Below are 138045 nucleotides of genomic sequence, written 5' to 3' on the forward strand. Positions count from 1 at the left end.
CCTCTGACAGTAGGCAGGGTAAGACACACACATACCCATATACACACAATTAATAACAGCAAATAAGCTATTACACATCTTTTTAAAGTCATTCAGTTTAGCTTGGTGTAATAATGTGATTATTGTGCTGTGAAACATCCACAGAAGAAGTTGTTCTCAGTTGCGTTATAACAGTTCGGTTACCAAGAAACCACTAAGACTTTCCCGTGTCAGACATCAGTTCACAGCTTTACCACTTACTGTTAATATTTTATTCACGGCTTTCGTTCACAGCTCGAGCGAATTCATTTGTTGGTACGGCTCAGTACGTCTCCCCAGAGTTACTGACAGAGAAATCTGCCTGTAAGAGGTAAGCACGTAATTACAACATGGTTTCACACACTGCGCCTCTGTCAAAACTGTCTGTTGAACATTACACAACGTTTATGTCTACACTTCACGTTCTTTCATCAGTTCGGATCTCTGGGCGTTAGGCTGCATCATATACCAGCTGGTTGCCGGGTTACCACCATTCAGAGCAGGGTGAGTGTGTGATGAACTCAGCAGATCAATTTCTACATTCTCAAGTATATTTATTTCAGAATTTCAGTCCGGTTTTGGTGTGTAGATGTGTGAGTCAGTAATATGAATCACTTTTGGTGTGTAGATTCGACTCTAAAGCTTTGGGGACTGACTTGCTTTTCAGCCCAGGAATCAACTGTTTCTGGAGCAGATTCCCAAAGGATTCAATTCCCTGTCTCGATTCCAATTCAAGCTCTGTCAGAGCATAGGCAGTATACCATAGAGTCATCAGTTTAACAAATTTCTTTTGGTTCACATTGACGGAGCCTGAAGTCAGACTCCCCAAACCCCCCCCATATCCCCCTTCCCAAAACAAGAGTCAATTCTCCAAAAAAGAGTCGATTCCCCAAACCGAGAGTTGCTTTCCCCCCAAAAGAGTCAATTCCACAAAACAAGGGTCGATTCCCCCCAAAAAAGAATTGATTCCCTAAAACAAGAATCTATTTACCCCTAAAAAGAGTTGACCCCCCCCCAAAAAAGAGTTGATTCCCCAAAGCAAGAGCCTACCCACCTCCCACCCCCAAAAAAAGAGTTGATTCCCCAAAGCAAGAGCCTACCCCCCCCCCAAAAGAGTCGATTCCGTAGAAAGAGTCGAATCCCCGCAAAAAAAGATGACCAAAAACAAGTCGAATCCACCAAAAAAAATGTCGATTACCCGAAACTAGAATCGACCCCCCCCCCCCCCAAAAAAGAGTCGATTACCCAAACCGAGGGTTGACCCCCCCCCCCAAAAATTTTTTATTTGAATTGAATTGATTCCCTAAGACAAGAATCTACTCCCCTCCCCCCAAAAAATTGGTTCCCCAAAGCAAGTCTATTTCCCCCCCAAAAAAGAGTCGATTCCCCGCAAAAAATATTACCAAAAAAAAGAGAAGTGACTCCAATCTAAAATGGATTACCAAAAAGAATCAACATCAAAACTTTGCGATTCTTCTCTTTTGAATAGGGAGTTGATTATGTATTTGAATGAATTTTGAACCGATCACAAATAAGTCAAACCAGAAGCAGGATGGCTAACTGATGTCTTGCGAACATGAAGAAAAGAAACTATTCAGGCTTCATCCTACCAGCTAGTTGATCACATTTCTAACAGATCCACTGCTTGTTGAAGGGATTAGAGAATACAGAGAAAATAAACCATAGTGAAGTTGCTTGCTAGCTGTTTTTATTATTGAGGTTTTTTCCCCCTCTGTTGAAGCTCTTCAGGATACTCAGGAACATGGCTAGTTTCATAATACACAATCTTCTCTTACAGAAATGAGTATCTTATATTCCAGAAGATTATTAAATTAGAGTACGAGTTTCCTGAGAAATTCTTCCCCAAAGCCAAGAATCTCGTGGAACAGCTTCTGGTGAGTGTCTTGTGTTTATTTCCATTTTTCTGTGTCTCAGAGTTACACTTACAGGAAATACACCAGTGACCTGCTGCTCCAGTAAAGCTGAGCAATTAGCAAGAAAACAACAACTTTCACAAATGGGTTTTTTTTTGGTCTTAATATGGGAATGGCTGATAGACGGTTTTTTTTGTCCATAAAACATGACAGTTGTTGGATCCTTGCAAGCGGATTGGCTGTGAGGAAATGGGCGGGTATGAGCCGCTGAAATCCCACCCTTTCTTTGAGTCGATCAGCTGGGACGACTTGCACCTGCAGACTCCGCCCAAGCTTACCCCCTACCTGCCCGCCATGTCTGAGGATGATGAGGACTGCTATGGGAATGTAAACACACACACTCACTCTCTCACACACGCACACACTCACACACATGCACGCACACACTCTCACACACACTTGCGCACAGACTCACACACGCACACTCACTTTAGGACATACACCAGTGTCCCAACAATTAACATATAGGACCCTCATGGACTCAAACTGTTCCTGTCCTTAAACTCTTAATCACTCTCTGAATCCTCTCTCTCTCTCTCTCTCTCTCTGAACCCCCCCCCTTCAATCTCTCTCTCTCTCTCCCCGAACCCCCCCTCACTCTCACTCTCTCTCCGGACCCCCCCCCCTCTCTCACTCTTTCTCCCCTCCCTCTCCCCCTCCGTCCCTTCCTCCCTCTCTCTCTCTCTCTCTCTCTCTCTCTCTCTCGCTGTCTCTGTCTCTCTGTCTCTTTCTCTCCCTCTCTCTCTTTGTGTCTGTCTCCATCTCTCTCTCTCTCTCTCTGTCTCTCAGTATGATGACCTCTTAAGCCAGTTCAGCAGTATGCAGGTGGCACAGCCCGGCCCCTCGCCCTCATTGGCCGAACCGTCAGAAAGTCCACTTCCCATCTATAACCCTGCCCCCAGCGTGGATCAGTTCATCCATGTTCATGAGCTGGACAGCAACAGCATGGAGCTGGACTTACAGTTCAGTGAAGAGGAGAAGCGCCTACTGCTGGACAAGCAAAGCATCGCAAACCCGTGGTACACACACACACATATCAAACATGCAAGCAGGCATGCTGTGTAATTTGTCAGTGTATGCACTATAAATATTTTAGAGAGCCTCACTGGTGTGTATGTGTCTGTGTGTGTGATTTGCAGGCACCCGTTTGTGGAGAATAACCTCATCCTGAAGATGGGCCCAGTCGACAAGCGCAAGGTGAGTGCTTTAGTGATATAAAGTGTTAATGTAGTGTGTCTTACATGATGATGAATAATGAACTGTGTGTGTGTGTGTGTGTAGGGTCTGTTTGCACGGCGCAGGCAGTTGCTCCTGACTGAAGGTCCTCATCTGTACTATGTTGATCCGGTGAATAAGGTCCTGAAGGGGGAGATCCCCTGGTCACCAGAGCTGCGGCCAGAAGCCAAGAACTTCAAAACCTTCTTCGTCCACACGGTAAATAGACACACTCACTTACTTTCTGTCTCTCTAACATCTCTTTATATGTTTGTTTTTTGTTTTCTTTTTCTCATTCTCTCCTAAATTCCCTTTTTCTGTCCTTTTTCATCCTTATCTTTCTTTCTCCCTCCTTCTCTCCTTCTTTCTCATTCTCCTTTTCTGTCTGTCTTTGTCACTTTTTCTGCCTTACGATCTTTTTCTTTCTACTTCTTTCTGCATCCTTGTTCTTTTTTCTTGCTCTGTCTTTTGTACTTCTGTCTCTGCCTCTCTCTGTGTATCTCTCTCTCTCTCTCCCCTTTACCTTCTTTATGTCTCTCTTTCATTCTGTAGAATGATTTCTGGCCACTTAAAGACAAACACATGATTAGGCTACATGTAGTTCTTATTTAGAGTCCATACATCATCATCATCATCATGTCTCATTACTTCAGGATCTGGCCTTTCCTTGACCGTAGACATGCGATAGAGATCAGACGTGTAGATTGTGAGATTGTGAGCTCGTCCTTTTCTCACTACCTTGCGCTCATTGTGACTTTAACGTTTCAGCCGAACCGGACCTACTACCTGATGGACCCGAGTGGCAACGCTGACAAATGGTGCAAGAAGATCCAAGAAGTGTGGAGGAAGATCTACCACAAACAACAGAACCCCAGCGTATAGGAGCTTTCCCCTACGGCCACGCCCCCCAGCACCCCTTCGACCAATCACAGAACAGACACACCTCCGTCTCTTTAACTCTCTCTCTCTATCTGTCTGTCGCTCTCTCTCCTTCCTTCTTGGATCTTAACGCAGGGGGCGTGTCCTGTCTGTCTGATTGGTCTGCATATAGAGTTAAGGCGGGTCCTTTGCCCTGATTGGCCGCAGTAGCTGGTCTAGCTGATCTGATTGGAGGATGTGGTGGTTTTGTGTTTTTTTTTTTTTTTTTGTTTGTTTGTTTTTGTTTTCTCCCCTCCCTCCCAAAATCCAAAAAAAAAACTGAACAAAAGGAAAAAAAAAAGAAAAAAACAGACAGGAAACCATTGCAATCATCTCCTCACTGCAGAACTATGGGTAATGTAGTTCTCCTAATGGTGATCCATCACCTCGCCCCTCCTCCCACAAGGCCCTGAGCCAATAGCGCGACTGATTTTCAGTTCTTATTTTTTTCGTTTTTTGTTTTGTTTTTTCCTTCAAATCGTCTGCAATGGGATATTGACTGTGTGTGTTCCTGAGTGGAGACATGAGCAGAGGTGTGTGTGTGTGTGTGTGTGTGTGTGTGGATATGATTGGATGCTTGAGAGTGTGTATGTGAGCACATTCTTTCACTTGGGCGTTTTTAACAGGAAGGAGATGAGCGAGTGTGTGTGTGTGTGCCTCCTCTTCCTGGTTGGTAACTGATGACTGTGATGTATAGTTGATGTAATATTGAACTTGGAGGCGAGTGTGCAGCGAGGCGACTCTTGGATCCGGGTTTTGTATTTTTATTCTTGTATAAGGTTATTTGGGCCCTTCTCCGTTCCGGGGGCCCGGCTACTCTGTGTTATTTAAATTCTAATATATGAGAATCATATTTGGATTGAAGTCACGTTCGAGGGCCTTGCTGTGTATGTTTTTTGAAATGTAAAGCCTTTGAATGTGAAGAATTATTGTAAACTATGATATTTTACAGCTTTTTTTTTTTTTTTTTTTTGGTTCAATTTTTTTTTGTTTGTTTGTTTTTCTTCTTACTATATCATAAAACATTTTCTATTTGCTCAGTGATCGACTCATATTCTGATAATTTAAAGCCTTTTCCATTCACAGGCCCTGACCCATGCGTGAGTGAGTGAATGCGCGTGTGTGTGTAAAAGAGAGAATGTGTGTGTCTTGTGTGCAAGCATGTGTGGGCGGAGCCTGGTTTGCGTTTGGCGCTGTGTGTATTTTTCCTCGTCCGGCTCTCGAGCTCGACGCCACCTAGAACTGAAATAAAGCATGTAGGGGTTTAGGCCGACAGAAACCTCGCCTCCTGTCTTCTTTTCTTTCTTTTTTTAAATCTGTCTTGTCATGTAATGATCTGCTTCTATCATAATCACTGTGACATCATCGCTCGTGGTTCATGCTCATGTTCTTAAGATTACTCATTTTCCAGGCTGGTTATTCTGGATATAAATGATGGCAACAAAACCACACCGTTTCTCTGAACTCTCCAACAAAGCATGTATATACACACACACTAACTAGTGTTGCCAGATTGAGCATAATCCACCTTTTTAGGCACAAGCTGTTATTTCTCGTTCATCACTCGACATATGTTGATAAATCCCACACCTTGTGAATGGATGTTGGTATAAATTTGCATAAAGACACGCCCCTAAGTTCTTTAAAAAGCCGATTTAATGTCGACTTTATCTTGAACCTGTGATTTCATGCCCACCATGACCTTGTTGAGCGATAGTTAGTTCAAAGTTACATTACCTTTTCCAAATAGAAACGAATGAGCTGTTGAAACCGCTCGACAGGTCGCTGAGCCACTCGTGCCTTCAGAGAAAAGTGGACTTCACGTTACATCTCTGACACAATGACTGTGAATAATCATAGCAAAGATACCTGCTCAGTGACCAGATGACCCACCAAAGCAGATGAAAGCTGCCTGTATGAGCGTGAGATGGTTAGCTGCGGTCCATAATTAGGAGAAATGACTGTCCCTGGAAAAGTGCTGTGGGGAAAATACTCATGTCCAGATGCTGTTCTCCTGAACCAACAAGACTGAAAAATAAATGTCCAAAAAACCCACCATGGAATCAGTCAGCATCAGTGGCTCAGGGGGTTAGTGACTTGTGTTTGTGTGACTGGTCAATCAGTGATGCTGAAAATCAGGCCTTGGCGTGTCAAATAACTGAAAGTGTGTTCGTTCTTTAGCAAGATTATTAAAGTTTACAAAGTTAGCAAGAAATCTAAGTGTCAATGATGTAGTAAATGTAATGACTGAAGTGTCATATATAGTCAGAAGAAACCACGTACACATGTAAGTGTGAATAGGGGGAAAAACTATTAAAAAGGGATAAGGGGTCATATATACAGCATATGTTTTTTATAGCCAACAACCGTAAATGTAGTGACATAGAAATGCAACAAATGGAGTATATACACTATATTGCCAAAAGTATTCGCTCACCCATCCAAATAATCAGAATCAGGTGTTCCAATCACTTCCATGGCCACAGGTGTATAAAATCAAGCACCTAGGCATGCAGACTGTTTTTACAAACATTTGTGAAAGAATGGGTCGCTCTCAGGAGCTCAGTGAATTCCAGCGTGGAACTGTGATAGGATGCCACCTGTGCAACAAATCCAGTCGTGAAATTTCCTCGCTCCTAAATATTCCACAGTCAACTGTCAGCTGTATTATAAGAACGTGGAAGTGTTTGGGAATGACAGCAACTCAGCCACGAAGTGGTAGGTCACGTAAACTGACGGAGCGGGGTCAGCGGATGCTGAGGCGCATAGTGCGAAGAGGTCGCCAACTTTCTGCAGAGTCAATCGCTACAGACCTCCAAACTTCATGTGGCCTTCAGATTAGCTCAAGAACAGTGCGCAGAGAGCTTCATGGAATGGGTTTCCATGGCCGAGCAGCTGCATCCAAGCCATACATCACCAAGTGCAATGCAAAGCGTCGGATGCAGTGGTGTAAAGCACGCCGCCACTGGACTCTAGAGCAGTCGAGACGCGTTCTCTGGAGTGACGAATCGCGCTTCTCCATCTGGCAATCTGATGGACGAGTCTGGGTTTGGCGGTTGCCAGGAGAACGGTACTTGTCTGACTGCATTGTGCCAAGTGTAAAGTTTGGTGGAGGGGGGATTATGGTGTGGGGTTGTTTTTCAGGAGCTGGGCTTGGCCCCTTAGTTCCAGTGAAAGGAACTCTGAATGCTTCAGCATACCAAGACATTTTGGACAATTCCATGCTCCCAACTTTGTGGGAACAGTTTGGAGCTGGCCCCTTCCTCTTCCAACATGACTGTGCACCAGTGCACAAAGCAAGGTCCATAAAGACATGGATGACAGAGTCTGGTGTGGATGAACTTGACTGACCTGCACAGAGTCCTGACCTCAACCCCATAGAACACCTTGGGGATGAATTAGAGCGGAGACTGAGAGCCAGGCCTTCTCATCCAACATCAGTGTGTGACCTCACAAATGTGCTTCTGGAAGAATGGTCAAAAATTCCCATAAACACACTCCTAAACCTTGTGGACAGCCTTCCCAGAAGAGTTGAAGCTGTTATAGCTGCAAAGGGTGGACCGACGTCATATTGAACCCTATGGATTAGGGATGGGATGTCACTTAAGTTCATATGCAAGTCAAGGCAGGTGAATGAATACTTTTGGCAATATAGTGTATATATATATATATATCTCAAAAGTTTGGAATCACTCAAAAAATTGTATTGTTTTCCAAGGAGACACGAAATTAGTCTCAATAGATAATATATTGCAAAAGAACAGGACATGCAGTCAGAGCTAGAAATAATGATTTTGATGGAATATTTTCTTCAAACTTTGCCTTCATCAAAAAAAAAAAACACCTTTTGCAGCAATTACAGCCTGGACATTCTAGTGGTCAATTTTTCAAGATAATCTGATGAGATTTCACCCCATGCTTCCTGGAGCATCTCCCACAAGATGGATTGGCTTGATGGAGTCTTCCTCTGTAGCTGAAATCAGCTGAAAACTGATCCCAAAGTAGTGTATATATAGTAGCGATAAATATTAATAATATATAGAAATGAAATATAAAAAGTATAAAAAAGGTAGTAATATATACACCCCCTGTTCCACCTCCCTCACAGCCCCAGGTTTAGCTCCTCACCAGGTTCCAGTACCTTTGACTCGCCTGTAGGTGGTCTCCATCCTTTGCGGTGTTGCATCACACAGGAACTCACCCTTAGACATCTGAGCTACTAGGGCCTTCAGACAACTGTCTATTTTGTTTGGAGTTTTATCTTTTAATTTAACATCACCTGAATGTTTTTTAGAGAAAATACACAGCTTGAACTGTGAACCCTGACCACAATATGACAAACCAGTGCATTCTTAACCACTGAGCCATCAGGGTCTTAAGGGAACCGTTGCCTTTTGGGAACATATTTCTGCTACTTAACATCAGCCATAACGTTGTTAAAGCAGCTTGGTGCTATTATAGGTTTGAACTCTGCATCACTGCAGTCTGGTGCAAGGCTGCTGGTTCCATCCTGACACCGGTCAAGTGTGATCAAGAACCCCCGCTCAGACATTATGTTGCTTTTCCAACCCTGACTTTACTTTATGAATAATTATAAATAGTTTTTCCACCTTCAGCTACATAAAGAGAACGATGCAGCAGCGCTTTAGACTTTTGTTCTGTCCAGCTCTCTCACCACACTCAAATAAGCCCATTGTACTCATCATCTTGGAGGCAACTGTGTCGTGTAACATTACCTCAATTTACTCCTCCCTGCACTGGCTCCCTGTTAAGTTTGGAATTGCTTACAAACTATTTCTACTTACGTACAAGGCTCTAAATGGTTCAGCTCCCACGTATCTTCTAACACGCTACAATCCATCATGCTCTCTGAGATCACAAAACTCCAGACTTCTGGTAGTTCCCAGAATAGCAAAGTCCACTAAAAGGAGTAGAGCGTTTTCACATTCAGCTCCAAAACTGTGGCATAGCCTTCCTGACAGAGTTTGTGTTCCAGACACACTCTCCCAGTTTAAATGTAATTTAAAGACATATCTAATATACCCCATAACCTTGTGCTCCAGAACATCAGATCAAATGAATATTATCATCTTGTGCTTGCTAATATAATGAGCAACGGCTATGCTAATTCCACTCTGCTTGCTTCTCTTTTTCTACCCATCCTCAGACATCTCGAAATGCACCAGCTCCAGTTGTGTTCTGTTTCATGAAGATTTCAGACAAAGAGAAGATGCCAACCCCATGTGTACTTTGAGGACAACAACCTCTTAATCAATACACAAAATAACATTCTACACATGCTGTATCTCCTTCATTGAGCATCTGAAGACTTCAGCATGGAGTAGTTGGTGTTGAATCTGTAATGTACTCAGATGTTGAGCTAATTTATGAGTTTCTCAGGAGCTCCTGGTCACACGACTCCAACTGGCTGTATATGACTGTATAAGGGACATTCACACTCTCCGGTGTTTATAATGATTTATAATCACACTCTCTGGTGTTTATAACAATGTATAATTCACACTCTCTGGTGTCACCCAAATGAGGATGAGGTTCCCTTTTGAGTCTGGTTCCTCTTGAGGTTTCTTCTTCTCTTACATCTAAGGGAATTTTTCCACGCTTCCTCATTAGGGATAGGTACAAATACATTTAAATACAAGTCTAATATTAATCTCGTTTTGTACTATATTTCTTATGTCCTGTAAAGCTGCTTTGAGACAATGTCCTTTTCTGGGACTTTGCGTCCATTATTTGAACAAACATCACCAATTGCTTATTAATAAGTTGCTGGAAAATGGTAAGTGGGAAAAAAACCCAGAGAAACCTGAATGTTATTGCTATTCGTCCATTAAACCTCACTGGAACTTTCTCAGCTACATCATCATCATCATCATCAACAACAACAATAATAATAATCTCATGACGCCAGAATAACACGCACCAATAACTGAAATAACACCATGTAAACAATAATAAATGCAAAACAAACAACATTCGACTTCTCCTTTAACAAAGCGCGCACTTGTGAGGGATTCTGGGATCTGGCAACCCATCACTTCCAGGCTTCCCCAGACTGTGTGCTTGTGTTTTCACTCGCTTTAGTTTGGAGATCCGCGCGCGAGCTTCAGCACAGAGCCATGCGGTCATCTTAAACACCGGACCTTGCACTTTTACACAGTTTAAAGTGGAACCGGAAACAGCTTCTCAGCAGAGGTTTTTTTCCCCCTCATGTGATATAGATCGGATCTGATCGGACGGTCCGGTTTGAGCGCCCAGGGTAGAGAGAGAGAAAGAGAGAGAGAGAGATGGACGAGCGTGAGCGTGACACCGCCGCGGTTCCGGGTCAGTCCGCGTGTAAGCTGACCGGCTCGTCCCGATGGGTCCGGCTCAACGTGGGGGGCACTTACTTTCAGACCACCACGCAAACTCTGTGCCGCGAGCCCAAGTCTTTCCTGTATCGCCTGTGCCAGGAGGATCCCGAGCTCCAATCTGACAAGGTAACACACTGACCTCCAGGTTAGGGCTCTGTCCTAATCCGCACTAAAGAGAAATAAATACACACTACACCGAATTCAAGATACTAAACATTATGAATTTTTTTCTTTACAATTTTACAGTTTATTTTAATACTACAAATAAAGCCACAACACACACACACACACACACACACACATTGTATTTATTACGTTTTAATTATTTCTGTGTTTTTCTTTTTAGTTTTGTGGCATTTATTTGTTGCATTTTTTTGTTAATATCCATTTTTGGTAATATCCAAGTAATATCTGAACAAGTTCAGAAATAAATAAATATGTAAACAAAATTCAGAAACATTAGAACAATTTGGAAATACAACATGAAAAAACCCCCCAGAAACGTGACAAATTGGTTACAAAAAAAAGAAGTGAATTGCAAAACATATAAATAAATAAATAAATAAATAAACAAACAAACAGAAAGAAAAAAGTGTTATATTTAGCAAAAATATTTGTTGCGCCAATAAATGAAATATAAAAACTTGTAAAAAATATTTTTTACAAACTTACAAACAAACACTATTATACACCGATGATAAATTTAAAAATATATATTTGTTTGAGTCAAATTCTACAATTTAAATATTTCTGTAATAAAAAATAGCAAGGTTTAGAAAGTTTTTTTCCGTAAAATCTCTGTGTGAACACTTTAAGGTCAAATCACAGCCGAATACACGGTAAAGAAATTAAATATTAATAATAAAAAAAGACATTTAATAAAAAACCTACATAAAGTGAACACACATCAATTTATCTCAAAGCATCATTTAGTCACAGACATGGAGAGATTCCTGCATTCAATTATATTCTTCTCTTGTTTTCTGATCATTGTAGATGAACATAAATTGCTTAGAAACGCTTAGAAACCTAAGCTAAAACTGGTTAATAAGAAATTTTAACTTTAAATTTTATTCCCTGGCTCGGGTCAACTCATTGAGGGTGTGGTCAACTGATTTTTGACCACACCCTCATCACTTTGCCATGAATTAATTACTTCAACCAAGCAGGGAGATGTAGTATAGTATACATACAGTATAGTAACTATACTACCTTCAGTCACGCTTAATTTTTCTTCATTTAAAACATTTCGGACCCAAATCAGCGGTGTATGCGAGTCATGGCTGAGGTTCGAACCCGAGTCCAGATGAATTTCAGTAAACAGTGACATCATTCTCACCTGGACGTCTCGAGGAGCTCCCCATGAGAGCCTGTTATCAACACGACTAATAGGCCAGCATTTATTTTCTGCCTGATTAAAAATGATTCAGTCAGGCGTGAAGAGAGAGAGAGAGCTCCAGTGTGCTGTAGAGATGAAAAACAAACTGATACAATAACAAAGTGTTGTCTTGTATTAACAGATATTTTTAAAAACATGGTGCAAAATAATGAGATGGAAAAGGAAACAAAGTTCTGGGCTGTTAAATGAAAGGTTCGAAACTGATGATGTTCACACACACACACAGACACACACACACACACAGTCTCTAGAGTTTACACTGAACGGTAAGGAGGTGAACTGCTACACTGGTTTTGAGTTAAAATGAGGACACAGTGACTCTATAGGCACTTTTTACAACCGCGGTGAACAGAAAAGCAGCTCAACACAACACAACACCTTGAACCATCGGGCTACGACTGTTAGAGATCGGACAAAGAATCTGAGGCTGGTGAACCTGGACAGTTGAAGGTGAAGGAAAGGACAAACGTGGTCTGTTTCAATCAGTGCTGAACAGGAAAATTTACTGAAAATGTCTAAAACACAAGGAAAATTATGGAAAAGCTCTAAAATCTAAAAAACGTTCATATTCTAAACCAGCTCTTGAATATAAATTGATACATAATATGCAAACTAACCAATATAGATCTTATATATAAATCATATTATTTGCATATCATCAGGGTTAAACTTAACCTCGGTAAATGCCTCAGCTAACAGAAAATTGATGATGTTATTTATTACATATTAAATGCTTTTATTGGTACAAAAGTGAGTCAAAATAACTTCCACTTCTGTCTTTAAACCTTTCCCTTCATCGCTCATTTAGTGCTCAGAGCTCTCTGTGCGTTTGACCTATTATGGAGTTTTGTGGGCGTGGCTCTATGCAAATGAGCTGTCCTGCTTATGCACCGTACACCATGCCAGATATAAAGAAACTCAGCGTTTATGTAACTTCTGCTGGTAAATTTTATTCCGGTTTGCCGTATACAAACATTTATACACGACTTTACTAAATGATCGATAAATTCGATCCATGGTGTGTATAAAACGTCTCTCTGTTCTAGAAAATGAACTATGGTGTTAATGCAGTCACCCATCTGCTTCCTCACACTGAAAGCAGCTTTGAGCCGCGACGTTTGGCTGAAGTGAGCTTAAGACACAGATCCTCTCTTTCACCTGAGAACAAGAGTCTCTCTGTCTCACACACACACACTTCATTTTTACACATTTATCACGTTCATGTAAACTTCTAGGTGATTACTTGAACCCGATCAGTTCAATAAGCACTAAATATTCCAGAAACATGATTTCCCTCATCCTGACAAGCCACTGAAGCATTTTTTTTCCAGACACTTTTATCCAAAGTGATGTAAAGTTCTGGGGGTTAAACTCACACAAGCGTAACTCATATTTCTTTAAAGGCTTTATGAGTGACGGTGGTTTTTACTGCTTTGGCTGTCCACCTGTCCCAGTCTGCAGCTGCCTCTCCTCCTCTCATGGCCTAATAGCAGATTGTAATCCCAAATCCTCAGCGATCCCACATAATCCCACTTTCTACGGCCATTAACTCGGGAAAGAAACCTGTGCCTGGATTAACGCTGATCTGCCTTCTCCTGAAGCTCTGTCATTTTTTAACTGATGCAGCTTGTGTAGATCTGCTATTAATTATATCAAAGATACACTATATTGCCAAAGGTTTTGGGACACCCCTCCAAATAATTGAATTCAGGTGTTGTTTTTCAGGGGTTGGGCTCAGCCACTTAGTTCCAGTGAAAGGAACTCTTAATGCTTCAGCTTCATACCAAGACATTTTGGTCAATTTCATGAGTTTGGTGTGGAGGAACTTCACAGAGTCCTGACCTCAACCCCATAGAACACCTTTGTGATGAATTAGAGCGGAGACTGTGAGCCAGACCTTCTCGTCCAACATCAGTGTCTGACCTCACAAATGCGCTTCTAGAGGAATGGTCAGAAATTCCCATAAACACACTCCTAAACCTTGTGGAAAGCCTTCCCAGAAGAGTTGAAGCTGTAAAGGGGCGGGACAACTCCATATTACATTCATGTGCATGTAAAGACAGACGTCCCAGTTTTGGCCTGGTTCACAGTCTCCGCTCTAATTCATCAGAAAGGTGTTCTGTCAGGGTTGAGGTCAGGACTCTGTGAAGTTCCTCCACACCAAACTCACTCACCCATGTCTTTATGGACCTTGCTTTGTGCACTGGTGTGCAGTCATGTTGGAACAGGAAGGGGTCATCCCCAAACTGTTCCCACAAAGTTGGGAGCATGAAATTGTCCAAAATGTCTTGGTATGAAGCTGAAGAGTTCCTTTCACAGGAACTAAGGGGCCGAGTCCAACCCCTGAAAAACACCTGAATTTAATGATTTGGAGGGGGGTCCCAAAACTTTTGGCAATATAGTGTAACTTTAGCCACCACAACATTAGCTATGTTACTGATTCGTTTCATATAACGGCACACGATGGGGTTTTTGACTCTTTATATAGTAACATCTATTTATTCAACATTACATATTATGTTTCATTTTTATTTCTTATTTGAGGTACATTCTTGCGTAAGTCAGAATTCAGAAATTAATAATTATTACAGAAATAATAATTAGAATTATTAAATTATTACTTTATTGCAATAAGTACATATGGTATGTGCCCTCATAAAAAATATATAACTGTTGGAAGATTATCAGCAGGTCTAATACATATAATACTTAGATGGTAGAAGGTAGAAGGTCTGCTGTGTGTGTGTGTTTTATTCATGAACCTCCTGCTATTAAGGAGTGAGCTGCTGGTCTGAAGTGAACACACACTCCTCTGTGCATTAATATTTAACCCTACACTTTTCACAGGACCTCTCATCTTACAGGGACAAATATTTGAGAGATCAGATATTAAAACTGGGTAGTTTACAGTGGTATTGCGATTGAAAAAGGAAAAAAAAAAGGTTACGCTTTAAGGTGTGTGTGTTTGTGTGTGTGCAGGATGAATTGGGTGCATATTTGATCGACAGAGATCCTGTGTACTTCGGGCCCGTCCTGAACTACCTGAGACACGGCAAACTGGTCCTCAACAAAAATCTGACTGAGGAAGGTAACACAAAAAAACCCCAAACACAAATACACTTTTATCATATAGATGGTGTTCCAGGTGGTTGCTAGGGTATTGCACATGGTTGCTAGGTGGTTGCTATGCTATTTTAGGTGGTTGCCATGCTGTTTTAGGTGGTTGCTTGGGTGTTGCAAGGTGGTTGCTATGCTATTTAGGTGGTTGCTATGCTATTTAGGTGGTTCCCATGCTGTTTTAGGTGGTTGCTTGGGTGTTGCAAGGTGGTTGCTATGCTATTTAGGTGGTTGCCATGCTGTTTTAGGTGGTTGCTTGGGTGTTGCAAGGTGGTTGCTATGCTATTTTAGGTGCTTGCTATGCTGTTTTAGGTGGTTGCTATGCTATTTAGGTGGTTGCTATGCTATTTAGGTGGTTGCCATGCTGTTTTAGGTGGTTGCTATGCTATTTTAGGTGGTTGCTATGCTATTTAGGTGGTTGCTAGGCTATTTTACGTGGTTGCTATGCTATTGTAGTTGGTTGCTATGCTGCTTTAGGTGGTTGCTATGCTATTTTAGATGGTTGCTTGGGTATTGTTAGGCAGTTGCTATGTTATTTTTGGTGGTTGCTATGCTATATTAAGTGGTTGTTTGGTTGTTGCTAGTATGTTATGAGTATATTACAAAAAATAAAGAATTTAAAATGAAAAAAAAATTAACAACTTCCACTGTTATGAAAAATTTTATTAATTAATTAATTTATTTATTTAGTCAGTCTGCATTTTCTATCCCTCATATTTTTCACGCTTATTGCCAGGGGCTTGTATATAAAGGTGGTGGTCTAGAAAAAAAAAACTTGTAGGATATATTTGGACACTTCACCTCCTTTATTAATTATTATTTTTAGCATTCCTGTCCCTCTGTCTGTGTTTTAGGAGCTCTGGAAGAGGCGGAGTTCTACAACATCACATCACTGATTAAAGTTATCAAGGACAGGATCAGAGAACGAGACGCCAGAACCCTACACGTGAGTAAGAGCTCTGAACCGTTATTTTCTAGATCTGTTAGCTTTTCAGTGCAGAAGGTGCATGAGATCCTGATAATCTGTGTCAGAGAGACACATCACACTCTGCTCTCTCCTGTCAATCACAGTGACACTAGCCAATCGAAAACGAGGTAATAAATGATTTGCTGTTTACAGTCTCTCTCTCTCTGTTATCTCTCTATCTCTGTTATCTCTCTCTCTCTCTCTCTCTGTTATCTCTCTCTATCTCTGTTCTCTCTCTCTGTTTTTCTCTCGGTTCTCTCTCTCTCTGTTCTCACTTTCTGCTCTGTTCTCTCTCTCTGCCCTGTCTGTCTCTGTTCTCGCTTTCTGCTCTGTTCTCTCTGCTGTTCTCTCTTTCTGCTCTGTTCTCTCTCTCTGCCCTGTCTGTCTCTGTTCTCTCTTTCTGCTCTGTTCTCTCTTTCTGCTCTGTTCTCTCTCTGTTCTCACTTTCTGCTCTGTTCTCTCTCTGCTCTGTTCTCTCTTTCTGCTCTGTTCTCTCTCTCTGCCCTGTCTGTCTCTGTTCTCGCTTTCTGCTCTGTTCTCTCTCTGTTCTCGCTTTCTGCTCTGTTCTCTCTCTGTTCTCTCTCTCTCTGCTTTGTTCTCTCTCTCTCTCTCTCTCTCTCCAGACTCCAGTGAAGCATGTGTACAGGGTGTTGCAGTGTCAGGAAGAGGAACTCACTCAGATGGTCTCTACCATGTCAGATGGATGGAGGTTTGAGCAGGTGAGAGAGAGAGAGAGACCCACGCATTTCGTCTCATCCCTCTATCCCTTTCGCCTTAACAGCGTTGTGTGATTACGCGCTCTGATTGGTCGTTACAGCTTGTCAGTGTAGGCTATGGGCGGACACAGAAGTCCGAGTTTCTCCTGATTGTGTCTCGCACGGAGAAGGGGGAGGAGTCGTGTCAAACTTGCCCTGCCCACTGCGGAGAGGTGTGTCCCTTAATCCCTCGGTACCTGCAGTCGTCATGTTGTTGCATGACTTGTCCTGATCGCCATTTTTTTTTTCCGTCCTCGTCTTGTTATTCCTGTGTAGGTCGCTGTGTTGGTGTGTAAACGTTAGCGATGGGAATCATGACTCGTTTTAGTGATTCGTTTCATTTAGTTCAATCAAATATATTTAGATTAAAATGCAAATAAAAACTTACAAAAAAACCCATGAGTTTAGATTGTAATGGTATAGAACTAGCCAATAGCTTTGTCCTTGACATTGAAACATTGAATCAAATGAATCACGAATTACAAAACATTTCAGTACTGCTATCTTCTTATTCTTGTCATCGCTTTAGTCTTTTTATTTCTCTTTTTAAACGTGATCCTTGCTTTTGATGCATCGTAGTACATTTGAAAAACAACACGTCTTTAGTCAGCATTTTCTATCCCTTGTCTTTTCTTGCTTAATGGCCAGTGCTTGTTTCTAAAGATATTAGTCTAGAAACTATTTTGCATAAACTTCTGGACTTGAGTCTCCGACCGTGAATACGACCCCCTGTGTGCATCAGTTGTGTAGAAAATCCTTCCTTGCTTCCAAAACACTAAACAAGTCTAGCAGTTTAACGTCTTTGCAGTTTTCTATATTTGGCATCGATGAGTTTGGCCTTTTGGTTTCTGCTTGTGAAAGCATTTTCTTACCTGATTCACTTAAAAGAGTCATTTATGATAAACGAATCATCTAATAAGTGTATAAGCATGTTTGTGCATGTGTTGCTGTTTTTGTGAGTTCGTAACAACAGGGAGGTGCGCTGGGCATGTCTAAGCATGTTGCCACTGTCATCCAGCTGTGTGTGTGTGTGTGTGTGTGTGTGTTCAGACCTGTGCCATTTTACATTAAATGTTTTTCCTTATAGCAGAATTGTAGTAAATGCTATATTTATGTCCTTCTCTCTTTGTGTGTGTGTGTGTGTTTGTGTATATATGTGTGTGCGCACAGCTGGTAAGCATCGGCTCCTCCTATAACTACGGCAGTGAAGACCAAGCCGAGTTCTTATGTGTCGTTTCCAAGGAGCTTCAAAACCAGTCATCCGGTAACAACAGCCAGCCGAGTGAGAAAGCCAAGGTAAAGGGCGTGTAGTGTGTTTCTCCTTCCTCAAAATAAACACACCTTTTTGATATTAACTAGTTATTTTTCCCCCTCTTAGATTCTCCAGGAGCGAGGCTCTCGGATATGAGGCTCTCAGCTAAAACGTCTACGTCTAAAAACAGATTTTTCATTTCTGAAATCTTTTCTTGGAGGAAAAATGATAGTGACAACAAGCGACCAATCAAAAGTAAGAAGAAGTGTGATGGGCGTTGAGGCAAATACGGAAAAATTCTCGATACTATATATTCGTCATTTAGTATCTGACCGCATTATATATTTAAAAAATAAAGTTCAAAGTTTGGTGTGAAAGGAAAATAATCGACAAAGTGGCATGGATTATATCTTATAACGTAGGGTCTTTATTCCTTTTGCACCACATCAATTTGTTATTTACACACAACAAACAACACTGTAGGTTTCGTTTATTCGTAATCTTAATCTAATGCTCCGCTTGCTGACGTTTCCGCCCTGAGAAAAGCGTTCTCAGAAGCATGAGCTCAAATTCTCGCGTCCAACGTGTAGACTAGGCATGAGGAAGCGCTCCTTTGTGTCTCAGTGACCTTAACCTGTTTGTTTTAGGCTTGGTTTATCATTCAGTATTAGTTTTAATAGCGCCATAGAACTTAGCGCTCTGGAACATTCCATGGGTAGAACGTGACGTGAGTTGATGTTGGTCCTTGGACCCCTAAATATAATGACGTGGGTTGTGATTTCCGCCACTGTAACTAAAAAACGCCCCGCAGCTATGCTAAAAAGCTTTCTGCTTAGCTTGATGATCCGAGACGTGTTCGACATCCGCTGTCTGTCTCGCTGTAAACCTTTCCTCCAGGAAAACACACCTACACTTGTTGAGGAAAAATGAACAAAAACGGACTGTGTAGCTAAACATTGTGGCTGTGCGGTGTTCTGTAGGAGATGTAAACCTCAGGGAACTCTAATCGTGGCTGCAAATTTTGACCAGGGTTCCAGTTAGCACAGACCCACAGCACTTTATTCCTCTCACACCACTAGCATGTTTAACAATGGGCTACAGAACAACGTGTCAATCAAGAGAGGAGAAATCGAGGCTGGCTTAATGTCAATTAAGTCGTTTCCTCACCAGCCTCGATTTCTCCTCTCTCTTGATTATTAAAAAAAATGGAGCTAGTCATGTTACTGAGAATCTGAGGCGCTTTGTCCAAAAAGATCCAGCTTCACCTCTGACTGTTAGGACGACTCTGACACTGGAGACTCCTTCCATGATTGTTTAAAGAAAAATAAGCATTAATTTACAAAAACTGTACGCTTTTATACAAGTATTAGAGCGTTAATCGACTCGAATAGAGTTAGTGACAATGTTAATGGACACTGAATACGCCGATGGTCAACGTGATTTGTGACGTATCTCTGCTGTTAGGGATCTACCAATAAAACAAAATATCTACAGGCTCTGTGTTTTGGGGGATTTACACTTTGTTTTAGGATCTGCTAATATAATCTTACATTAAATACTTCATTTATTAAACATAATCTGATCACATGAATCTGCTGAAGATTTATTTTACACATGATAAATGAGGCACTTCGGGGTGTGTGTGCTGAGTCGCGTGTGTGAATCTATAATATAAGCCCTATTTATATTTGAACTGCTGCTCCTTTACTCACTTGCTTAAGGCAGTATAGTTATACTAATAAATGCATTCTATCAAAACGTTGTCTGCTTCTTCTTTTGTACATTATAGCCTGTATTTATAAAGTTTTTGTATTTCTGAATGAAATCCCTGTAAATTTCACAAGACTATGGCTTATGATAGGATTCCAATCCAACATTATTTGTCTTGCGCTGATGTTAATAACGTAGCCATCATTTAGATAAATTTCTTGCTTCCCAATCCCAGCCCTTTGCCGTTACCTTTTCCAGGTATGATCTTTAAAATGTATCATTTTTGCAGTAACCTATAAATCCCTGAAACGTCCTTTTCTGCCAGTCACCTGTTATATGTTATAATAAATGTACATCTAAAATTTAGCACACCTTTCATCTGTGAAGCATTTGAAATATTCCACATCTAAAGATCACAGGAAGAAGAAGAGCGTCCTCTCTCATTCTGTTTACTTTCAGTCATACTGATGAAGATGAAGACAATTATCATGGTCAGTAACCCTGACCTCATGTGTGATATGCTTTGAAAGGCTGGTCAGAGACTCCATCATCAGGTCACAACCTGACACTTTGGACCCATTACATTTTGCATACCGTCCAAACAGATTAACAGATGATGCCATCACACATCTGTTCCACTCCACACTAAGTCACCTGGACAGTATAAGGGGTCATTATGTTAAAATGCTCTATGTCGAATTACTGTTACAGCATTTAACACTAGACCTGTCCAGGGTGTACCCCCGCCTGTCGCCCAATGTGTGCTGAGATAGGCTCCAGCAGATCCCTGTGACACTAATTAAGAATAAAGCGCGGATATAGAAAATGGATGAATTTAACGCTATTATCCCCTCCACACTCACCTGAAGAAACTGTCACTGGATCGCCAGTTTCCTGACTGGCAGACCACAGGCAGTAAGGATGGGCAGACAACTCTAACCTTCCATCACCTTCAGTTGTGTCCTGAGCCCCCTGCTGAACTCATGCCACACTTATGACTTACGTAACCACTTCCAACAATTAAGTTTACCGATGGCACCGTTGTGGTGGACATGACATGGTCAACGATGAGACAGCCTACCTAGAAGACACGTGGAGAACTGGCATCAAGAGAACAATGTCTTCCTGCAAAACAAAGGAGCTGAAAGTGGACTTTAGCACAAAGCTGGAGAACGGGACCCGAGTTTAGTGAGTAGATAGCTTCCCATTCCTTGGTGTCAACATCTCGCAGGACTTGTCATGGACCTGTCTCCTCGACACCATGGTGTGGAAGACCTGACAGCGTCTATACTAGCTCAGACGTCTGGAGGATATCAGAACGCCCTCAAAGGCACTTAGACCTGCAGCGTAGAAAGCATCCTGGCAGGAAACATCACACAACACTAAATATGAAGCTGTCTACTGTAATTCTGACAGGATTGCCGTAAGTGCCTATAACTGACAGGTCACACTGACTGACCAGATTTTTTTTTCCTAATACAGGACACATAGATAGTGCACCTTATACATAATGTGATGTAAAACCCACTTTTTTTTTTAAACCTTGGAGTCATTTGGGAGTTCTCGTGCTCCATCCTGCTCCTTTAGCGCCCTCGTGCGAACTTTGGGCTGATGAAACCTCGCCTGTTTGACTGTTGCCATGGAGATGTTCTATTCTCCGTTGACACCAAAAATCTCTAAAGTATCCAAGCGGAGGCATTAGTGTTATTTCTGTAATTTCAGAGATCGTTAAGCAAACAAACAAACAAAAAAGCAACAAATTCAAAGCGCGAGCCATTATTTGTAGTCAATTAGCTCGTGTTTGTTTTTTTGTGTGAGGGTATGCGGCCCCTTTAAATATCAGGGCGCCCAAAAGGATGCCTGAGTTAAATGATTGCATCGAAAGTAAAAGAGGATGAGATTAAAATCCAAGACTTGAGCTCTGGTCGTGTTTACAACGTACGAATTAACATGTCTTTATAAACTACTCTCACGTGTTATAGCGTACATGTTTTATTTTATTGTTAACGTTGTGTTCAGGCTATATAACGAGCCTCTCGGCGGTCCTACTTAGTCCGGTTTAGAACGGATGTCTTTTCGGGAGGGAAACTTGGCTGGGGTTTTTTTTGTCCCGGGTCTAGCACGGTTCTAATAGAAGTGTCTAGAAAGTCACGAAGCGGCCTGGCGTTCACGAGGTAAGGCGGCGATCACGCAAAAAAAAACAAACAAACAAACAAACGTTTCGACCACTCGGACACCGGAACGCGCCAAATGCTTTTCGGACCTTTTTTATTTCAGTTCTGCGTCGCTTGTCGGTGCGAATGCGCGTTCGCGTCAAAAGGAAGTCCAGCTTTCTTTGTCCAATGCGCGGTCATGAATGGCGTCTCCGCCAGTGTGGGAGAGTTCTCCTGTTAAAAACTCAGCGGCTAAAATAATTAGCGCTTGGGAGAAATCTGTTTATAATATTTCATAATAATAATAATAATTCTATACATTATTCTATAATCGTTACATTAGGCTGTTGATGAACATGGGCGCCTGATAACAAATCTGTGTTTTCGAGTGCGCTACACGGCTAAGTCACTTCTACGCTTCCCAGGAAGTAACGCTAGCTGCTAGCTTGTTAGCTTGTCAAGCTAGGTGGCTAACTTGGTCAATAATTCCCCGCTGTTGACAGTTTAAGGGGCCCGAGTTGTTTTCAAAACACACTTTCTGGCCGGAGGCGTTGTTTTTGTCTGGGAAGAGAGTTGATTTTGTTGCTGTTGTTGTTGCTAACAGGTTTGTTGTTAGCGGTTTTAGCTAGCCGTGAGAGGGAGGGAGGGAGGGAGTGCGTGGGCGCGCGCGCGCGCGCGCGCGAGAGAGAGCGAACACTTAACAGTACTGCACGAGCACAATTAATTTGAATAAATTGCAGTGTTTATTTGCATATTCATATTGGAATGTCCCTACCTTTTTAATTGCTTTTTTATTTTATTTTTTAAGATGAATAATTAATGCACATCATTAATTTGTAAAGGCGCTTGATTGAGTGGTGTAAAAAAAAATATATTTGATGCATTTATGCAATATGCTTTAATGAGTTGGTGTTTTTGGTTTCAATCAGATCCCTTCTTACCTTTAGGATCAGCGGTCATGTCTGGTATAGCTCTGAGTCGACTTGCACAAGAGCGGAAAGCATGGAGGAAAGATCATCCATTCGTGAGTTCTTCTCCAACACACACACACAGCACACTTTATGTATGAAATCCTACTAACGAAGTTGTAACGGGGTTTTTTAGGGCTTCGTCGCCGTTCCAACTAAAAACCCTGATGGTACGATGAACCTGATGAATTGGGAGTGCGCCATTCCAGGCAAGAAAGGGGTAAGACTTGATCATCTGCATTTTTATTTAAAAAAATAAATAAATAAAATTATATCAACACATTTGATGCCACCTTGTTAACTTTACTTTGGTTCACGTTTAGACTCCATGGGAAGGAGGTCTATTTAAGTTAAGGATGCTCTTCAAAGACGACTACCCATCATCCCCTCCGAAATGTAAGCCTCACAAAGGTCTTTGCTTGTTGACCGAAACGATTTTTTAAATGGTTTCTGAACTCTGGATTTGTCTGAAAGGTAAATTCGAGCCGCCGCTGTTTCATCCGAACGTGTACCCATCGGGAACCGTGTGTCTCTCCATTTTAGAGGAGGACAAAGACTGGAGACCTGCTATCACGATCAAACAGGTAACTCGCGTACAAAAAAATGAAAAGTTTTCTCTGCACAATTATGCCCAACTGTTTTTTTTTTAATAACTGTTCCAAAAGTCGGATATTTTGGGGTGAATTGTATTATTTTTTTTGTTGTTGTTGTTGTTCTGTAGATTCTGTTGGGAATCCAGGAGCTTTTAAATGAGCCCAATATTCAGGACCCGGCCCAGGCTGAGGCTTATACTATATACTGGTGAGACACACACACACACACACACACACACACACAGTCACTTGTCCTGATGTTTTAACATCCATTCTTATAGGAATTCTGTGGTTTATCAGATTAACTCCTGGCCGTTCCTTGACACATGCCCTTTTTCTGTTTCCAGTCAGAACAGAGTGGAGTACGAGAAGAGGGTCCGAGCACAAGCCAAAAAGTTCTCTCCCTCGTAGACGGAGGGGTGGATAAATACGGAGGTGTCAGCACTCGTTTATTTTTCATCTTCTTCCCCCCCTCCCCCCCCTCTCGCTGGGACTGAAAGGACTTTACGTGATGTCTGTGCCATCTGCCCCAACCCCACAGGCCCCGCCCCCTTGATAGTGATGTCACAAACACAGCCCCTGCCCCCATCGACAACCCCTCAGCAGGATAGCCTCGCTTTATCGCCGGCCAATCAGAAACGGACCTCATCTATTCCCCACGTGCTTTTTTTTTTTTTCCCCTCCCCAGTCAACACAAACATGAAGTGACTATTAAATTTCTGTGTACGTATCGTGAGCGCGCGCGTGTGCATGTATGTTTCCTTTTATTTTAACGTCAAAATTCCCGTCATTGATTGTTTTGGTCCCCCCCATGATACAGAGTGAGAGCGTGTGTGTGGTCGGTAGCTCTGCTGAGATCTCTTCAGCGTGAAACTGGGTGGAATCTTGTTTTCTCGCACTTCTCTCCACACAGTGAAATTAGTTTGGGGGGGGTGAAAAAAAAAGAAAAGAATGATTAGCTTAAGGGTTAAATCAGCCGTAGCGACTTCGTTGCAGCTGCCGCACGCGAGCGCTGGTTTAAGTTGACTAATCGTAAATTTGGGATCATTGTATGGTCAGAATTACTCATCACACCAGAATAGCTTCTTTCTCTTTCTCTCTCTCTCTCTCTTTTTTTTTTTTTTTTTTCTTTTTTTTTTTTTCTTTTTTCTTTTTTCTTTTTTTTTTTTTCTTTTCGTTTGTTTGTTAATGATGGGAACATGTGTCCTGCGTCCTTTGTTGGTTTAATAAAGATCTTTCTACAAAATGATTGTCTCAATCCACCGTCAAACAAACCTCATCTGTATGTGGAACACTTAATAATTACATCAGCAATTCCCTTTAAAGCTTACTCGCTACATTGGACACATCTTTAGTACCAGGACTCGAGACACGATGCAAAAGACTCGTTTGATTCCAATTGCTTTGTTCAGGAAGGCTGAGGATTTAGCCAGATCTTATCCAAGTCCTCAAAATTCTCGATTCTGATTGGTCAGAAGGCATCGATTAATATTACAAATTTGAAACGGCTTCCAAAGGGACTTGTGTGGTAAAGGTTGTGCATAAAAAATGTGCACTGTTTGCCATGGTGATGCTTTCTGTAAAGATCTGTTTATTTAGCGTTTATGGTCTTGGCTGTCGGCTCGTTCTTTAGTTACGGGTCAGGGTCTGCATGATGGAGGGTTTTGGGCATGATGCGTTTTATTTATTTTTTGTCTTATTCATGTGTGTGATAAGAATATTGATTGCAGGGGCTACTCTTAACAGTTTGTTTAAATATGAATAGATGAGACTTAAAATGCTGTGAAGGATTGGTCAGTCTCCATTTAGCATCAACCTGCACCACTCCAGCCTGTCATTAGGTGCGTTTACATGGACACTTGTAATCCGATCGTAACAGGGACTAGAAGCACAATCAGATTAAAAAAAGTGTCATGTAAACACGTCAATCGGATGGAATTTGCCACATCCGATTAAAATTTCAATCGGATGGAGAGGGGTGGTTTAAACCATTTTTAGTCCGATCGAGAGGACATGTAAACACTTAATCGGATGGAATATGTTCCTGGAAAGTTCTACGCATGTGCAATGATGCAAGAATGACGTATGAGGTACGGATGTTACGGCGGGAATCCTGTTTTTGTGGACTGTGCGCATGTCAAAAGATCTAATCCGATTCTAATCATGTGTCATGTAAACGCACATAACAATCTGATTACTTTATACCGCGTTCATGTAAACGCTGCGATCGGATTCGTCAATCTGATTGAATTCAGTCCGATCTGATTAAAAAGTGTCCATGTAAACGCACCTACTGATTATTTTTCTCTGACGTCACACCCCTATAAGGGTTTCATTACTTATTTTTAAGTGTAATTATGGGGAAATACCCGTATTTGGTAAACACGGATCTACTGTCTCATTAGATTTCTGATTTCTGGTGTTTGCTATGACTGCAGTCAGGGTCACTTCAGTCCAAACAGCCCATGTGTTTTTCAAATTATGCCTTTAGATGTGGGATTTAAAACAAAAAGAAGTCTTTGACTAAGAATTGATGTGTAAAAAAAAACATTTTGACATCTAGATGCTTCAATTTTAGGCTTAGGCTTTTTTTTTTTTTTTTAAATCAAAAAATTTCTAATGTTAAATATGATATTTTTTCATGCCACTGCACATATGTGAACGTTACACCAAAAAAATTATACTTTTTAAAAAGAATAAAAAACTTCAAATATAGAATTTTTAAAACAAACCCAATATTTAAAGAAAAAAGAAAAAAATCTATAATTGACAACTTGTACATTAACATGCCTTAAATATTAAACATTAATAATATAATATATTTTAAAGACACAACGAACCGTATAAAAACCTTTTTATTATTATTATTTTTGGATAGATTTGTAAATAACAGCATGTTCATATACACCTGAGATAGGGAAGATATGCTACACTGTAATTGATAAAAAAAACAGCTATTTCCTGACGTGCATCATGTCCTTATTTACATATTTAAGGAGCTACAAAGTCCTCATTAATATCAGACCATATAATTATCTTTATGGAAATGACAGGAAATATATCTCTTTGCTACTATAATGCTAGATTGATAGAAAAGCATTTCACCTCCAAATCTGAAGATCTCCGACAGCCCTGATTTCTTGGATCAAAGCTGGAAGTGAAACATCTCGCAACAGAGCATCCAAGAGAATGGATTTTCATGAACATTAGAATTTATAATGAATTCTACTGAACTCAAGCTACTGCTTCTTTAATGTACAATATACAGAAACTGAGGAATTTCCAGAACTTTATGCCAAATGCTTAAGGAATAAACACTTGAGGTTGTGCCGTTGTAGAAAAATAATCAATATGGCATTGTGAAGAACAGTTAGATAAGTGTTTTTTCTTCCTCAGCAATATAAAAAACAATTACAAATGTGATTTTTTTATTGATGTGATGTGATGATTTTATTGATATGGGTAATTCCTTTTGGAGTGGGTTGGATTATTCAGAATTCCTTTGGGAGTAGGTGGGATTGGTCAGAATTTCTTTGGGAGTGATTTGGATTGTTCAGAATTCCTTTGGGAGTGGGTTGGATCGTCCAGAATTCTTTTAGAAGTGCAAGGGGTTATTCAGAATTCCTTTGGGAGTGGGTTGGATTGTTTAGAAGCCCTTTGGGAGTGGGTTGGATTATTCAGAATTCCTCTGGGAGTAGGTGGGATCGGTCAAAAATCCTTTCGGAGTGGGTTGGATAGTACCGAATTCTTTTGGAAGTGCACATGATTATTCTGATTTTCTTTGGAGTAAGTGGGATTGTTCAGAATTCCTTTGGGAGTAGGTTGGATAGTCCAGAATTCCACTGGAAGTGCTCGGGGTTATTCAGAATTTCTTTAGAGGAGTGGGATTGTTCAGAATTTCTTAAAGTGGGTGGGATTGTTCAGAATTCCTTTGAGAGTGGGTGGGATTGGTCAGAATTCCTTTAAGTGTGGACTGGATAGTCCAGAATTCATTTGGAAGTGCACAGGGTTATTCAGAATTTCTTTGGGAGTGGGTGGGATTGTTCAGAATACCCAGAGAGCCCAAGTGATTGTCCAGAATTCATTTCACATTTCCTTCAGGAGTGGGTGGGCTTGTTCCAAACGTCTATGAGAACAAGTGGATTTATTCAAAGTTCCTTCCGGAGTGAGTGGGCTTGGACAGCATTGCTTTGGCAGTGGACTGGATTCTGAATTTCTTCAGAAGTAGGCAGGATAGTTCGGAATTTCTTTGAGAGTATGGTACAAAAGTTTCTCAGAAATGGGTGGGATTGTGGAGAATTCCTTGGGAATGGATGGGATTGTTTGGAATTCCTTAAAAATTCCTTTGGGAGCTTTATTTATTTTCTAAGCTCAGTTTTGTTTCCTATGGCAGTGGTGAAAATTCCTCTTACAAGATTCTGGAGCTTGTGGCCATAAAAGTGCTTCAAAAGAAATGATTCTTTGATATGTGGGCGAAGCATCTGAGTCACTGAGAGCGTGTCCAACATTTTCAACCTCTCCATGTGCCTCGTTACAGTATGACATCACAACAGTGAGTTGAGATTTTCTGCCTTTCTGTGAGCAGCAAGAATCTCGGATGGAAAGTGATGATATATGGTGATGATGTAATGTGATGCTTTCCAGGAAACAGGAAACCTTCCTTCTGTCTAGTAAATATATGTTAGATGTTAACCTGTGAGTCGTTCATGATGGTCGCGTGTCCCGTTCTTGCTCTTGTGTGTGTTAACACCATATCATTCACTTATGGGGTATGAGAGCGTGCAGTACTCATCGCTGTACGTCACACTCCCCTTCTCTGCTGACATCCAAGTCTGCGTCCAGCTACCCATGCTGACCTTTGAATCAACGGAAGACTGAAGCATGCTGGGAGATCTGGGTGATCCGGTGAAGGAGGCGTGGTTTGAGCCGTCATTGACGTCGTTTGTCTTTTCTAACTGGGCGGGATTCGGCTCTTCAATCAAGTTGTCAATCTGTAGAGACTCTTCCCTTTGGAGCAGGTCGCCCACTTTCTCTGGCAACATGATTGAACACTGCTAAAACACACACACACACAGTATTTATAATATTTACACATGAAGACGAACCAAAGACTGCCGACGTTTGCGAGTCGCTTAAAACATTTAGACAGAGCAAAATATTTCACTCACTTTGAAATCTCCAATATGAGGAGCAGGACTTGGGTTCAGTACACACCTTTTGCATCTGGCGGGAAAATATCAATAAATTTACTATCTATCATCAGTCCGATGTGCACATGACAACAAAGCACAAGAACGTTTCTCATGTACTTGTGTACAAACCTCATCGTATCGGTGTATCTGTGTTCTATTTGATTGGTCTTGAATGGTTAATTCTGGCTTTGTGGAGAGACCGACAGATTGATAGAGAGATACAGAGAGAGGAACGGAAAGACTCACCTGGTGTATGAAAAGTAGAAGAGCAATATCACCGGCAGTACGAACAGAGCCATCCAGACTGTAGCGGAAGACACAGTTTCTGTTTTTGAACACACAAAGAACAGAACACAATTCACACATGTTTACTGACTATCTATCTATCTATCTATCTATCTATCTATCTATCTATCTATCTATCTATCTATCTATCTATCTATCTATCTATCTATCTATCTATCTATCTAAACCAATTAGCCACATAGTAAAGGGAATTAGGTCACGTGAACAAATGGCACAACCAACAGAAACAGATACTTTTCTTACCGTTAATGGGTCCAGTCGTCCAGCTGATGGCAGGACCCCAGTGACTCCAAACGCCACGGTAATGGATCTGATGAGGCACTGAGCGCACGTGGGCTGTGTAGTCAGTGTAAGCCGCAAAGGTGGATACCGGCACCGACATGTTGGTTTCAAAGGATTCGACTTCAAACACCTGTGAACACGCGATATACCGTCTACACCACCTGCGAAACCATCACCCACTCTGCTCTTCCACACACGCCAAAAACCCTTTTGCGTGGTCACTGTGACCCAAAATATACACCCTATTCAGTATATAGGTCACATTATAGCAACCGCAACAATCACCAACATGTCTCTGGCATTATTCACCATGGATATGACCCAAACCACACACCCTCATGTAAAGAGAAGCTACAGCTGCACCATACTGCACTAAATGACTTATTAGAAAGTAAAAACCTTAAACATTTATCCTGATACACACAGTGCCAGTTGATGACAGCGACTCAAATATTAAACATTTATGTGGTGAGTAAAGTGTTGTATCAGAAGAACGTTAGGGCTTCATACACACACCCCGCCTTTCCTCTGTATGCTGAGCTGGTACCGGAGCTTCGAGACCAGCATTATGCTTTCATCATAGCCACTGAGCCAGTGGAAAACAGCCTCATCTGGTTTCCATAGCAACGTCAGGTTTGACGGTGGAACTGGCTGAACTGTAAAATACACACGTCGTATGAATGTATATACACATACAGTGCATTTGTACTTCTATGTGTGTGTGTGTGTGTCTTACTGAAGTCTACTGGCTTGTAGAAGTTTTTCAGCACAAACGAATTGTTATTGCCGTGTAAACTGTAGTTAAATGAGATCTGGAAGAGGTTCGTGTCCGTGAAGGTTCCTTCAACCCGTGTAGACAGGTTCATCACACACACCCATGGGTCTGTCTGCGACGTTAACACACACACGAACGGCTCCCTGTGCGATAATACAACAGACACATCTGGTAAATATACGCTACACAGTACAGCATAGGAATCTTTATGGATCATAAATGTCAAAGTATACTGTGTTAAATATTCGGTATATTAGGGGTGTCAACATTTATCATTCAAAAATGTGTATGAATGCTAGAGTTTGTGGATGATTTGACTCGAATCATTTAAAAGAATACGATCCACTTGAAAGTTAGAAGGCAACTTCACACATCGGGGTGTATTATTAAAAATAGAACGAGAAATAATAGATCAAGTGCTATTTTCTTTACATTATTATTATTTATTATTACTGTCAAATTCATAATTGCTAGAGTCCCAGGTGCCTCTACTTGCAGTCGAATTTCCACTTCGTTCTGCTCACTTTGTTGTTAAACCACACTACCTCAAGTTGTTTTCATTCACTGGCAACTTGACAGAAAACAACACCTACTTACAGACATCACGCGAAAACATCAACCACTTTTTCACTACATGCTAATTAAACTGACCACAAAACGGCCTATTAATATCCCAGTCACCGTAAAGGAGGCGTGGCCTATGTGTCTGTCTGGTACAATGAAGGATGCATGGCCTATATGCTTATCAGTCATGATGAAGAGAGCATCACCTCCCACATTTCAAAGCTTCCACTTTCACATTATCTCGCACCGCTTCTGATCACCAATCACATAATGTTTAATACTAATGATAAAACTATTTCAAGGTCGGATCGATGTATATCCCCACCCCCAAACTTGAAAATGCATGAAGCGCATTATACAGGACAACCTTTCATCATAGAATTCCAGCCAGTAGAGGGCATCATGGGGTCGTGTCTCAGAGGTCATGTTCAACTCGCACCTGATGGTGAAGAGGTAATCGTTCAAACACTGGCAACTGTGGATATGAGCTACACATACATACACACACACACACACACAAACAACAAATCAATCTTTATATGACACAATGTTAAGTTTGTGCTTTAAATCTAACTCATTTTTATGTCTAATTATTAAATTTAGGCAGACAAAATAATAGTGAAAAACATGTTGAAATAAATGTGTTTAGAATGCTCCCATCTGTGTGTACACTGCATAGCTTATGTTGCTGATAAGATTCATTAAATTATTTAACAATGTCTGGGTCAATGTAGCATCAATTGCTAAGCAGTGAACAGAACAGGAGGGTTCAACGGCAGAAATGTAAACAGCAGAGTACCGGATTCGATATTCAGACACATCAGAATTCCCCACGTCTGGGAAAACCAGACGACCAACTGGGAGAAAAGACTGAATCTCATCTTCGTTTTCTGTAAAATACAACGGCATTATTTTTTGATACCCATCTGTCAGAAGCATCACTCAAGGCAGTTACAGCAAACCAGCATAAACCTGTTGCAATTAATTATAGAACAAAATTAATTAGAGAGATTAATATTTACTAAATTTTAAGTTGTTAGACAGAAGAACGATCTGTACCTGGAGCTGTTCACGATGATGCTGTATGTTGAGCAACAGAGAATGAGAACATCATATATACACATGCGCACACACACACACACACACACTCTCTCTCTTTCTGTGGTTTTTTTGGAGTTTCAGATCCTTATATTATGTTCACTCTTTGATCATATCTTTCTAGGGTGTAGTGTGTGTGTGTGTGTGGTGTGTGTGTATGTGAATATATATACTTATACTTATCTCACCCTTCACATTTTTGTATATATTTTATTATATCTTTTCATGTGACAACACTGAAGAAATGACCCTCTGCTACAATGTAAAATAGTATAGTAGCCTGTATAACAGTGTAAGTTTGCTGTCCACTCAAAATAACTCAACACACAGCCATTAATGTCTAACAAAAGTGAATACACCCCTAAGTGGAAATGTCCAAATTGGACCCAATTAGCCATTTACTCTCCCTGGTGTTATGTGACTCGTTAGTGTTACAAGGTCTCAAGAACAAGAATTGTTGCTCTACATAAAGATGGCCTAGGCTATAAGAAGTTTGCCAAGACCCTGAAACTGAGCTGCAGCATGGTGGGCAAGACCATACAGCAGTTTTACAGGACAGGTTCCACTCAGAACAGGCCTCGCCATGGTCCACCAAAGAAGTTGAGTGCACGTGCTCAGCGTCATATCCGGAGGTTGTCTTTGGGAAATAGACGTATGAGTGCTGCCAGCATTGCTGCAGAGGTTGAAGGGGTGGGGGGTCAGCCTGTCAGTGCTCAGACCATACGCCACACACTGCATCAAATTGGTCTGCATGGCTGTCGTCCCAGAAGGAAGCCTCTACTAAAGATGATGCACAAGAAAGCCCGCATACAGTTTGCTGAAGACAAGCAGACTAAGGACATGGATTACTGGAACCATGTCCTGTGGTCCGATGAGACCAAGATAAACTTATTTGGTTCAGATGGTGTCAAGCGTGTGTGGCGGCAACCAGGTGAGGAGTGTACCTTGCCTACAGTCAGGCATGGTGGTGGGAGTGTCATGGTCTGTGCCTGCATGAGTGCTGCTGGCACTGGGGAGCTACAGTTCATTGAGGGAACCATGAATGCCAACATGTACTGTGACACACCTCCAAGACGACCACTGCCTTGCTAAAGAAGCTGAGGGTAAAGATGATGGACTGGCCAAGCATGTCTCCAGACCTAAACCCTATTGAGCATCTGTGGGGCATCCTCAAATGGAAGGTGGGGGAGCGCCTTCCACCATTTCCACTTAGGGGTGTACTCACTTTTGTTGCCAACGGTTTAGACATTAATGGCTGTGTATTGAGTGTCATTTCTTCAGTGTTGTCACATGAAAAGATATAATAAAATATTTACAAAAATGTGAGGGATGTACTCACTTTTGTGAGATACTATATATATATATGTCAGATCTGACATATCAGACAGACAGACAAAAGTTATTTTGATCATAACCTGATTGTTAATGCCAGACAGGCAGACAGGACATTCTGTATTATAGTGTTTCTATAGCTGCTATGACTGCTTATCTCCTGAGAGTCTCACGCACAACTGTCTCTAGAGTTTATTTATACATATATATATACACTATATTGCCAAAAGTATTCGCTCACCTGCCTTGACTCGCATATGAACTTAAGTGACATCCCATTCCTAATCCATAGGGTTCAATATGACGTCGGTCCACCCTTTGCAGCTATAACAGCTTCAACTCTTCTGGGAAGGCTGTCCACAAGGTTTAGGAATGTGTTTATGGGAATTTTTGACCATTCTTCCAGAAGCACATTTGTGAGGTCACACACTGATGTTGGATGAGAAGGCCTGGCTCTCAGTCTCCGCTCTAATTCATCCCAAAGGTGTTCTATCGGGTTGAGGTCAGGACTCTGTGCAGGCCAGTCAAGTTCATCCACACCAGACTCTGTCATCCATGTCTTTATGGACCTTGCTTTGTGCACTGGTGCACAGTCATGTTGGAAGAGGAAGGGGCCAGCTCCAAACTGTTCCCACAAAGTTGGGAGCATGGAATTGTCCAAAATGTCTTGGTGTGCTGAAGCATTCAGAGTTCCTTTCACTGGAACTAAGGGACCAAGCCCAGCTCCTGAAAAACAACCCCACACCATAATCCCCCCTCCACCAAACTTTACACTTGGCACAATGCAGTCAGACAAGTACCGTTCTCCTGGCAACCGCCAAACCCAGACTCGTCCATCAGATTGCCAGATGGAGAAGCGCGATTCTTCACTCCAGAGAACGCGTCTCCACTGCTCTAGAGTCCAGTGGCGGCGTGCTTTACACCACTGCATCCGACGCTTTGCATTGCACTTGGTGATGTATGGCTTGGATGCAGCTGCTCGGCCATGGAAACCCATTCCATGAAGCTCTCTACACACTGTTCTTGAGCTAATCTGAAGGCCACATGAAGTTTGGAGGTCTGTAGCGATTGACTCTGCAGAAAGTTGGCGACCTCTTCGCACTATGCGCCTCAGCATCCGCTGACCCCGCTCCGTCAGTTTACGTGGCCTACCACTTCGTGGCTGAGTTGCTGTCGTTTCCAAACACTTCCACGTTCTTATAATACAGCTGAGAGTTGACTGTGGAATATTTAGGAGCGAGGAAGCGAGAAGCGACTGGATTTGTTGCACAGGTGGCATCCTATCACAGTTCCACGCTGGAATTCACTGAGCTCCTGAGAGCGACCCATTCTTTCACAAATGTTTGGAAAAACAGTCTGCATGCCTAGGTGCTTGATTTTATACACCTGTGGCCATGGAAATGATTGGAACAACTGATTCTGATTATTTGGATGGGTGAGCGAATACTTTTGGCAATATAGTGTATATATACATATATATATATAAAAAGAACATCAGTGAGCAGCAGTCCAGCAGATTGAAACGACTGATTTGAGGTGACAGAAAGGCAACAGTAGCTCGGCAAAAAAGCATCTTAGAAGACATCTAGCCTTGAGGCGGATAAGCAACAAGAGCAGAAGACAACATCATGTTCCTCTTGCAGTGGGCACAGGCTCATCAAAACTGGACTTTCTAAGACACGTAGCCTGATCTGATGAATCTTCACATCTTCTTGGCTGAGTTCTAGCCTACAATCAATCATCACTTGAATGCCAAAGCCTATTTGAGTACTGTTGCTGACCGTGTTCGATCCCTTCATGGCCACAATCATTTAATGTCACAAAGCAAATTCATTAAAAAAATTGGTTTCATGGACATAAGTTCATGGCTTTACAGTGGCCTTTCAAGTCAGTGGTCAAGAACACTTTTGGGATGTGGTAAAACAAGAGATTCGTAGTATGAAAGTGCATCTAAAAAAACTATTAAACATACAGAGAAGCAAACTAGGTCCATGTTTAATCGTAACATACGCAAGCAAAACACACCATGTTCTTTAAATAGTCTCCATTAAATATTCTCTGAAATAGCATTAATATTTACTCAGTGTTCATCCCCAGACCAACTTTATCTGTTTTCTGCAGCTCAACATTTTGTTGGCTTCCTGCTGCTCAGCACTTTATCTGCCCAGCTCACTCAGACTGATAACGCATGGAAAGATTGTTATCGTTAGGCATAAGTAGGTAGGCTAAATCTACAGCTGTTTTTAGTACTATTTTAGCATTAGGAAGTCTAAAGGCAGAAAAACACATGACTCAACGCCATCAGAAATCAACAGGCCACATTGAGAAATCAACAAGTAAGCCCATTATATGGGGTTGTTCAGAATATTTTGAATTTAAATTGAGAAAATTAATTTATAAAATAATAAATCTCATTACAGTGGCATCTCTCAATGGAGGGGATATATTAGGCAACAAGTGAACAACTGTTGCCTAATATATCCAACTGGGTCAGAGACTCCAATATGTCTGGTCTTGTGGGGTCTTCCAGAAATGCAGTGGTTAGTAATGACTAAGTCCTTTCTTGTTGAACCACTTACTGACTAAGTGGTTCAACAAGAAAGGACAACTGGTGAATCAGTGGCAGGATCATGGACCCCCAAGGCTCATTAATGCAGATGGAGAGTGAAGGTTGAAAGGATGCACTATGGCAGATGCTATTTGAGAATCTGGACAATGTTCTGCTGGGAAACCTCGCATTCAGGTGGATGTACAACCTACCTGAACAAAGGTCCAGACAAGCAAACCTTGAGTACCCTTGGTAGTTCAATGGTATTGCAAATATACCCATTGGTTCTCAACTATATTCTCTAATGGAAGGTGTTGACTTGGCCTCCAAATTCCCAGGATCTCAATCTAATCAAGCATCTCCTCACTACTTACAAGACGTAAAGAATCTGATATTAGCGTCTTGGAAGCAGATACCACAGCACCCCTACAGAGGTCTTGTACTGTAGAGTCCATAACTTAACAAGTCAGGCCTTCTTCAGTGGAACACACATGAAACACAATAATAGTCAGATGGTTCATGAATGTTATGGATGATCACTGTATGAGCATTTTGCTTTGGTTCAGTCTAACACAAGAAAACAATTTTACATGGACAGTGGACATTGTATTGAGTCTAAATAAAGGTAGATCATGTTTTGCTTTGGTCACTTATAGGAACTGCAGCATGTGCTAAACTAATCTACACAGACAGACTTCCTGTGTAGCCCTATGTGGCTTATTATACAGCTCTGTCAGATAGTATGTGGTTGGTCTGTTACACATTTAACGAGGAGTAACCTCTCAAACTCCACCATAGCCCAGTTCAGAAGTATGTTATTTACAAACATACACAATAAGGCCAAAAATTAGTGGACACCTGACATCACCCCTGTATGTGCTTGGGAGATTTAGACCCCATTTGCTGTTATGAAAACCTCCACTCTTCTGGTAAGGATTTCCACTAGATTTTCTAAGGTACCTGTGTTAATGAGGTCAGGAACTGATGTCAAGCAAGAAGGCCTGAGGTGGAGTCAGTGTGGAAGTCAGGGCTTTTTCCCAGTCACTCGAGTTCATTTACATAAACACTGACAAACCATGTCTTTAACAACCTCCTTTAACCAACCCTCCTTACCTATAGACCTTGTTTACACACCCCTGCACCAAGAACCAGGTGATATTTTTGTTTGAGGTTGGCAAGGTACTCTAAGCATGCTTTGTAATAGTTCACAAAACCGAGATGCATTTGGTATCCATTTTCTTTTAACTATATGCTATTTTATGACCATGGTGTATGAAGACAAACAGTACATTAGAAGGCAAGTAAAATCATATTATATTAACATGAAACATTATATAAATATTAAGATTAGCGTAGTGTAATCAAACGAAAGCCTTCGTAGCCTGACGCTACATGAGCACAGGTGATTATAGTGTAAATGCACTTAGATGAGATTTCATTTAGTTTATTCATGAGAAATGCGCCATGTCTCAGGTCTCAGCATTAACATAAATAAACTTCCTGTGACCTCCATATCGCTATAATAGATCAAATATGTGAGTGTGTGTGTGTGTGTGTGTGTGTGTGTGCGTGTGTATATTGGGCAGTAGTGTTGTATTGGTTGTGGTTGTGCTGTTGCACTTTGTCACCTACCAAATCCCACCAACCCCCTACACAAGTGTACTTATTATTACACACAGATCATCTGATGAAGGTGACTTTACTGAGTGAATATATTACAGATGTAGAAAGGGGGGGAAATTAGTTATGTCTTAGCAGATAGAACGCACAACAACGTTCCTGTCCAATGGCTTGTGGTGATCTGGGACACGTCTAGGCTGATCCCCAAAAAATAGATCAAGTGCTGCAGGTCATCATGAGTCTGGAGAAGGTAACAGACGAGAGGCAAATATGAGATACGCACAGACCTTGATCTACCAAAATTTGATTTGATGATGAGGCAATGGAAATTTGACATAAAGGTGAGGTGTACATGTGTCATCTGGTCTCCTTCCAAACTGAATATACAAGAGAAGCACACAAAAGGAGGCTGGTGGTTACTTCCTATCTTTCCCACACAAGTAATCCTGAGAACTGTCTTTCTGGAGTTTATTCGACTAGATGCTGTGCCGATCCGTTAAAAGAAAACTTCCTCTTTCAGTTGAGTTGCATGGCAAAACCTTTCAACCATGTTAAATCCCAAAAGCCACAACCTTTTTTTATGTGGCTAATTTTAACCCCATGGTTAAGCATTTAAATGTAAATAAGACTATATAATAAAGCTGTGGCTCACACCTCGTTTCTATTGGCCACATAGTTGTGGTGATGCCAGGAGAGTGGTCTTGCTACAAATGCCACGCGGTGAATTGGTCATTTTGTTAGTAGAGTTTCACGTTGTATTAGTTCTTGGTGGATTTGTAACTTGGTATCCTGAAACAGTGTCTATAGCTGGTTAAGAGAATTGAAGGCCTCTGCAGGGTTTATACCCATATACAAGAAGACACCCAGTGAGATGTTGGACAAAATAAAAGAATACTGTGAGTCACCCAACGAAAATGAAGTTGCAAGCCAGACCCTGCAGGAAAATTGATCCAGAGGGCAACATCAGCTCCCACCTGAGACCACTGCACCATGAGATAAACGTTCTTGTATTATTCCCAACCTCTTGTTGAAAATTACTCATTAATGGACACTGGCATAGAGCTGAGTTTGCCCCCTGACCGGGTGCACTGGCTCTCCTATCGTGATGCACTAACCTCATAAAACACAACACTGGCATGCTTTCGTGCAGACAACCATATTGCATGCCTGGGCAGAAATGGAAAGTAGTTCAGAAGCAACTGCAAAGTCACGCTATATCTCGAACAGCACATTAATTCTACTGCCCAAGCATGATGTTTCTACATGGATTTTTTTGTTTGTTTGATGCATATCAAGAGACCCCTGAGTGCAGATCATGTTTTTGACACTTTAACAAATAACGGACTCCAGTGTATCCAGAGTATTGCTTATTCATGGACTAAATAATAAATATCCACCATTCCAATAAGTAGATGGAATAAGGATCCATAGTAACCAATATTATTGGCATATGCAACATTTAATTGTTATTCAGATTGGCCTCAATTGTTTGCCCTATCATGAACTAGAGCAGTGGTGTCCAATCTTATCCAGAAAGGGCCGGTGTGGGTGCAGGCTTTCATTCCAACCAAGCAGAAGCTACACCTGATTCCAACTGGCTAATCAACTGATCTTGGCTTCAGTGGACTCAGGTGTGTCTTCTGCTCAGTTGGAATGAAAACCTGCACCCACACCGGCCCTTTGCAGATAAGATTGGACACCCCTGATCTAGAGGTTATATAAATGCTGCTAATGTAATGAAACACCCATGTCAAGCTGAATTTGAAGGTATGTTAGATGTTTTCGTTGCTGAGTCAAATTCCTGTGTACCATGTGGCAATTAAGGAGATGTAAATCAGAACTGGCTTCCTGCTCGAGAGTTTTAAGTGTAGGACACTCGATCAGAGGCTTTATTTTCCAAAACACACAACCACAAAACCAGCCCACAGCAGGTCAGAACTAAACAGGTGTTAAAGATACGGTTAAACGTGTAACACACAAATCAACACTGCATGCAGATGTGATTGACCTACATATGTTACAGTGTGGATTCACCAAAAACCTCCCACACTGGTTAATGAAGAAGTTTCTTGAAAATTTTCGGTTCAATACTAATCTCTACATAAACATGTTTTGTCTGATTGAATAAGAGGAACATTGTGAAAAAACGTCCTGACCTCAGCTATTTTCAAATCGAGAGACATTAGCATGGTGCAAATGATTACAAGAAGTCTGGGTCACTGAAATGCTTTGCCACAGAAAAAGGGCATCGTTATTTTTAATGATCTGCCTCAGTACACAGTTTTAACTGAGGTCTGATCTCGTCACTTACATTACTCCAGATGTGTCAAGAAAAAAAACCAACAGATAAGGCAGATGAAGTACTGTGATAGTGACACTTCCTTCACCATCGTTGGTTATTGAGCAACTTTTATCTGTAAGATAGTAGTGTATGTGTGTGTTCTTTCTTGAACTTGGGTTGTGGATGCTTAGGTGCACTATTTTATTATAGAGAGTTGTTATATTATTCCATATATTGTAAATTACTAATCATTAATATTTTCTTTCACACACAATATTACGTTTAGACGTAGTTTAGTCGATCGCGCTCTTGACTCCGGTTATACAGGCGAAGAAGGCCTAGGTGAAATTTGTTACCGTAGAGCTAAACAAACAATTTTTTCCATTTATAACATTAGAAAAAATGACATTTGCTGATTTTGATTTCTCAAGGCTGAGATAAGATCCACTGAAACTTGTTAACCAGCAAGCGGCTGGTATCATGTGTTGTCTGTAACAGGTTTGGTTATTGTATAAAGCGAGAACATGTATTTTATTTATTTATACTCTATATTTTTACACCGTGTCCGTCCAAAGTTTGTTCTTTTTCAAACCAACTGGCAAACTATTTCAGATGATGCATGGATATTCATTAATAAAGGTAAAGATTACAATCAGCGACCATTTTATTAGGAACTTGCTTTAACATTCTTGCAATCATCCAATCAGTGATCACGTGGCAGCAGTGCAATGGTCGAGAGCTTCAGTTAAGGTTCACAACAAACATCAGAATTTCAGTGAAAAAAAATCTCACTGACTTTGACATTGCTTGTTGGTACCAGATTGGTGAGTTTGGTTATTTCAGAACCTGGTTTCTTGAGATTTTGACACACAAAAGTGTCACAGATTGGTGCGAACAGCTAAAAACATCATGTGTGAAACCTATTACTGATGAGCAGGGGTGTAGAACAGAATCTTAAGCATCTAAAGCCATTTCCCATTATCTCATGATCTATACCATCCCATTATAGTATACACTATATTGCCAAAGGTTTTGGGACACCCCTCCAAATCATGTTGTTTTTCAGGGGTTGGGCTCGGCCCCTTAGTTCCAGTGAAAGGAACTCAATGCTTCAGCTTCATACCAAGACATTTTGGACAATTTCATGCTCCCAACTTTGTGTGAACAGTTTGGGGATGACCCCTTCCTGTTCCAACATGACTGCACACCAGTGCACAAAGCAAGGTCCATAAAGACATGGATGAGAGAGTTTGGGTGGAGGAACTTCACAGAGTCCTGACCTCAACCTGATGGAACATTTTTGGGATGAATTAGAGTGGAGACTGTGAGCCAGACCAAAACCGGGACGTCTGCCTTTATGTGCACATGAATGTAATATGGAGTTTGCAGCTATAACAGCTTCAACTCTTCTGTGAAAGTTTAGGAGTGTGTTTATGGGAATTTTGACCATTCCTCTAGAAGAGCATTTATGAGTTCAGACACTGATGTTGGACGAGAAGGTCTGGCTCGCAGTCTCCGCTCTAATTCATCACAAAGGTGTTCTATGGGGTTGAGGTCAGGACTCTGTGCAAGCCAGTCAAGTTCCTCCACACCAAACTCACTCATCCATGTCTTTATGGACCTTGCTTTGTGCACTGGTGTGCAAAATGTCTTGGTATGAAGCTGAAGCATTAAGAGTTCCTTTCACTGGAACTAAGGGGCCGAGACCAAACTCTGAAAAGCAACACCTGAATTTAATGATTTGGAGGGGTGTCCCAAAACTTTTGGCAATCGAGTGTATTTAATTATATATAAGCATGTTCATATAACATATAATAATAGTATCTATGCAATTGCCACAATCACTTTTGTGCTCAAGTCTCCATCATTGAACATTTGATAACGTCAAGTCAGAGCTATGAGAAACTGAGAAATCAGTTTTTAATGTACAGCTTTGTAATCGCACTTCCCTTTTGAGTCTGGTTCCTGTCAAGGTTTCTTCCTTAAATTGTCCCAGGGAATTTTTCCCACACCACCACTGCCTCTGACTTGCTCATTGGAAATAAATATAAATTGTTATAATTTATATACTTAATGTAAAGGTTGTTTGCGACAATGTCCATGCTAAAAAGAAAATATATTAAGACATTTATTTTACAAATAGTGTATACTCATTGGAGAGTTTTGAATGTAAAACCTACACCAACAGGTCTTAAAAAAAGAGATATATCATGTAAACATACAGTATAGCATAACATGATATGTTATTTGCATCCATGCTAATGCAGCAGCAATACAGTACATGCTGTCTTAAAGACATAGAGATGGACAATTTCTATATTTACCATCTAGGTCAAATGCCCTTTCAGTTGAAAATAAAAAAATAATCAAAAGTTACCTAACTTCACTCGCATCCACAGCAGCGTTAATAGCAACTGTTTAATCTTGTGATGGATCTGCTGCTTTACTCTCTGTGACAGTTTCTGTTTCATGTGTTTAATCATTTAGCATTTCTACAGTCTTTTATTACCAGTTTATTACCATGTTATCTTAATATTATGACATAGTTTGCTCATACGAACGATCTGAACAAACATTTGTTTACGTTTCATAGAGAGCAAGGCACAACCTAAGGTGGGGGAGGCTGTAAGAGACTTTATTTAGTAGTTTCTATATTCTGTGGTATGACAAAACTTCCTGGTTGCCATACCAACAAAAATAAAAAAAATCACACCAGAAAGATCTTAAGAGAAGATAGTTTATGTAAAAATTACACACAGACTATTGTTTTCAGTTCTGTGTTACCTTATCGTCCTCAAATGTGTGTGCGGGACAAACACGTCTTGGACAGAGAAGACAGATGGCTGGAGAGAGGTGTGAAGGAGGCCATCTAGGTGGAGGTGGAGGTCTTAGGAACAACCTGTCTCCTATTTTTCATACTGCTCTTTCATCCATCCCCAAGAAAAATCAGGACCTCTTCACAGGGAACTTTCCACCAAGAAAAGCCACACCTAAGGACTTCCCCATCCACTCCCATATTCTCTGATTGTTATCCCTAATACCTAACACACTCTCTTCTCACTCACCTTCTCTGGGGTCATTACATCCTAACCACTCCCCTTACTCCATTCTCACCTTCCTCTTGTTCCTTCAAGGACCCTGGAGGACACAAACTCCTGCCAACTTCCCTCAGACTGAAGAAGCTGATCTGAGTAGTAAAAAAAACTCCAGTTGCCATGACTTACCTTTCACCTGGACGACTGAGACTCTTCACAGACACTCTGTGTTTAGTGGCCATTTAAAACGAGGCAAATTTACTATTATTTGATTTGATAATTTCTGTTATATTTGGACATATTCTCAAAATGCTTATATAGCCTGCAGAATTAAGTAGTCAGGTTTCGAATATGTATTACAATATCACTGTATATAATGTGTCCTGCTATTAAAAGTAACTATGCTAGTTTTGGGATTTTATTTACTGCAGCATGAAATGAAACTTGTCAATTAGAGATGTGGATAGGAGATATCCTTAGCTGTCGTGTGACGGTCCATAGATTTCTTACACTGAAAAAAAGCGAAGATTCAGGAGTGATGGAGAACTTCTCTGTTGGTGTTTTGAGAAGTTTTCAGAGAAGATCAGGAAGCCTCCGGATACTTAGCCAGTACATTTAGACAGCACCTGCTTTGTTATAAGGCTTGTGTGCAAAGAAGGTGGAGAAAACAATCATGTCTAAACTAATGCACAGATCATTTATGCAGACAGCTGATTAGGCATTAAGTAAAGAAAGAAACAAATTAATTCATTTAGAAAAACTTAAATAAATGAGAACATGAAGATATGTCGGGTTAATTAAAAAAATTATTAATTAATTCTATTTAATAAATGTAAACATTATTTATTTAATTAATTAATTAATTAATTAATTAATTAACCCACTATATCTTTGTGTTCTATTTAAAAGTTTTTTTTTCTTTTTTAGAATTTATTTAACATTTACTGACAAAAAGGTTTTACTGACATTATATTTATAATATATAATATTTAATATATATATATTTTTTTTTTAAATCAGATTAAATTGTTAGATGGGGATTTTAAGCATTACAACATACCCCTCACATGTTAGAACATTTCACTTCTCTAATTTTCTGGTAAATAATAAAAATGGATAAGTTTTATTCACATATTTGTACCAGATATATATATATATATATATAATTTATATATATCTATAAAAACCATGTAAAAGAATGAAAATGCTTTAAATCCACAGTATTTTTTTATTCTATTTTACAAACTAGAGAAAACTGAAGTTTTAGGTCGTGCCTTGCTCTCCCCTACATACTGTATAAAGTATTGGCTAAGACTTTATCTCTAAAAGATTTCTCTCAAGCTCGAACCCTTTGCGTGTTATTTCAGTGTTTAGAGAGATGGAAGATAATGTTTATCACCCGCTTGAAAACTGGTTATTTCTTGACATGAAGGGAAATGGAGACTAACCGCACAACTAGCGTTTATTTACACATTTTTTCCTCACCTCTTTAGAAAGAGATTAATGAGTTCTCGTTGTTTCCCCCCTCACGTTGTTGCTGTTTCTTCTCCTCCAGTCTGATTTTCTTCTCCTCCATCTTGTTTGTTCTTCGACTCCATGCAAATCACCACACGCAGACAAGCTAGTCTCGAGCTCCATCACAGCCAATTAGCGTTTTGCTCCTCAGTAGCCAATCAAATCATGGAATTTGTGAAACAGGTGAGGAGATGTTCACGCAAGATCACAATTGTGGAAAAATTTATAATAATTTCAGGATCACCAGCTAGGGACATGTATTTATGTACTCAGTCACCCTTTACCCCTCATGTCCGACGACTGTGTTGATGAGAGATCTGATAGGATTGACCAGACTGGTTTGAGCTGAGAATGACTCAAGTAACCACTCTTCACAGCCGTAGTGAGCAAAAAAGCATCCCAGAATGAACTTTGACCAGTTTCAACAACAGAGAATCACATCAGGTCCCACTCCTGTCAATCAAGAACAGGAATAAGAGGCTACACTGGGCCCAGAGTCACCAAAACCACAAACTGTTATTTGAAGGTTTTCTAAAGTATTTTCTGGTATAAACACAAGGCAGCTTGGGTTTAACACAGGTTTTGTGTTAACTGTTTATTTATTGTTGTATAACGTAACTTCAAGTCACTGAAACAGTCATGGATCATATGACGATTTGTCTTGAAACTTTTGCATCACATTCAGTCTAAAATGTAAACTGAAATAATTTACTAAATATTTAAATACACAGATCAGCAGAGACTTCACCATGCTAAGTGCACATGCTAAACGGTATTTATAATTAATGCTAGTTAGCTACAAAAGTGTAGAGGGAAAGAGAACGGCGTCGCAGCAGCGGCCCGGACGACATTAAAGGTAACACCAGCCACGTCATTTCACACGACGTCTCTCGTAAACACACGGTGATCATTTACATCATTATGGATTTAAATAAATATTATTAAATGAGCTTTACAGTCGAGTAGATATACGTCCATTTCGTCGAATAGAGTTTATACAAATGACACATATTAATCGGAACACTTCTTTCCGTAGTTGTACATCCGCCGGGACTTAATAAAGGCGTAATACATTATTACACCACCCGTATTCCGACAAACTCCGCCTTTTCGCTTCGGGATTGGTGAATCAGCTCAGGCTTTCTACGCTGTGATTGGTTACTAGATATACAACTCCTTCCCATTTCTGGTTCCTAAATAAAACTACCCGGTAACTGTAACTTGTTTAGCAAGCAAGGATAATAACTAAAGTATAATTAGTAAGGGATAAAACAAAAAATTTAAAACATGCAACAAAAAATTCAGCAATGCTGCTCTTATAGAAAATTAATCAACACCAGATGATTACAAATATAATAAAAGCAGGCATGAATCCCATTGCATTGTTTTTCGTGTGCCTTATTTGATCTATCCTCTAAACAAATTCCTAAATTGTTTTTCTTCTTGGAATGCAAATATTCTGGTGTTTAGTTTCATCTATTTTAATTTTTGTGAATGGATGTGCATAGAATAAATAAATAAATAAACCAGAGTCCTTTCTGGACTGACCAATCATAACGCAGGGGGTGCAGTTTGCCTGAATACGGTTGGGGAGAAAATGAAGCTTAGGCAACCCGGAAGTAGCAGTAAACATTCAGGATATTTGCTGGCAGTCTTTAAGCCATTTTTAAAACCTCCAGAAATATTAGATTAGACTGAAATCGTGAGTTCTAACGCTGGAGGAGGCGGTGGCGCTCCTGGAGCTGTATCTGGTCGTTATGGTCATTTCTTTCTCCTGGGCTGTTTATTTTCTCTTCGTGTCCAAACCGGGACTGGGCAAAAACTACAGGATGGACTGAACTCAGCTGCAGGTATTCTCCTCCATATTATATTTAGAAACAGATTTAAAGTACATTTGGTGAGATTATATCCTTCCCACTTTCTGCAGGCACAGAAATGTTCATTATGACCCGGTTAACTGTCATTTTCTAACCTTTTGTATTATAAATACAGTGCCTTTGTAAAGATACCGCGCGACACTGAGATGCAAATTAAGGTGGATGAAAGCGATTGGTCACCTGTGTTGATTATGCAAATTGAACGCTCTAAATTGGCTGCTGTCTTTTGTTCAATATTAGCATACTTTGTAGAATTAAACGTCCTGTTACATGGAGCCACGCGTTATACCTTTAATACATTTCTAGAGAAGTTCAGCTTTCTAGAATGGTCACGAAAATATGTTATGGCAGCTATACACAGTCGTTTCATTTTCGAAATGAATAAAACAAAAGAAACCGCCATGTTACATTACAGTTACAAAGTACTAGCACTGGAGACTCCTTCCATCATGTATATGGCATGCAATGACCTTATTAACTCCAGCTTTTAATATCAACTCCAGTTGTTTGTTTGTTGCACCTGGTACACAGCTTCTCCTTATGGGCATTGGTAGAACTCTTAAAAGGGGCGGAGCTACATAACTACCTGCGCATATCCGTGACTGTTGGAATTGCGTGGAGTCTTGTGGTAGTGGTGTGATTCGTAAATATTGTAAATAAACTGGAAGTATGAAGTTCTGTTTGATTATTTGATTATTTTGGAAATATGTTGTTTTTAAGTCAAGCTAGTTTCTGTTAGCTGTGTAGCTGATGGTGTTAATGGTCTTGGTTTCTGAATCCCAGTGAATGAGTGATAACGTGATTGAACAAGCGTGTAACTATAGGTTATATATAGTGGTTATAGATATAGATATAGATATAGATATAAGGTGGCTCAAGTGGTTAAGGCTCTGGGTTGTTGATCGGAGGATCAGGGTTCAAGCCCCAGCATCACCAAGCTTGGGCAATGCTGTATCATAGCTGCCCCTGTGCTCTGATCCCAACTTCCTCACCTGGGATATGTGAAGAAAAGAATTCTACTGTGCTGTAATGTATATGTGACGATAATAAAGGCTTCATGCCCTCAGTTCTAGATTAGATTAACACCTACTGATCATCCCTCTCTTTTCACTTCGCCCTCAGTGTGTACTCGAGGATCCTAAGACTGACCGCGTCAGCTCACGCGAGCCTCAGATCCGCGGTCATGGACTTCTCCAAGTTCCTGGCGGACGATTTCGACGTGAAGGATTGGGTAAACGGTGCCTTCAAAGTGGCGCAGAAAGATGCGCCGGGCAAAGCGGACGCTCACGCAGCAACGCTGGTCATGAAGCTGCAGCTGTTCATTCAGGAAGTCAACAACTCTATAGAAGGTAACCTGAAATAAACACTGGTATTGATTGCTGTATGGGTGTGATTTTTAGTGACTTTTACTGATTGTGTACACCTGTACTGTGTGTGTGTGTGTGTTTTCAGAAACAAGCATTCAGGCTCTGCAGAATATGCCCCGTGTTCTGAGAGACATCGAAGCAGTAAAACAAGAGGCTTCGTTCCTCAGGGATCAGATGGTGATGGTGAAGGAAGATATTAAGAAGTTTGAACAGGACACCGTGCAATCCATGCAGGTGCACAAAAAACCCCACATCTTGTTGTTTCTATAGTAACAGCTTCCATGGGGACGCGTGTGCGAGATGAGGCGTGTGTGTAATTGTTGATATGGTGAAATTTTCTGCAAGAAGAAAAGTCTCCATTTTAATGTGTGTAAGAGAACTGTTTGAAAATCTGTGTGTGTGTAGGTGCTAGTGGAGATTGATCAAGTCAAGTCCAGGATGCAGCTAGCAGCCGAAGCGCTGCAGGAAGCGGATAAGTGGAGCACGCTCAGTGCAGACATTGAGGAAACCTTCAAAACTCAGGTGTGTGTGTGTGTGTGTGTGTGTTTAAATGCTGGTTAATGTTTACTTAAACTTTGTGTGTGTGTAGGACGTGGCTGTGATCAGCAGTAAGCTAGCAGCGATGCAGAACAGCTTGGCCATGCTGGTGGACACTCCGGACTACAGTGAGAAGTGTGTGCAGCTGGAAGCTCTCAAAAACAGACTGGAGGCCCTGACAAGCCCTCAGATCGTGTCCACCTTTAACACACACTCTACAGGTCTCCTTCTCTCTCTCTCTCACACACACACACACACACACTTGATGTGTCACGCAACCCCTTTGATATGTAACCTTCATGGAATGGGTCTCCAGTGTCAGCACTCTGGAGACCACCTGCAATGCCACAGCCACCACCGGGAATAACATAGCTAGTGCTTGACAACACCCTGGCAACTGCCTGAGATCCCATAGCAACCACATAACACCACCCTAACACCTGCCTAGAACACAATAGCTTGAAATACCTCAGCAACACCTTAGCACCCATATAGAGAATACCATAGCAACCACCTAGCAGCACCCTAGCAACTGCCAGGAATATCATAGAAACTAACAAGCAACATCCTATTAACCCCCTGGAATACCATAGCAACCACCATTCAGCACCCTAGCAACTACCAGGAATACAATAGCAACCTAGTAAGCAACAATTTATTAACCACCAGGAATACCATAGCAACCATCTAGCAACACCTTAGCGACCACCTGTAGCACCCCCTCAACAACATGCTTAAGCTCACTAAGAAATGCATTTTTCTAGTGTTTAATAATGTGTGATAGAACGTGTGTGTGTGTTTGTGCATGTGTGTTTGTGTGTGTGTGTGTGCGCGTGTTCCATGTGCAGATCAAGCGAAGCTGTTTGTGAAGGTTTTCACAGAAATGGACAGAATGCCGCAGCTGCTGGCTTACTATTACAAATGCCACAAGGTGAGGACACACACACACACCCAAACACACACACACACACACACAGAGTAAAACATCTATCGCACTACACTTGCACATGTGTTTCTGCAGTCAGATGAATATTGTTTCCGTATTATATGATGTCATTCACACTGATGTCATTCACACTGTGTGTGTGTGTTTGTGTGTTTATTTCAGGTGCAGCTGTTGAGTGTGTGGGAAAATGTGTGTCAGTCTGATGCCCTGTTGAAGCAGCAGCTGTCTGAGTTCTACGACACACTCCTTTCCACGTGGTACACACAGCTCCAGTGGAGCAGTCAGGTACGTACACACACACACACACACACACAGCTTTTATACACACTGGATGCTACAGTGAGTCACATACATGTTGTGTATGTGTGATCTTGAGCAGGTCTTTAAGAACCCGTATGAGGTGGTGACGGTGCTGATGATCCAGACCCTCGGTGTCATGGCTCCATCAATCCCAGAATGCATTGCAGCAGCACTGGAGCGCTGCCCTGCTGAGAGCCGACTCGACACACTTCTCGAGCTGCACCAGATGACCGCCAGCTTCAGCCACAGCCTGGAAAACGCCATGCAGCCTCACCTCGGTGTGTGTGTGTGTGTGTGTACACAACCCTGACTGCACACACTTTTTTTACATTTTTAAAAATGTAGAAAAGTGAAAGGGGGGGTACTTGTGGTAATCATCACAATGTGTGTTTGTGTGTGTTTGTGTTGTAGGTGAGTGTAACCTGCTGAAGGTGAGTGAGCTGGTGTCGAGTGTGTATACGCCATATAAAAGTTATCAAATGCAGTATGGGGAGCTGGAGGAAAAAAACCTGCTGATCCAACTCAGTGCTGTACCGCTGGTGAGCACACACACACACACAGATTTCAGGTGTCATTCCCGAGACTGATGTCTGTGCACACTTTTTACGTGTGTGTGTGTGTGTGTAGGAGGTTGGCGAGGTGCTGGACTGTGTGCTGGAGCTCACACACTCGGTACAGAAGGTGTTTGGTCTGGCAGCGGCGGCCGTGGAACGCTGTGTTAAGCTCACAGACGGACTCGGAGTGTGTGGCCTCATCAAAGCCCTGCGTGCTCTGTTCACTAAGTACACACACACACACACACACACACACACACACAGACATACAGACACACAGTTTTCTTGTCAAATGTCTTCATAATTTATGCATTTAAAATAAATTACACTTTCTCTGCCCCTACCCATGTACCCCTGTTTTTGCCCCTCTTTCTCTCCTTATGCCTTCACCTCACTCTTTCTTTCTTTCTTTCTTTCTTTCTTTCTTTCTTTCTTTCTTTCTTTCTTTCTTTCTTTCTTTCTTTGCCTCAATCTGTCCATTTCTCTCTCTCTCTCTCTCTCTCTCTCAGGTATGTGTCCGATTTCTCCATCACACTTCGGTCCATCAGAAAGAAATATAAACTGGAAGACACACCCACTTCAGAGGTGTTCACTGAAGATTGGACAGCTTTCCAGAATTCTGTCAGGTGGGCGGAGCTTTGTGAGCCACAGCCTCCTTCATTACTGCACATATATATTGGTTAACTTTTTTTTTTTAACTTATAGGATTATTGCTACATGTGGAGAACTTCTCAGGCAGTGTGGCACTTTCGAGCAGCAGCTTTCTAACAAGTAAGAAACACACACACAATATTTCATTAAAGTTACACACACATTTGCATCACTATTGATGATTGGCAGGATCCTGGGAAAGGCGGGGCGTTTCCTGTGGGAGGGGTTTAACCCCAGGAGTCTGAGCGGCTTGCAGGAGGGCGGGGCTGAGAGGCGTGGCCAGAAGAATCCTTGGCAAGATTATAACTACCTACAGCAGAGCAGCACGGCTGAGTACAACACCCTGCTGGAAACACTGCACACACTCAAGGTCTGTGTTCTCACTGTTCAAGCTGCTCAGGTGTCACATTAGGGGTGTGCAAACTTTTGCACTGAACTGTATTACGGCTTTTGAGACATCTCAGTGAAGCCACGTTGAACTGAATTCCAATTGTCGAAAACATTAGCAATAAAGGTGTGTGTGTGTGTTGTAGGAGAAAGGCACAGGGAACTCGAGCCTCCTCTCTGACACTCGTGCCGCTTTGACTCGGCTGAACCAGCAAGCCAATCAACTCGCCTTCGACTCCGTCTTCCTGCAGATCAAACGGCAGCTCTGCCTGCTCAACAAACCAGAGGTGTGTGTGTGTGAGAGAGCGAGAGACAGAGACCAAGACAGAGAGACAGAGAGATGTGCCAGAAAGACAAGAGAAGGGTTTGACTCTGTGTGTGTGTGTGTGTGTGTGTGTGTGTGTGTGTGTGTGTGTGTGTGTGTAGGTTCGAGGTTCTGCTGCTCTGGGTGAAAACCTTACAGAAGATTTGCCAACCTTCAGCCTCTCACCACAGGAGTACATTACTAACGTAAGACACACACACACACACACACCCCTGGTTTCACTAATATTTGTCTCTCTCTAACCATTGTCACACACAGTCATGATTATTAAATATGTGTGTGTGTGTGTGTGTGTGTAGATTGGTCAGTACATCATGTCTCTGCCGTTGCATCTGGAACCGTTTGTGACTCAGGAAGATCCGGCTCTGGAGCTGGCCTTACACACAGGCAAACTGCCATATCCGCCTGAACAAGGTAGGTACACACACACACACACATTTTGCCATGTCCAGCTAAACAAAGTGTCCACATACACAACACTTGTTTTTATCCACTAATAATACACCCTTCCTGTAGGTGACGATGTCCCAGAGTTGGAGAACACGGCGGATTATTGGCTGGGGTCTATCGCCAGGGCAACCATGCAGACCTACTGCGATGTGATTTTGCAGATCCCCGAGCTGAGTCCTCACGCTACCAAACAGCTGGCTACAGACATCGGTATTATAACACACACAAGCTGATATTCACACAATATTAAATGTGGTAATGGTATATTATTTAGGATTATAGCTCAGTGCTGTTGAACTCTTACGCTTGATTGGTCAGAAGGTTTAATTGATTGATGACATTTCTAGTTAGGTAACTGATTTATGGGAAGGAGTCTCCAGTGTTAGACTTTTAGACACACACACACACACACACACACCCCAAGTATATTTCTTACTGAGACCATTTTTCACTGTTTAAGAATCACCAGAGCATCATCATGGTGGATTTGTTTAATGGAATAAGGCATAGTTTCATTTCTGTTCCCAGATTACCTGAGCAACGTGATGGACGCCTTGGGCCTCCAAACATCCAGAAGTCTCCAGAACATCACGGCTCTCCTCCGTGCCAAACCTGAAGAATTCAGACAGACGGCTAAACCTCTCCCACGCAGACTGTCGTCCACCATCGCTGCCATGCGAGGCCTTGAGCACTGACAGAGACGCACACCATAAAGACATTTTTTTTCCTCCTTCTGTCATCCAGGAGGTTTCTTATTCACCAACTAAAACACTTCAAAAACGGATATATATATATATATATGTATGACATTCTGATAATTAGCAGTGTGTCACATGATCATGTAGTGTGTATGGATGTTTGCATTTTACTCTCCTACAGATTAATGGCTCTGTATCGTGTATGTAGGAGAACTGCAGGTGTGCTGGTGTTATTTGTTTCCTTTAATTTGCTCAATGAACTAAAATAAATAATCTACCAAATTCTTGATTCTGATTGGTCAGAAGGTGTTAATGACTTTTTTTTTCTATACAAGCAGTGAATAAGATGATCTCCTCATCATGGCACCTGTTAGTGGGTGGGATATATCAGGCAGCAAGTGAACATTTTGTCCTCAAAGTTGATGTGTTAGAAGCAGGAAAAATGGACAAGCGAAAGGATTTCAGCTTCAAGTTTGACGAAGGACCAAATTGTGATGGCTAGGCCACTGGATCAGAGCATCTCCAAAACTGCAGCTCTTGTGGGGTGTTCCCGGTCTGCAGTGGTCAATAACTATTAAAAGTGTCCTTCCAGTCCTGTAAGTTGCGAGGGGGGGCCTCACCTATAGGACTTGAATCTTGGTGCCAGATACCACAGCACACCTTCAGGGAGCTAATGGAGTCCATGCCTCAATGGGTCAGGACTGTTTTGGTAGCAAAAGGGGGACCAACACAATATTAAGCAGGTGGTCATAATGTTATGCCTGATCGGTGTATAGAGAGACTTGTATGGCGCACTTAATTTATACTAGGGGGAAAAAAACCCTCAGGTACTCTGGTTTCCTCCCCAAATCCAAATACACATGCTTTGTAGGCTGACGCACATCTCTAAATTTTCCATAGTGTGTGTGTGTGTGTAAGATGTGTGATGGGTTAGCGCCTCATTAAAGTTGTCCCTCACCTTGTTCCCCAAGCCCCAAGGAAAGGATAGGATACGTGCTACACAACGTTTATTTGTGGATGGATGGATATGATAAAGAAATCTATCATTTATCATTTATCTCAAGAATCATATAATTTATGGAAGGAGTCTCCAGTGCTGGAGAGAAAATATTCTTGAGTATATAATCCACAGATATTAGCTTTATTAGCAGATATTAGCAAGCTTTTATCATGTAAACATTCAAATACCATTACTAGCGACCATTACTACATATACAGTTTTTTTTTTTCAAAAATCAAACGGCAATGTAATTATTTTAAATGTATTGATATCAAATATATAAATACTTCAAACTGAAATCTTAATTTTCTTTATTTTTGTTGACAACAACACCTTGTTTACACGTTCCACCAGCAGATGGCGTGCAAAGCAACGTTAACGCTCCTGTTAGTGTATATGTACTGTTATAAACGTGGAAATGTCCGGAAAATGTTTTGTACTGATATTCTGTGGTGAAAATAATTATATTAATAATAATAAAAGAGTTTATGTTTAGCATTTAATGCTACATGCATACATTTGTTTATGCTACTTAGCAATGTTCTATTAAACTGAATAGAAGTTGTGAAAAGATAGGAGAGAGAGAGAGAGATTGATTTATAGTAAATATGTACTTTATAGTACTTAATATTTACTTGGCTAATTACCTGAACATATTCACCCCTATAAAATATTTGGTATATTCCACTCCTTCTTCGTCTATTTATGCTAAAACAGATTACTGAAACCAATAAGCAATCAAAATAGACTGTAAAACAATCCATTTCGGAAGTATAGGTTTCTTTTTTAATTTTTGGGGCAGCTTTGTGGTTAACACTGTTGCCTCACAGCAAGAAGGTCCTGGGTTTGAATCCCGGGTATGAATGTGCCTGCCTGGGTTTACTCCCACAGTCCAAAAACATGTACATTAGGTTGATTGGTAATTCTAAATTGCCCATAGGAGTGTGTGTGGTTTTCTGTCTATATTTGTGGCCCTGTGATGGACTGGTGACCTGTCCAGGTTGTACCCCTGCCTTTTGCCCAGTGTGTTCTGGGATAGGCTCCAGCAGATCCCCGTGACCCTAATTAAGAATAAAGCGGGTATAGAAGATGGATGTATTCATTCAGGTTTTCCTGCTTCCTCAAAAAAGAGACTACACTACTGCTAAGTGTGGGCTTCCTTAAAGCCTTAAAGAAGTCAGACCCTTCCCACTTTTTCTAGCCCCACCCACCATGTTGCTTAGGCCACACCCCGATGAGACTTAAGCTGGGTCTCAAATGACACATTATACACTATACATTATGTATTCTAGCATCTGGTATGTGAGTTTTAGAAAGTTCCTATCATCGTCTCAAACCCAGAATATGTAAAATGATGTCTAAAGCATGTAATGTGACAAAACCTTATCAGAAAACAGATTGATCAGACCTATATATCCATACCTGCTGCTATAGGTAGGCTTTGTATTCATTGTAATTTGTATTCGCGACAGCTAGAGCTGAGCATTCAGAGATATAAGAAGCGAAGTCTGATGTCTTGGTGAATTTAATGGTAAAAGAAAAAGAAACAAAAACAAAAACTGAAGCCAGATACACACACACACACACACACACATCAGGAAACATGGTTACTAATTACTTTAATCGTCTTAATTACTGATCATGTTGATTGGGTTGGCAGTGGTCAGTGTGGCAAAGATTGCATATCTGTAATTCAAGTACATCAAATAAAACACAATCAGTACACACAGAAAGTCATGATTGATTCAGCTGATATAATCGCAGGCACGGAAAAGAACGCAACCGAGAAAAGAAACCCACCTGTGCCAAAAAAAAGAAAGAAAAAAGAAATCAAATAAATAAATAAACATGTCAACAAAGGAATGTGTGTATTTGCATCTGTGACAAATTCAACTTATCACTTAATGCAAAGAGGACAGGAATGATTGCATTCACACCATGTCTATGGTATGCATCGAGCTTTTGCGTACGTGTGTGTGTGAGAGAGAGGGAAAGAGAGAGAGAGAGAGAGTGTGTGTGAGAGTGCGCTTTTTACTTTTCGCTGCTTGAAAAACAAAAAAATCTTGGCACAATCATACAAAACTCTAACTCTCTATGTTCCTATATTCCGGTTTTGCGAAAATCATTCAGTGAATTTTTAAACACCCAAAAATAAAAATAAAAAACACACACACATGTAGGGTTTTAAAGGTTTTCTTATGATAGGTTTGTGACTAAAACATGACGATTTGTTTGAACAATTAAACAAAAAAACATAACATAACAAAACATGTGTATATAAAGTACCAAGCAGAAGTCTGGACAAACTGGATGTTTTATTAAGTTTCTTTTAAAAAACCACAACATGAAGGTTGACACCATTGTGTTTCAGAAATATTATTTTAAAGCAGCTGTTTGTCGTTTTTACAGCCCCCCTGCTGTTTGAGAGGAGGAACTGTGATTAAGATTGATATACTGATAAGCCCCGCCCCTTTTTGGAGTCACCTTGACAGAAATATGCCAAATATTGTGTTGTGTTATTTTGTTCCAAGCCTAAATGTCATTCATTTTCACGTCGAAACCTTCATGGATGTGTCCGGTCTAATCCGATCTTCTGTCTGGTACTATATATTTACACAGATATATGAATATATTTCTAAAGAAAACATTTTTCTTTCATAGCAGCATCTTAAAACCTGGCAGTCTGAAACACACAGTGTTCTTTAACGTTTCCCCACATTCTCCTCCTAACATTTTTGTGCTCTTTTTTTTTTGTCTTTCCTGTCTGTCTGTCTGTCTGTCTGTCTGTCTCTCCATCCCTTCTTCTTCTTTTTTCTTTCTTAAAATCACTTTGCTCACTGGCAGCATTTTGTGATAATTGATCATTTTATTAACACAGCTGAAGAGTGTAAAAAATAATTATAATACATTCAGTCCACTCTTGTGTAATTTACAGCTACACACACACACACACACAAAACACGATTGATGCTACTGGGATTTCGAAGAGGCTTCTCTGCTACAGTTTTAGGTCAAACACAAAAACAAACAAAAAGAATTCCACAAATAACGGTTTGTTTCAGCTACTCAGGATCGTTATTTTTTTGCTAAAATTACGATTTTGATTAAAACACGTGACCTGGGCCTGATTCCAAATCACATTGGCTTGATGTGAGTTTGAAGCTACAGGCAAATCTGCCCTGTCTCAAATGTACCATCACCATGGAAACGGAAATTTAATAGAGGCTACACCCAACGCCGGTATAGACATACCGTAATCATCATTTTCACCTAGTCAAGAATTTTGAGTCCAGTCAAAATATTATTTGTTTGTTGTGATGGTGGACTGGGAAAACCCTTTATACAATGAAATTTGGCGAAACCCCAGGCATTTTTGAACCGAAATTCTGAAATTCTTTTGTATTCCCCGCAACCAAATTTCGAAAATATATTGTCAAAAAACACCTTAAAAGTAAAAAAAAAAAAAACTGGAGATGATCCAATACCTTTATCAAAGCATGACATTCACTGTATAAGAAACTCCTCAGGACTGGAAAATTCTTCAGAAACTGTACTTTGTTTTTCTACATAAGTAGTATTTTGGATGGTTTGTACTAGTATTATCGAAATGTGTGAAATTTAAAAACCAGAAAAAAAACCCAACATACTTCTCGGCCTTCAAAGTACTTGTTAAAAATCTAAAAGGTTTGTTATAAAAAGCGAATTGTGTACACTTAAAAAAAATTCAAATTTCTCCAAATAAATAAATAAATCAATAAATAAAATAGAATTTTAAAAAACTGCACATTTATGCAGGGAAAAAATAATTTTCAATAAGCTTATTAACGTTGGCAAATTGTCTATCAGATAAATAATTCTAACGAACTATGGTTACATTACCAAGTACAAAATTAATTTTAACAACATTTACAAGAAGATTTTCCCTGTCCTCTATAAATAAGTTATTGACCGCATGCTAAGGTGCCCAACGTTTCTTCCATTCTCCACTCACATTTTAATCTCAATTATTTGGTTGCGACAAACTGTAAGTGCCACAAACTAGTGTGGAAAAAGGGTTAGCTAGCAAGGTCTTAGGATGTAAATCAAAACATTTTTTTTGTTTACATGATTTCTTAAAATTTGTGGTGTTCCGATATGCTACTGGCCCAAAATTTTGGCCTAAATTTCGGTCACCATTTTTGCCAGTTTGACAAAAACCAGCTGGGTTTTTCCCAGACCTCCACACATTTTCAATTGAAAGAATTCTGTAACAGCGTCAAAACAGCTATGACGTTTAAAGTTGTCTTCGCTGATACAATTCAGCGTCACTGACTTTCTGTTATTCGCCGCGCTCGGCTCAAGGCAGGACAGCATCGGAAGACCTCGAAAACACCCCAAGGTTCTAGAAGAAACCGTGACGTGATGATGTGGAAAAAGCAAAGATTACGTCCCTTGTGCGATTTCAGTATTGCTGCTAAAGTTGTTTTTGTAAAAACCAAAAATTGGTTTGAATTCGTAGAGAGAGAGACAGACAAAAAAAAAAGGACAGACAGGACAGACAGTTGGACTGAAATACAAGCAAGACAAGCATCCCACTTCTTCTTCTTTTTTTTTCACCTGAGACTAGACAAACTCTTGTCTATTAAAAGAAAATTCCCCACAACACCCTTCTGCCCAGCTACAACCTCCACAGTATTCACACTATTATTGTCGTTGGTATTTATTGCCACATCGACTCGACTCAGACTGAGATGCTTCATATATATATATATATATATATATATATATATATATATATATATATATATATATGTATATATATATATAGATTTATATAGTTTTGCTTTCAATGCATGCTGGGGAAAAAAAATAAGGCTGGATTAAAAGAAGGTTTGAAAATCAGCACCACTTTGGCTACAGAAGAAGCTAGAAAAAAAAAGAAAAGAAAAGCCTCTCAGCAATCTAATACTACCAGACAACAGATCACACACTCATGCCTGCAAAATGTGTGTCCGTGGACATGTGACGTGAACGTGGAAAATCGACGAGATATTATAAGTGGGGCAATAAGTAGCAAAGGAGAATTTGGTGTGATTTCTAATTGTTTTTTTTTCTCCTTCAAATCTAATAAAAGTTTATCTTGCAGTCATACATATAGTCTGATATTTATTCACATTTTTTTTACTATTTCAAAACAAAATATAGCTCTTTTTAATATAATCTTTTTTTTTAAATATTCATTGCATATCATTTTTTATTTGATCTTTTTTTTTATATAATAATTATTATTTTATTTATTTATTTTTTTAAATGTATTTCTAGCCCTCCTCACTTCAACTAAGGGCTTGCAGAAAATACTCATGCAAAGAACTCATGCTGGTAAACAATGTTACAAAAAAACAAAACAAAAAAAAAACATTTTCTTAACGTTTTTTTTCTTTTCATTTTTTTGAAATCTTTTTTTGTTTTTTTAAAGATTTGTCCTTGCATTTTCTCTCTTTTTTTTTTTTTAAATCTCCATTATTTCATTGTTCAGTCTTCTTGCTTCCTCCATTTCAGGAGCTCTTGATTTATTTATTTTTTATTTTTTTTGTTAGTCTCTTTATTCCCTCCTTTCCTCTGAGTAGGAAGCAGTTGCAGTGTTGCAGGGTTTTTCCCACCCTTTCATTTTTTTTTCCAATTCCCAGGTGCAGTTTTTTTGTTTCTTTGTATGATTCTTGAACTGCTCTTCTGTTATTTCTCCCGCCCACTTATCAAAATATATAGATATATATATATTTCTTCTACTTTGTACATTTGTCCTCCCTTATTGTTTTTTTTTTTTTACTGGAAGTACCAATGTCCTTGAAGACAAATTTCCTTGATGTTGGAGGACATAAAAGACAGAGCGAAAGGGAGAACAGGAGATATCAGGAAAACCACCTTTAAAGACCTCCATAAGCCTAAATCATCTCTAAAAAGGTATAAGGGTAGCATGCACACGTTATTGGTCCGAGCAGTCGTCGATGATGTGGCAGTGTGTCAGTCAAGTGTTGACGATGTGCACATGGATTCACTATGGCAGCTTTAGCTCTACTACTAAAATTAATTCATTAAAAAATAAATAACTCAAGTATCACTTTCAAAGAGAGACATTCAAAGAAGGGACTTGAGAACGGATCTTTCTCAGGAAAAGACCGTCATACTGCTAATAAGCTTGGCAGAGATTTAATGGCATTAACTGGTCCTGCTACACCTGATAGCCTGTGTGCATCTAAAGGGAGAATCTTGTTGGTTCGGCGATCCAGACTTTACCTAAGGGAACCAATCTTGGACTCTTATTTGGTCTCGGTGGAGGGCTTTGGTTTGGCGGACTAAATGATTTGAAGTTGCCTTTTCTGAACCGATGGAAAAGAATGGAAGACTCATGTCAGAATAGCAACCCATACCATAAAAGGTGTCCAAGTCATAAAACTAAAATAGGGACATGTAAGTGTAAAAGGTACTGGGGGCTTCTATAAAAAGAAAGGAACAAACAAAACAAACAAAAAGAACACGACTACACAGGACAAGTATGCTGACGACATGTTCCTCCGGAATGCTAAAACGATAAAGGTTTGTGCATGACTAAGTCATTATTAGTCAGTGTGTGCAAACCGTTAATGAATATCAAAGTCTCTAAAAATTGCTGGAGAGGATTGTCCACCAACAAATGCTACAAAGGGTTAGCAGAGATGCTACATGATTAATCTAGCTTGGTCCATCATTCTCAAAAACGTAGAATAATGCACACTCAGAGCTCCATGCCGCAGATTAACGCGGTACTCGGGGCTTCTGGTGTTTTGATCTTATACGGCAGACACAAAGCATTATGGAATGTTTTTGTTTGAATTTTTTTTTTCGCCTCACATGTCACTTTTCTCTCCAAATCAGATTGAAATGCCCAGTGTCTCGCTGTATTAAGAAGAAGTCTTTCAGTAGAACGAGGAATGGGTCCAGAATTCCAAGAGGTTGCTTTGGTTACTGTGTGAAGATCCAGCCTCAGACGCTTACATTTTCCATGTCTTTCCGGGCAATTCCTCCGTCACACCAACATTCCTCAAGTGTCGCATCTTGGATGAGATGCGCCTCCATCCGTAAACTCAGAAAACAACACCTAATTGTGTCTTCTTTAAAGAATCGGTGAATGCTAGAAACTTAACACTGTGGACAAAAGCAAAGACAAGAAGCTGGTTAGAAATTTGTTTTAACCTTCAAATCCAACATAAAATGCTGGGTTTAAAATAAACTATTTCAAAGTTATACGTATTGGTGTTAAAAATAAAAATAAAAAAAAGAAGAAATGGATTTGAAATAAAAAACAGATTTTGTTGAACAAATTCAACCTACATTATAGATAAAACACATGCACTTCACACTGGTATGTAATGTATCTTTAAAGGGGTGTAAAACTCCAGTCCTGCAAAATATCTCAATACTTCAACTTATGAAATGATTCAGAAATTAGTGAGAATGTTATATGTAGAATTTCAGGCTATGTTGTAGTGTGAAAAATCCCAGAAAACCCTTTTTTCCCCCACACTGTAATTTCTGGATATTTTGCACAATGATTCGAACAGCAAGAATGGAATAATCCACCCCAGATACATTTATTACAGTAAATACTTAATAATTGTTATTAAACAATTAAAAAACCACTCATAAAAGGAAACTTATTAGTTAAAATGGACAACAGTAGAAAGCTGGGGTGGCTTTACCTGTCGATGGTGGTTAAAGTTAAGCATGCGAAAGTTCTGTTAACAGATAATTCACTATTAACTGTAGTTTAAAATCATTCATGTATCATTTGGATTCATTTTATGATTCGGCAACACAAACTGAAATAGGCTAGGAGAACTTCAGGAGAATCGGGAACGCTGGAGGTTGTCCAGCAGAATCACAACGTCAACAATTGGAAGAAATGTTGCTGTAGTTCAATTTACTGGACAGTGTTTGTCTTGACAGATTTATTTATAAACTCTTTTACCTGCAAAAGTACTAAGATTGATGTGCAATGTTTGCGTGCTTGAATGAACAGTGGGTGCACATATGGTGTGTAAGTGCAGTATTTTTTTTTTAATGTAGCTTGTGCAAAAGAATACATCGATATAGCACACAAACACGCACAACAAAATACTATACAAGACAAAACACCATACGATTTGGGACATGGCACAGAATAAGCAACATACAGTGAGATAGATACATTATAGATCCTTTTAATGGGTTTTCACGTATATTGTGTAGATACAGGTATGTACAGCAAAGTTGGCAGGTGAAGCTAGTTAAATCTAGCTAGTGGTTTATTTGATTCATCCATTCGTTCTTTCATTCATTCGATTGTTTATTTTTTAAATAACACACAGCAGCTTAAAAGTAGCCTCATAGAGGGAGCTCACAGTTTCAAAACAAACATGTCTGAAAGTGTCCTGATCGTGTTGTATCCGTTACAACAATATGGAAGACACCCCCCCACACACACACTACACAAACAGCTGAGAGTTGAAATTCTCTACATTTTCCAAAAAACAACATTTGTACAACTACATAACTACAACAACAGGACAATAATATTAGATATACAAGTGGACACTGACTGGATGACAAATGGAGAAATGGTGACTGGTATTGATCAAGGATATAAATCTCCTCCCTGGCTAATTCTATTATCGTTTAAGGAATGGGATTTTTAATTTACGTAAATGCCTCTGGAGCTCTTACGGGCCGCGCTACTCTGACGCTCCTACTTTTATGGAGAAGGAGCGGCTCTGAAAGAACAGCTATTGCACTCGGAGTGTCTTAAGATCGCCCGTAAGTTTTTTTTTCCTGAATCTGTCACAGTAACACTAATCCCAAACACTAGAATTTCATTATAGTGTTCTTATTAGAATGGTAAGAATTTCCGAAATACACAAAATCTATTGTACTTTTTTTCCCCATAATGCACTGAAAGCAAGTGAGAATAATAATAAATAAAACTAGCTGCTACGTTGGATGTTCCAGTACACTCATTTTCCTTGCAGCTCTCCTTTCAAGCAAAATACCCATGTAAACTAGAAAAAATTGTAAATCTAGTAGCCATCTTAGTTAAATTATAAACATTTCTTAAAAAAAAAGTTTTCAGCAAATCATTGTTTCCTACTAGACTATAAAATAATAATTTTTTTCTCCATCAATTCTAATAAGAACCCTTTTAATTAAATCCTAGAGTTTGATATACGCCCTGCTTTACTCCTACTATGAAAATTCTATGCAAAGATCAGCTAGAAATCTTGGCCCAGTTTTGCTATGACAGGCGCCATGTTTAAAACAAAATGGCTCCTTTTTTATTTTTAAATGTGCGCCAACAATTGGCTGATTATTCTCCATTAGGAAACTACGCAAACATCTAATGCTAATATATAATAATTTACGTACACAGTATTTGCAATTATTGCAATATATTATTTTACTTTTCTTTTTTATTTTCTGATTCCAAGGAAGCATTTTCTCAGAAATGGCTTTGTTATTATTATTATTTATTTATTTTATTTTAATTAAAATTTTTTTTTTACCCCTTTTAAAATTCTGGAAGCACTTGGTCCGACAGACCTGAATATTTTCTATCTAACAAAAAGATACACAGATAGTTAACACTTGCGTATATATCATATACAAATGAAACAGAGTGGAAAAAAGGAATGTTTTTAACAATAAAAACAATTATCTTCAAAAAATTACATTGGAAGCAGATTTTTTAAAAAACAAACAAACAAACAAACAACAGGACATTAACAAGGACAAGATCAAAAAAGCACTAGTCATATAATCTTCAAATCTGCTTAGCTACTTCATACACTGATCATTAGTTTTTTGTTTTTTTTTACAAACACGTGTGCGCATGAAGAACTTTTCCAGCATCATGAGTGGTATATTGCACATTTTGCATGTATATATATAATCAATATTTCCTATAAATGGTGAGTTTTCCCAGATCAAAAATGATTCCTTACTTTTTCAATTTCACTGGGTTTGGATAAAATAAAAAATAAATTAAATAAATAAATTAGTGTAGAAAAATGTTCAAACAAATCATTTGAATTAATGCCCAAATTGTCTTACTTTGCAGTGTAATCACTGCCGGATTATTTGCAAGAATTTATTTTGTGTAGATTGTACAAACGTAAAAAAAATAATAAATAAATAAATAAATAAATAACAAGCCAAAATGAACAAAAAAAATATGTTGATAAGTGCTAAGAATGTAAACAAACAAAAAAGCATAAACAAAATGATGTGAATTAATAAGTCGCTCCACTCGCAGCATCCCATTGTATCCAATTTATCCTCCATCGAATTGATCCTATATGAATGTAACATGTAGCTAGTATCTAGCATGAGATCTGCAGATATTATTAGCCAAGATAATCATAGTGTTATTTAAACCAAAAAAAACTTTTAAGAGCATACAATAAATTTCACTTTTCCTTCTAAACCTGTTTGTGTAAGGATCGTATATACTAGCTTGTACGCATTCATCGCATTAAAAATGTTCAGTGATTATTATCCAGTCCGGTGAAAGGATAAGGTTTAGCAAAATGTCAGGAAGATCATTTAAGTAGCTCCGTTCGTCTTCCTCGCATCGTTCTTTGGCAGCCTGTTTTATATCTCGCTCTACTGATGAGAATGAAGATGTTTGGCCCACGATAGTATTGAGCACAACAGCTACTTGTATAGAGTTCACACTTACTGTTCTCTAATGCTAGGTTCACAATAGCTAGCGACAAAGCCACAAGTGTAAATTCTGTTCTAAATCCTTAAACCTGGAACCATTCCTAGGGCGGATCCTGGTCCGACTTTTCTTCAATTCTTTGAAAAAAAAAACTGTACGTATAACCATAGATTCCTTTTATCCTCCTTTTTTTATACTTCCGCTTAACAAAAGTAGCTGTTGTTGATGCCGGGTGTTGAGTTTATGTATCCTAACTGACCACAAAGCTATTACGAAGTTTGGCGTGAAACATGAAGGTTGGTGCTAGTTACCAGCTACACATTTTAGCTACTACAATTTTTTACATGACTAAAGACACATGCGACTTTTCACTTGCTAGTGTGAACCTAGGCTAAGGCTTTACGACTTAATATAGCTAATCAGCGTTTTTTATTTTTGTGAATTTCCGAGGAATATTCCTACTTGGTAATTTCAATCCAATCTTGCTGCTGATCAGATTGATCTCACTAAAATACAACGCAGTGCACCTTCTTGCAGCACTACTTATACGCATGCACCTGAAGCTGAGTGGACGAGGATGGAGGAAGGGCTCGCTACATTCAAGATGGTTATTGTTGGTTATTGCTTCCATTGAGTTCCACTGGTCAGCCTCCATCCTGTCTTCCTCCTGTTCCCCTGTCCTGAGTTTCTAGCATTTTCCTTGTTGCTTTATTTTTTCGCTCTACAATATGGAAGGGATGGGTGAGCGGCAGCGGCGCAGGGGTCCCGGAGCCTCGTAGGGGTCATAGGGCGCGCCGGTGATCGGGGTCAAACGCAGCGAGGACCCTGCCATTCCCGATATGTTGTTCAAGCTGCGAGATTTCTCGTAGCCCGTGGCTGCCGTTTGATTCGATCGAAAAATTTATAGGAGTTTTTTTTAAAGGTTGGATTAGTCAGTTAGTAGTTAAATCAATGTTTTTTTTGGTGGGGGAGGGGGTTTCAGAATTAATGAATGGACATAATTTGAAATTTCAAATTGAAGTGAGTTCGGATGGAGTTAGCAAGAAACGGGTGAGAAAATGAATTAAACAGAAAAAATGTTTGTGATGTTTAAAAAGCAGATATGAAATGAGAGGAACTCAAAGAAAGGTTGAAATAAAGGGGAGACATCAAGAAGAGACAGAGACACACACATACACATACACACACGCACACACACACACAACAAGACAGGACAAAACAAGAAGAGGCGAGTTATGAATTATGTCAAACATTTCCATCCTATAAAATCCACCACAACACACAATTCTTCATAGACTACAGCAACTCTGTCAGCTGAAGGAAACACCTCCTGGTTAAATACCATGTCTTCCGCAAGGGTTGTGTGTGTGTGTGTGTGCGTTATATATGATGTGTTTCAATCAACTCGAGACAGAGTGGCACGGACGTCTTGTTTCAGTACACGCCTGAGCCCTTACACCACGTTTTGTGCTGCTGGAGGCTGTCGAGGACACCACACCATTTTGTAGTGATGTCAGCAGCCCCCGAGTGGCTTTGGCATCTTCTTTGAATATTAAGAGTGTGTCCCAAAGACATGTCTAGTTAGCGTTCTTACCGAACGCTAGAATAGTGTGTCTGCTGTGTGATGGTGCCGTAGCATTTACAATGAATTTCTTCTTTTGATTCGGCTAAAGAATGATGTCGTGCTCATGGTCAGCTAAAGCACCAACAGTACCTCGGGTGCTTTCGGGCTCGGTCCGGTTCCTGTATCGATCCCGGGTTCGTTTCAGAAAGAGCTTTGTTATCTCAGAAATTCTTCCTGAGCTGTAGGTTGATTAGACCATCCCTCCTTTCAGGGTAATTTAACTTGAACTCATTTAAATGATTTATTGGTTCAGATTCAATGTTTTGGTCAATCGTATACAGAATCCTTTGAAATTCTGTAGTTACTTACATAGTGTTGGTTTTTAAAATTCTATTTAAATTTTGTCTTTATCTAGAAATATAACGTGATGACGGGGGTTGTTTTCAAGTCCGTTTGAAGCGAACCCCAAAGAAATTCAGGTTTTTCCAAGTCCCCCCTCCTCTGTGTGATCGTTTGCCCCACATCATTCCCATTAACCAGACCTATTATGATGATTATTCAGAATATCAGTGCTCAAGGTATTTCCATTCGACACTACGACCTAGCTGAAGACTAAAAACACGTCCCCTGGTCTTTTACCAATCTTCAACTAGCCTCAGATTTCTGTTTTGGCTTGACCTTCAACGTATTGTGCGTTCTGAGATGCTTTTCTGTTGACCACGATTGTACAGAGTAGTTATTTGTGCTAACGTTGACTTCCTGCTAGCTCAAATGAGTAAGGGGATGTTTTTGGGGGGTTTCAGTTCTATGTGGAAATCCTAGCAGATCGTCAACTTCTAAATATTTTTCAACCCAAGTCCAACCACAGCACAATTTCCCTTCGTTCTTGTATTTAACATGAACATTAACATTGGACCTGCATGGTTTTTAAGCTCTGAACTGCTGCCTCTTGATTGGCCGATTTCTTGACAACAGCTTTTACAGGTTTTCCTAGTCAAGGTCAGCTGATTAGATTTCTAGATGTCTCTCTTTTTATTTTGTTAAAAACACCTTACCTAGACTAGTGTTTGGGACACACTTTAAAACCAGAATTATTGAATCATTTACAAATAAAGTACATTTTTGGTTTGGTTTTGATCGACTTTCGGGACTTGTGGATACCTCAGCAACCTCCAACAGCGCTCTAAAAAAATCACACTTCCCTTGACTGTGTGGTCATAAAACCTTTGCTGGGAGATCATAAGCGTGAGAAAACGTGAATATACATCAAATATTCCCGTTGAATCATATTAAACTAAACACTGTTTTGGATATTTTCTTATATCAGATATTAACGTATGACATCAGGCTTATGACTGTCCTCAGGTTTGGCTTAAAATGACCAGACAATTAAGTGAAAGTGCAAGCAGCTTCTTTCCATCCACAATTTCATTCTTTCCCCCTTCTCTGTTTATATATATATATTTTCTTTCTCGCAATCTCTCTCTTTTCTGGTGTGTGTTAGCTGGAAAGAGTGTGTGTTAGCTGGAAAGCATGAGGAAAAGGGGAAAACGACAGTTCCCTCTTTAAATAGATGATCAGGACACATGCAAACACACAAATACACACACACACACACTTATACATATGTACACACACTGGCTGTGGAAGGCAACAGGTAAAAATACTACATCTAATACAGCGTGATACACTGAATATTCACTGAATTTGCCAGATTATTAGTACTGTAACTAATAACATGGCAACCATGTTGAAGAAAACACACACTTCATCACACAAATCATCGAGGCAGAATTTAGTCAGTTATGTCATGCTACGTATCAGTGTGTGGTAAAAAATAAAATGATTCTCTACAGCTATTTCTTTTCTGTCTTTCTCTGAGCCACAGGAAGCTTTAAAAGTCTGTGAGAAAAGCTCTGAAAGATATAGGAATAGCCTCGACTTGAAACACACAAGCACACACACAAACTCAAGGGCATCTAAACACAAACAAGGTCACAATAGCTTACAAACACTAATTAGCAACCAGACATAAAGACAAAGCTTACAGATACACCCACCACCATGTTTCACAGAAACTCTAGTCAGCTGAGAGATTCATTTTTCCTCATTTTTTTTAAATTATTATTCATATCTGTGAGTTTGATTTCACTCTTTTCTGCTTCCCAGAGGCCAGAATTGGGGATGCAGTGAAGCACAAATTAGCTGAAACTAGCTGAAAATATGCAAAATGTCTAGCAAAACTTTCAATACTAAACACTAATTTACATGCTACGTGTGTACGTTAGTCCTTATCAGACTAGAATACATGGAAACAAGTTAACGCTCATGCTAAAAACGCCTCGATTCCAATTGGTCGGAAGGTGTACATTCATTTTCTACAACTGCTACTGCGAGGTTTAACTCAATAATCTCTTTATAAGACAGTTCTACAGTAACAAAGGTAACAGTACTGTACAACAAACATAGTAAAAGCTTGTCTAATTAGTGATATTGTAAAATTGTCTGTTTCACAGACAATCCCCAACTTTTGTATAATAAAAACGAAGAAAAACTACGACGTGGAATTCTTTAAAAAAAATAAAAAATTCAAAGCATTGCCAAATCAGTCATTGTTATAAAGTGAATTATTTCATATATTTTGTACTTGAAGTGAAATTGTGATTACAATGGAAATTTTAGAAGATAAAAATAATAGAATATAGAATAATAATAAAATAATAGAAAATAATAGAAAATAAATAAAAAAAATGCAGACAAATCTTTATTTAATTCAGTCCAGGAAATGCTTTTCTCAAATATTATAAATATTTGTTAAATATATTAAACAATAACTTTGAATCTAAAACATTTATACCATTTTTCTAGCACATCCTTTTTTTTGCGAATTTTGTGTAAATAAAGAAAAAACAAAGGAGGTTTTTGGGAGTGGGAATAGAACAGGACAATGACTGGGTGATGGAAGGATGGATAGATGGATGGATGGATTCTGAGAAAATGGAGGTGTTAGGCCAGCGTTTGTGTGTTAAATCCATATTAAACTGAGAGCAAACTAATGGGATTGTTGCGTCAAACCAAAATACTGAAACAGAGACGAGGTGTATGTCATATACCACAGTGCTGTCAAGCTGTTGAATCTGATTGGTGAGGAAAAATGACAAAGGCTGTCAAATCACTGTGGTGTAACAGGAATAAAACACTTCTGGACAGGAAAATAATCAACTTGACCATTCATTATTGGTAATTTGACTATTATCCTATAACAGCACAACCCCACAGAGTAGATGATATACACCGCTTATATACAAAATACCTACCAACTGCATGAAATTGCAATAAACACAATAAAGTACAGAATTAGCATATAGAATACCTACCCACAGTCACACCTATGAAATACTGGCACTGCACTGGCGGCCTGGAGAGATGGATGGAGAATGAGATGAGTGTTAGTCAGTGGAGAGCAAGCAATAAGCAATGGAGAGTGAAAGACATGAAAAGACAAAGAAGGTGCGCAAACATCAAAACCAGCTTCACATTCTTTAAAATATCTCTAAAAACTGTTTGTCCTGCTGTAAGGTGTACATATGATTACGTCTTCATCTTTTTCAGAGGGAAAAAGACATCTGTTAAATGTATGTAACAGAGTAAAATCGAGTCCCGTGGTCTAATTCGAGTAGGTTGCGGTTTGCTAGCAGATCTAAAATACTAGCTAACCCACAGACTAACAGGCTGAACCATCAACTAAAATAGCCATAACATGTTTTAAGCCATAACCTAGCATTAAACAGCCTTAAACATGAACTAGCATCGTAGAAAACAGGGTAACCACAAAACTAGCATTACTACACACATGCTAAACCATAAACTAAAATTATAGCTAACAGTTAATACTATTTTTAATATGCATCACCATAAACTAGTGCTGTAGTAAATAAAAGCAGTTTTAAACCATAGCCTAGTATTGTACACAATGTTTAATCACCAAACTAGATAAATTCATATCAGATCACTGGATCTGAGCCACTAGAAAACTAGCTAACCCTCAAGCTAGCATTAATATAGACTAGCTGATGTAAATGTTTGACCCTTTCAACTAGCAATAAACAGGCTCTCTAGCATTGTAGTAAATGGCTTAACCGACAAACTAGCATTAACATACCTCAGCGTTGTATTCATCAGTTAAACCACAAACTAGCATTTACATACATCAGCTCCTCCAAGCTAGCTTTGAACATGCTAAACCATGAACTAGAATGGACATAAACGCTATTTTTTGAAAAGTTTTGCGTCTATCCAAGGACGCTTTAATGACTAACTAAAAATTTTTAGCAGAATGTACTTTGATTTATCTAATTGTTAAGACACATTAGGCAAACTATATTAATGTTTATTTTTTATTTCTTGTGTAGCAATCATCCTTTAACATTCTAGCATATTAATGAATGTTGTGAATGTCCATAAGCATTCATTTCTTTAATTAGGTCATGGTTGTGTATTGCCATGAAGGCCATATGTACACCCAGATCTTCGAGATGCTTGTTCCTGCAACATGTCAGTGTATTGATCTGCAAGGCAGTTAAAAATGGAAAGGGTTTGTATTACCCACAATTAAATTCTATTGATCCGGACTCGACCAGAACGCAAATCAAGAGGTTTGTTTAGCGCGTCAAGATGTGTATCTTGTAACACAAGAGCTCTTGCAAAGTCTCCTAAACCACTTAGCCTCTGTGGGCTAGCCTAGCCACAGCTAAACAGGCATCCAAGTGGCTAACCTCAGGAAGGGCCAGACTGCTTAGAACACTAGCTATGATACCCTATCAATATGATAAGATACACCTTAAAGAACTGGTTTTAATATTTGAAGGCACATAGTACAGAGTAGCTGAGCTCATGCTGAGGTCAAAGGTCATGCAGATGAACATTTGAAAGGCAGGACAATGAAATGTGTGAATTGATAGAAATATCGAACCGCTAATGTATTGCAAAATGAACCCCCTTTAAAAAAAACAAAAACATTCAGATATTTAAAAAATAAAATAAAAAAAGACCATATTTTCCAGACTTGTCGCTATGAAGTATAAACTTTTTAAAAAAAAAAAAAAATTGATATATTTCTTTTCCCTCAAAAAAGCATGATATTGTGATGCTAATGATTATTTTAATATTTCTCTAGCATCAAGTTAATAGTTAAATGTTATGACATGTTCAGTAAAGAATGTTCAAAAATGTTTTTTTACTATTAGCTAGAACTAGCATTTAGCTACTGATCCTGTTGAGGTAGTAGTACAATTATTAGCTATAAAAGTTCTATACACTAAATTGCCCATTGTTTTTTTCTTCAGTTGGAAAAAGGGTGGTAAATATTATATTATTTATTGTATTTATTTATTATAATTGCTCGTCATTGCATTCATTTGTTAGCTACTATGATTGTCGTTGCATTCGCTAAACGGCAAAATACTTGTCTTATAGTCTGGAAAATGCAGTGCTACTTACCTACCTGTTTTCTGACCTGCCAACCTTCATAGACAAATAATGCATTGTCCCACAATTGGGAGTGGGGGAGGGGTATTTAAAAATACGTTTTTATACGAAATAGTCCTTTCGCAAATCAGTGTAAATTTATGATATTTGCACTTTTGTTCTATTTTTGAGGAAAACGTTGTTACAAATGTTCACTCATGCTTCGACCATGACTGACTTCTGACTTCAAAACATCTCCGTCTGCATAGTTAACTGATGTCAACTATATAACGATAGCTACAGTAGATGTGACGTTAAAGAAATCAAAATGTTCACTGTTTATTTCACCCTGAAGGAAACCGAAGAAATGCATCTTTTTTTAAGCAAGAAAATTTGAGCACTGGCCAGATGATAACACTAATAATATGGGTGGGAAGGGGCGGGGCTTTCAGAGGGTGTCAGTTAATATCGGAGCTGGCCGCTGTCAATCATACCAGATTCATACGACGATCACATCTTTTGGCGAACTTTTGAGTGATAACTCGTACTGATGCAATCTGACGCTAAACAGTGGCGCCAAGGTTGGCAGGTTTGCGTTTTGCCTTCATGAACTGTAATACTTCTCACTGGTACAATTATACTGTAACAAATATATTAACTGTTTATACGATTATGGGGAAGAGTAGAAGACAATAAGGACAACCACCAGTGCTATAAATATAAATGTTTAAGCAAACACTGACACGCCCACCCAGAAACACACCACACACACACACACACACACCACACACACAAACAAACTAAAAAAGAGTGAAGATGAAGATTTAGGAAGAGAATCCTTATGGAGGAAGAGGAGGAGGAACTCGCGGTAGAGAGAACCAAGCTAAAGGCCCTGGTGTCGAGTCATAGTGTTACTATGGCAGTCAGCTGCATACATTCAAGCGCAGAGCAGCTGGAATCCAAATGGCCAAACCAGCACAAATGCATGTGCTTACACACACCCACACACACCCAGTGTGTTTGTGTTGTGTGTCTGAACAGCACAACTTATATATTATTAAGCACTTACACATGGGCAAACCTTTAATACACTTACACTTTCATATCCAGAGCAAGTTCTGTGTGTGTGTGTGTGTGTGTGTGTGTGTGTTAGGTGTTAAAGATACCATGATACACAATAACCTGGATATATCTTTGTCCCAAGGTGTCCAAAGAGTTTCATATGACATAGTTTAGAAATCATGAAGACATTAGGTGCTCACAAAGCAGGTATCTAACTAATGGTCCCCATAAACAGGTAAACAAGTAAAAAGCAAACACACACCATCCAAAATTGTGTGTGTGTGTGTACATGCTTCCAAATTTTGGTTAATAAAAGCAGTATACTTTGTGGAGTCAAATCTGTCAAAATATTCCTATCTGTGAGGTATTTGGCTGGTCCCCACAAGGAGAACTGTTTTTTAATCAATTAAAACAAACCTTTTGGGTTAGTGAGGTTACGGTTAGGGTTAGATTTAGGTGTAGTACAGCATTAATTAGCTGAATTAATAATGCTGAAGGATGGTGCTCACAAACATTGTCAATAGGTATGTGTGTGTGTGTGTTTGAGCTTGCTCTGGATGTTACAGTAAGACAAACGAGCATGGTCTGTCTGGTTTATCTACACTACAATGCTGCAGCTGAGCATGTAAGGTATAAGGGTTTAGTGTGTAGGGCTTTAGGGTTTATTAGGACCTTGCAGTATTCCAAGACTCGTTCTTACCTTCCCTGTCAACCTGTCAGTCTGTCCAAATGTCCCTGTGTCTGTCTGTCAACCAGTCAGCCACACGTCAGTGTGTGTCCACACCTCACACTTACTCAACTCACAACAAACCTGACACACTTACCCACCTACACACACCGAAACACACACACACACACTGAAGAGAGCTGAAGTAGTGAGGTTGTGTGTGTGAAGTCTCACAGGTCTCATCTCCTATTTCACTTCATCTCCTATCCCGTTTTTCCTTCTGTCCCTCTCTTCTGTCGGCCTCAGACCTGAGGACACCACTCACACAACCTCACTCTGACCTCAATTTGAACCTTTGACCTTTAACCCTGGAGGGACTCTTGTCCCAAACCAGGGCTGAAAGTCTCTTGAAGAAGACAGAGCAGGAAAAAAAGGGCAAAACACGTTAAGAACAAGATAAGCCACGTCACAAAACACATGTCTCACACGCGCACACACACATACACACAAGGCGCAGAGAGGACAGGGTAACACTAAAACAGGAAGTAGAATGAAGAAGCCCACATACAAACGCGTGATATGACACAACCTGAAGAGAGAGACAATACAGAGGGGGTGAGATAACACCAAGCATACACACACACTCTCACGCACACACACACACACACGAATAATCTGCAGTTCCATGTTCCAGTTTCATGTGATTCATTTGAACCCAACCAGTGCAACACACACACACACACACACACACACCTACTGCAGTGGAATATACAGAGTGTAGGGTTGGTTTACACATATTCTGCTTTGAAGTGTGTTAAAGCTACACATCCGTTAATATGTTAATATGATATCTGCACTCAGGCATCTCTATCGTTTTGTCAGAATTCACTGTATCACTGTTGAATGAAAAACAGGTGATTAATGATCAGGAAATAACCAATCATGAATGACAGCTCATGTATAGCCAGGTATTGCTGACGCGTGCTGCGCTCATGTCATACTATATCATTACTACACTCTACATTATATTACATTGTATACATTATATAACGCAATCGGTGCTCGGGACAAGCAGATATCGTATTCATATTCAATCGGTGGCTGAGTATGTTCAACAACCAGAGGAGAACATTTTTATTATTGACTTTCACAAAACAAAGGTTAGTAGCTGTTCTATGTTTACATTTTCTTCTACTCGTGTTTATGTTGACGTGTTTCTTGTTGGTAAGATGCATCTCGATTCTGTAACGCTAAAGCAAACCACTACCTCAGAATCCGGCCACCTGCTGGATTAATTCATGGATGATGTACGATCATTTAACTTTTATTTTAACACTGACAAAACTTCGTTAAAACAAAGCTTTGCCTACGTAGTGGAAAAGGGGCGGGGCTACCAGACGCTCATGCAGGATCAGAAAAATATTTCAAAATGGCCGATGGCACTAATGTTTTTGAAATTAGCTGACGATGTGTGATTTATTTTTATCAATTCACCATATGACGTAAACAATGACAACGATATACTAATTTGTTTCTCTTAACTATTAGTTATGTTTCCATGGCAACGAAAACACAGGACAGGGCAGCACACTGGATCTTTTACTTTTTTATGGCTGTAATGGCTTCAAACATGAACACAGCACATGTGAAAGCAATCAAAATCCAAATAATATTTTAAATATATTTCCTGTTTCCACTTTCACATCTACGTCAACTAATTCCAGCTAATTCTATGCGAGGATTAGCATTACGACTGCGAACGTTGTGTGGACGGGAAGCAGAATGTGTGTGAAACGTCCCTTTAACTCTTGACTCGGTTCCTACACGGAACACACAAACACTCATAAAATACACACAAATACAAATATACACTCAGTAGAGACTACAGGGGGAAAAAAACACACATGAACACATGGACATGTACATTTCGCTTTCTGTTTATGTGTGTATCTGTTTTGATGTCCCTGTATCTCTGCTGTATTTTCTGGACTATAACACACTTTGAGACACTAGAAGACAAAGGTGTCCTGCCTTAGCAGTTCCATTAACGGGTCTACTTCTGAAATCAAAGGCAAAGCTGATATTTATGTGCATGCTCAAGACGTAACAGGTTTGAAATTACAGCGTGGAAAGTTAAAGTGCTGCCCATAAACTTTGAACAACATTTAGCTAAAGGTATGATTAGTGTTAGCTAGCTAGTTTCTTTGAGCTCTGTAGGTTCATTAAAGCAAACACTAGCACATCAAACTTCACTGATATGATAGATCTTCAGCAACGTTGGAACTGAACTCTTTGGGTTTTCTATAAGCACAGACGATTTCGTTTGGAATCGAAAAGAAAAAGATTTAATAGTTCACCCTACTATTGACATGGTACTCCAGGATTTATAGTATTTACATGGTGCATTTAATTTTTGAACCAAAGTTCACTCTTAGCTGAGCAATGGCTAATGGACACAATTAGCTATACAAGGATAACGATCGTCAGTATTCGTTGTTTTTGTTACTTTATAGAAAGGGGAAAATCAACAGTGCATGATTCCGAACAGCTCAGTTATTTAAAAAAAAAAAAAAAAGAGGAAAGGAGATAGAGGGAAAAAAGAGCATTTTTGAGTGAAAATGTTTGTTTTGTGTGTGTGAGAGAGAAAGAAATTATAGTGTCTTCATGGTATATCAGGTACTGCATATGTATAGGTATATAGTATCCAGACTTGAACCTACAACTGGCCATGAGAAACAGAAAGTTCCAGAACATGAGAGGTCATGAAAGTGGACCATTAATGACTGACACTTTTTCCATGCTTTTACCATGCTCTTGAGTAGATGATATCATACAGAGTTAGTTCCAGTCCACTGATCTGATTGGACAAGAGGCGCTTAGTAGAACTGTCCTGTTTATTTTCGCTGGTGTAATCCAGCTACATGACAGGCTGTCAGTGGGCGTGGCTTCTTTTGGCCGTGTTGTGTCTTGGGATTAATTTCTTAGTTACAAAACTACCTAGTTAGATTGTTCCTTCAGGTTTTACTGTTTATAATGTAGGTTTGTAATCAAGGTCCAGGTCATTCAAGGTCATACTGTACATATATATTATAATGATATTACACATCATAAACCAGGAGAGTTAAATGCCAACTTCCTGTTAGACAGTTTTTCTACTTGTTTTGGTCATTTCCACGCTATTTCATGTAAACTTCGAAAGAAAAAGTTCTGCTTTGCGAAAGTCAATAAAACAGCACTTCAGCATCTCTGAATAAAAAACGAACAGCCTGGCCATGAATTCTGCTCGTCTCGGAGGCTATTCATTTTCAGCAGGGTGTAACAGAGATGGCGCAGCCTCAAGGAATTATGACATCATTAGAGAGCTAAGAGCTAATCTGAGGCGACTTATAGTCCAGGAAATACGGTGGGTATTCATTCTGGAGTAAACTGACCACTCTGTTTAGAACATATGAGTAACACAAAGTATGTGTTTGTGTGTTTGTTTATGTGTGTGTATCTGTGTGTACGTGCATACCTTTCCGGACGTTGGATTCTGAGGGTCTGAAGTCACGTGTGTTCAGCAGGAAGCATGCTCGGTCCTGCTGGTAGCGCTCGCGTGTTCGGGCCACCGGACTGCGCTCGTCCGGACTCAGCACCTGGTCTATGGTGGGACAGTCCTCATTAGCCAGCGCCGCACTCGCCGCGTCCCCGTTCTGCTTCGAGTCTGACGGAGGGAAAGATGAGGAGAGAGAGGGAGAGAGAGCGAGAGAAGGACAGAGATGAAGAGCAAGGGAAGCAAGTGAAGACAAAGGAGGAAAATAGAAAAGAGAGAGGAATGACAAGAAAAGGAGAAGGATGGAGAAAAAGAGAGAGAAAAGGGAAAGAGGAAGAAGTATGAAGCGGACAAGAAAGAGGGAGAGAGAAAGGAAGATGAGAAGAAGGAACAGGGAGAATGTAGGAGAGGGAAAAAAGGGGAGAAGAAGAATAACAAAGTGGAAGATTAAGAGACAGAGGAAGGAAATGGGAAGAGTGAGGGATTGTAAGGGGGAGAGCAGGAGAAGTGAGAAGGAGAAAGGGTAAGAGAGAAACAGAGGATAGAAGAAAGAAAAGAGAAGGAGACAGAGTTAGAAAAAGTGGAAAAGAAGGGAAGAGGAAAGAGAAAGATGGAGAGTGGGAAAGTCGTTGAGGGAAAATAAAGGAGGATAAGAGAGAGAGAGAGAAATGGTAGAAAAGAGAGAGGAATAAGAGGATGTAGTAAAGAGATACAGGATGAGAAAGCCGGAAAAAGAAATGAAAGGGAGAGAAAGAATGGGGAAATGAGAAGAATGGAGAGAGGGAGAAAGAGGAAGACAGAAAGGAAGAGACAGACACATGAGGGGATGGATAAAAAAGGGTATGAAGGAGAAGAAGGGAGAGAGAAAAAAAGAAGGAGGAGTAGAGGCAGAGAAAGAATGAGTGGAGGAAAAAGAGAGATGGAGAAGGTGAAGGTGGGAGATGAAAAGAAAGAGGGAGAAAACAGGATTGAGAAATAGGAGGAAGTTGAGCGAAAGAGAAAGAGAGGGCAATGCAGAAAAAAATGAAAGGATGGCAAGATGAGACACGGCCAGTGGAAAAGGAGAAAGAGTAAATTTGAGAAAAGGAAGAGAAGAGAGGAAGAAAGAGGAATAAACATTCTGCAGCAGCCAGGAAAAAAAAGATGCAGAACAAGAAAAGGAGGAAAATATCGTCACTTTCAAGGTCGTCACAAGGAGGGGGCGGGGCTAGAATATATATATATATATATATATATATATATATATATATATATATATATATATATATTATAAGGGGGTGTGGTCAGGCTGCTGTCATAGCCAATCACATCATGCCATTTTAGCAGCAGTAATAATAAGCATCTGGCTGTTGTGTAAGAGCCTTTGGGACATATCAGCGACTTCCTGTAACGGCTGTAAACACAGAGAGTCTGGGATTTAATTAGAGACTTTATTGATTGGGTTCATTCTATTATTTCCACTTGAATGAACTCTGGAGAGAGCCGTTCGATTCACACACTGCCACTGTCTCTCCGCTGTCAATTATGCATTATATCAAAGCACTCTGATTGGTCAGAATATTCCACAATAACAAGAAGTGGACGCTATAAACAGTGGACAATATATCTTATATATGCTGTGATTCAACCAAAACCAAAATATCATTGTTGTTACGGTGAAATTTCCATTATGGAGGAGCATGGAAGGAGTCTCCAGTGTCAAAGGGTTTAGCTTTAGACTTAATAAACAACACCATGTATCAACGCTTAATTGAACAGACAACGGACAACAGAAGCGAATACACGTGAGAAAACTTGAAAACCAGATTCCATTTCCAGATACTATCGTCAACCATCCCAAGCCTAGCTGGTGGAGGAACGTTTGCTCCACATAGTCAAATGCAACTATTATGTCGCTTTAATGAGTGAAAATTGTTTCATTTGGCAAAATGGCACTTGCCCTCATAGCTAGGTTAAGCTACGTTAACATGCCTTCGCAATTCACGCACTACAACAGCAAAATACAAGGCTGCGACTCGATTATTTTAGTTTACTTCAATGCTAGTTTGTTAGTTCTTTGAAAATTATACAATTTGCTTCTTCGGTCAGCATTTTCTACCCCTCATTCCCCCCCACCCAAGTTTTACCGGCGGTGCTGTAGACATTTAAAAAAGGTTCTAACTTTAAGGTCTGATATGAGGTAAATAATTGTGAATTAAATTAGGAAGAAGTTAAAATGGCTGACCTTTCGGAATGATTCATTATCAGGCCACAGACAGCACCTGCTGTTTACACTGCACTGTTTATGTAGGACTGTTTCTGAAATGCCTATGAGCTAAAAGCCTCCTGGGATCTTCAGTGGTGGGACTGTGTATACAAAAAAATGAATGAGTGTGTGTGTGTGTGTGTGTGTGTATGTGTGTGTGTGTGTGTGTGCTTGGCAGATGGAATGCTTTGGGCTCATATGTACTCACTAGTTGATCATAAATACGAAATCATTTATAATGGAGGTGTCTCCTGAGGGGGAAAAAAAACACTGACTTAAGCACACACACACACACACACTGCTTTAAATATGCTTAAATGCTCTGTATTGTTTTACCATTGTGTCTATATCGTATACCCTGCCTACTGAATGATTCAGCATGTTCAACAAAATCGAATTAGAAAATCCATTTCCTGGACTCTTACATGCTGAGAAATAAGGATCAGGGGTGTCATTAATGTCACAATTATACACTATCACTTTTTTCTTAATGCTGCCACGATGTTAGTTTTGAGGAGCCATGAGGTTGATGTAGCTAATAAGCAAAGCCTGCAGCTATCAGTTTAGCCTCATACCTACAATTTGAGTTGTTAGCATCTCAAGCAGACTTGTTTGCATGGTTTCTAACACAATACGTCAATTATCTATTAAAAAATACAAATACATTTAGAGTTAGTGTAGGACATCGCATAACTCTGCTTATGTGTTAAGCATCAATCTTTGGTAGGAGGCGTGGCCTAAAGTTTTACAGTTACATTAGAGTTTATTTTATATCATAAGGTTCTCAAGTGGACACACAGCTAGGGACATGCTGTTAAAGGGAAGTAATCAATGACCGGTGGGGTGGTGTGATGCGGCCCAATGGGATGCCACCCCAAAGCTCTGACACCGGAGACTCCTTCCAAAAATGTTACTAAAGACTTCACCATATCGACCAGAAAAAGAAAAAGAAAAACTTTTGGCCTGTTAGTCAAGTCTGTCTTTTCCCGTTCCTGATAAATAATGAAATTAAAAATTAAATTAAAAAGTTGCTTACCTCTGTTAATTTCTATGATCTCCTCCTGAGCGAGAGGACAGTCTCCAGTGAGTCCGCCTGAGCCCATGACCCCGCCCAGAACGTTACCCAGGATCCTCTGAGGTGAAGCAGTAGCCATAGCCAGAGCGTCAGGCTTGCAGTAGTTGGGCGAGCCGGGCTGTGGGGCTCGTGGAATGTGTTTATTCTTTTTCTTGGGCAGCTTCTGCTTGGCCATGGCCAGTGAGTAGTACATGCCGAAGTTGTTGACAATGACGGGCACAGGCATGGCAATCGTCAGCACACCAGCCAGGGCACACAGAGCACCAACCAACATACCCGACCACGTCTCAGGGTACATGTCACCGTACCCCAGAGTCGTCATGGTGACCACGGCCCACCAGAAACCGATGGGGATGTTCTTGAATCTAGTGTGGTTACTGGCCGTGGGGTCATTGGGGCTGGCGCCGATGCGTTCGGCATAGTAGATCATGGTGGCAAAGATGAGCACTCCGAGGGCAAGGAAGATGATAAGCAGGAGAAACTCATTGGTGCTGGCGCGAAGCGTATGACCCAGCACACGAAGCCCAACAAAATGACGCGTGAGCTTGAAGATCCTCAGGATACGGACAAACCGGACCACACGCAGGAAGCCCAGCATGTCCTTGGCCGCCTTGGATGAAAGGCCGCTCAGACCAACCTCTAGGTAGAATGGCAGGATGGCCACAAAGTCAATGATGTTTAGAGTGCTCTTGAAGAATTCAGCCTTGTCTGGGCAAAATATGACACGCGTAAACACTTCAAAGGTGAACCATATCACGCACACGCCCTCTACGTATGTAAGCCAGCTGTCCGTCACCACCTCGAAGAAGACCTCCTCGCGTGTCACGTTGCCCACCGTCACGTTCTCTGTCCGGTTGTAGACGGTGTTGAATGCCTCGTGCGTCTCCATGCAGAACGTCGAGATGGAAATGAGGATGAAGAGCAGCGAGCCAAACGCCACATACTACAGAGAAACAAAGGGAAACAAAGGAAAGAAGACAGTGTCACACTCAGCTATTCAGATGGATCTTTCACAAATAAATTGTTGGGAAAAGCAATTTTAGCTATCTTCATTTCAGAGATTTCAGTTATCTTGGCCCAGAGATTTCAGCTATCTTGATTTTAGATTTTAGCTATCTTGATTTCAGAGATTTCCATTATCTCGATTTCAGAGATTTCAGTTATCTTGAATCAGAGATTTCAGCTATCTTGATTTCAGATTTTAGCTATCTTGATTTCAGACATTTCAGTTATATTGATTTCAGAGATTTCAGCTATCTTGATTTCAAACATTTCAGCTATCTTGTCTCAGAGATTTCAGCTATCTTGATTTCAGTTATCTTTATTTCAGAGATTTCAGCTATTTTGATTTCAGAGTTTTCAGCTATCTCGATTTCAGAGATTTCAGTTATGTTTATTTCAGAGATTTCTGCTATCTTACCTCTTCTGCAATTTTAGGAATTAGTGAAATTGGCAGATTGGTTAATTGTCTTGGATCAAAAGTGCAGGTTGGTACAATATTGTTTATCTCCAAAAAGTTTTAAATGGTCGTAATAAACCAAAGTGAGATTTTCCTTGCTGATTTTTCTGTATATAACCTTACTGGACGTGGAGGTAGCTGGGCTTAATATTGTGTCATTACTTTACAGCAGTTTGCCAATTATTACAATTGGAATACATTTACAGATACAGTAATTCTGTCCAAGTTATTTCCTTGCAGTCATTCCTTCACCAGCATTCTCTGTTGAAGTTATCAGCACAAAAAAATGCTGAGAATCTGCAAAGCTGCTCTTCATCTTATAGACCTAAAGTAAGTTTTTCCACTTTACCCATGACACTGGAGACTCCTTCCTCACCCCATGTCAGCAATTAGTTACAGTCCTTACTTCAGAGTTGACCATTTATCGCAACAAGCACACTGATATAAACCTTGTGGCCCTGTCAGGGCCGCCGTTATGGTAAATTATTCAACATGTCCTGACCAATCAGGACCGAGAATTTCAATATTTTATTTCAATATCCGGGTCCATAATGTTCTGTTTGGTCTAAATGTGTAAACTGGGTCTTCATCAGTAGAGCATCAGAGCAAACGCTGGCCTAGATTCCTATATTCAGGTTCTGGTCCTACACACACAAATACACACACACACACACACCTGCACAGTGGACCACACACGGTCCTGTACACACACCTTTCTCTCAGCACATACACTACCAGTTAAAGGCAACTTCAGGTAGAACATGACATTGTTGTTGATTGCATTTATTAATATTGTGTATATTAAGGGCTTGTATTGTGATAGAATAATATCAGGAAGGTGTACAAGACAATGGTGAGAACGGCCATGCTGTATGGTTTAGAGACAGTGTCACTGAGGAAGAGACAGGAGTCAGAGCTGGAGGTAGCAGAGCTGAAGATGTTGAGGTTCTCTTTGGGAGTGACAAGGTTGGACAGGATTAGGAACAAGTACATCAGAGGGACAGCTCATGTTGGACGTTTGGGGGACAAAGTTAGAGAGGACAGATTAAGATGGTTTGGACATGTCCAGAGGAGGGAGAGTGAGTATATTGGTAGTAGAATGTTGGACATGGAGCTGCCAGGCAGGAGGAAAAGAGGAAGGTCAAAGAGGAGGTATATGATGTAATAAATGAGGATATGAAGCTAGTGGGTGTTGAGGATGCAGAAGATAGGGACAGGTGGAGAGAGATGATCCGCTGTGGTCACCCCTGAAGAGAAAAGCCGAAAGAAGAAGAAGATTAAGGGCTTGTATTATGAAACTTTTTGTGTGTAACGTGATGACGCACCTGTTTCTGTTGAGTGTTCACAATATGGAGATTTGAACCCAAAGTGGGTGTGGCCTAATCCAGAAAGGTTGGTTTGGTTCCTAAATTAAATATGTATCCTACAGCTATACCTCAGGAAAATATCAGAAAACACAAAAAGTGTGTGAATTCCGGCTACATTCCTAACTACAGATGTGTGCAAGTTTTGTTTTGTTTTGTTTTGTTTCGTTTCGTTTCGGAGCTTCTTTACACCTTTCCTAATGAAATCCCAAAGACTTTGACCAGCCAGATACTAAGGATGAACATGAGCGAAGGCTCCAGATGCACGCTAACGCATGTACATAGTATTTATCTGTTTATTTGTAAGACGTCCCGTGAACATTTCTGACAAAACAAAAACGCTAACATCCGTGTCTGTCTACACCACATATCATTCCCAATAACATATTTGTATTAGGTTACATCTTCATAACGCGAGCGTTTATCGCATCTTGGCTCTAAATATAGAGACAATAGAAGACGGAAGGCGGAAGACGGAAAAAGAATCAGGGCTATTGATGTATAATTTTTTTAAAAATTTTTTTACACGTTCATGTTCACACAGAGGGATAGCGGGATAGTTTTACTCACTAAGCACTGACGGATAAATAATACATCAGAGAGGGAGAGAGAGAGAGAGAGGATGTGAGAGAGTGGCAGAGAGAGTGGGGTGTTGGATACAAACTCACTGCAGAGGGAAAAAAACCCTGTGCTGCATCTACACACGCACACACACACACTCTCTCTCTTATAAAGACCCAGATTTAGACCCCCCTCCACACACACACACACACACACACACACACACACAGCCACTCATGTGAATAAGATGCACAAGTAGTTGAGAGCTTTTTTTCCCTCTCTCTCCTATTAAGACCCACTTGTTTTTGTAACCAGCCATCCCCTTCTCCTTCCATCTTACGCAATCCCTCCGTTTCTTCCTCTCCCTTTCCTACCGCAGACTAAATGGAATGGAGAAAAAAAATATGAAAGACACGTCAAGGTGTCGGTATCTAATCACCAAGCCTTTTAATCCCAGCTATAAATCGTCTGGATTTGCATTAAATGGGATGATGATGATGATGATGATAATGATGATGATAAAAACAACAGTAAACCCTTTATTTTTAGAGCATTTATTATTTCTATATTTCACAGTGCTGCTGAGTTTCTAGATATTGTTGCTCTAACATCTAGTATTAACAGGATCTTGTGTTCTAGAACATTAAACATAGTAATAAGCCACTTCCTGACACGCTGTTAGCAGAAAACTACAACTTCAGAAATTAACAAATTAAAAACAATTTAAAGCGTAATTTAATTCAATAAAACAAAACCAGAACTCTTTATTAAATCAAATCAAAATAATTAAAATTTAGATAAAAACATTTAATAAAATTAAAATTATATTTAAAAAATGTAAAATAAATAAATAGATAAATAAATAAATAAATAAATAAATAAATAAATAAATAAATAATAATGATTATAATAATGATGATGATGATGATTATAATAATAATAATAATAATAATAATAATCATCATCATCATTATTATTATTATTTCTTTCATTATTATTATTATCATTATTATTATTTCGATTTTTTTTGTTTTGTTTAATGCAGGTTGGTTTCTTCATGGCTTTAAATCTAGATGTTATCATGAGGGTGTAACTGCAGTTTCCCATTCGTTACATATGCTCAAATATGAAGCACCTTTTTTTTCTTTTCTAAAGGTATACAGTTTCTATCATGAGGTTCATCTATCCCTAAATTCTCTCTCCCTCTTTCTCTCCATGCCTCTCAATCTTCAGCCTGACCTACTTACAATCTGCTGCAACTGAGATCCCCTTTTCCCCTCTCGCATCTATTTCTCATCTCTTCTCATCCTCCTTTCCCTCCCTCTGTCTCTCTCTCTCTCTCTCTCTCTGAAATGGCTCCATATTGTCTGGTAAAGCTAAGGTACCAGAAAGCTAGCCTAGTCCTGTGTGTGCTTAGGTGTGCTTAAGTGTAAGTGTGTGTGTGTGTGTGTGTGTGAGTTTGCTTCTGAGTGAGTCATACACACACAGTTGTAACACTGAGCCTTTCAGACAGAAGCCCCTCTCGGCTTACGCGCACACGGCTGTCAAGATTTGGAGCTGCGATGTTACTTAGCTGCTAATTCGCATTAAACTGGAAGTGTGTGCATGTGATTAGACTGGAAGTGAGGAGGGCTATCGATCGGGATATGGACCCATTCTTAAATTGACTTTATCTGAGCCTTTCAGAAGTTCTTCAACTTCCACGCCGAAGAAACAGAATATGCTTGTTCTAATGTGCTATATCCGTAGCGCGGATACGACAACGCCTGCCTCGTTACTTTAAAAATACAAGTACATGACATCATGTCTCCTTTTTTAAGCTAAGGCCATTTATTACTTCACTAGCGTCGGAGTTAACACATGCTCTATGCGATACAAATATTCTGTATTGTATTTGTAGAAATGGTGCGATGTAAGAAGCACTTTTTCATTAAATATAATCTATTTAGCGGTAATGCATTTTGACGTCAATTGGTCTCGTGCTTTTGAAAAAAAAAAAACGCCTGATGGCATTTATTCAAAGGTCTGGATGCTTGACTGGAAGTTTCCTAAATCCTGAAAATATCATCGTTTCTGGAAATCACCGGACAAACCACAATGACAACACAGGAACATAGAGACATTTCATAAAAGAACACCTTTGATAGAGCGGACGGCAATCAGCCCAAATCCAGCAACGACTCCATCAGTGAGCATCTGATGGAAAGGGAAGTGTTTCCGACAAAGGGAGGAGTAGAGTTACAAAGCATCAACTGGAGTCACGTCATGAGCGGTCTGAATTCTGAGAAATGGAATTACAGCTGACCTAAAGAAGAAAGTTGAAAAACGATGACATTTGTATTTTTTAATTGGGCTTATGCAGCCTGGCAGTCATGAGATTTGAACCCACAACCTTTTGGTTACTAGAAGCTTAATTTGGTGTAAATTGGTTAGGGGGAATATACTTATGGAACCATCAATGGTGGTAAGAAACAAAACAGAATGGTAGTGAATGGAATGATAATGAAAAGATGTGAAAATGGACAACGAACAGCTCCCCCTCTTCGATGGCTTGTGGTTAGGGTACAACCCACAAACCCATCAAAACCTTGTGCAGGAAAAAAATGGTGCCCACAACTCAAAATATGTGGCATACTTGATTAACTCCAGCAACCAATTTGGATCAAATCCCTTTCTCGGCATTGAACTAGGAGTAGGATGAGACTCCTAGAAGAGGATCTTGACAGGTTGTTTAGTTACACCCCCGATATTGATTGTTAAGATCTCCCTTGCGTAAAGAACTATATTTAAATAATCACACTGGGAGTCCATCCAAACAGCAGGTACAAGAATTGCATGTCCACCACTGGAACTCTTCCAATAAGCCAAAATTTTCAGGATACAATTCCAGGGATGATTTGGTCTCCTAGGTCATAATTCCTGGAAAATGTTTGGGTGGTCTTGGTCAGAATACTTGGTCAGAGGAATTGAACCACCAATGGTGCAATTTAATACATAATATTTGTGCAAAAGGGTAGACACTAAGCTTGTCCATTTGCTGTATGGTACCTTCCAAAGGTACCATCGTTATTTGGATGCATTATATGTTATTGAGCTCAGCGCAAGGAGTCGTACCACAGGTACCACACAGTGATCTAATTGCAGTGCAACAGTCCTAACACTGATTTGATAGATCAATAAGGCATTCTATTTCGTCCATTGACCATAACAACCTTTTCCCAGGCATCCCAAAAGCACACAACGTAGCAAGCTGTTATATGGTACAGAGTGCCGAAAGCTTCCACACTTGATCCAGGATGGTAGGTCGGTGGAAGCAAACCCCAGATGGCCATTTTCAACAGCATCTGATACCAGGGATCACCATATATAGCTGGACCACTTTGGGGTTTGAAAACAGCATTTATAATTTACCAAATGTATACCAAATGGCTCAAATGGCCCTTTGTTTTTGCTCTAAGCTAGGTACATTCCTGTGGTCCAGAAACTACTGGGGATGGAACTAGCCATCCTGGACATAGTGCATAGATGAAATTAGCAAAGAGCCACAAAATGGCACCATGTTTCAAAACAAACAAAAAGAAGTGGCACCACCTACAAAGTGTAGTGTAGCAAACTAAGGTGGGTTGGAGTTCCACGTTGAGGTTTCAAACTTCCTCGCATCTAAACTTCTCTCCAGCACTGGTGGTGGAGAGCAAAAGATTATTCAATAAACCCAGCAAATAATTGAATAAAGACACCCAGGCTGGGTTCCGCAGGCGCAAGGTTTCAAGGCTTTTAACTTGAGTTGCTTTCTGGCTCCGGTCCACCGCTCAGAGACTTGAGGAAGCAAATCGATTTTGCGCTGCCCTCTTCCTGTCATGGTTACTGCTGAAATTAAAATGGTGTAACTGTATGGCCGGCTGTCACTTGATACTCTTTGGTAGTTCTTTTTTTCCCTACAAGCCATCCATGTATCCAACCATCCATTTTTAATGATACCTTTTAATACCACACAAACAAGTTGATACCATTGAAGAGCACCACCCTGACAAATCTGTAATCTATATTTGGAAATAGTTGTATGTAGTGTGTGTGTGTGTGTGTTTGTGTTTGTGTGAGTGTGTGTGTGTGTATGCATGTTGAGAAGCCTCCAGAGAGAGCAAAAGCCACAAAGTAAACCAGGTCAGCAAGACGAGGCTCGACAAGGCTTGGCGAGAAACGCTGGGGGCAGAGAGGAAGGTGCCACAATGCCAGAGCACCCATGGTGCAGCACATGTGCATCTTGGCCTCAGTAGTTCACCACCACGGATGGTGAAACATTTTGCTGAGTCACAAAATAGTGACTCGGCTGCACCCGATGACCAGTGGAGCGTGAACAGAGACATGCAGCAAGATCTGTTTGCTTTCAAGGATGACTTGCACTGCATTTGTTCTTCAAAGTTGAAATCAATGAAAAGAAAAAAGACATCCCCCCATACCCCCTTCCATTTCTGGTCGCAATTTCAGTTACTTACAGTCAAGGGCAAAAAAGAGAGGAAAGCAAGTAAATACTTCAACTGCATCACACCACCACCATCAACACCAAAAACCACCCCAACACATCTCAACACCACCACCCTTACCACCACATCCACCACCACCATCACTAACACCACACCACCTACCCCCCACCACATCCACCACCACCATCACTAACACCACACTACCTACCCCCCACCACCATTACCCAACCACCCCACCACCAGCAACACCACACACCACCAACCCCACCACCACCACCATCACCACACCACCCCCCTCACTAGCAACACCACCAACCTCCCCACCACCATTACCAAAACCACACCACCCCACCAACCCCCCAACATCACCACCATTACCAACACCATCAACCTCCCCACCCGCCCCTCACCAGCAACACCACCATCCCCAACACCATCAATAACACCACACCACCTACCACACAACCACCACATCCACAACCACCATCACTAACACCACAACACCCCCCTCACGAGCAACAACACCTGCCCTCCCACTATCATTACCAAACCCCTGCCCCCCCATCACCAACACCACATCACCCCCCTCACTAGCAACACCACTAACCCCCCCCACCACCATCAGCATCACCACCAACCCCACTACTGTACCCACCATCACAATCATCACCAACAACCCCACCACTACTAACCTCCTCACCACTCCCCCCACCACCATCACTACCACCATGCCATTGATTATGTTCCTAGAACAGCAGTACATTCAGTCAAGCCGCAGACAGCCAATTAAACTATAATAAAATGTTCAGTGGATGCTGTGATATAAATAATTTATGTCGGTGTCTGTGGTAGCTGTGTGTGTGTGTGTTTCTAATTATTGATTATTAGATCAAGGTCAGTGTTACTTTAAGAGATAGAACTCCCCGTCACTCATGTAAATGAATGGATCTCTCTTTGGCAGCATCTCTCCGTCCTTGGCTCAGGAAGCTAGCGTTACTGTTGCCATGGAGATGTGATGAAGCTGCACTGCAGTATACACTAAAACACACATGACGACGTGCGCTGATTTAACGCATATATATATATGCATTTATGCAGGTCACACACAAACATTCACACACACACACACACACACACACACTATCTATCTGAAGGACTCAAAGTGTTGGAGGAGATAAATGAGCAAAACGTGACAGAGATGCACTGATGCAAAGAATATAAAATCAAAGAAGAAAGGAAGGATGTATGACATGGAAAAAAAAAGAAAAATAAAGAACAGGCAGAAAAGAGGAAGGATAGATGGAAGGGGAAAAAGAAGAAGAAAGATAACAGGAAGCAAAGAAGAAAAAGAAGAGGAAGAATGTAATGAAGGAAGAAGTAAAGAAGAAAGGAAGAAAGGTAAAAATGGAAAATAAATAAAGGACGTATGGCGTAGTAGAATGGAAATGAGAATAAAAGAAGGAAGATGGACGAAAGGAAAAAAGAGAAGGAAAAAAAGTAAATGGAATTAAAGGGAGAAAGAAAGAAAGAAAGAAAGAAAGAAAGAAAGAAAGAAAGAAAGAAAGAAAGAAAGAAAGAAAAACAAAAATGAATGGAAAGAGCAAAGACAGAAAGAATGCAGGAATGAGGAAAAGAAAGAAAGAAAGAAAGAAAGAAAGAAAGAAAGAAAGAAAGAAAGAAAGAAAGAAAGAGGTGGGAGGGAGCGTGGTGAGGGAGGAAGGAAGTGAGAGTGAAAAGAAAAGGAAGACAGAAGTAAGGAATTAATGCTGAAAATGAAGAAGGAACGAAGGAGGGAAGGAAGGAAGTTAAGAAAGAAAGAAGGAGTGAGGGAAGGAAGGAAGGAAGTAAAGTAGGAAGGAAGGAAGGAAGGAAGGAAGGAAGGAAGGAAGGAAGGAAGGAAGGAAAATGGAAAGACCAAAGACAGAAAGAATGCAGGAATAAGGATAAAATGGGAAAGAAAGAAAGAAAGAAAGAAAGAAAGAAAGAAAGAAAGAAAGAAAGAAAGAAAAATGAAGTAAAGGAAGAGATTCCTACAGAGACCTGAGTAGTGAGTATGAACCCAGCTGAAGTTGTGTCTGGTGTTTCTCCCCTCCCCCCGGAGCTCATCTCCAGTGAACAGCATGATGAGATGTAATGACTGACACGTGACGTGAACCAATCACAGCGCGGCAGGAGTCCACTGTGCTACACCTGAGAGGCGGGCGGGAGCGAACCGCCTGATGGAACACAGGACACTGCGGGAAACTGAAGGACACGAGTGGGGCCAGTGTGTGTGTGTATGTGTGTTTAGCTCTTTATCAGGACCAAAAGAGACTAAATGTCCTCACTCTGATAGGACAGGGTCGGATGTCCTCACTCTGATAGGACAGGGTCAGATGTCCTCACTCTGATAGGACAGGGTCGGATGTCCTCACTATCGTTTAGTCTGTCTTTCTTTTTACTATATTTTTCTTTTTTTATCTTGATTTCATTCCTTTTCTATCTACCTTTATCCTCGCTTTCTTTCTCGTTTCTGTACTTCCATCCTTCCTCCTTTTTTTTTGATTCACTTCCTTCCTTATTTCCTTTTCCTTTGTGTGTTTGTGTGTATTTGTCTCTTTATGAGGACCAAAACAGGAACATCAATCGCTTGATCTTTCCATTTTTTCTTCTTTTTTCTTTTCTGTTTGTTCTTGTATGTGTGTGTGTGTGTGTGTCAGAGAGAGAGAGACTTTGCAGCATTAGCTGAGGACTCATACTGCAAAGCTTCACAAAGCTTTATTTGCATTTGAAGGAAAAGAAAGAAGTGACGCAGCCTGGAGTCCAGCCGCGTTACTGTTACAACCTCGGGGTTGATTATTGTCCCACAACAGCATGACCCTAGAGTGTGTTCCTTCATTCGAATGGTCAGAAATAATGTCCGTCTGTCTGACCTCGGCTTCCATTTTAAAAACCACAGCTAACACACTTCCACTTAATCTTAAAATCGGAGTGTTAGTGGATGGTCTCTGCAGGAAGGCATCTATCGCTACACATAAATCTGTGTGTGTGTGTGTGTGTGTGTGTGTTCTGTCTGTTTTGTATTCTCTCCAGATCACTGCAGTGTTGCCGCGTGCATTTTGTCCTTGCGACACGCCCCCTGTTCTCTTGTTCTGTCTTTGGTGAGCCCAAACACACACACACACACACACGTTTGGCTGCTAACACATGCACACACACACACACACACATACACAAAATGCCCAACAACCTGTCAGAATCTCTCTACTTTATCTTTTGTTCCTCCTTTTTTTTGTCTCTTTGTCACTCAGTCCTTAATCTGAAAGTCATAGAAAGTTTTACACACACACACACACACACACACACACACAGACACACACACACAGACACACACACAAACAGGTCTCTAACAAAACTGGACAAGAACAACCCCTTAGGGAATATAATGTGTGTGTATGTGTGTGTGTGTGTGTGTCTGAGCAGAAAGTCAAAGTGATGAATTCAGCATTCATCGTCTCTGCATGGACTTTACCGCTGCCAGCCTTAACAAGCAGATGGTCACACACACACACACACACACACCTTACTACAAGAGCTGATACACAACTCTAATGGTTTTTGTGGTACAAGGTACAACTCACACACACACATAGAAACTCTTCAACTCTTCACTGTGGTTTTGATTTTAATAACCGTGTGTGTGTGTGTGTGTGTGTGGTGTGTGTGTGTGCCGTGTGTTAACCAAACCGACTCTGACACCGTTCAACCACAGCAAGTACACGGCTGTCTGAACCTTTAACTCTCCAAGACGAAGGCCTCGAGGGAATAAGTAGCTGCCCTCGTTCTGTCCTTTGACTAAAACACACACACACACACACACAAACACACATATTTTTCAGAGCAAGCATGTTTTCTTCCTCTTATACCTCTGCAATGTGTTAAAAATGCTGCATACGTATGTATTAATGAAGGACATGGGGTGGTTTTTATCCGTTTATAGTAACATCTGGATCCGTGACAGTGTTCTGCTCTCAGACTTTCTGTTGATTATTTTCTTGTAAGAAACACTTTATTAACTTAATTAACTTTATTAACTAGCGGGATTTCTTGTTTTTCTTTTTTTTTCTTTTTTTATATAAAATGTAAAGAAGGAAGGAAGAAACTAAGGAAGGAAATAAAGAAGGAAGAAAGTAAAGAAGGAAGGAAGGAAGGAAGGAAGGAGTAAAGGAATGAAGAATGTAAAGAAGGAAGGAAGGAAGGAAGGAAGGAAATAAGAATAAAAGAAGAAGAAAGAAAGATAGAATAGAACAAAGGGAATAAAAGTGAAGACAGACAGAACAAAGAAAGGGAAGAATAAAAAAGCAGGATAAAGAAGGATTAAACTAAGGACAGAATAGAAGAAATGAAAGAAAGAGGAAAAGAATAAAAAAAAAAAAAAGAAAGAAAAGAAAGCAGGGAGGAAAGAAGCAGAAGCATGTTCATGTTCCCCAGAAAGCCCAGAGTCAGAGTTAAAGCTGTGAAAGTGACTGGAACAATGCAGCGGAGACTCCTTCAAAAAAACACTAACTCACAACACGTCACCATAGCAACAGCTGCACCGGCTGCTCTGACATCATCAGTGAAGCATCGCATTCATAAGCTCATCATTCATAAGCACACTGATCATGACCTTTTTCACCGTTTGTTTAGGAACAAATACAGCTTCTATCACACACAGCCTGCTTCCTTCTCACATCTCGAACCGAATCGTGGAGAAATGCAAACCTCTGGAACTGCAGACAAAAATGCAACTTAATCTGCAGTGCAGGAAATGTCACCTTGACTCAAATAACACTGCAAGAAGGTGTTCTTATTACAGATTCGTCTGCAGAAATTAATGAATTATTGTTTTTTGCACACATTTTAGGAGGAAGGAAGGAAAGAAAGAAAGAAAGAAAGAAAGAAAGAAAGAAAGAAAGAAAGAAAGAAAGAAAGAAAGAAAGAAAGGAAAGAAGGAAGGAAGGAAGGAAGGAAGGAAGGAAGGAAGGAAGGAAGGATGATAGGAAGTAAAGAAGGAAGGAGGGAAGGAAGGAGAAGTGGCACGAGTTCTCAACACATATCCACTTGTTCCTCATGCAGGTGGACGCAGGTGTAAAAAATCATTGTTGATGAAGCATGGTGGTGGCAGTGTGAGGATGATGATGATGAAGCATGGTGGTGGCAGAGTGAGGATGATGATGATGATGATGATGAAGCATGGTGGTGGCAGTGTGAGGTTGATGATGATGAAGCATGGTGGTGGCAGTGTGAGGTTGATGATGATGAAGCATGGGGGTGGCAGTGTGAGGTTGATGATGATGATGAAGCATGGTGGTGGCAGTGTGAGGATGATGATGATGAAGCATGGTGGTGGCAGAGTGAGGATGATGATGATGAAGCATGGTGGTGGCAGAGTGAGGATGATGATGATGATGATGAAGCATGGTGGTGGCAGTGTGAGGTTGATGATGATGAAGCATGGTGGTGGCAGTGTGAGGTTGATGATGATGAAGCATGGGGGTGGCAGTGTGAGGTTGATGATGATGATGAAGCATGGTGGTGGCAGTGTGAGGATGATGATGATGAAGCATGGTGGTGGCAGTGTGAGGTTGATGATGATGAAGCATGGTGGTGGCAGTGTGAGGTTGATGATGAAGCATGGTGGTGGCAGTGTGAGGTTGATGATGATGAAGCATGGGGGTGGCAGTGTGAGGTTGATGATGATGATGATGAAGCATGGGGGTGGCAGTGTGAGGATGATGATGTTGATGATGAAGCATGGTGGTGGCAGTGTGAGGTTGATGATGATGAAGCATGGTGGTGGCAGTGTGAGGATGATGATGATGAAGCATGGTGGTGGCAGTGTGAGGATGATGATGAAGCATGGTGGTGGCAGTGTGAGGATGATGATGATGATGAAGCATGGTGGTGGCAGTGTGAGGATGATGATGATGATGAAGCATGGTGGTGGCAGTGTGAGGATGATGATGATGATGATGAAGCATGGTGGTGGCAGTGTGAGGTTGATGATGAAGCATGGTGGTGGCAGTGTGAGGTTGATGATGATGATGAAGCATGGGGGTGGCAGTGTGAGGTTGATGATGATGATGAAGCATGGTGGTGGCAGTGTGAGGTTGATGATGATGATGATGAAGCATGGTGGTGGCAGTGTGAGGTTGATGATAATGATGAAGCATGGGGGTGGCAGTGTGAGGTTGATGATGATGATGAAGCATGGTGGTGGCAGTGTGAGGTTGATGATGATGAAGCATGGTGGTGGCAGTGTGAGGTTGATGATGATGAAGCATGGTGGTGGCAGTGTGAGGTTGATGATGATGAAGCATGGTGGTGGCAGTGTGAGGTTGATGATGATGAAGCATGGTGGTGGCAGTGTGAGGATGATGATGATGATGAAGCATGATGGTGGCAGTGTGAGGTTGATGATGATGAAGCATGGTGGTGGCAGTGTGAGGTTGATGATGAAGATGAAGCATGGTGGTGGCAGTGTGAGGTTGATGATGATGATGATGAAGCATGGTGGTGGCAGTGTGAGGATGATGATGATGAAGCATGGTGGTGGCAGTGTGAGGATGATGATGATGAAGCATGGTGGTGGCAGTGTGAGGATGATGATGAAGCATGGTGGTGGCAGTGTGAGGATGATGATGATGATGAAGCATGGTGGTGGCAGTGTGAGGTTGATGATGAGCATGGTGGTGGCAGTGTGAGGTTGATGATGATGAAGCATGGTGGTGGCAGTGTGAGGATGATGATGATGAAGCATGGGGGTGGCAGTGTGAGGTTGATGATGATGAAGCATGGTGGTGGCAGTGTGAGGTTGATGATGATGAAGCATGGTGGTGGCAGTGTGAGGTTGATGATGATGAAGCATGGTGGTGGCAGTGTGAGGTTGATGATGATGAAGCATGGTGGTGGCAGTGTGAGGATGATGATGATGATGAAGCATGATGGTGGCAGTGTGAGGTTGATGATGATGAAGCATGGTGGTGGCAGTGTGAGGTTGATGATGATGATGATGAAGCATGGTGGTGGCAGTGTGAGGATGATGATGATGAAGCATGGTGGTGGCAGTGTGAGGATGATGATGAAGCATGGTGGTGGCAGTGTGAGGATGATGATGATGATGAAGCATGGTGGTGGCAGTGTGAGGATGATGATGATGATGAAGCACGATGGTGGCAGTGTGAGGTTGATGATGATGAAGCATGGTGGTGGCAGTGTGAGGTTGATGATGATGATGATGAAGCATGGTGGTGGCAGTGTGAGGATGATGATGATGAAGCATGGTGGTGGCAGTGTGAGGATGATGATGAAGCATGGTGGTGGCAGTGTGAGGTTGATGATGATGATGAAGCATGGTGGTGGCAGTGTGAGGATGATGATGATGATGAAGCATGATGGTGGCAGTGTGAGGATGATGATGATGATGAAGCATGGTGGTGGCAGTGTGAGGTTGATGATGATGATGAAGCATGGTGGTGGCAGTGTGAGGATGATGATGATGATGAAGCATGGTGGTGGCAGTGTGAGATTGATGATGATGATGAAGCATGGTGGTGGCAGTGTGAGGATGATGATGATGATGAAGCATGGTGGTGGCAGTGTGAGGATGATGATGATGATGAAGCATGGTGGTGGCAGTGTGAGGTTGATGATGATGAAGCATGGTGGTGGCAGTGTGAGGATGATGATGATGAAGCATGGGGGTGGCAGTGTGAGGTTGATGATGATGAAGCATGGGGGTGGCAGTGTGAGGATGATGATGATGAAGCATGGGGGTGGCAGTGTGAGGTTGTTGATGATGATGAAGCATGGGGGTGGCAGTGTGAGGTTGATGATGATGATGAAGCATGGGGGTGGCAGTGTGAGGATGATGATGAAGCATGGTGGTGGCAGTGTGAGGATGATGATGATGATGAAGCATGGGGGTGGCAGTGTGAGGTTGATGATGATGATGAAGCATGGGGGTGGCAGTGTGAGGTTGATGATGATGATGAAGCATGGTGGTGGCAGTGTGAGGTTGATGATGATGATGAAGCATGGTGGTGGCAGTGTGAGGTTGATGATGGTGATGAAGCATGGGGGTGGCAGTGTGAGGCTGATGATGATGATGAAGCATGGTGGTGGCAGTGTGAGGTTGATGATGATGAAGCATGGTGGTGGCAGTGTGAGGTTGATGATGATGATGAAGCATGGTGGTGGCAGTGTGAGGTTGATGATGATGATGAAGCATGGTGGTGGCAGTGTGAGGTTGATGATGATGATGAAGCATGGTGGTGGCAGTGTGAGGTTGATGATGATGAAGCATGGTGGTGGCAGTGTGAGGTTGATGATGATGATGAAGCATGGTGGTGGCAGTGTGAGGATGATGATGATGAAGCATGGTGGTGGCAGTGTGAGGTTGATGATGATGATGAAGCATGGTGGTGGCAGTGTGAGGTTGATGATGATGATGAAGCATGGTGGTGGCAGTGTGAGGATGATGAGGTAGAGACCTGTTCCTATAAGGAATGTACTAGAACACACATCAGTCTATCAGATTTATATTAAAAACAATAAAAAATTGTAAAGATTTGAAAATTGTAAAACTTCCGTCACACAATAAATATATGGAACTGGATATGAGTTCATTGTGTGTCTTGCTCTCTTTCTTCCTTTCTGTCTTCTTCATCAGTTTATTTATTTATTTATTTATTTTGATGACTCAGCACTTTTGCACCTTTATAGCATGACTCGGGAGAAATGGGGCTGGAAAAGTTTTTTTAGGAACTTTTTGCTAAACCGTTCCATTACATCGACAAAAAACAGACTTTAGTAAATCAAAATCCGCGTTTGTGTGTGTGTGTTTGTGTGTGTGTGTTTGTGTGTGCGAAAGAGAGCTCATCAGGATTAGACAGACAGCAGGGCGTGATGTCGCCTTTCAGATGCTGCTCAGCAGTATATGATCTCATCGCTACAGGAAGTATCAATCACTTCAGAGATGAAAATACCTAGCAGTCTCCCGGCTCAGGTTTCCAACGGAGCCGACACACACACACACCTGTATCAGGGAAAGCCAAAACACAAGTGTATCCAAAATCAATGGCGGCAACCAACACGTGTGTGTGTGTGTGTGTGTTTACTTTCCTGTTACATACAATCCGTAAAGTTACAGCTTTACCCCTGATGCTGGAAAACAAGCTCTGGAACTGGAGACTCCTTCCAAACTCAATGTATATTTTTATTTTAAAAAAATTTAATTATTTTATTAATTTTTTATTAATGCAAGTTGAAAATATTCTCTCTCTCCCTCTGTCTCTCTCTCCCTCTCTCTCCCTCTCTCTCTCTCTCTCTCTCTCTCTCTCTCTCTCCCTCTCTCTCTCTCTCTCTTTCAGCAGTGACCTCACATGATGACATCATAAAGGACAGTGTTCTCTCCCATACAGGCTGCAGCTGCAGAGCACAGTGCTTGAAATGCGCAACGATTGGCCCTGCCCCCCTCCGACACATGCTGCGCTCTGATAGGCTGAGTCCCCGAAGACAGTAAATAGATTGATTGGCTATGGCTTTGAAGGGAACAGGCATGCGGCGTTATGACCAGATATCTTTCTGAGCAGAGCGGACAGGCTATGACGTGATTGGCCATGACTGTGTGTGTGTGTGTGTGTGTGTGTGGCCTCGAGGCTAAAAACTGGCCCAAAAATAATCTCAGCAGGTTGAGCAGAATTAGAGCTGAACTGCAATCTGGATTAGAAACCAGGACTCTGACAACACACACACACACACACAAGCACACGCACACACACTTTACTCTACGATGCAAATTAGTATCACATTAGTATTCCACACGATAAACAGGTGCTGGACAACAGGCTTGGTGTCTTTGTGTGTGTGTGTGTGTGTGTGTGTGTTTTAGTGTATTTTGTATACATGACATTATCCTGATTTGTGTGTGATATCAAATCAGTTGCACACATAATCAAGACAAGACACTGATCTGGGATCAGATGTTTACGCCGAGGTCATTTACGCGGAACTGCAATGTGTTTTTTTCTCTCTGTGTAAGAAATCCCATCATTCTTTTCACTAAGCAAGATTTCCAAGCAAGGTTCAACAAATCAGCCGCGAACATTTAGGAACGTTGGCTTGTCTCGTAGCCAGCAGGAATATTTGTGCTCATAAAGTGCCAGAAGTCGTTTGTGGTTAAAATTAACTCGCTAATGACAAAGTAATGAAACTGATAGACGTCCCTCACGCTTCTGCCAAGTTTTCCTCTCAGTTCGAAAAAAAAGGCTGCTTAAAGAGACAAGGGACTTCGAAGAATTCAGCTAGAAATAAACCCTGAATGGGAAATAGTTACGGTTCCTTTTTTAAACTGTTCTCTTATTAGCTCTTCTCCAATGATGGCGTATTAGATGTTTAGCTCTTCACTGATAGAATAAAGGTACAGAGGATAACGAAGCATCCTGTTCCTAATGAAATGATCACACCTTGTGCTGCAAAACTGATGTCTGGTCAGCTCTTCTTTCTTTTGAGCACACAGTACAATCAGGCAGGACTGATCTCTGATCTCTCTCAAGGAAAAGAGTAGAGTGTGGCTGATCTCTTGTTAGCTCTTATGCTTTTCATAATGAACTGATCTCACCTTGTGTTACAGATAAGAGTACAGCGTGGCTGATCTCTCGTCGGCTCTTCTGCTTTTTTGAATGAACTGATCACAGCTTATGTTACAGAGACAAGTGGAGCATTGCTGATCTCTTGTCAGCTCTTCTGCTTTTCCTTATGAACTGATCTCACCTTATGTTACTGATCTCTCGTCAGCTCTTTTGTTTTTCCTAATCAACCAATCTCGCCTTGTGTTACAGAGAAGAGTAGAGCGTGGCGGATCTCTCATCAGGTTTTCTGCTTTTTCTGATGAACTGATCTCATCTTGTGTTAAAGAAAAAAGTACGGCATGGCTGATCTCGTTGTCTGCTTTTCCTAATGAACTGATTTCACCTTGTATGACAGAGAAGAGTGTGGATGATCTCTCGTCAGCTCTTCTGCTTTTCTGAATGAACTGATCTCGCCTTGTGTTACAGAGAAGAGTAGAGAGTGGCTGATCTCTCATCAGCTATTCTTCTTTTCCTAATAAACTGATCTCACCTTATGTTATAGATGTCTCACTTTGTGTTACTAATCTCTCGTCAACTCTTCGGCTTTTCTGAATGAACTGATCTCGCCTTCTGTTACAGAGAAAAGTAGAGAGCGGCTGATCTCTTGTCAGCTCTTCTGATTTTTCTAATGAACTGATCTCATCCTGTGTTAACGAAAAGAGTAGAGCATGGCTGATCTCTAATCAGGTGGTCTGCTTTTCCTAATGAATTGATCACACTTTATGTTACAGAGAAGAGTTGAGCGTTGCTGATCTCTTGTCAGCTCTTCTGCTTTTCTGAATGAACTGATCTCACCTTGTGTTACAGAGAAAAGTAGAGAGTGGCTGATCTCTCATCAGCGCTTCTGCTTTTTTCTGATGAACTGATCTCACCTTGTGTTAAGGAAAAGAATAGAGTGTGGCTGATCTATCATCAGCTTTTCCTAATGAACTGATCTCACTTTGTTAAAGATCTTTTAACTTGTGTTACTGATCGCTCATCAGCTCTTCTGTTTTTCCTAATGAACTGATCTCACCTTGTGTTACAGAGAAGAGTAGAGAGTGGCAGATCTCTCGTCAGCCCTTTTGCTTTTCATAATGACCTGATCTCATCTTGTGTTACAGAGAAGAGTAGAGCATGGCTGATCTCTCATCAGCTATTCTTCTTTTCTTAATGATCTGATCTCACCTTATGTTATAGATCTCTCATCTTGTGTTACTGATCTCTCATCAGCTTTTCTGCTTTTCCTAATGAACTGATCACACTTTATGTTACAGAGACGTGTGGAGCGTTGCTGATCTCCCATCAGCTATTCTGTTTTTTTCTAATGAACTGATCTCACCTTATGTTAAAGAAAAGAATAGAGCATGGCTGATCTCTAATCAGGTTGTCTGCTTTTCCTAATGAACTGATCACACTTTATGTTACAGAGATGAGTGGAGCATTGCTGATCTCCCATCAGCTCTTCTGTTTTTCCTAATGAACTGATCTCACCTTATGTTATAGACATCTCACCTTATGTTACTGATCTCTTGTCAGCTCTTCTGCTTTTTCTAATGAACTGATCTTACCTTGTGTTACAGAGAAGAGTAGAGTGTGGCTGATCTCTCATCAGCTTTTCTGCTTTTCCTAATAAACTGATCTCACCTTATGTTACAAAACTGCTGTCAGATCAGCTGTTCTTCTCTTTCCTTAGGTTCAATGCCCTGTGTCGAGTAAAGCCTGGCTGATCTCTGATCAAGTATCTATTAAATGTACTGATCAGACTTACAAAACTATAATCTGAGCCACTCTTGCTGCATCCTAGAATGAATGTACAATGAAGCATGACTGATGTTTGGTCAGCTGTTCTTTCTTCCTAGAATCAAGATATAGAAGAACAGCTGATCTCTGATCGAGACTATTTTCCTAATGAACTGATCTCACCTTGATTTTTTTTTTAAATAGAAATGGCCTCTGAAGTGTGGCTAATCTCTGCTTTCCCTAATGAACTGATCTCACCTCGTGTTATAAAACTGGTCCTTGATGAGCTCTTCGTCCTTGCAAAAGAAAGCATGACTGAACTCTTCCGCTGTTCCTAATGCACTATTAATATCTTTGCAGTACAAACCTATTCTGGGCACAGTTCTTCTTCTTTTTCCTAAAGCAACAACTTACCACTTTCCTGAATGGACTGATCTCACCTTGGGGTACAGAACTGTTCTCTAAATGATGTCACAGTGTATAATGAAGCAGGGCTGATCTCTGAACAGTTCTCCTTGTCCCAATGAACTGATTTCACCTGGATTTACAAAAGCTGGTCTCTGATCAGCTCTTCCTTCTTCCTGGAACATTGCATGACGACGTGAGACTGATCTCCGAACTGATCCCAATCTGAATGTATATAATGAGTGTATAGAGTAGCAGCTCCATTTTCGAACGGACCTAATGATTTCACCTTGAGCTACAAAGCTGGTCTCTGATCACTTCTTCTTCCTAGAATAAAAAAACGTGATGAATAATGAAGCATGGCTGATCACGGATCAGCTGTTATTTCCTCCGATAATGAAGCACGACTGATCTCTAACCGGTTCTCCTTTACCTAATGAACTCATCACACCTTCTGTTATGATTCCGGTCAGCTCAACTTTCACGTGCGCGATATGGAAACGCCGGTTTGTTATGTGTGTGCGCTCCGTCCCGTATCTCTGTCTGGGGACGGCGAAACGTCCTTGACAAAATCGCTGGTGTCACACAAAACCCTGCCCAAAGCAATGTGGTTAATATGGCTGCTATATATAAAGTCCAGGAAGTCCATCGATGGCAAGTTGAAATGAGAACTGTTGATGGAAGCAATGTTCAGGCCAAAACGAACCGCTGAGGTGCATTTCTATCCGCCCCAGAGCTGCTAATCAGCAAAGACCGAACATTGAGGACACTTGGATGTAACCTTCACGACTATGGTCAAACACAATGCCAGTGTTTCACATGTTTCTGACCGTGTAGAGTAACAGTGTGTTCAGCATTGTGTAACCACAGTGTGTGTGTGAGAGAGAACGGGCGATCACTCGACCAATACAAACACATGTCAAACACAGTACACTTCCAGCTAACTTCCTGTGGTATAAAAGGAACAAAACACTCTTTATTTTCAAGGTGATCAACTGGTGAGGTAACAGGAACTTCTCTTTGCATCAGGATGCATCACTTGACACTGTCCTTTATGACTTTCCTATAACAGTACATCCTGGGCATTATTTCTCCCGATTATTCGTCCTTCTATGCAGGAAAGAATCTCAGATCAAGATTTACTGTACTGGTACTGTATCTACACCTCAATATCTCATGACAGAACTCATTGGGCATGTTTATAAATGCTTTGTAAGCTGTGAGTGCAGTAAGCTCCTTATCAGCATGTCAGTTTCCTATATGATGAGAGCTACTGCACACATGACCATGACAATGGGGGGAAAAACACGTGGCTTTATCTACGTACACGTTTGTGATGAACAGCGAATTTGGATTCTTTTGTGGCTCTTATGTTGACAGAAGAACTGATCTGATGTCTTCTACTTTTCTGTCTCTGCATACGCTACTTTATACAAACTAAAAGTTCTTATATATTATATATAAGTCTCGAATCTGACTGGTTAGAAGGCATCGGCTAATTTTCTGTGAGTTACAGTACAGTGCAATAAAACTACATTAAAAAAAGGTTTTCCAAGCACAGGTCTAACCTGCATACTTTATGTTCACGCGTCCTGCTAAGGCTCAAGAGGCGCTAGTGATCATTTTTATCCCAAAGTCATGAAAGACAAAAAACAAAAAGCCAAAGCTGTGTAACGTGAGGAGAAAAAGATATTGAATGTGGATTGCATTTTTCCTGCAGTATGATTGTAGCCAGTGTGTTAACTCTGAAACGGGAGAAGGTGTCTGTGTGGTATTGGACGTTCTACACACACACACACACACACAGATCCGTCCCAGATTTCACTCGATTCTTGCTCTTATTTGCAACAAATTCTAGTGTATCATAAATATTGACGCCGGTAAATTAAAGACTTAGTTGTAATAACCTTCAACAGTATTAGTGCACGTGTGTGTGTGTGTGTTTTACTGATGAGGATCAGTTACAGTGTGTGTGTGTGTGAGAGAGAGAGAGAGAGAGCTCTGACTGCCATGACAAGACATAGAGCACGTAATCAATAACCGATCAATCAATACACGGCGCTGGAAGGTGGATTGGAGTACTTGTGTCTTAAGCTGGACGTGATGAGACGAGCAATTGCTCATCCTCTAGCTCCTGTCCGCTAACGGTCTCACTCTCTCCTGATCTGTAGCTCTCACTCGGCTTCGCTCAGTCTTCACTGCAGTAAAATCAGCATGTGTGTGTATGTGTGAGAGAGAGAGAATGAGAGAGAGAGAGAGAGAGAGAAGGTTGGCACTGGCGTGAACGACTCGGCTGATTATTGCTCTGCTCATAAACGTTTTACCGTCCGTCCGCACCGTAAATCCAGCCGTCCTGCTTTAAATCATGCCGTCCATCCTCCTCCGTCTCTTTCAACCTTGACCTATCTCTCCCTTCTCTTTCTTCCTTTCTTCCTTTCCACACCACGTCATGCATTTCACTAGGTTCTGGATCGCTCGGATGTTTTAACTAGGTTACAGAGCGGCATGTGGTCACACATACATAAACACACACACACACACACACAGATCACACTCGTGTAACTGCAGGGGGCTTTGTGTTCTGCTCTATATCACTGTGCTGGCTTGTAAATCTCCCAGGCAGAAGCTGCAGGAACAGGTATTGACCTGTGAATGACATTACACACAATGGAGACGCATTCCTCCAGAGCAGATTCCGACTAGGGATTCACCGATCACGTGACTTTTTCTATTTAATGCTGCGGGACTGATTGTCTAGGGTTAGTTAGAATTATATATTTGGATTTGGGATTTGCTCAGGCATAGGTAGAATGCTGGGGTTAAACCCTCTGGATGGGTCAAGGTCAGTGCATTAGCCCTCACACTGATTCTCCAACAACAAAAACAACAACAAACATACTACTATTGTTTTTCTTAGTTTTTTTTTTTCAGATTCAATTGATAGATTTCTACAATCCTTTTCAAGTAAAAAATACTGCAGCTAGAGCTGATGAATAAATCCAATCACATGCATTTATGTGAATTATTTAGCGTAAGGCTGCTGATCAGACCAATGGTTAGTGATCAGGCTTTGGACACTGCGTGCATCCGTACCTTCCGCTCAGGTTTTGATACAGTACATACGAATCAGTATACACATGTAGTATAAATACAATCCGGACACACAGCATCCTCCAGGTTGGTGCGGTCATGTGACCTACATGAACATTTCCACTGTTTCAGGTTGGAGAGGGTGTAATAATATTACCCAGCTGTGTGGTTGAGAACTGCTTGCTGGCAGTGGCAATTGTGAAAACTGGCCCTGGCATTAGGTTAGGTTCTCATTTAGACCTTCAACAAGTTACTCAAGTGCTGTTAAATAAGTATGGCTTAACCACGAAGAACAAAGTTTAATACCTATAGCACTTATGCTCAGCCTGTCCAACTGCCTTATGGGATAGAACAGGGTCCGTTATTTCCATACTGCAGAAGCAGTAGGTCATTGAGGTAATCTTTGCCTAGTGTTTTATGAATACAGTGAATCCATCACTCTGCTGCTTTTCGCTTGCTGTATATTCGGGCTGTATGCCGATAAAAACCCAACGCAATGAAAACACATCATGAACACTACGGTGCTTGGACCCCTGCGGTTCAAGCATGGAGAAAGACCAAAGCAATGTTTCTTCAATATTTAACTCTGGTAAACATATGAACATTTACGGTGCTTGGACCCCTGCAAAGTCTTCAGTTGTCCAGTTTGGGTAAGACTGTCCCCAGTGTAGCCTCAGGTTCCTGCTCTTGTCTGGACCCTGATGTGGTTTTCCTCAGCTGTAGCCTATCCACCAGAAGGCGCATGGTGTTGTATGTTGTATGGAGATGCTCACTATGGATGTAACTGTTACTATATCCTTCCTGTCAGGTCTCCTCTGACCTCTCTCCTCAGCACCAGACCAAAGGAGATTGAGATGATTTCCTGTAATAATGATAGACGTCATTTGATTGTTTTTTTTTTATACTCTCTCACTAATGATGCATACAGATTTTTGACAATGATAGATATTTCCCCTCAGCCTGCTGGCGATTATGCAAGCTTGTCTAATTGAATCCAATCACATCGCTTTAAATAAAATGCATTTCAAAGACATGACGCTGTTTAACAAAAATGCAATTACAATGTAATTGTCCAGAACTGATTAAAGAAAAAAACACAAGCCCTTCCACCATTTCAGGTTTGAGGAAAAGTGGTAAAGGGTGTAATGATATTATCAGCTGAGGAGTCAGGAACTGCTTGTTGGCAGCGGCAAGTGCGGAGAAAACAAACGGATGCGGATTTTTAAGCGAATTTTTACTTTTATTGTACGGGTTTGAATGTATCTGAGAGTCAACCACCTCAGGAGGAGAAAAGCATTGTCAATTATTTCCTAGATTAGAAAATTTTTTCTGCTTTTAGTTTAGTCTCCAAAGACATTCCGGATAAAAATGGATGATAGAGCGGATAATCTGCTGACGAGTCTGAAAAACATCCGCCGTCTCACTCTGTGGAATCACCTGACGCCACTTTTACTGAAAGGCTGCACGTCTAGACTAGAAAGAATTCATAGCGCTTACAATCACTGGTGGTGCGAGAGCTAAAGTCGAAGCAGACTGTAACGTTTATTACTCTTGTGAGGTCTAGTTTTGTTGATTCCGGTCTATGAAGGATCGCCTCGCGGACTTGAGCTAATACAGTAATGGAACGACCTTAAAGATGGTGAAGAAGATTCTCCCAAGGGGAAGTGGGGAGGGAAAGTCGATGAGACACGGGTGTTCTACATTAACAACTGAAACTTAATACTCGTACAGTTGATTCAGTGTTTGGGTTTCTGGAGCTCTGATGTCTGTTTTTATGTACAGAATTTTTTTTTCCTTTAAGCCGTTCCTAGGACTGATTGGCTTATCATATTTTTAAATATTTAAACAAGTTGATTATTACAGACTGCAACATATTCGGAGTCAGACGATATTAATCTGGAGAAAGTTACTAGCGTTCAGTCGGGTTACGCACACAATCCACGATCGGATTATTAAAAACGAACCTGTGTGTAGTTCTGCACAAACCCCGCTCTGCTTTCAAACAACTTCTGAAAGTCCAGAGCTAAGTCTAAGGTCACTGATTATTTTGATATCAACTCGCTCACTACACGTAACTCATGATGAGCAGAAGCAAGTTGCAGCAAGGTGATAGACTTTTACTTGCGCTGGTTATTGGTAACTATTTCCAAGAAGTGCTTATAAGACATGACTCAGGTCCTAGCAGATGAATAGCTTGTGTCATTCATATAATTCCGATTTCCTGATTATTACGATGCGCAATACTGCGCTAAACGATTAAATAATATACCGAACATTTCTTCTGGTGCACAATACTACACAATCATCATCAAAGTTGAGGACACACTGCAATTCATGCAAGCGTTACTATGGCGATATGGCCTTGATTGTTTTCAAACGACTGTAAAGAATGAACAGATTATTTCTTATGGCTGATACTATCCATGAGAGAAAAAAGCAAACAAAACAATACTAAAGCAGCTGATTTGTAATTAACGATGTTAATTAGGACGTCCTGTTTGTCAAAACACTTCGGCGCGCGCATTTACACCTGTAACCTTATCCATCAGGTGTGCATGTTATAAAATAAAGGCTATACAAATATTAACACCTGTACATGCACGTGCACTACTGACTATATGATATTAGGGTACCCATTAGGACGTGCATCATGAACTGCTCACGCGGATGCAAAAAATTCAAATTAAAGCACGAGGTTGCACTGCGGTGATGCGCAGTCACCCAGCGCGCGCTACTCAAAGGAATAAAATAAAAAGCGGCAATGTTTCTTTAATAAGAGATTAAAACAAATACTCACCCGTGCGTATTTGGATGAATAAGGGTCTTCGAAAAGTGCCCAGATTTTGGGTTGCCACACGCGCCACCAACCCACTTTGCGCCCGTCCTCGTGCAAGCAGAGACGCCGCAGGTCTCCGTCCGCTCCTCCGGCAAGCGCGGCATCATCGTCCGGCGGGTCCGGTTCGGGTGTCTCGAAACTGTCGAGCGCTTCCTCAGCATCACGGTGCTGCCGGTAGTTCATCCAGCAGCATGCCTCCACATCCGTCTCATCGATGCCCCAGAAGGCGAGCTCCTCCTCGAAGAGCGGGCCGCACACGTCGCCGGGGCAGTGCAGCTTACCGGTTCGGTAGTAGTTCAGCACGAAGGCGAACACGGCTGGATGACGGTCGAAGAAGAACTCGTCGGCCACCGCATCGTAGTCGAAGTTGCTGGACGCGTCGGGCTCGGTAAGCCACGCGAGGCGCGTGCCGGGCAGCGTGCGCAGCGTGCTGCGGTAAGTCTCGTGGCGCACGCCGCCGCAGTTGATCACGATGCGCTCGCTGTCCGCCGGGCACGGCATGTCGGCGCTCCCGCATACCTTGTTGGACGACTGGTTGCCCGCCTTTCGCCCTCGGAACGACGACACGCACACCGAGCTGAGCATAGAGAGGAGGGGGGGTGGGGGTGGGAGGAGGTGAGAAAACCGGGAGGAGAGGGAGGAGTCTGCGGAGGACGAGAGACATTTACAGAAAGTGAGAACAGAGCGAGAGAGAAAGTAGGAAAGATGTTTAGTATATAACGGGGAACTTCCATTCTATCTATCTATCTATCTATCTATCTATCTATCTATCTATCTATCTATCTATCTATCTATCTATAATCTGTCTATACACTGATCTGTCTGTAGTCTTTTTTTCTGTATATCTGTCTTTCTCTATCTGTATCTGTCTGCAGATCTGTCTGTCCGTCTTTCCATCTCTCTACACCTTTATTTCTCAGTCTGCATATATATAATCTTTCGATCTGTCTGTCTGTCTGTAGATCTTTGCGTCTGTCCATATGTCTATCTCTCTGTCTGTATGTTGCTGTCTGTCTCTTTCTGTTTGTACATCTCTCCATCATCTGTCTGTTCCATTCTCTGAACCTTTAAGGACACACTGAAGAACACTTAAAGGTCTTAGATGTAACATGTGTTCTAAGTGTTGTTTATTGTTTATCTGTCAGTATGTCTCTATCCATCAGTGTGTGTGTGTGTGTGTGTGTGAAACACAGCAATGTGTTAAATGAATAGTTCCGGTGATGACTCGTGCCCAGCTGGATGGACACTCACACACACACACACACACACACACACACACACACACACACACACGCTACTGTATTAATTCACTGGTTGCATTGCATGTCTCTTATAACTCTGCACAACACTAACATTAAACTAACCAAAGTCTTCAAGAACCAAAAACAAAAGGAGGTCCTGAAGATATCACAATATCATCATCATGACCATCATCACTACACTCAAGTCTCCCACTGAAAATAAAGGACATGACATGCAGCAATGAAGACCTACTCTACTGCACTATGCTGACCTGAAGGACCAGACTCGAGTCAAAGGTCATAAGCCTGCCATATCCACTAACAGATAGATAGATAGATATAGATAGATAGATAGATAGATAGATAGATAGATAGATAGATAGATAGATAGATAGATAGATAGATAGATAGACATGTCGATGATGTTTGCAATAAGGAATAAATCAGTTGTGGCTATTATAGTAAAATTATCAACAGGGTGTTGCTATGAGACACACTGCCAAGTGTCCAGTGTTTTATTTCTTTTATACTGCAGCAATTTACCAAAGTCCACAATATTCATTCAGGGTTCTTCCCTTTCAGCATGTTCATGCTTTGGTGTCACCTGTGTTTCGTTTCGTCTTGTCTCCGCCCCCTTTTCCTGTGATCGGTGTATATCCTCATAATACTCTTTTATACCTGCCCTCTGTTCTGCCTGCTTGTCTATGTTATACCCTCATGGATCTTTGTATCTTCGCAAAGTCTTGTCCACCGCAACCCCCCCAATCCCCCAACCCCCCAATCCCCCCCAGTGAATTCCTTATTCTTGGTTATAAATGCCGTATGTTTTCCCGTACAGTTTATTCGTTATATAAACAATAACCTAACTACAACCAGACTTACAGCTACTAGGAAGTATTGTCAGAGACGCTGCTATACAGAACGAGTCGACGTCTTCTGACCAATCAGAATCGAGTATTTGAGCAGCACTGTGATAGGAAACGTGTAAATCTGTTGGCTTTCGGTGTAATTCTGCACTGTAGCTGTTAATTCAAGGATTTGTCTGGAGAGTACTGTAGGTAGAGAGCGTTGTTCAGAATTACAATGTCATTCAGTAAAGTGAACAGAGAGAGTGAGAGAGTGTGAGAGAGAGAGAGAGAGAGAGAGAATGTGTTCAGCAGTACAGCGTTAACGTCACTCGCAGGAGGTGGGGTGGGTTTGGGGTTTTGGGGGGTGAGTTTTCTGCTGCAGTAAAAGCTGGAGTTGCTTTCTCATTTTGTCCTCTGCTCTCTCTCTCTCTCTCTCTCTCTCTGCCACTGCAGTGCCGTCTGCGTTACCTCTGTGCTTCCTGTTTGCCCATACGCAAACTAATATATTAACTTCAATATCTCTCTCTCTCTCTCTCTCTCTCTCTCTCTCTCTCTCTCACACACACACACACACAGGTTCTGCATTCAGGATCCTTTCCCACATGCTTCACTTTTCTTTCTCCACCTCTCTCTCTACCGCTCTCTATCCATTTGCTCATGTCCAGCTCAACTCTTCCCTTTTCCCACTTGTCCTTGTCTTCATTTATTCTAGTCAGCTTCCATTCCATTCTCTAAGACATCCTTCCACCTCTGGGTCCTCGCCAAAAGTTTGCAAACTTGAGTGACGGATCGAGACGGGCCAAAAACACGAGGTAGGATGCTTCTGATATAGAGTCTGAATCCGGCATGAGATGTGTTTGTGGGTATGACTGCTAGCAACGATAAGCCCATCCTGTCTTACGAAGATAAAAAATAAATGACGTCAACGTAAGGTTTCATTTTTCAGAGATTATTAGCCGCTAATGTTCTGGACCTCTGTGGAAACCCAACAAATGTAGGATTCCTAAGAATAATACACAAATAAAGCAAGGCTGGGGCTGATTTCTTTCCATCAGAGTGCTGGTGGTGCCAGGAAGGGCAGAGATTTTTCTGTAACATGTGATTAATGCTTGAGAAGCTGCATGTCACAGTCATATATATTACTCTATAGGAGCGGGTAGAGCAAAGCAGAACCCCTTTATTCAAATCAGCTGCTGAATGAACATTGTTCTCAATCACAACATAAAAATACTAATACTAAGTGACTTCCTCATCTTCATTAAATCTTGATGCATGGTGTACTAGAGGCCCACTGGGTTAGGAATCTCGCTGCCCCATGCTTGATTTAGGAACATTTTCAGTGTTCAGGACAGGTGATGACATGTGACCTGGATGGCTAGCTTCAAAATACACTTAAGCTATTCTTTATAGCCAATATACTGGAATTAAATGAAAGTGTACAATGATCAGGCATAACATTATGACCACTGACAGGTGAAGTGAATAAGACTGATGATCTCCTCATCATGGCACCTGTTAGTGGGTGGGATATATTAGGCAGCAAGTGAACATTTTGTCCTCAAAGTTGATGTTAGAAGCAGGAAAAATGGACAAGTGTAAGGATTTGAGCTTTGAGTTTGACAAAGGGCCAAATTGTGATGGCTAGACCACTGGATCAGAGCATCTCCAAAACTGCAGCTCTTGTGGGGTGTTCCCGGTCTGCAGTGGTCAGTATCTATCAAAAGTGGTCCAAGGAAGGAACAGTGGTGACCCGGCGACAGGGTCATGGGCGGCCAAGGCTCATTGATTCACGTGGGGAGTGAAGGCTGACCCGTGTGATCCGATCCAACAGACGAGCTACTGTTGCTCAAACTGCTGAAGAAGTTAATGCTGGTTCTGATAGAAAGGGGTCAGAATACACAGTGCAGGACGGGTCAGGGCTGTTTTGGCAGCAAAACACAATATTAGGCAGTTGGTCATAATGTTATGCTTGATGTGTGTACGCGTAAACAGTTTGTTTAGGATGTTTCTCTTGCAAAGACTGGGCGAGGGAGAAGGGTGATTAAAGTGGAAAGTGTCCAATAATTCAGAAATGTATGTGCACCACGGTGACCTTGTTTCCCTAATTCAGAGGCTGAGAGAAAGATAAACTTGTCTTCCTTTTTTCAAAGCTGAATTTTTTCAAGCCTCTTTTGAGATTTTGCTGAAACACAAAAAGCACAACGAATATACTAAAACGTACATAGATGTGGATTTTTTATGGTGAAATCAGTAGCCACTGGTGTGTGTGTGTGGGGGGGGGGGGTCTGGCAGAGGTGGTTGTGGGAATAAGTAAGAGAAGAATGGAAAGGGAAGCATTTGGAAAAGAGAAGAGATGTGATTATGAACAGGGAGATGGAGAGGGGAGTTTAATTACCGAACATTTACAGCACAGATGACATTCACTGTGTCCTCTACTACTGCACTACTTGTGTGTGTGTGTGTGTGTGTGTAAAATGAGAGGCAAACACTAGTTATCAGTGAAGAGCAAGAAAAGAGAGAGAGAGAGAGAGAGAGAGATGAGTTGAATATACATTAGGAAACGCTGCAGCTTGTGGGGGGAGGGAAAGAGAGGAAAAAAAGAAAAGAGAGAGATGGAGAAGAGCGAGACAGAGAGAGAGAGAGAGAGAGAGAGAGAGTGAATGATGTCAAAAATGCAAAACCTCTTCTGTGAAAGTAAAAAGAGAGACGGGGGATTAAAGGGGAGCAGGATGGAGGGAGGAGAGGAAAAGGAAAGGGAGAATAGCGCAGAGAGATGACGTGAGAGGTGGAGGAGGAGGGAGGAGGAGCGGCGAGGGAGAGCAAAGGCAAGAATTTACATGTACAGTGTGAAGGATGTGGGAGCGAGAGAAGATCAAACAGAAAGAGGGTAAGAAATAAATAAAAAAAGAGAGAGTGTAAATAAGGGGCGCGATCACACCAAGAGTGAGAGAGAGGGAAGGAAGGAAGGAGGGAGGGAGGGAAGGAAGGAAGGAAGGAAGGAAGGTGTGTAGAGAGAAAGAGAGAGCATGGAGGTATAGTGAGAGAGAGATAGAAAAGAAAAGAGTTATAACATGTGGAGGAATGAAGATGGAAGTGTAGAGGAAGACAAGAAAGAGAAACCGCAGTATGGATAGAGGGATAGAGACATGGATGGACAGAGACAGAAATCAAAAATGAGGGAATGGAAACCAGACAAAGAGGAATTTTATGGAAAGAAGTAAAGAAAGAAAGAGGGAGAAGAAGTGATGGTGTAGAATGAGAAAAGGATAAAAGGAAAGAAAAAGAGAGGAGAAATAAAGAAGCTATAGATGGGAAATGGAACAGAGGGAAGAAAGAAAGAAACAAAGAAAGAAAGCAACAGAGCAAGAGAGAGAGAGAGAGAGAGAGAGAGAGATAGAAAGCAGATGTTGGAGGATGCTGGGAGATTTTTTTTCTCGCCTGCAGCAGTGTGTTCACCGCTGTGCTGTAGAGAACGCCTCAGGCTCAAACTCACGCTCTTTCTCCCTCCCCCTGCACTTGTCCTCTACCTTTCTCTCTGTCCCGTCCTCCAGAGGCGCCACCAGCAGGACGAAGGTGGTGCTGCAGCCATGCAGAATACTGCAGTCCCCTCCCACTTCCATGCAGTGACAACACTAACACCCCCCTCCCCAACCCCAACCCCACCACCACCATACCATCTCATACATCCCTTCATGATGCTCCATGATCATCTCCCCACAAGCTCCAAATTCCCCCCTCTCTCTCTCTCTCTCTCTCTCTCTCTCTCTCTCTCTCTGTCTCACCCTCTCTCTCAATGAGTATGCTAAGTGCACAGTAACATGAATGAATAGAATAGAATAGAATAGAATAGAATAGAAGGCACAACACAAGAGACTAGAACAACACAGAATGGAATGGAATAAACAACAGTAAAACAGAACTAGAATACTCTATAATACTGTAGAAGAGATTACAAGAGAACAGACTAGAATAGAATAGAACATAATTGACCAAACAGAAGTCTACTGTTGAATGAAATAGAACATACTGAAACAGAATAGAATATGATAGAATACACAACAGAAGAGAATGGCACAGAATGCAATAAACAACAATAACACAGAACACAAACTTGAATCGTTTATGGTAGAATAGAATAGAATAGAATAGAATAGAACTGTTAAAACACACAACAGAAGAGAACCGTACAGAACAGAATAGTTTACTCTATTATAGAATAGAATATGTGACTGCCACATAAATGATTAAACAGAAGTTGACTGTAGAACGAAACAGAATAGGATACAATAGAATGCACAACAAAAGAGAACAAAACAGCACAGAATGGAATTAACAACAATAAAACAGAACACGAAATAGAGCAGTTCATGGTACAATAAAATAGATCACAAGAGAATAGACTAAAATAGAATAGATCAGAATTGAACAAACAGAAGTCTACTGTAGAACAGACAGAACAGACTAAAACAGAATAGAATACAATAAAAATACAACAGAAGAGAACCAAACAGAATAGAATAGAATAGAATAGAATAGAATAGAATAGAATAGAATAGAAAAAGAGGGCACAACACAAGAGACTAGAACAGCACAAAATGGCATGGAATAAACAACAATAAAACAGAACACAAAATAGAATACTCTAAAATACTGTAGAAGAGATCACAAGAGAATAGAATGGAACACAACAGACTAAACAGAATAGAATAGAATACAATACAATAAAATACACCACATAAGAGAACCTAAAATAATAGAATATGATAGTCTATTATAGAACAGAATATATCAGAATAGAACTGAATAGAATAGAATGCACAACAGAAGAGAACCGAGCAGCACAGAATGGAATAAACAACAATAATACAGAACACAAAATAAAATAGTCTATGGTGCAATAGAATAGAATAGAATAAAATAGAATAGAAGCCTACTGTAGAATAAAATAGAACAGAGTGGAGCAGAATAGAACACAATGCAAGAGAATACACAACAGAAGAGAAGTGAATAGAATAGAATAGAATAGAATAGAATAGAATAGAATAGAATAGAATAGAACAGCACAGCACAGAAAAGCCCTCCAGTATGACGTCACTCGCCTGTGCCACAATGGGACTGGGCAAGTGGGGAGAAGGAGGTGGGGGTGTCTTTACACTGTGTGTGTGTGTGTGTGTTTCCTGAGGCTTTATCTGGCATTATACTGAAATCATGCCAGTTTAGATCCCATTCTGCCAAATACACCTTGTGTAGAAAAGCACAGCGTCATTCTGATTGGTGGCTTTCGCTGTAAACTGCAAGTCCCGCCTCCTCCTGCCTTGTTATTTTGATTGGTTAGGGCACTTTTTCAGCACTTTTTAGTACATAAACATACACATCATGTCACTCATCCACACTGTAAATATATCAGAATAAAGGTTTGTCTGGATTTCAAAAAATAAAACCTAAGAAAATGTAAATGTTTCAGATTTTTCCATCTATGCTATACCTCAGCTCTTAATTAAAGTCTAGATTAACAGCACAATGTGAATGTATTTATAATTGATGGAAGGAGTCTCCAGCATTTGTAATATGATAAGCTATCTGGGCAGCATTGTGGCTTAGTGATTAGCACTGTTGCCTGGGTTCCTGGGTTCGTGTGGAGTTTGCATGTTCTCCCCGTGCTTGCGTGGGTTTACTCTGGTTTCCGTCCACAGTCCAGGTTGATAGGTAATTCTAAATTGCCCATAGGCGTGTGTGTGTGGTTGTCTGTCAATATATGTGGCCCTGTGACGGACTGGTGACCTGTCCAGGGTGTACCCCTGCCTTTCGCCCAATGTGTGCTGGGATAGGCTCCAGCAGATCCCCGTGAACCTATTTAGGAATAAAGTGGGTATAGAAGATGGATGGATGATAAGCAATCTTTTAGTCTTATTGGATTCAAGAGAGAGAAAACAAGAGAGGTTTGTAAGGGGCTGATATGTACTGTAAAGCTGTTAACCGTAAATAGTTAAAAAGTACCATTCTTTAATCAATAAACATTGTAATTTTTGACAAATTGCTCAGGTGTATGAGAAATAAATCTCATCCAGATGTGCTGTTCTTAAATTTTAAAAAAATAATACTCATCTGTTTAATTAACACAATAAAACTTTCACTGGCAACCACCAAATCACAGACTTTACCTGAGCCTGTAAACATGCAACAAGATCTCATTTACACACCACTAACCTGCCAGTTCCAGTAAGTAACCTTGCCACTCTGAAGGTCTCACCCTGTTTTCCTAAAGGTTTCGGGATTATAGCAATCGTGTAACTTGACATTCCCATGACGTATTTTGCAAACGTTCCTCATAGGGACACGGCAGATGTCAAAAGAACAAACAGTTTTGAAGGCGTCACTTATTGTGCTTGTTGCGACAAAAATAGGATAAAAGATTGATCACATGCAACTTGTTCTTCTCAGTGGGGGAACACGATTTTGGGTTTCGATCTATTAATAGAACCCAGAAGGATCAGGATAGTAGCAGTGTTTTGAAGGACATGTTATTAGGGCTCTAATTAGGAAATTAGTGCTATGTGGAACATTTCCGTAAGAGTTTTAACCTTAGATCTTGATGACAGATAAGACCTGGACAACTGGCCAGTGAACTTCCCATTACATACTAATATATTTTGGAAGGTGGCTTTGTGGCATTCTGCCACAAGAACACAAGAGCTTGGGCGCTGATGTCCAAGATGAAGTCTTGGTGGGAAGTTTCAATTTATCCCAATGGTGTTCAGTGAGATTAAAGGTCAGGCTCTAGGCAGGTCTTGGTCTTGGCAAACCAGGTCTTCATGGACTACACTGGACAGTGTCATGCTGGAACAAGTTTGGGCTGGGCCACATAGTTCCAGGAAATGATAATGCTACATTATACAAAGACATTGTAGACAATCAGGTGTGTTACTAACTATGTGGCAACAGTTTGGTGAAGACACTCATATGGGTGTGATGGTCAGGGTTCCACATACTGGATTTTAACATCATGGTAGGGTGACTGAAACTGCAATTGGTGAAAGAACTCTCAGAAGCTGAGACGATTCTGTTTGCGCAAGACTCCTGACTAAAGAGCTATAGGCAGCAGTTGCTGAATACAGGACAGGGAGGTGTGTCACAAGATGCAAAAGCGAGAGACCGGAATTTAGAAAGTCTTTCGGCTGCTCCTTATTCGGGGTCGCCACAGCGGATCATTTGGTCTGCATGCTTTGATTTGGCACAGGTTTTACGCCGGATGCCCTTCCTGATGCAACCCTCCCAGTTAACCCGGGCTTGGATCGTCACTGAGAGTTAACACTTCAGTGGCTGGGTTAGCTCTCTGCCTGGGAATCAAACCCGGACCGCGGCAATGAGAGCGCAGGATCCTGCCGCTGGACCACCGGGAGACTAGATATTTAGATTTAGATATTAAAATTTTAAAAATGTCGGTAGTTTTTTAGTTACATGGTCTATACTACAGGGCTGATTTGACTAGCCAGAAACACATGGTGGCACACAGAGGCTTGTATCATGGATGCTATAAAAAAGTATGTAATTGTGGATATGGAGGCATTTTGGAATGAGTCTCCAGTGACAGAGCTTTGTTTCTTTGTAATGAGATGAACTGAAATGATTTGTCTTATTTTCTTAAAGAAAAAGTAAAGCAAATAAGGTGATTTGTCTAGCTGGTAACATGATGATATACCTTGTCTTGGTGTTTACAGCATTTGGCAGACACCCTTATCCAGAGCAATTTACATTTCATACAGCCATGCAACTAGCATCTCAGGGCCTTTCTCAAGAATCCAGCTTGGCAGACCCAGGGTTTGAACTCACAACCTTCTGGTCAGTAGGCCAACGCCTTAACCACTAAGCTTCCACTTGTGGTCATTTGCATGTCAGTTATAGCATTACTAGAAAATAATGACCCTTTTTTTTTTCTTGCAGACCAACCCGGATCTGAGATGCTGAATTCTACCGAATCAACCATCATGCTCTTTAATATCCTTACCGATTATTCTTTATTCTATAGCGCCTCCATCCTTTGCACAAACACCAACTTCTCAAGTGCATTGGTGGAAAAAACTGCCTGGTCAGAAGACTGAGATGGAATGCCCCATGATATTAAAAGACATCATGCGGGAAATATGGCAGGCATTCTGGTAAGGGCTGCAGGCAAATAGTAAGAATTAGAATTAATTTTTGAAGTAAAAATGTCTTCTCTTAAATTGTCAGAGGATATTAACTCCATTAAAGAATGACATTCTTAGAGGACCAGCATAAGATAGCAGCCTGACGGTAATGCAAGACTGAGGGTCAAGTGGTAGTTGGTTGCAAAACTATCTACTGTGAAAATCTATCATCGATCCACACCACCGTCCAGCATTCAACTGAAGAACTGATTGTTGGAGATATCTTTTACTCCCAAAGAATGATTCCTGAAGACTTGAAGTGCTAAATAAAATAAAACAGGCAAATTAAAGACAACCCTTTAGTGAAAGGCTCTTAATTGAGATGCAAAGTATCCTAATGGACTTTTCTACCTGTTACCGTTCAAATCTTAGAAAGATCAACAAATGCACAGAAAACGACATTGCTAACGATTATTTTAGGCAGTGTATTTACATTTTCAAATCAGTCTTCACTGTCCTGAAGACTTTAACATGGAGGAAAACCTACTGAATTACCTTTGACTTTTACAAAGCGCCAACACCGGAGACTCCTTCAATAAATATCAAATAAATCTCTGCATCAAATCAACAATTATACATCTTTTATTTTTTAAATTTTATTATTAGTCTTAGACGGTATAGTCCATCCTTGTGAATGAGTTACTATAGAAACAATAACACATTAGCACATTCAATTGTGATTTATCGTATACTGGGGCTGACTGTCAGAGCTGCTCTTATTGAAAATAATACAACCTGCTGACCAATCAGATTCGAGAATTCAGTAGTGACTTTAAACTTTAAAAGTGACTTTAGATTCCTTTATTACTTAGCAGACCAACCTAGCACCCTTATTGTTATTTTAAAAGTAAATACCAATGTCCATGGCTGGTCTGAGGAGCTATATGTACAACACAAATTCATAATGCTACTACAACTTCACCAGGCCAGAGTTTAAATCTCAAGTGGGGTAAATGTAGTCTCTGGGAAACAAGTCATTGATGGAAGGATGAACAGAGGAAGGATAAAAGAGGAAAGAGTATAATATTACAGTGGCTGTTTTTTTTTTTTTTTTACCACAGATGCTAGATTAATATTAAACTTCTTGACATTCTTGACTCTATTTGGACAAAAGGTGTAGATGTATTTTAAAAACGAATATTATTGTGCTAATAATGGTTTTGTTTCTATAGCAACAGCTACACAGGTACCACAGGTATGACAGGCATTCCAAGCAAGAAATACTTAATGCTAATCACTAATTTTGGTTATCTACATTATAATCAAGCCAACCCTCCCATGTCTGCACAACTGACCCGTAGCTCCATGTTCAGTCCATGGTAGCAAGCATTCATATATTCATCTTCAGTAATACCTTCATCCTGGCCAGGGTTCAGTGAATCCACAGCCTATACTGGGAAACACCGGGCTTGAGGTAGGAATACACCCCAGATGGGATGCCAGTCCACTGGAGGGCACCATATACAGCGATATTCACACCTAGCCAATCCACCTTCTGGTATCTTTGTGGGGAAATCAGGAGATCCTGGTGGAAACCCACACAGAGACGATGCAAAGCCAGTTCGATATCGAACCCTGTCCCTGGAGCTGTGAGGCAGCAAGGCTACCAAGGTAACAACCAGCTACTCACAGCTGTGCGTTGTCAGGTGTATTGTGTAACTAACTCAGACATGACATGACCTTCTCTGGTTGCTTTTCAGAAGTTTGGAAGGAGAAATTCCAGTACTGCAAATGTATACACTTTGAAGCACTAGTATTTAGGAAGACCGAAGTGGAAATCATTTGGGTGGGTTTTATTTCAGGCTGTTTGCAAATCCACACTTTAATCATTATGAACTCCTTACTAGAGATGCATCAATACCGTTTTGTCACACCAAGTATGAGAACAAAAACCTGTTCTCTTGTCATTGTCAGCACCAACAATGATACTGATATGAGATACCTACTTAATCAATCCTCATGAAACACTTTATTTATCTCTATTTATGTTTGAAACGGTGTTTATTTTACTCAAAGTACCTAGTTACCCTTGGAATTTGTTTTACTTTGGAAACAAAGGTTCGTCTTTATTGAAGGAAAGCGCTTGATCATCCAGAACGACACACTGGGTACGCATTTATTTCAGCTCGCTTTGCTTGTTTTCATTTTCGCTGTGCATGGCTAAGTGTTATGTTTAAGACAGATTAAGAGTATCGTAGCTCCTCCTCATGATATTTTCACAGAGCATAGTGTACAGTGCGCTTTGTTTTAATTGCCATTAATAATAACAAGCTACGTCCAGATCGGTGTCTTTAACGAGCTATGTCCAGATCACTGTCTTTTTTTGTGTGTGTGTGTGTGTGTGTGTGTGTCGCCTGCGTGTTTGTTAGCGCGACAACATACATGATGCTTACGTCACGTCACATATCGGTATCGGAGCCGGTATCTGAGCCGTTCATCCCTATCGATCAATCCCTGTGGCGTTAGCACATAAGCAAAAAAATTAAAAAATAAGACAAAAAAAGAGGACACAAGGACGTCTGTATGAAACGCAGACACGATCCTGAAGTTGAAACACTCTGAGGACAGCGTCCAGCTGTTAAATTATTCACACCTTTCTGCTCATCTGACCTTAATATTTGGCTGAACTATCCTCCTATACTGCCCAGTTTTGCATTACTTTAATCTAAATGACCTTTTCACTGGTTTGGAAATATGTTTAGTACAGTCTCATTCGTCCATATTTTTCTTCAATAGTGCCCCCCCCCATCTTCCCCGGCTTACTCATCCTTCAGCTAGCCAGAAATGGCACTAGTAAGATATAATGGATTTGCTCATTAAACATATATAAATAGAGATATGTATTTGAAACCAAAAATGAGGGGCAAATTAAGCACCAGGATACGAATTTGATCAATTCTGAATGACTTCCAGCCTGGGGATTTTTGGTTTTCCTAATATGCGACATGACAGGAAGCTAACCAGGCTAATTTGGTGCAGTGGTGGTTCACCTGAAGGAGCACGAGACTCTGATTCTGGCGCGAAAAGATCGAGCAACCCGTCGTGTGTGTGTGTGTGTGTGTGTGAGGGTGAGGGGGGAGAGATACTTGTTGAATGTTGAATGTTGAGCGCTAAAAGATGTCACAGAAGTCTGAGATAATTCATTTTGTATCAGTGAACAGTTACGGGAAAACAAGGCAAAATAAACCACACACACACACACACACACGGCACAGACGACACCACCACGAACAGTCACGGTGAAAATACTCACTGGATTCGGATTCGAGCTCGGCTCGTTTACCGGAGAAACCCGGAAATTTAAGCCAAACGTCGTGTTTTTTTTCTTTTCTTTTCTTTTTCAATGGAAAAATATCGTCCGATATTTAATCCGAGGTTGTGTATGAATGCGGTCTTTTTTTCGATACCATAGGATCGATCAACCCATGGGAATGATGAAGATGAAGAGATGTAGAGATGGATTTTTTTTTCTAGACACTGATGATGCTAATCGCTGACACACCTTCCTCGTGCTATAATACTGCCATGTTTTTATCCTTGATATATATATAAATAAATAAATATATATATATATTCCTCTCCCAGCCTTCCTCACCCTTCTTATTGCGATAGTCCCTGTTTTACAAAAATAAAACAAACAAAAAAAAAAAAATCCACCTCTAATGCCTCGGTGAAGATGTGGAGAGGCAGACAGACGCCACACACACACACACACTCCTCTCGCGCTCTCTCTCTCCCTCTCTCACACACACACACACACACGCGCACACGGTCTGGTCGGTCCCTCTGTCTGCTCTGACTGAAACAGTGCTCTCTCTCTCTCTCTCTCTCTCTCTCTCTCTCTGTCTGTCTCTGTGATGTCAAGCAAGATGCCCCAAATTTCTTACGTGATGCCCTAAAAGGAGCAAAAAATGTTCTTCCAAGAGTATTTTTTCAGCAGAGGAAAATCTGGGACAACGTTTTTCACCATTTCAGCCTCAGCTGCTCAAGCTAGTCTAGGTTTGATAGTTTTACACAGGTTTCCTCCATTTACAGGGTGTTTCGAAATGGCCGTGCTGCTTCTTACAGTTCATAAAGGCCATATCTCAAGATAATAAAAAGAAAAATTGTTTTCTCAAGATTACACCTTTTTTTTCAATGTCAAAATACATTATTGGGCATACATAATATACAGGTTAACATACACCGATCAGGCATAACATTATGAGCACTGACAAGTGAAGTGAATAAGACTGATGATCTCCTCATCATGGCACCTGTTAGTGGGTGGGATATATTAGGCAGCAAGTGAACATTTTGTCCTCAAAGTTGATGTGTTAGAAGCAAGAAAAATGGACAAGTGTAAGGATTTGAGCTTTGAGTTTGACAAAGGGCCAAATTGTGATGGCTAGATGACTGGATCAGAGCATCTCCAAAACTCTTGTGGGGTGTTCCCGGTCTGCAGTGGTCAGTATCTATCAAAAGTGGTCCAAGGAAGGAACAGTGGTGAACCGGCGACAGGGTCATGGGCAGCCAGGGCTCACTGATGTACGTGGGGAGAGAAGGCTGGACCATGTGATCCGATTCAACAGACGAGCTACTGTTGCTGAAATTGCTGAAGAAGTTAATGCTGGTTCTGATAGAAAAGTGTCAGAATACACAGTGCATATCTATCTATCTATCTATCTATCTATCTATCTATCTATCTATCTATCTATCTATCTATCTATCTATCTTACTATCTAACTACTCTTGAAGTCGACCTTGCAAGTGCACTCATTTGGAAATGCTCTAGCACTGACAAACATAAACCTAGATAGATAGATAGATAGATAGATAGATAGATAGATAGATAGATAGATAGATAGATGGATGTACTTAATTTATCCAGTAGGGGGAAAATACCTCCCAAGCTCAAGAACAATCCCATGACCTTGGAGCTGTAACGCCATGATTTTACCACTTTACCAGCTTCTGCCTGTGGAGGCTCTCCCTGGTGTATAATATGAAATGCTCCACAATGCCTAATAATGCATTTGAACCGATGAGAAAAATAAGTGCTCTCAATAAAACAACTTTAATTGGCTTGATTTCACAAAAAAATGTCTAGACTGGGATTGTTTGGTTTTAAATAAGGTTTCTGGGGACTGGTTCCAGCTGGTCAATGCAGGTTGGTTTGCTGGTTCTAGATGTGGTTTTGGACATTTTCAGGCTGGTTCAAGCTGGTCAAACTAGTTCCAGCTGGTCTGGTTTAATGGTTTTACATTTTGATTTATTGCCTTATCCAGAGGTTTTTAAAGTTGGGAGAATATGCAGGACAATATCTGAACAGCTGCAGTGTTGAATTAACATGGCAACAATTTCATTTTATGTCAATCATATGTCATTTTAGACAACAAGGATGGACAGATCAGTAACTCGGGAGCCCACGGCTAGCAGGAGCTTGCTGAAAACATTAACCTGGACCTTGGATCAAATTTTTCTTGTATTACGTCAAGTGCCACTGTGTGTAAAATTCCCACAGGCTAGCCTTAGGTATAAATTCTTGCACATTCCACTAGGCTATATGCAGGTTTCCAAGTGTAAACCAAGTGTACCAAAAGATTTTGAAGGTATGACAAAAGAAATAGGGTTTAAACTTGGTCCAAATCTAATTAGCCATATATTGGTTAAATGTACCAAATTTCAGCCACATGTGGCCCAGGTGTGCATGCTATCTTTATGCTAAGAATTAAAATGCTTATAATGTAATTTAACATGTGATTCCTTTAGAAATCAAAACTATCTACAACAGTAGAAGGTGAATAAAAATGAATCAGGATGAATCAGGCTATTATATTTCATAAAAGATATAATGTTAGGAAAATATTAACATGTCGGTGAGCATGAGCAAAAATTTTGGGCAAATTCAGTGCCAATGTTGAGTGATGAGTAATCCTCAATTTCAGCATTAAAATCTGTCCTTACCTTACTTTTCTTAATTACAGACAAATACAACTTGCAAGATTTTGTTTTTCTTCATTTACAATTTTTTGGGGGAATTTTTTTTTTTATTCTATACAGATTTCTCATTCAGGAAAAAGAATGAAACAATATTTCATGAAATGATATGAATTTTTAATAAGATGGTTTGTTTAAATCTGTTTGTTTTATACTACACAATGATGAAGATTCCCAGTACAGGAAGTACTGAAAACCAGGCACAAACCTCTGCTGCCACCAGGTAGAGAAAATGTTGAACTACAGCTTGTTGTATCTAATAAAAGATTACAGGAAAAGAGTGCCTGAGTTTGATTTCTTTATTTGAACATGCAAACAATAAAAAATGTCATTAAATTGAATATGGTATTTGTAATTTAATGAGTCTAAAGTGGAATTCTGGACACACTCACTTGAGTTTTGACTTAGTAGATAAATAATAGCATTGATCAGGTTTGTATAATCAAAACAATTTTGCTCACTTTCTATTTTAATTCTAATTTTCATGTGTACATTTCTCCTCTTCTTCTTTGGGCTTTTCCCTTCAGGGGTCGCCACAGCGAATCATCTCTCTCCACCTATCCCTATCTTCCGCATCCTCAACACTAGCTTCATATCCTCATTTATTCCATCCATATACCTCCTCTTTGTCCTTCCTCTTTGCCTCCTGCCTGGCAGCTCCATGTCCAACATTCTCCTACTGATATACTCACTCTCCCTCCTCTGAACATGTCCAAACCATCTTAATCTGTCCTCCCTAACTTTGTCCCCCCAAACGTCCAACCTGAGCCATCCCTCTGATGTACTCGTTCCTAATCCTGTTCAACCGTGTCACTCCCAAAGAGAACCTCAACATCTTCAGCTCTGCTACCTCCAGCTCTGACTCCTGTCTCTTCCTCAGTGACCCTGCCTCTAAACCATACAGTATGGCCGGTCTCACCACTGTCTTGTACACCTTCCCCTTGATTCTCGCCGATATCTGTTTGCATTTTTTTATTATAGAAAATATAACGAATGTGTCATGATCTCTAGAAATTGCTTTGGAATTGCTGTATTGTTAATCGTTTTAATATTGATGCAATTTTGACAGTAGATACATACAGTCTAATTAGTGTAATAAGATAATAACCAACCCCCACCACCCCAAAGCTTGCTTTCTTTCCTAAAAGCCAATAGAGGGATTAATGTATTTTGTCGAAGAGTAGGATGAAAGAGAATATTCATAACTAGGCTAATAACTGGTGTGATCAAGCCACTAAGGACATGTTTTCCCAAGACACCCCCAGTTCCTCCTCCAGACTCCCCAGACTGACGCAAATCAGCATCAGTGTGAGAGGATGAAGTTTTCACTCAGCGGCTAATCATATTAGGAGACAAACTGGAAGGAAGCCGAGCATGCCCACTTGCCCAACTTAAATGCTTGAATCTGATTGGTCAAAAGTTGTTGATTCATTTTATGTTACAGCAGCTCTGACAGTAATTTTGTCCCCAAAGGGAAAATTACAGGTTTATATTCACTATAATAATTTTATATAGTATTTTCCATAGTAACAGCTCATTCACAAGGATCTGTATAATGGACACAATATCCTGTAAAGCTAATAACAAATTAGATAAACTGTATATAACTGTAAATATGGTGAAGGATTCTATCAGGAAACATGTTTGCAACATTGATGGAAGGAGTCTCCAGTGACAGCAGGTTTTCCACCGCAGGAAAGTCTTCAGGAAATGAAAGACGTCTTTGCGCTTTGACCTTTTATAGTTATAAACGATAACATGAACCAACTTGTCTCATAGATGTTCCTCAACATTCAGCGCAAATAGAATAGAATTTATTTTTAAAAAAGCATAATGGTTCATTCATTAATACATAAAAATTGGAATCATGAAGCCTTTATTATCATCACACATACATTACAGCAGAATTCTTTTCTTCACATATCCCAGCTAAGGAAGTTGGGGTCAGAGTGTAGGGACAGCTATGATACAGTGCCCCTGGCGCAGAGAGGGTTAAGAGCCTTGCTCAATTGCCCAACAGTGGAGCTTGGTGGTGCTGGGGCTTAAACCCTGATCCTCCGATCAACAACCCACAGCCTTAACCACTTGAGCCACCACTGCCCATCACTGGACTGCTGCATCTTCTAACAATGGTTTGCTTACCAATGGGGTTAGAACATTGATAACACATCTCTCCCAGAACCATGTAAATGTTTTGAAGGTTGAAAACGTTGCTGCAGTGTAGTAGGAACATTTTATACCAACGAAATGCTTTAGTATTTCAAGCATTTTTTGTCAACATTGACAATTAAGAATTCATGATATGAGTCCACAGGCAAAAGTTCCCTTAATGTTTGAAGGAAACAAATGAGAAAATGAACAATTCTGATGTTTATTTTAAAGCTAACAGTTTATCTGCTTTGAAAGGCATTCATATTTGTGTGGTATCTTTGGAAAACATGGTGAAACTATTTCTAGTTCTAAAAACTACAGGTTTTGAATACTTACCAACAAAGAAAATGAATATATTTCACCAAAAATAATGTGGTTTCATTTCCTTTCCATTCTTGTTTGGGGTTTTGTGATGATTTCACAACTGTGGCACACCAGAGTATGGTAAAAAAAAAAAAAAAAAAGTTTAGTTAGTTCCAATCCTTCTTAACTGAGAAATATATTTGTCTTAATGCTAACATTTTTATTCAGACTTAGAAACATGCATAAGTTTGGAGAATCATGATGAAATTAAAGCTAGCTGACAGACTCCTGGTATGAAACAGGTTAAAAATAAAAAACTGTCTTTAGACAGATTGCGATCATATCGCAAGCCATGATGCAAGCCATGAATTCCATGAGATAAGTTACGCACTTCTTGATGTCACTGCGTATGTAATGGAGTTGTAGCGGAAGCAGATGGTACTCAAATGGATGAACAGATTTGAACAGAACTGTCGATGGCATGCTGTGTGTAGCCAAGTCATTGGTGACGTCGATGACATGGAGCAGATCTTAATTAACAGCTTGCTGTTTGTGGGAGTTCTTTTTTTTTGGCAAGGTTTGGAACAGTAACTGCAGAGTAGATTATAATGAACCTCGAGCTCTATTTTTGTAGCAGTGTGTAATTTGCTAGTTATGTTGATGTTTGAAATGTTTTGAAATTTTAGCTATTTTGGGCTTATATTCATATATAGTAGGATTGATTGGCCTCAGGGGCAGCACCTTGGCTTAGTGGTTAGCAGTGTTGCCTCACAGCAAGAAGGTCCTGGGTTTGAATCCCGGGGTCGAACAGGGGCCTTTCTGTGTGGAGTTTGCATGTTCTCCCTGTGCCTGCGTGGGTTTACTCTGGGTGCTCCGGTTTCCTCCCACAGTCCAAAGACATGTACATTAGGTTGATTGGTAATTCTAAATTGCCCATTTGAGAGTGTGTGGTTGTTTGTCTATGTGTGGCACTGTGATGGACTAGCAACCTGTCCAGGGTGTACCCCTGCCTTTTGCCCTATGTGCGCTGGGATAGGCTCCAGCAGACCCCCGTGACCCTAGGAGTCCTAGGAATAAGCGGGTATAGAGAATGAATGATTCGAATCAATTTTGGTATAAAATTGTGCTTGTTTTTGCACTTGCTGGCACTTCGTTTTGTGCAAATATAATGGAACAAGCGTATTTCTTACAGCGCAATTCATTTTAATATAAACAGGCTGCACCAAACAACCAACCAACCAACCAACAAGGACTAATTTGTGGTAAAAATAAAGAAAATATAATAAATGGGTCAAATGCCAATGTTTAATGAAGTCATACAGTGTAAACGCACAATAAAACAGAAAATAGAAAACTCAACGAGAGTTACTGGATCCATGAATGAAGATTTTATTAAAAGACAAGAAGCAAAAGCCAAAACACTTTGATTACTTTTAGCTTGTCATTCTGAGTACTGTCGCCATTGCATCCTAATGAAATTGAATCCCTGGCATCCAGAAAACCTAAGTAACTTATCAAATAAATCAAAACAAATCAGGTTCATTGATCAAAGTCATGTTTGAGCCATCGAAGAAACTAGTACGTACTTAGCCACGCCTCTCATCGGGATTAAAGAACATTTGGCATGAATCAAGCTCAACGTTCTCCTCCTCTTACCTCCTACCTTCTCTTCCTCTACCTTCATCAACCAATTTAGCTGACTTGTTAGGAAAGTGCTACACTTCAAACGCTTGCATGAATTTGTGTTCTTTCTCAACAGCGTTTGCAAGTTTGTCAACACCAGGCGCTTGTCAGAATTCTCTCCTCAGCCATATGGTTGCACCTGCTTTGATGATGCTTGGCATAACTTCTACATAGATGAAACATGAGAGTTTCATCTATGTAGAAGAGTCGCCCATACCCCCTAGGAGGTAATAATTTTACTCATGAGACAAGCCAATACTTCCCAGAAGCTCACTGTTACAGAAAAACTGTGGTGGCATGGCAAATCATATACGTCTGAATTATTGACATAAGGGTAGGCGGTAAAAAAAACTACAGTCGATCCCTAGACTGAAGATGACATAAGATATACCAAGAGGATGTAGCATGTTTGAGAGGTAACACTTTTTTTTTGCACCCAAATAACTTAGACGATTTATGCTAATACAGTGAAACCTTGACTTACGAGTGAATCAACTTACGAGTTTTCCGAGATACGAGCCGTCGCTCAGTTGATTTTTTGCTTTAAGATGCTAGCCGAGATCTGAGTTACGAGCGAGCCAGTTTACTCCACCTGCCACTTGGTAGCCCAGCGAGCGGTCAGTTCACGTGGTTATCTCTCCAGGTCCTGTGTTGGCGTGGTGTAATGACACTTGCCTCACTCATTTTCCAAACATTTTGAAAGGGAGGAAGAAACAAACCTCCTTGGACAGGTTTTTATTGAAACGCCCTTAAAGTGAAAGCGAGGAAAGTGTGGTGAAAAGGCAAAAGTCAGTGAAGAAGAAGATTAAGTGAAGTGAAATTTTTTTTAAAAAAAGTAGCAATTAAGTTTAGCGATAAAGTGTAGCATAGTGTGCAAGTTAAATTTAGCAGTTAATTGTAGCATTAAGTGTGTAGCGAGTAAGTTAAGCCAATCTCCTCCGCCAATCTCCTCCCCCTCTGCCAGCATCTTCATCTGATCTTCAAGGTAAATACACTTAATAAAAAACAGTTTATTTCTTTACATTCTTTTTTATTATGTATTATTATTTTTTTATACATTATTTGTTATTTACAAAGTACATTTTTCTTATTTAAAAACAAGTAACAAAAAAAAAATTGGTGTAGTTTTTGGGGGGGTGGAACAGATTAATAGCATTTCAATTCATTTTAAGGGAGAAATTTAATTTGATATACGAGCAAATTGAGTTACGAGCTCAGTCACAGAACGAATTAAACTCGTAATTCAAGGTATTACTGTATCTTCAAAGTAACCAGTTACAAAATCACTACCAAACTGTGACAAGCACCTGTTGGATGGTCATCTTGGCAGAGGTGTATTTGATTCATCCATCCATTTTCTATACCCACTTTATTCCTAATTAGGGTCAAGGGGGTCCACTGGGGCCTATACCAGTACACATTGGGCGAAAGGCAGGGATGCACTCTGGACAGGTCCTCAGTCCATCACAGGGCCACATATATTCAGATTCAAACCCAGGACCTTCTTGCTGTGAGGCAACAGTGCAACCCACTAAGACACCGTGCTGCCCATGTTTGATTCATTGAGCATGATTTCTGTCTGGTGAGGCAACATCTCATCTAAGGTGCTTTCAATCAGTGGAGGCTCAGTGGTAGGTTTCTTGCCTACCAAGTGGAAGACCTGGGTTTGATTCCCAGCCAGTGCCCAAACCCCAGCCACTGGATGCAGTGCTGGTCCCAAGCCCAGATAAAAATGGGAGGGTTGTGTCAGGAAGGGCATCCTTCACATGTTGTGTGGACTAGTCAGTCCACTGTGGCGACCCCTCACACATGTAGGGAGCAGCCGAAAGATCAACAACAACCTAATTACAATTTGTCAAAATTTCATAGCTGAAGGTCAAGTACCTTCTAAAAGTTATCTCTTGCTTGAAGTCAAAACCTTTTTTCATCTGTACCATGGAGGAAATGCTCACATTTACTGGTAAGAATAAAAACGGGTTGATTGAGTATCAAATGTTGCACAAATTGTGACGTTAATTTGATCAACACTTGCACAAACGCTAACTGTCATGCAAAACTTACAGATGTGTCAGTTGTGTCCTGACCTAAAAAGGACTGCCCCAACATTTAGCTGAACTGCCCCAAGATGTAAAAACTATTTGGAGGATTATTTCCAATTTGAAATGTAGTCAAACCTGGCATTAGCAAAGAAGACAGATAAATATAGCCAGCTAATGTGAAAAAATCAGCAAAATTACCTCAGCTTGCTTTTTCAAATTAGATGGAGGCCATGCCTTCTAGGGAGGCAAAGGTAGGGTACTTAGGTAGGGCCAAGGCAAAAAGCAAGGGGGTGATTTGACACAATTCATGAAGACATTCTGCCCTCTTTTTCATAGTTGCCTTATTGTCTTGTGGCTATGTTATTTTCTGTTATAATGAGAATAGTCTAAACCACACTTAGGTAACAGGATATTTAATTACGGAAAGGGAAAAATACAGGGTAAGATGACTTACTCCAACTGCAAATGTTTGTTGTTCAGTTCAAAAACCTCAATAGCAATGTGAAAAGGTCAAGACGTATCTGGAAAGGAAATGTCTTATAAATGTATTTACTGTACTTACAACTGAGATTTTCTGTACTATGTACTATGGTACTATACTGGTACTAGCATCCTGCATGGCCTCATAAAAAAATCACAAGTGTGGGTAGTTTTTTCTCTCGTGCTTATGGGACTGGTTGGTCAAATATGAAGCTGGCAGGACAAAGACAGGTCACGGGATTGTATTGTCCAAAATAGGGTGGTCATGCAGGAGCTGTTAGATTAAATTAGTTAGTTAGTTGTTAGTTTAAATCAGATTACAATGGGTTTATATTTTGGGAAATAAAACCAACTGTCATTACAAAATATAATTGGCATAAACCAGTAAGAATTATAACTAGAGCATGTAGAAGTTGTCAAACATTCTGAGAGACAAGGGGTCCCTGTTATACTTTTTGCAGAAGCAGTAAGGATTTCAGCAAGGACAGAAGGCTAGGTCACATTTTTTTCAGAAATGGGCAGGATAGGTCAATCTTTCTGCAAGGATGGGAAGAATTGGTCAAAGCTTTAGCAGGGACAGAATGATTGGTAAAACTTTCTTCAGGAATGTGCAGGATAGGTCAATCTTTCTGCAAGGATGGGTAGGTTTTTGGTCAAGCTATCTGCAGGACAAGTCAAACATTCTGTGGGGATGGGAAGAATTGGTCAAACTTTCTTTGGGAGTAGTACGGATTGGTCAAACTTTTTGTGGGAACAGGCAGGCTTGGTCAAGTCTCTTTGGGAGTAGGTGGGATTCACCACAATTTTGTAGGATTAGTCAGATTTTCTGTGGAGGCCTCCTGGTGGTCCAGTGGCAGGCTCCTGTGCTCTCATTGCTGCAGCCCGGGTTTGATTCCCGGGCAGGGCGCCGCCGCTGAAGAGTTGACTCTCAGTGCCAGCCCCTAGCCTGGATAAAAATGGGAGGGTTGTGACAGGAAGGGCATCTGGTGTAAAACCTGCCAAATCATGTGGGTCAGTTGATCGGCTATAAAACAGCGGACTCTGCAATTGTGCGGGACAAACGCAAAGAAAAAAAAGTCATATTTCTGTGGAAATATTTTGTGAGAGCAGGAGTGATTGGTCAAAGTTTATAAGGGATCAAGTGCGACTGGTCAGACTTTTTCCAGGAGCAGTAGCAATTGGCCAAACTTTCAGTGGAAGTGGCAGAGATTGGCCAAACTTTTCTTCATGGTAAAAGGAGTGATGGCGTGGAGTAGACAAAGTTACTGCAAGAGCAAGTGGGACTGGACAATTTCTCCAGGACCAGGCAGACTGGACTAGATTGGACAGACACTCTGTAGACATTGTAGGGACTGATCAAAATTTTTGTAGGTGTTGAGGCAATGGGTGGGAGCCCATTCTGTGGGAGCAGAATTAATTGGTTAGAGCAAGTTGCCAGACTTTTTCCAAGCATAGTAAGGATTTATCAAACTTTCTGTAGGAATTGGAGAGACTGGTAAACTTTTTATAACAATTGGAGGATTTGGTCAAAGTTCTGTAGGAACTAGAGAGACTGGCCAAGCTGTCTGCAGGCACTGAAGGGACTGGTCAAACTTTCTGTTGGAATTAGATGGATTAGTCAAATTTTTTATAAGAATTGGAGGAATTGGTCAAAGTTCTGTAGAAACTGAAAGGATTGGTCAAACTTTATAGAGGAATTGGAGGGACTAGCCAAACTTTCTGAAGGAATTGGAGGGACTAGCCAAACTTTCTGAAGGAATTAGAGGGACTGGCCAAACTTTCAGTAGGAATTGGAGGGACTGGTCAAACTTTCTGTTGCAATTGGTTAAAGTTCTGTAGGAACTATAGGGACAGGCCAAACTTTCAGTAGGAATTGAAGGGACTGGTCAAACATTCTGTTGCAATTGGTTAAAGTTCTGTAGGAACTATAGGGACAGGCCAAACTTTCAGTAGGAATTGAAGGGACTGGTCAAACATTCTGTTGCAATTGGTTAAAGTTCTGTAGGAACTATAGGGACAGGCCAAACTTTCAGTAGGAATTGGAGGGACTGCTCAAAACTTCCATAGGAATTAGAGGGACTGGTCAAACTTTTTAAAATAATTAGAGGACTTGGTCCAGTTCTGTAGGAACTGGAGGGATTGGCCAAACTTTCTGGATGAATTGGAAGAATTGGTCAAAGTTCTGTAGGAATTAGAGTGACTTGTCAAACATTCTATAAGAATTGGAGAAATTGGTCAAAGTTCTGTAGGAATTGGAGGGACTGGCCAAGCTTTTGTGTGAACAGGTGGGATTGGTCAGATTTTGAGTTCACAATCACAAACAGAATCAGTTAATATTCACTACATTAAATGTTCATTGTATTGCATCTGAAAAATCAACATATTTATTCATTCATTTACATACTTCAGATCCTCTATAAGGATTAGTGTAATGGTATCTTGCAAATTATGGCTAGATCTGAATCCTCACCCAAGTTTAAAGCCACTTTCTCTAAGACTGTTTTGACCACATGGTGGCAGCATCACAGATGTTTTCAATTTACTAAGTTAAAAGTAAGCACATGGCATATTATTTGTTTAATTAGAAGCAGCAATTGGACTTTTTATAGACTATTTTTAAGGATAAATAAATAAATAAATAAATAAATAAAGTTGATCCAACAGTCACTGTGACAGAAAGATGAATGTATTCTAATGAATTGTAAATTCAGGCATATTAAACATTTCTTTAACATAACATAAATACTTTTTTTGCTATATATAAACACACACACACACACACACACATTTAAATCAATAACAGAACAAAGATGAGAGCTGAAGTTCTCAAGTGTGTAATTGAGTATTGAGCTGTCAATCAAAATGAGTGTGGCTGACAGATTAGGGAAGAAGGAGTGTGTGTGTGTGTGTGTGTGTGCGTGTGTGTGAGAGAGAGAGAGAGAGAGAGAGAAAGAGAGAGAGAGAGAGAGAGAGGAAGAGAGCAATTGATACAGCAGTGGATAAAAGACGGACAATGATCACAGTGGCCACCTCTAATGAGCTAACTCAATATGTGTGTGTGTGTGTATGTGTGTGTGTGTGTATGTGTGTGTGTGTGTTTTGAGTGATAGATGAATGACTCATTAACTGAGGCTCAGCAACTGAGTCATCAACACATCACAGATTGCATTGCTGGAAGCATATGCACACACTGTGCGTCTGAGTGTGTGTGTGTGTCTGCGTGTGTGTGTGTGTGTTGATTCATTCAGAAATCAAACATTTTTGAGGAAGGCCTTGAGACATGCTATATTGAGAATGTATGTGTGTGTGTGTGTGTGTGTGTACATTTTAATGTATAAAGTCTCTAACACCGCAGGAGTTACATTTAAAGCGAGACAGCATGCATGTGTGTGTACGTAGGAATGTGTGCATATATGTATGCATGTGTGTTTGCATGCATGTTTGTGTGTGGAGCAGATAGAGTGCGCATGTTTGTGTTCATACTGCACATATGTAGGTCAGGTGCACCATGGGCTGCAGTTACCATGGCAACAGAGAGTCAAACATGACTGTGAATGCACCAGTCGGGTGCATAAAAGGATCTACACATGCACACACTGATTCTGGGTAATGCTGTGTTTGTTGGGAGCGAGTGCACACACACACACATTTCAATCCCAGGTCTCATGAGGACCCAGTTGGGGACTTTCACACTCTCATGTTATCATCAGCACTAAACCCATTGAACTTCTCATTTTCCTCTATTCACATTTCTTTCTTTTCATACGCTGTCCTTTCCTCCCTCCCTCCCTCTCTCTCTCTCTCTCTCTCTCTCTCTCTCTCTCTCGCTCGCTCTCACTCACTCACTCTCTCTCTCTCTCTCTCTCTCTCTCCCTCTCTCTCCTGAGCATCCTATAGTCTAAAATAGCACTCCGCCTATCTCTCTCTACTTCCTCTCTCTGATTCACTGTCCTCTCTACCTCCCATCGATTGTGCACATACCCTCCCCTCAAGCATGCTGGGTAATAAATCTTTTTGTCTGGCCCAGGAGGCTCATGGGAAGGCTCATGTGCTAGTTTCTTGGGGGGGGGCACAGTCAAAGAGACTGAAAGTGTAGAGATGAAAGTGAGGTCATTGATTTTGCCTGAATGTTTGGAACAACTTTTTGGAGCATATTTGCAGGATGGACGGAGATGGGGTTTAAATGTATTTTTACATGCTTTGGGAAAAAAATAAATAAAAGGTTTCCTCGAAGGGTTGGATGCAGAGTTGAGGGTTCAGTTTAGGGCAGCTGGTATAAATCCCCTTCCTGTTGTTCACAGATAAAAAAAGACAGTCTAAAGTTATATTTTTGGCAAAAGAGGAATTGTGTTGAACAAGACTGTGTTATAAATGTTCATTATAATCTTTCAGATCCAAGTTGTTTTCTTTGAAGTCTTCTAGAAATGATTTTTTATAATAGTATATAAAGTATAGTACTGGTAGATGTGGCAGATTACAACCTATATATGTATTTAAAAGTCTAACAAAGAAAGAATCTAGTGTAGAAATAATAGAATAGAAAAAAACCCAAGGCTAACCTAAGAGGAGAGCGATGTGGTGGAGTATATATAGTGAAGCTAATGAGAAGTGATAGCAGACAGGAGAAGTAAATTAGCTGTGGTCATGGCAACGGATGAGTTCTGCCGAGATGGTGAACTCCGGTAAGGCGAGTTGAGGTGGCTGTGCCAGCGAGTACAGTACACGCAAGAATGGCTAAATCCAGTAAAATATTTCCAGTAATGAACTAAAACTCGGTAATACGTGATTAGCTGTCAGCCAAAAGCCATTTAAACTGTATCTGTGTCATTGGTGAGATTCCGTGGCAGGGATTGAGAAATAAAATAAATAATCTCTATTGCTTTTCATTAGTGGTATGCGGAAAAACATGACACCCTGACAATGACACAAGACACAATGGCCAACTCTTTAACTCTTTGAATCTTGACTGCATAATTTCTGATAGTGGGGGACTGCATTCACGATCTCCCCTTTCTCATATGAAGGGTAGTGGCAGGTCAAGTGGTTAAGGCTCTGGGTCATTGACTAGAAGATTGGGGTTCAAGACCCAGCACCAACAACCTGCCACTGTTGGGCCTTCAAGCAAGGCCCTAAACCCACCATGCGCCAGGGGTGCTGCATTATGGCTGACCCTGCACTCTAACTCCAACTTCCAAAGATGGGATATGCAAAGAAAGGATTTCACTGTGCAGTAATGTATATGTGATAAATAAAGGCAACTTAACTACTATTTTCTGCCGAGTCTATTAATTAACAGTGAAACATTGCATGGCTTATTAAGGTAGACATGGACACCCAGTCATATTCTCTATTTTCATTTCAATAACACCATTTGTCATTAGATTGGCTCTACGACTGGCTAATTGACAGCAACAAACCTCAGTTTAATCCTATAATAAGCTGCATTTGACTTACCTCAGACTCTAGTGATCCGAAAGACATCATTTTCAACCTAAGAATATGGATACCTTCATGTTATTAGGAACAAGCTGGCAAACTTGGACCTGTGATGTAGATATTCCTTCTCTAAACTTTACAGTCGGTGTTATAGATTTAACAAGAAGATATATCTGTATGTTGACTGACCTAAAGCAAATACTTGTGTGTAGATTTATTAAAAGGTACGTTGTTTGTTGGTGCTGGCACATGCAGACATGAATGCGTAGTTGAGAAAACCATCCCAAGTCCTAGAGTAGGAATTTTACATGTTGACAGAGGGTTTTCTTTGGTTTATCATGAGCCACTATCTATTGTCCAAATGCAGCATTATTGTGTTTAAGGAAGTTAACTACAGATGTCGAGTTTATTAAGTATTATAGTCATAAAAGCTTGATGATATGATCACAAGCATATTAATCTCTCTCTCTCTCTCTCTCTCTCTCTCTCTTTCTGTCGAGCTTTACACCCCACTCCTGAGCTCCCAGTGTTCTGAGGGCTCTACCCCTGGTCACAGTCCAGTGTGGACAGCCTGTGACCCAGGAGAGAGCCATGGACAGAGCCACTTGGGGACTTTCGCACCATCACAGATCTGCCATTACATCTGTCAGCTTGTAACAGCAAGGAGTTAGTGTCTATAATGATCAAAGAAACTACACTGACCTATTAGCTCCCCATGGGCCCTTGATTGCTGCTGTAGAAAGGACATTAATCAGTTACAGTTACATTATTTACTGTCCAGTGTCACCCAAGTGAAGATGAGTTTCCCTTCTGAGCCTGGTTCCTCTCAAGGTTTCTTCCTCATATCATCTCAGGGAGCCACTGTCGCCACAGGCTTGCTCATTAGGGATAAAATACTTTAATAATTTAATTTAATATTTTTTTCTCCTTTCTCTGGTTCTCTACTTTTGGAAAGCTGCTTTTAGACAATGTCCATTGTAAAAAGTGCTATACAAATAAATTGAATTGAATTAAATTAATAGGGTGAACGAACCTAGAAAAAGCACTGAACAATCAAGAAGGACCGTATCAGCAATCAGACACGAGATATAAAGGATCAGAACCTCAAGCCTAATGATGGCAAGACTTCACGCTGACATCATATAAAAAAATCAGATGGAAATATAAACATTGTCTACTTTTCATTTATTCAAATTTTTTAACTTTCCTAGCTTCTCAGCTCTTTCCTCCAAGGCAGCAGAGAAAAGGAAACGGGGTCAGGAGAATTTGAGAACATTTGGGTTTAAGCAGCTACATGGCATGCAAGCTTCATTCAGCTTTTACCTAAAAGATTTTAATAGCCATGTTAGAGAACAGGCACTTCCTCAGAAATAGCAGGAAGTAGGAAGCTGAGTAATGGTGGATATATTTATATAGATCTACTCTCAAGCTTTCTGCTGGACCGAGAACAAACCCTGGTTTCATTGAATAATGCTGCTGATTCACCACGCAAGACAAAAATAAGGTCTATCTCTATCTGTTCAGTGGGCGTGTTTTGGAAGAAGGGCGTCAGCCTCAGTGGGTGCATTTGTTTTGTTTTGTTTTTTTAAATCAAACGCCAATAATAAAAAAAAGGATTGATAGAGGAAGAGTGGATATATATATAAAAAAAAAGAAAGAAAAGGAGAGATAGAGCATCCTCCATGTCAACACTGTCTGCGTCGTTGCCATAGTAATGGATGAATCTTGAGGTAGCCTGAAATTTCTGATGTTGTTCCTGCACTTGAATTCACCTCTCAGAGTCCTGCGCTTCATCTGAATTAAAGCCTTGGCAGGATTTTTTTTTCTAATGAAATCTGTCTGGAAATATTAAATATATATTAAATTATAGTATAAAATCTGATTTAATATATTATAAAAATTAATTTAAATTCCAATATATACTGTAGAAAAAGATATTTTTTATATAAAAAAACACTAAATATATATATATTTAAAAAGCAGATTAGTATAAATTATAAAATCTTTTTTTTTTTACAGTATTTTAGTATTTGTAGGAAAAAATATTTTTAGAAAAAGGGGGTTTTTTTTCAGTATAAGGGCAATCCAGTAATTCTCTCTCTCTCTCTCTCTCTCTCTCTCTCTCTCTCTGAATCAAACCAAAACAGAGATCTGCCAAAATATTTTTGGATAAACATAAAGCCCAAGGCTGCCATGTCAGCTGCATGGAACATGCTTTATATCACACCAGATCTGGACTTTTCCATTACGTCCTCTGTATCATGCCTGTTGTCTAATAACTGACTGATTACTGAACAACTCAATCAAGAAATGCAGAATACCAAATGAAGCCGAAAATAAAGTGTGACAAGATGACAGGGATTGTGTTCTCAGCTCCGTAAAAAAAATGGCAGGATTTCACACTCCTGAATGCTCCCAGATATCTTACAGCAGAAAATGGTCCATTCTTCCGTACAATTGGGAGGCTGATTGCCGGAATGACCTTCAGATAAGGGTTAAAAAAGGGGGGGGGGCTGCACAAAAAGAGGAATGCGTAACAATTCTTGCTTATCTGGAAATAATAAAAAAAAAAAAGGAATAAGAATAAACACACATCTGGTCTGCAGGAGAAAAGAATCTGTGCACGTGATTAAATCAGATCCAGTTTATCACTCAGAAGTGCCATCTCGTGTTACTTGTCTCCAAGGTCATGCATATAAACAACTAACCTGACTGAATAACAAGTGACCATTTTAACTAGTAATGATTAGTTAATATCACAGGTCATCTTCAGACATGGGGGGGGGGTTGTCTGGGGGGGGGGGGGTTCATGAGCGTGCATTCTCACACTGGTTTATTACCTACAAACTGTTGATATTATAAATCACGACATTAAATACACGACTTTTAATAACAACAAAGTGTGCGCGGTTTAATATCCGCTGTACGGTTCATTTGGAACGAATCCTTAATATGACTCGCGAATAATGAGTCGACTCAGAGCGATTCGTTCATTTTGAAAAAAAAAGATTAGTTCATTTTGCTGGACAAGATTCAAAGAGTCAGTAAAATGACCCGAACCTCCCATGAAGTCGCCAGTGGGCGGTCCTTGTTGCCATAGTAATAACGGTTCTCAGTGGGTGGCGCCATCTTAGCGTTATAATCAATTTTCTTGCTCCTAAAATGAATCTTTTTTGAGAGAAAATTGGTGTTTGTGTATAAAACCGTGAATAAAAACCGACATCTTATCAAACGAGTTGGAGAAGCTCATTTGTTGTCACTGGACACGCCCACATCTGTCACTCAAGTCCCCCGAACTCAGTCCAAAATGAACGATCTTTCATCGCTTTGTCGCTTTAAGATTAAATATGCTCTTAAATGTGCTCTTTAGGTTATGGGCACAATCTACAAAGTATAACATGAATATTTTATGCTTGTTATTAAGGCCACTTTGATTACCGAGAGCGGACACTAAAATGTGCTTACTGGAACATTAAAAATGTAAGAGTAATAATCTGAGCTTTAATTATTATTAGATATCATTAGATATAAAGTTTTCTTAGTTTTATGCTAAGATTACATTATCTACTCATCTCCTGCACCTAAGACGAGGTCAAGGAGATTGAGGAACTGGGATATGACATTGTGAGGAATCAGTATTACTTTTTTTTTGCAGAAACTTCAGCTTACATTCAGTACAATATGATCACGTTTCCTATATCAGAATACTAGATTTTGCATGTGCACTTAAACGCCTGCCAGCTACATGTGGAAGAAGAAGAAAAAAACCCTCTTCCAGTGTGAGAATGAATCGGTTACAG

General features: G+C 40.6%; 6 protein-coding genes and 1 long non-coding RNA gene across 21 annotated transcripts in view; 5 read left to right on the forward strand and 2 right to left on the reverse strand.

Moving 5' to 3' along the window:
* The window catches only part of pdpk1b (3-phosphoinositide dependent protein kinase 1b), an 11385-nt gene extending 6021 nt beyond the window's left edge, over positions 1–5364 (forward strand). Inside the window, exons 6-14 of the mRNA XM_058397483.1 lie at positions 1–18; positions 274–349; positions 454–522; positions 1817–1913; positions 2106–2279; positions 2742–2971; positions 3092–3149; positions 3234–3386; positions 3936–5364. The exon at positions 1–18 is cut by the window's left edge and continues 80 nt beyond it. Of these exons, the coding sequence (XP_058253466.1) occupies positions 1–18; positions 274–349; positions 454–522; positions 1817–1913; positions 2106–2279; positions 2742–2971; positions 3092–3149; positions 3234–3386; positions 3936–4049 (989 nt within the window). The 3' untranslated portion in view covers positions 4050–5364. The remainder of the gene's footprint in view (positions 19–273; positions 350–453; positions 523–1816; positions 1914–2105; positions 2280–2741; positions 2972–3091; positions 3150–3233; positions 3387–3935) is intronic.
* Positions 5365–10138: 4774 nt separating this feature from the next.
* Positions 10139–19689, forward strand: kctd5b (potassium channel tetramerization domain containing 5b). Of its 2 annotated transcripts, XM_058401442.1 has the most exons (7): positions 10139–10582; positions 14835–14943; positions 15827–15918; positions 16563–16658; positions 16757–16867; positions 17865–17990; positions 18073–19689. In XM_058401442.1, exons 1-7 carry the CDS (start codon positions 10391–10393, stop codon positions 18100–18102), a joined length of 756 nt encoding a protein of 251 aa, XP_058257425.1. In that variant the 5' UTR covers positions 10139–10390; the 3' UTR covers positions 18103–19689. The 2 variants fall into 2 exon arrangements, with proteins under 2 accessions (XP_058257425.1, XP_058257434.1); XM_058401451.1 differs by lacking the exon at positions 16757–16867 and having other exon boundaries at positions 10142–10582; positions 18073–19687.
* A 1988-nt stretch (positions 19690–21677) lies between these two features.
* On the forward strand, positions 21678–24500 carry ube2ib (ubiquitin-conjugating enzyme E2Ib). 5 transcript variants are annotated; one of them, XM_058401636.1, is made up of 7 exons: positions 21678–21830; positions 22757–22833; positions 22914–22997; positions 23101–23173; positions 23252–23361; positions 23499–23578; positions 23718–24499. In XM_058401636.1, the coding sequence occupies exons 2-7, from the start codon at positions 22768–22770 to the stop codon at positions 23779–23781; spliced, it is 477 nt and encodes a 158-aa protein (XP_058257619.1). In that variant the 5' UTR covers positions 21678–21830; positions 22757–22767; the 3' UTR covers positions 23782–24499. The 5 variants fall into 5 exon arrangements, with proteins under 5 accessions (XP_058257619.1, XP_058257627.1, XP_058257644.1 ...); XM_058401644.1 differs by having other exon boundaries at positions 21679–21830; positions 22739–22833; XM_058401661.1 differs by lacking the exon at positions 21678–21830 and adding an exon at positions 21962–22413 and having other exon boundaries at positions 23718–24500.
* Positions 24501–26807: 2307 nt separating this feature from the next.
* Positions 26808–31650, reverse strand: LOC131363518 (interleukin-4 receptor subunit alpha). 4 transcript variants are annotated; one of them, XM_058406409.1, is made up of 9 exons: positions 31549–31650; positions 31289–31379; positions 30857–30977; positions 29887–30068; positions 29667–29806; positions 29112–29280; positions 28809–28866; positions 28539–28593; positions 26808–28421 (listed from the first exon to the last, which is right to left on the reverse strand). In XM_058406409.1, the coding sequence occupies exons 2-9, from the start codon at positions 31368–31370 to the stop codon at positions 28125–28127; spliced, it is 1104 nt and encodes a 367-aa protein (XP_058262392.1). In that variant the 5' UTR covers positions 31371–31379; positions 31549–31650; the 3' UTR covers positions 26808–28124. The 4 variants fall into 4 exon arrangements, with proteins under 4 accessions (XP_058262392.1, XP_058262319.1, XP_058262242.1 ...); XM_058406336.1 differs by having other exon boundaries at positions 26808–28424; XM_058406259.1 differs by having other exon boundaries at positions 28809–28887.
* Positions 31651–45507: 13857 nt separating this feature from the next.
* On the forward strand, positions 45508–52305 carry cog7 (component of oligomeric golgi complex 7). Its single transcript, XM_058400442.1, has 18 exons — positions 45508–45768; positions 46918–47144; positions 47248–47396; positions 47568–47684; positions 47752–47920; positions 48548–48630; positions 48808–48930; positions 49025–49223; positions 49357–49484; positions 49573–49727; positions 50009–50125; positions 50205–50270; positions 50340–50520; positions 50684–50824; positions 50964–51047; positions 51162–51276; positions 51379–51522; positions 51841–52305. The coding sequence occupies exons 2-18, from the start codon at positions 46979–46981 to the stop codon at positions 52005–52007; spliced, it is 2304 nt and encodes a 767-aa protein (XP_058256425.1). The 5' UTR covers positions 45508–45768; positions 46918–46978; the 3' UTR covers positions 52008–52305.
* Positions 52306–54610: 2305 nt separating this feature from the next.
* kcnc3b (potassium voltage-gated channel, Shaw-related subfamily, member 3b) lies at positions 54611–119951 on the reverse strand. 7 transcript variants are annotated; one of them, XM_058399691.1, is made up of 7 exons: positions 119428–119946; positions 105861–106543; positions 79291–80272; positions 75992–76180; positions 73046–73066; positions 68660–68700; positions 54611–60171 (listed from the first exon to the last, which is right to left on the reverse strand). In XM_058399691.1, the coding sequence occupies exons 2-6, from the start codon at positions 106482–106484 to the stop codon at positions 68672–68674; spliced, it is 1845 nt and encodes a 614-aa protein (XP_058255674.1). In that variant the 5' UTR covers positions 106485–106543; positions 119428–119946; the 3' UTR covers positions 54611–60171; positions 68660–68671. The 7 variants fall into 7 exon arrangements, with proteins under 7 accessions (XP_058255674.1, XP_058255657.1, XP_058255683.1 ...); XM_058399674.1 differs by lacking the exons at positions 68660–68700; positions 73046–73066 and adding an exon at positions 60726–64594; XM_058399700.1 differs by lacking the exon at positions 73046–73066.
* LOC131359675 (uncharacterized) lies at positions 108560–119438 on the forward strand. The gene is made up of 3 exons (XR_009205805.1): positions 108560–108800; positions 115707–115827; positions 115930–119438. It is a non-coding gene; the product is annotated as an uncharacterized LOC131359675 (long non-coding RNA).
* Positions 119952–138045: the final 18094 nt, after the last annotated feature.

The sequence above is a fragment of the Hemibagrus wyckioides genome, linkage group LG01 (genome assembly GCF_019097595.1).
Source record: "Hemibagrus wyckioides isolate EC202008001 linkage group LG01, SWU_Hwy_1.0, whole genome shotgun sequence".
Classification (NCBI taxonomy): Eukaryota; Metazoa; Chordata; class Actinopteri; order Siluriformes; family Bagridae; genus Hemibagrus; species Hemibagrus wyckioides.

Coding starts and splice junctions, on each gene's coding strand:
- kctd5b (XM_058401442.1), top strand. CDS start 10,391: ATGGACGAGCGTGAGCGTGACACCGCCGCGGTTCCGGGTCAGTCCGCG. Junction 14,944..15,826: donor CAAAAATCTGACTGAGGAAG/GTAACACAAAAA, acceptor TCTGTGTTTTAG/GAGCTCTGGAAGAGGCGGAG. Junction 15,919..16,562: donor GAGACGCCAGAACCCTACAC/GTGAGTAAGAGC, acceptor CTCTCTCTCCAG/ACTCCAGTGAAGCATGTGTA.
- ube2ib (XM_058401627.1), top strand. CDS start 22,696: ATGCAATATGCTTTAATGAGTTGGTGTTTTTGGTTTCAATCAGATCCC. Junction 22,834..22,913: donor GGAGGAAAGATCATCCATTC/GTGAGTTCTTCT, acceptor GGGGTTTTTTAG/GGCTTCGTCGCCGTTCCAAC. Junction 22,998..23,100: donor CCATTCCAGGCAAGAAAGGG/GTAAGACTTGAT, acceptor GTTCACGTTTAG/ACTCCATGGGAAGGAGGTCT.
- LOC131363518 (XM_058406167.1), bottom strand. CDS start 31,370: ATGAGATTCAGTCTTTTCTCCCAGTTGGTCGTCTGGTTTTCCCAGACG. Junction 30,978..31,288: donor GTGTCTGAATATCGAATCCG/GTACTCTGCTGT, acceptor ATGTATGTGTAG/CTCATATCCACAGTTGCCAG. Junction 29,281..29,666: donor GCATACAGAGGAAAGGCGGG/GTGTGTGTATGA, acceptor GCGTGTTCACAG/GTGTTTGAAGTCGAATCCTT.
- cog7 (XM_058400442.1), top strand. CDS start 46,979: ATGGACTTCTCCAAGTTCCTGGCGGACGATTTCGACGTGAAGGATTGG. Junction 49,728..50,008: donor CTGCGTGCTCTGTTCACTAA/GTACACACACAC, acceptor TCTCTCTCTCAG/GTATGTGTCCGATTTCTCCA. Junction 50,271..50,339: donor GAGCAGCAGCTTTCTAACAA/GTAAGAAACACA, acceptor GATGATTGGCAG/GATCCTGGGAAAGGCGGGGC.
- kcnc3b (XM_058399656.1), bottom strand. CDS start 106,484: ATGCTCAGCTCGGTGTGCGTGTCGTCGTTCCGAGGGCGAAAGGCGGGC. Junction 80,273..105,860: donor ATTCATCCAAATACGCACGG/GTGAGTATTTGT, acceptor GTTTCTCTGTAG/TATGTGGCGTTTGGCTCGCT. Junction 77,130..79,290: donor GATCATAGAAATTAACAGAG/GTAAGCAACTTT, acceptor TGGCTGCTGCAG/AATGTTTATTCCTCTTTCTT.